The 144179-nt window shown below is 33.1% G+C and overlaps 1 protein-coding gene and 1 long non-coding RNA gene across 4 annotated transcripts; one reads left to right on the top strand and one right to left on the bottom strand.

Annotated features, from left to right (window-relative positions):
• Positions 1-42340: 42340 nt before the first annotated feature.
• Positions 42341-44606, bottom strand: LOC130012109 (uncharacterized). The gene is made up of 3 exons (XR_008787408.1): positions 44546-44606; positions 43248-43371; positions 42341-43158 (listed from the first exon to the last, which is right to left on the bottom strand). It is a non-coding gene; the product is annotated as an uncharacterized LOC130012109 (long non-coding RNA).
• A 27387-nt stretch (positions 44607-71993) lies between these two features.
• On the top strand, positions 71994-132203 carry LOC126815155 (zinc finger homeobox protein 4). Of its 3 annotated transcripts, none has more exons than XM_056099455.1 (8): positions 71994-72135; positions 100799-103793; positions 119625-119750; positions 121181-121504; positions 121639-126891; positions 127139-127225; positions 127911-128081; positions 128244-132203. In XM_056099455.1, exons 2-8 carry the CDS (start codon positions 100853-100855, stop codon positions 128846-128848), a joined length of 9507 nt encoding a protein of 3168 aa, XP_055955430.1. In that variant the 5' UTR covers positions 71994-72135; positions 100799-100852; the 3' UTR covers positions 128849-132203. The 3 variants fall into 3 exon arrangements, with proteins under 3 accessions (XP_055955430.1, XP_055955429.1, XP_055955431.1); XM_056099454.1 differs by lacking the exon at positions 71994-72135 and adding an exon at positions 72858-72900; XM_056099456.1 differs by lacking the exons at positions 71994-72135; positions 100799-103793 and adding an exon at positions 109004-109312.
• The last annotated feature ends 11976 nt before the right edge of the window (positions 132204-144179 follow it).

Here is a 144179-nt window from a genome sequence, read left to right as displayed (position 1 = left end):
CCTTGACCTTCCTTCATCGGCGCTCACTTGGTCCAAAACCGCACACAGAGGACCAGGCTCCGGGTTACCTATTTAAGGTGTTTTCCGGTATTTAGGATGTTTTCCGGTATTTAGTGTTTTTCCGGTATTCAGTATAAAATGGTGTTTTCCAGTATATAGTATGGCCCGTCAAGTAGCGTTGCTACGATAATGAAAAATCTACGCTAGATCTTGTCAAAGCATAAAATGCTCATAACTTCACACAGAATAAAGTAATTTGAATGAAATTTTTGATATATTCATTTTTTATACGCCCACATTTTCATATAGTCATCGCCCCTGTTTGTCCGGATGTCTGTCCCCATTTTGTTTGTGGACACTGTATAGGTCACAATTTTTGTTCTCATTTATCCATATCCTTGACACATTTGACTCCTGATGGAAGGAATGGTATTTGGGTTGTACTTATTAATGCTATGTTTAAGTAATGTTGCTCGGCCACATTGGAATCTATGGAACTATTAAGGGGTAGAAATGAAAAATTCACTTTCTCAGAACGAGAAGAATATTTGTACCTCTTAGACTTTTATCAAAGTTTGGTACCAGTTTGAATGGTAAGAGCCCAACCTCAGGGTACCTCTGTATAATAATGTATGCAAGTTTCAGGTCAACCCATGCATGTATTGATATCTGGAGTAAGGGGTGGGGTATATTCTTCATACAGAATATTACATATAGATATAGGATCATGACAACAATAACATATACTGTAACAATCAAAGCTAAGGGTTCTTAAGAAGAGGTGGGCACAATATCCAAGAATCGGATTATGAGTACACATGTGACATTATTGTCCCCCGCCTTTTCCATCCATCTGTCCGTCCATCCGTCCGTCCTTCCGTCTGTCTGTCACACTTTTTGGGACACAACTGAGCTAGAATGTTCAAACTTGGTGTAGGTGTTCAGTAGATGAATGTCTTGATGGAAATTCGAAGATGAGCATTTTCTGCTTAAGCTAAGCAGAGATAAGCAATTTGATTGGTTGATGCTTTGGGACACGATAACTTTGGTTCTAATTAAGTGAGAGTGATGAAACTTGGTGTAAGTTTTATTACATCAATACCTTGACTAGGTTCGATAATAAGCATTTTCTGCTCAGGGTAAGCAGAGTGATAAGCAATTTGATTGGTTGAGACTTTGGAGCTCAATAGTTTCATTACATCAATATCTTGACTAAGTTCAATGATGAGCAAGAATAACTTCTCCCTGGTCATATAAGGCTCCCACTGCAAAAGATAAGGGAGCTGTGTTGGTAACCTAAAGCTCCCTGGTTTTATCCAGTGTTGCGTGAGAACGTTCCTCATAAGTTTTCCAGCATGGTTTCCCCTTGTCAGTGGTGCAAGGTACATCGTTTAGTTGCTTGAATGGGCTGAAAAAAATGTGAAGACAGGACCTCAGTTTTTCGTTCCAGCTATACGTTGTCTCTTACCAGGTCCTCTGTTGCACCACTGGCAAGGAAAATCCACCCTGGAAAATCCTGATGAACTTTCTTGGAAAACACAGGGATCAAACACTGTGCATCCAAGTAAGCGAGCCAAGGTCTTACTCACTGAGCGAAATAGGAATAGCCACTGTCGAGGGAAAAATTTCCTGTATAACAGACTGCATGACGAATGCTCGTCTTCATTAGCCCAGATGGAACGGAAAAGTGGGCATTTATAATTCATATGATAAAATGATAAGGCTAATGAGAAATAAAAAATTTGATTGGTCGGGACTTTAGAACATAAAAGCTCTCTGCTTCTAATTTAGGCAGAACACTCAAATTTTGTGTAGATGTTCATTGGGTGCATACCTTTACTACGTTCAATAATGAGCATCTTTTGCTCTGATTGTTGGAAGGGGGGGGGGACAATTTGCATAATACATTAAATCTGGATGGCATAGAAATATAACTCCATAATGAAATTTTATGTATAAGGGATGACCCTTTAAAATGAACATGTTTATATTTAAAAATGCAAACTAATTCAAGATAAATAATTATATATATTTAAAAAAAAATAATAGAGACAGGTGTTAATCCATGAGAGTCTTATTGTCCCCTGCCTTTCGAAGAAAGCAAGGGACGTTAAAAATGGGTTCGTCCCTGTCTGGCCGTCTATCTTAATTCTCCCTGGTTATACATGGTAGGTGTTTCAAAATTCAACTTTTGCAGCTCTTTACACAAAACTTCTTATAACCCTGTAACTGTGATGAGTTCAGGAAAAGTGTACTGTTTGATTAAGCTTTGCATACAGTCTACACTTTTCAAATGAAAAAAAAAATCACCAGATTTGGACAACAAAATCAATGGTTCCAGGTTGTATCTAAACCGACAGGAAAGGGCTTAACAGTGATAGAATATTCTGGGGAAGGGCCTCTGGCAGTCTGTCCCTTAATCTGCCCCTGAATGTTTACCGTAAACACAAATCAGATGACACCATTTTATCAACTGCTGTAAAAGGCAGGTAACCATCTTACCAAACCATGAATTATGGTTTCACTAGACTTAGGACTATATTCCACATTTGGTTATCCTTGCAAAAGTATTGCTCCATGAGATTGTGACACCTCTTAAGTATGTAACTTCGAAGATCACAATAATCTGATTTTATTTAAAGAATGAAATGAATTTAGTTTTCTTTACTTCTATTGAAATGAAAGTCAGTCAACTGTTTATATTTTTATATTTAGAATTTAGTATTATATGTTAACCTCTCAGGTCACATCTAGTAGATAGTTTGGGATCTATGTCTGTCACCTTAGTTAGAAAAGCTTTCAGAAAGAGATAATTATCTTAATTATAAATTCTTTAGCCTCCAGAAAAGTGTGTAATTAGATTGTGTATTTGAGGAATGCGAACTAATTAGAAATGCGCGTCAGGTAGAAAGAAGACTGATTTAGTAAAGGCCTTTCACCACTTAACAAAAGTCTAATTAAGTTTGAAGAAATGAGATCAAAGTTAAGTGGGCTAGTTGTGTTTGTACTGTCATGGCTGCTAGGAAGTCCAATTAGGCCAACCCCCTTATCAACAATACACTAAACTCATAACTTTTGTGTTGACAATGAATAAATTATTTGTATAATAACTTGTAGAAGATGAACTTAGTGATAATCGCCTGCTTCACACATGTCAAACTATTATATATTTTTTTGCACACAAAAAAAATGATATGTTATGATGGCTTGTCTTCATAATATAATATTGTTAACTTGTAATTTGGGTGTGGTTACATCAAATGTTTTGGATCTGCGTTTCATAATGTAATAAACATCTAAAAACCTTTAATGATTTAACCAACCTGAAATAACTCGTGTAGAAACCCCCCCAAGAATTTCAAACTCTTTTATCAGTGATTAGTTATTTTTTATATGCCCACACTTATAGCCATCACCTTTAAGTGGACATAATGTGGACATACATGTACATAGCCAGCACCTCTCTGTTTGACAGTCCAGCTATGGAACCTCACCTCTGTCAGTCCATCCGTACTTGCTTGACAATGTGATTTAACCTGGACCTATTGAACAATCACCTCTCTGTATGTCTGTCCATCCATACTTTCTTGGGAATGTGATTTAATGTCCACTGTATTGAACCATCATCACCTCGCTCAGTCCATCCTTACTTGCTTAAGCATGTGATTTATATGGACCTATAGAACTCTCAGTCAGTCTCTCCGTGTTTGCTTGAGAATGTGACAAAGTATTTCATCTGATTTAATACATCTTATATCCAGGAGATCTAAAAGGTATGGAAGCCAAAGTGGCTCAGTGAGTAAAGTGCTGCCTCACTAACCAGGAGGTCCCACGTTCGATCCCAGCATTAGCCAGGGAAGTACCTCAGAATTTTTCAGCATGGTATCCCGTTCTCAGTGGTATAGGATGGGAGGGCCTGATAAGGAACAGTGTCTAGACATTCAGATGGGATGAAATACTACATATAAGATCCTGTTTACACGTTGATGCACATGTTAAGGAGCCGATTGTAATTTGAATTCAGTGAAGAGTAGGCGAAATTTCCATATAACATATTGCATGGCATATGCCCTTCATTAGCCCATTTCATTTCTAAAATGTGTTCAAATTTGAAAACCTTTGTCAATTATTCATCGAGTTATTGCCAAACATTAGCTCTTGAACACAATAGTCTACATTAATTGTTTAATTTTAATAAAGGTCATAATGTCATAAACAGATCGCGAATTAGATAAATCTGTGATTTTTATCAGATTACTAGCGGTTGACCTGGCGTAGCATGAACCGGAAGTAGCATAACTCAGAAACCGGAAGTGATAGTCTATTGCCACCAGCCCTAGTGTAGCCGCCAACCCTGGACAGACAGACAAACAACAGTCTCAAATATTAGTATAGATTTAAGCAGTTGCCTTAAATCTGTGAGCTTTGTATCAGGATTTTTCAGGCCCAGTTCTCACGGATGATGCCTGCAGTGCTATCATGGAAAGTTTTCTAGTTGTTGAGATTATATAGAAAACTGATTGATAGTGCATGTAATAGATACCTTGGCTGATGGAAGTCAAAGAAGTGCGAGCAGAAATACTGATGTTCTGGCAAAATTCTTTTCCTTACAATGCACACTTAACAGTCAAAATAAAAATGACTTAAATAAAAGTGTAGGTTAACAAGAGTCACAAGATATTAGAATGTATTCCATTCTGAATAAAATGACCATGATTAGAAGAGTAAAATTCATATGGCATTCATAAAAAAAAGAATAATAAACTTTACAAACAATTTCTGTGAAGAGTATTTCCAACCATTACATTTGATTCATTTCATTTCTGTATTCATACATTTGTTCGAACTGGATTTCTTGTAAACATGTCTTCCGAGTTGATTTACTGTAGGTTAATTTGACATTGTCATCACTTGTTACACATCATTCTTCTATTTTGGTGTTTTACAACTGATTTTGTTGTGATTTTCCTTTTTACACACCCACATGGAAATGTGGTCGTATATTGCCATTGCCCCTCGTTTGTCGGTCCATCGATCCAAACTTTCTTGTGAACACTCTACAGACTGCATTTATCATTTGTGTTGTTTTGAAATTTATATGTGTTGTTTACATTAGTGAGATGAAGAATCCTATTTAATTTCAATAATTTCCGTTAATTTTTTCTCTAGTTATAGCATAGGACGTTAAACCCCATTTCATTTCTCTAGTTATAGCCCTTGTTTTACTTTATTGTACCTTATGAAAGCTCTAACGACAAAAGTTATCTCCCGACCTCTGTGAAATTTATATGCATCTTTTAAATTAGTGAAATGAAGAATCCTATTGAATAGCAGCTATTTCCATTAAATAGTTCAAGAGTTATATCTGATCTGTATGAAATTTATATGCATCATTTAAATTAGTGAAACAAAGCAGCCTTTTGATTTGGAGAAATTTCTGTTAATTACATCTAGAGTTAGGGTCCTTGTTTCACCTTATTGAACCATGTGAACGGTCCAACAACAAAAGTTATTATCCGATCTGTATGAAATTTTATGCATCATTTAAATAATTGAAACGAAGAAGCCTAATGAATTTCAGCAATTTCCGTTAATTATATCTAGAGTTATGGCCCTTGTTTCACTTTATCGAATCCTATTAACGTTCTAACGATAAAAGTTATCATCCGATCTGTATGAAATTTATATGCATTTTTATACGCCCACATTTTCGTGTGGATGTATATTGTCGTCGCCCCTGTCCGTCCGGACATCCATATGTCCAAAGGTCACAATTTTTATCCGATTTTGACGAAACTTGAAATATAGGTCTATCTCCCAAAATTCTCGGTTCATTTCCATATTGGCATGTATCGGCCCATAACTTCATGGATTATGGCCCCTGATTGTACGGAAAATCACGTTTTTAGCTTGTGGACACTCTTGAGGTCACAATTTTCATCTGATTTTGATGAAACTTGAAATACATGTTTATAACCCAAAGATCTTGGTTCCTTTCGATATTTGTGCATATTGGATCATAACTTCCTGAATTATTGCCCATGATTATACAAAAAATCACGTTTTAAGCTTGTGGTCCCTCTAGAGGGCACAATTATTATCTAATTTCGTGAAAATTGGACCAAATCTGCCGGACAAAATGGCCGTCCCTCGCACACAAAGAGTGTAAAAATATGGTATATCAAGGTTGTGGACCCTCTAGAGGCCACAATTTTGATCCGATTTTGATGAAACTTGAAATACATGTTTATAACCCAAAGATCTTGATTCCTTTTGATATACGTGCATATCAGATTGTAACTTCCACAATTTTTTGTGAACACTCTACAGACTACAATTATTATCTGATTGTTTTGAAATTGATATATGTTGTTTACGTTAATGAGATGAAGAAGCCTATTTAATTTCAATAATTTCTGTTACTTTCTTCAGAAGTTATGGTCCTTGTTTCACTTTGTTGCACCATGTGAACTCTCTAATAACAAAATTAATTGTCCGATCTGTATGAAATTTATATGCATCATTTAGATTAGTAAAACGAAGAAGCCTTTAATTTTTTATTGAATTTCTGCAATTTCCGTTAATATGTCTAGAGTTATGGAACTTCTTTTACTTTGTTGAACCTTCTGAATTCTCTAACAGCAAAAGTTATCTTTCGATCAGTATGAAATTGATATGCATCATTTAAATTAGTGAAATGAAGAATCCTATTGAATAGCAGCTATTTCCATTAAATAGTTCAAGAGTTATATACTGAATTTCAGCCATTTCCTTTAATTACTTCTAGAGTTAAGGCACTTGTTTCATTTTGTTGAACCTTGTAAACCCTTAAACGACAAAATTATAATCTCTTCAGTATGAAATTGTCTGGTAAATGCCCCCAATTACCTACAAAAGAATAAATATGCAACAACCATTGTCGACCAATCAATGCTTTAGCTGTTGTGGCCATATGTTTTGTTGCTTGGCAACCTATCTTTATTCATGTCAGCATATAATACACACAGTAAAATAAAATATATCCATAATATTCCATGTCTTAGTCACATGAAAGAGAAAGTTGGACAATCAATGAGCCTGAGAAAGTTTCATGATCTCAAAAATTGGTTTATTTTAACCATTCAAAGCACACTCAAGAATATGCTGATATTGCTAAGAGGTTTCAAAGATTTTTTTCCAATTTTGAATAAACACTTGATTAATTAACTCTATTATCAGAAATGAAATTATCATGATTTGCAACGATGAGTTTATGGTCCACCACATGATTGTGATAACAGCTTATTGAAGTGTTTAATCAAGCTTCGGTAGTTGGGGATACATTGAAGCAGAATTTAATAAAATTGGATGCAGTGGTTGATATATTTTCATTTGGAGAGTTCATGTACTTAATTTTAAATGACATGATTTTCAAATTGACAGTGACTCAAATTTAGGAGGAACTTGGCTGCACCTACTTACCGCCCCCCTCTCATTTTTAATTTCAATCACTTAGTAAAAGCTTTGACATGTTCTGAAAGTGCACATCATTTTAGTTCATTATAAATCATTAATACATGTAGAGTTACTAATAACAAATTATATTTTCATTAAAATTAAACTTGTTAACATTTGATGTTTTGAAAAATTAATGTGCATGTTATTAGAGGATATACATATGATTAAGTCATGGGGAAATAAATATCACCTGCATTGATGGAAGACTTTTTATCAAGTATTCATGAATAGGTTAAAGGCATTAAAAACAAACCATTAGTTTATACTATAGCCGAGGTGTTAGAATAGTAATAGTGAGAAATTAAATTGATTATGATTTTGACTGGTTAACAAGAGTATTGTTTACAGTAGCTTCAACTGGACATCTTAATGTCCTGTCTGTCTTCTCTCTTGCCTCTACACCGCAAACAAAAGCTAGCTGTAATTTATGCTGATGATGGTTTACTGTAGAGGAGGTCACCCATTTGATTAAACGCTTGCAGATCACTACGATAAGGTGACGTGCATTTCATTATTCTATTATTGATAAGCCACCGACAGTGCTTGTGTTACGAAGCACTTCATATTCTTAGTCTGTTACAACTTCCTGAATAACCACACAGTGAGGTATTGTTGTTTTTAACTTTTCCACTTGTTGATTTGTTTTATGTAGAATTATTTTAGCATTTCTTGCCATTTGTGCACAAGAAATTGGTGATCATCTTCAATAGAGCATTAGGCGTGCGTGTGTATGGATTGGTTAGATTGTCTCAATACAGGGCTCAATGGTGTCTGCTTGTTATACAAGTGGGATGATAGAAGCGATATATGGGTCAGTGATCAGCGCTGTTTGTTCAGACCTGTAGGACATGAAGCCACCTGATATTCCCTATTGTTAACAATTAGCCTCTAACAGGACAACCAGCCACTGGTCAAAATTATTGGCATAGGGGTGAGAGGTCAAGAGCCCTAATACACCATTTAGTGTAAAGGGTTAAGATTGTTATGGAGCTCTAGGTGTTAGTATGTATAGCTCCTTCTTGAAAGACTGGATTTGTGTCCTCATCCATATACTATTTCTGCAAATAGGAGATTAAGCCACATATATAAGACTAAGAGTATTATAACGTTTCTTTTGTTGTTTTTAAAATATATAATAAAAGAAACATGAAGTGCATGCAAGTACTAGTAGATTATAAAGGAATTACAGAAGATTATGCTAAGGGGAAAACTACTGATTAAAGCCATCCTTGAATTAGTTTAATAATAATACATTTTTTTAACTAAAATTATTGTGATTTCTAAATATATAATGATTCAACAGCTGTGACCACATGACACATTGTACAATATTAGCAATCAACATTATAGACATAAACCCAAATCAATATCTTCAATATTCTAAAAGAATCATTTACATTATTAATATAAAATTATGGCAACATATGTAATTTAGAAATAAGAGACATATAAAGTACTTGTGGAAGAAACAAAAGATCTGCCTGCTCTCCTGATTAATTTAAGATTCTAAAACTGAATGCATTGATTAGTTGATTTGAATTGGGACCAATAATTACTGAGTAATCACATCTTCTTTGTGTTAGAAAATTGGATTCCAATCTCTAGAATTGCTTAATTGTGTACATACCTTAGTGCAAGGTTGATAAAAAATTAAGGGTGGAGTTTGGCATGTTATGTTTTGATTATTATCAAGTTCAAATCCACTGTGATCCTTCTCGGCTCTTAACAGAAAGAATATGCGGAGGTTTCAAGCACCGGGAGTATCCTATAAAAATTGTATCACAAATTTTCTTTGTTTGAACAAAACCTGTTGTCTTTGAACAGAAAAAAGGTGTTTTTTTTTATTTTTAAGGATACAACTTTGTGATAATAAGACAAAGATCTGATATGGTACTGTAATAAAACTAAGATTTTATGTCTCCAAAATATAAAATATGTTGCCTAATATAGAACGTGTATCTGCTGTTAAACAGATAAATTTGATTATTTTTAGTAGCTTATGCGATTCATTAAATCAAATATTTTTTTCATGACAAATGTACTAGCTATTATGTCATGAATAACATATTATGTAATACACAGGCCAAGCCGCAAAAAATGTAACTAAATATTGAATAGCGTAGTTCAAACATATTTTTAGATTGTTTGTTCACAAATTTATTTCTCCATGACATGTGGACTTAATAAAAGTTATTACTTTTATGAATACTTTTGTAAGTCTTTGAATTTAGTTATAATATGTGAAGATAAATATTAACTATTTAAGACTTTAGTCAATTATTTTTTCCCATTATCATGTCTGACACTTGATGATAACAAATTATTTCTATGAATGAAAACAATGCTATCATGACGCCATCAAGTTCTTACAATATATAGTATATGAAATAATATGTGAAGGCTTGCTGGAAATGAAATGTACTAAATAATTGTATGTCAAACAATCCTGTTCAGTTTGAAAAAAAAAAGAATGATATCAACATTATTGTCTGTTTTCATGGGAGGATGTATTCCTCCACACAATTTTGTATGTTCACTTTTTCTGTGTTTATATAATATAACATACACATATTTTACACAAATTTGTGTTCAGCAACAGTAATAAGGTAATTTAAGTTCTTCATTAATAATCAACCGATAAAAATATGTGCTAAATATTTTTTCGAAAAAAGGGGATTATTGTTCATTAGGTGAATGCCCTGACTGAGAATGTTTGCTGAGGTCAAGCAGAGATAAGCAATTTCATTGGTCAAGACTTTGGGACATACAATATTGCACAACTGATTTTGGTGGAGAGCTTTTTCAGCATTGGCTAAGCAAAATCTGTCAGTCACATCTTTCGGAACATGATAACTCGGCTTCTAACTAAAGATACATTATGGGAGATTTTAGAGAGATGGCCATTCTTGCTATAACAGTTCAAAAATAGATGATGAAAGAAGAATATATTGAAAATTTCAGTCAAATTACTTTATTCTGAACAAAGTTATCACCATTGTAATTTTTGACTAGAAATAGGAGTCAACCCCCTTCTTCACCATCTTCGAGAAAGGCCGATCGTCTGATTGACAGGCGTTAACTCCACCTAGATAATCTCGATTATCAAGTAAGGTTTTCAATGGCTGTGGTACCGTTAGCCTATTCGGTATGAGACGGGGTTGCAATTCAATTCGTATCACATTTTTTTTTACTACAAATTAAAAATAAGACTTTTAATATATAGATAAGAAGCGAAAGTTTGAAAGGAATGGACCAAATCAATGAGGCATAATTATAGCCGACTTCTTGTTAGCCTGCGTGTACTCTTGTACTGTAACTGGTAGGCCTACGTAACTCCTGAAGCAGACAAATAGGAAACAGTGATTCAATGGGGCTGCAATTCACCTGGGGTGATGATAGCTGCGATGTTTATCAATTTCCATAATTTTTCTATGAACGCAAGTGACAAAAGAGCGTATAATACTGACATCCAAACTCTCTTATTAACCACAACTAGACATAATATCAAGGCCGTATATATCGAACTTTCAATCAAATTGACTGACATCCGGCCTCGTTCAACAGCGGCCTCGCTTTGTACACTCTATCATTTAGCCTCGATCTAAAATTTCCGGGAGTATGACGTCAACGTTACGGTTAATCTCCGCTTACGACGCCATTTAAAAATTTAATCAATCAATGAAATCCTGTTTAAATCCAAGCCGAATCCAAGTCATGTGTGGGTCTACAGAGTTGATTTTATGCTTGTTGTGTAAATAAAGATCTAAATTATAATTTCTATGACATCTGAAGCCTAAATAAAGACTTACAATAATCAGATTTAGCTCTTGCATGATGTATGTTTAAGGTAGAATGTTCAAACTTGGTGTAGATGTTTGTTGAATGTCTTGACTAAGTTCGATGATGAGAATTTTCTGCATAGGCTAAGCAGAGATGAGCCTCCCTGATGGCTCGTTTATGTTTAAAATTTAATTTATAGACTCTTGGGTCTCTGTGTCACACACAATTGTTACGCACCACATTATCATTCTGTCAGTTAGTGTAACTTTCTTACTGTCTTACAGAATTTTTTATGAAAACTACTTTTATCATGCTATAACCATAGATAGTCATAATTTAGTCAATTTAAAATATTTAATATAAACTGGTTAATAACATACCTGTACTACTTACATGCCGCTGAATACAACCATTATTTACCATCACAAATATTTAGTTTGATTTTCTGATGACTGTCATGGTTGACTTTTATAACCCTCCTCCTTTTATTGTAACTACTTGGAAAATTATCAGTATCAGAAATAAAAATTTTGCATTCTATTTTCCAAACTTACAGTTTAGGCAATCAAATAAATGTTGACATTTTGATAATTTCCTTTTAATTACTTCTAGAGTTTTGGCCCTTCATGACTTTATAGAATCTTTTAGTGACAAAAATTATAATCTGATCTGTTTGAAATTTATGTACATTGTTCAAATTAGTAAAACTAAAGATGTCTTTTGAACTTCATCAATTTTGGTTTATTACTTCAATAATTATTCCCCTTGCTCACTTTGTAGAATTTTGTTAACAGCATGTAGTTATTTGCATTGTTCAAATTTGTGACACTAAGAATCCTATTGAATTTAAACAATTTCATTAATTACTTCCAGGGGTATAGTCCTAGTTCTTTTAGTAAAATATTGTGAAAGCTTTAGTAACAGAAGTTATTCAAATCTGCTTGAAATTCATTTGCATTAGAGAAATTGATAATTTCAAAAAGTTCATTTAATTACTTCTAGAGTTATTGTCCATGCTCATTGTGTATTACATACAGTTACAACAAGTTCTGATAAAGTAATTGCCTTTTACTATGTTATATAATCTTGTCAACAGACCAGTCCTGTTATGCAGTATAAAAAAAATAACTTTTTACCTAAAGAATAAAAGATTCATAACACAACAACTGTTATGGACTGCTTGGGTGACTTAGTTGCTTTCGGTGTGTGTTTTGTTGTCTGGCAACCTGTCCTTACTCTTTATGGCATGAAATTGAATAGATTTATAAATCATGGTTAAAACAGTTTGGCATTGACTGACGAAAAATTGTGCCAAGGAGTTATTTGAATGGAGAAACCTAGTGGGTAAAATGTGGAACATTGAAAATTGAATATATAATATACATTGTTAATAATTATTGATATGTATATAATGGAGATGTAGTGATCTACTTTGAGTTAGATAACGTTGAATAGCATTAAGGTTTTGTATTAAATAATACAGTTATTTTAGTAAGTGAGAGGTAAGATAACTTACAGAATACTAATTTCATATTACCTTCTTAATATATTACTCAGAAATTGACATAGAGCTGTAGAATAAATATTTGCTTATATATGATTGGGTGGGTAGTCCATCAGAAGGCATGATTTATATTGTAATAATATACCAGGTGTTTTTATACACTTTCATTAAAATATTCAAATAAAGCTATCAATTGTTGAGACTTTATTAGTTCTTAGTAAAGTAAATTGGATATAGAAATTAATTACAGTTTGACATTAAGAGAAATATTAGATTATTGAAGTTCTCTCAGTATAAACACATAGTACCTGTACTGCATGATATCCAATTTAATTATTTTTACAGTTTTATTAATTACTATTTTGCCTTTTTACCCCATTTACCTACCCCACTACCACCCATCACCCTCACGATTTTAAAAAGAAAATCATTCATTTTTCATCGTATTTACATGTATATTTAACCTTTTTTATGTTGATAATTAAAGGTATACTGATTGCTTCTCCATCCATTGCTAAATTTTTAAAATTTTAAAGTGAAATTTCTGATTTATTTTCATAATGCCATCCTTTTGTTTTTCACACAGTGATATTGAAATATAACATGATTATTTCCCTTGGTCTATAGCTAGAGAAACTACAAGTGTGTCAGATATCCTATAGTACTATGCCAGATAATTTAAATGTAAGAAATATAGTAGAACTAAACTAAGTGTGCCACCATAATCTATTATAATAACAGTAACCTGTATATTTTAAATTGTTAAATTTTCATATCATTAAATTTTAAAGCAAACTTGCAATAACTGTAATTGAACAATTCTCATTGTTGAAATATATAAACTCGGTTAATTATATAATAACCAACAAATTATTTAAAGAAATCATTCAATTTTCTATTTCAACGTTCTTCATATGAATTGCTACAATGTGGGTGTGGTCTTTAGCCACACCTCCCGGTGAAAAGTTTATAACCAAGTACTGACAGTGCTCAGTTTGTAGAGTCTATCCTTTCCGTCACATTTATTATTTTTAAATTTCCAGTTGTCTGAGGCAGTGTCTACATTGTCTTAATATTTTTATGTACCTGATCTAATCCAACTCTATTTAAAAGAGATACTCTATAAATTGGCAAATCCCCAATGTATCAAATGTAATACTATGTATTTTTCTAGAAAAGTTAGAGAGAGAGAGAGAGAAATGGGGTTTAACGTCCACTCGACACAACTAGGTCATTTTGGGACTAACATATGGTTTTAATTTTACTTTAATAATTCGCTTGCGCATAGGGGTCTTTAGCAGTGGGAGGAAACCGGAGGACCCGGAGAAAACCCACGAGGTTGGACAGGCGACCCTACTCCTTGTCACGTACAACCGGAGATTCGAAACCACGCCAGTCGACTCAATGACAGACTTTATGATACAGTGCGCGCACACTAACCATTCAGCCATCCAACCCCACAGAAAAGTTACAAGAATTTGAATCCTATCTTTGCCTTAAAGGGACCATCCCGATTTTAACAGAGTCTCAGAAATAAAAGTCTGTGTACGTATGAAATTTAAGCGCCAAAATATTGAAGAATGGTGTATTTACCTTGTCTCAAAATTTCAGCTCAAAATATTGAGTCGTTTGGACGTGAATGTTCAAACCGCTTATCCGGACACGTAACCCTTTTAAGATTTCCGGTCAGTTGTTTCGTTGAATGACCTGATAATCTATTGTCGTTCCTTTAGATGTCTATACAGTACATAAACCAGGTGCTATACTTGATAACGAAAGGTAAATTTCACCTACACGTTATTTTTAAAAATAAAAGTCTTGTTTTATCCAGACACCGTATAATACAGTTTGGGACTGACGTGTTTAAGTTGTTTGAGATCGTATCACGTGGTTGCCCAGCCCTAAGGTAGAGGTTTTTTAAGGACTTTTAACACAAAATTAAGCAGTTTTATTCTTTGAAATATAATCGAGATTGGCCCTTTAAAAACTCTGACCTTAAACAGTAAGCAGAATCTTTTTGTAATTCATTCCTACCATTCTTACATGCCTGTTTTTTAAAGGTTTTACTTTATTTACAATTCAGATTCCAATAAGCAAAACATCATTTATTTCTGAATGTAGCCCCAAACAATTAAACATACATTATGTAAGAGCTAAATCTGCCTATTGCAGGTCATTCTTTAGGCCTGAAATGTTATCTAATTTATTAATTAGACATTAATTAACTTATTCAGACCATAATCAACTCTCGATGCCATCGCCAGCTTGCGATATTTAGCAGATTGGAATACATTTTGTGCAGGATAATTAAATGTAAAAATGGATAATCAAGAGTGATTTTTATTGTACACGCTTAAGTAACGATGATCGAGACCAGCCTAAGATTCAAAAGCTAATATCTCGGTTCAGAATGGAGCAATTTGAAATTTTCAGCATATTCTATTTACATTATCTATTTTTTAACTATTATAGCGTGAAATGTCAAACTAATCTAATCTCCCATAATGCCCCTTTAACAAAGGTAGAATAAAAATTCCCTCCCCACGATTATCATTGATCATCGTCTTAATGGAATAAAACCAGCAAATATATGTGTTTTGAATTATTTACCTTTCATACACTTAGCAGACTGGGTCTTAATATCAGCTAGGCTATCTTACATCTAGCCTACTATAGGTTTGCCCAATATTCATTAATTGTTTGTCAGCAGCTTTTGTATCCAGCCAAGCAGCCCCTTTTTTTTTATCTGGCTGTCCCAGCCCACCAGGCATTGCCCAAATAAATTGTTTTTCTACAGTACAAGTTAAAATCAGTATTTTTCTCTTATTCAGTAGAGATGCTCAATTGTTAAATCTGTTAGATAGATATAATAACTCAGTATCTCAGTATTCAGGCAGCTGTACCTTGTATTGTCAGTAAATTTCTAAAATTAAGTTTATTGTTTAAAACTTACCCCCCCCCCCCAGCTGCAGACTAATCAAAGCCCCCCCCCCCCCTCGAATAAGAGACATTGATCAAATACATATGCATGCATTAAAGACAAATGACTAGATCTCTATTTTTGGGTCACAAAATTATATTACACCATTATTCACTAAATAGTATTAACACACAATAATATTAAGATCATTAGAACTTTGCTTGCATTTTAATCAATATTTCATGTCATAACTATGATCATTTGTTTTTCTTGCACTTCTGTTTGTAATAATTAATGAATTAATTATTAATAACTTTTTCCATACATGTAGTTTTGATTTCCTTCATAATATTTTAATCAGTGATTAAATCATATTCTAAAACTAATAGTACATATAGTGCAAAGCTACTCTGTGAATTATTTCCTGATCTGGAATATTATGGTGGTGTGATACAGTGATCCTTTTTTATCCATATGTGCCGGACATGCCCATCTGAATTGGACAAAAATTTGAGTGCAAATATGCTGAATCTGGCATAAGATAAGGCGAATCAAACTAAATATTTTAAAAAATGTTGACTAAACTATTATAGTCTGGAGGCTCAGTGCAAATGACCTCATTTGACCTTTGACCCAAAATATCTCGAAAACGTCCAAAGGCAGACTGATTAGCACTCGGCATCGTATTCTACGCAAAATTTTACTCTAGGTCTAGTTTTGTGCCCATTTGATGGACCCCCCTCCCCATCCCCGCACTGAGCTGCCGGTCTATTACTAATCTCAATTATCTTTAATAATATGCTAGATTAATCAAATGATCAAACCAATTACAATGTTATACACCTATCTTGATTGACTACTTTATGTACGTGGTTTCTTTTTTATACACCCACATTGAAATGTGGTCCGTCGGTCCGGGTTAAGGTAATATCCGATTGACTTTAAATTTATACACTGTTTAAGGTCATAGGACGAAGAAGCCCATTGATTTTCTGCGATTTCCGATAATTACTGCCAGTGTTATGGCCCTTGTTCACTTTAAAAAATCTTGTGGACGATCTTTAGACTACAGTTAATATCCGATTGACTATAAAGTTATACACAATATTTAAGGTCATTTGTCGAAGAAGCCTATTGATTTTCAGCAATTTCTGATAATTACTACCAGAGTTATGGCCCTTGATCACTTCAAAATATCTTGTGGAGGCTCTAGAGGCCAAAATTAATATCCGATTGACTTTAAATTTATACACAGTGTTTAATGTCATGAGACAAAGAAGCCTATTGATTTTCAGCGATTTCCTATAATTACTGCCAAAGTTAATATCCGATTGACTTTAAATTTATACGCAGTGTTAAAGGTCATGAGACGAAGAATCCTATTGATTTTCATCGATTTTCGATAATTACTGCCAAAGTTATGGCCCTCGATCACTTTGAAAATTCTTGTGACGCTCTAGAGGCTAAAGTTATCATCCGATTGACTTCAGATTGATACACAGAGTTTAAGGTCTTGAGACAAACAAGTATATTGATTTTCAATGAATTTTGATAACTTGAATAGCTAAATCCATGATATTAAATGTTTCGTATACTAAACATGGGGCATGATTTTTGATAATTACTCAATGAGTTGTTACTCAGATTTTAGTGTATTATAAATGTTTCATTACCGAAAAAAGTAAGAATCAACTCTTGTTGACTGCCCGGACAAATTAGCTGCTGTGGGCGTATGTTTCGTTGCCTGGCATTTCAATCCCCATAATCTCGTCCGGCGGCATATATAAACTAGTCAAAGATGTTTTCCAGTCAATTTGTCTGTTGGTCAACAATTTGATTTGAAGCATTGTGATCATGAGAAAACTAACCCTATTGATGTTCAGCGTTCTGAGATCCTTCGTTTCAGTGTATAGCCCCCTTTTCTGTAAACCTTGTGAACGTGATAATAAGGGCGATAGTAGCCCCCACCCCCACTCCAGTATTCGAGTGACACAAAATTAGGGCACGGCAGTCACAGAAAATTGCGAAATCATTGCACTTCTATCTATTCCAGTAAACACTTTTGATCATTTCGGGTCGAATTCAAAAAATAATTTTCAAGACTAATATTCCATTCTAATGCCCCATATCACATTATTCACATTGTTTGAAAGAAGATGCGAGTGCATACATCAAGGCAATAGAGCACGAGTCGCTATAAATGTCCTAGTAATTCACAGAAATTTAATGATGGTAGCTGTGCTGCTGGAAGTTGAAACAGATAGATAGGCCAGCAAACAGATTATAAACTAGAACTCCTAAGGAGCACTGACGTGTTTCGGTATGTCATGTTACGTCAAGTCACGTCACGCCTTGTCACATCAACATTAAAGTTAAACCATAAATTATTGAGTATAGTAAGATCCAGTACCTGATAAAGTGGAAAAACCTGTCATTTTGAACTCTTAATAAAACCAGAAGTTATACTTCATGACCAAACTTTTTTATATTAATTGTTAGTAGACATAAGGGTCATCATACACACAAAGGTCAAATAAAGGTTAGGTCACCATCTAGATGTTGAAAAGTCAAACAAACTTCAAAGTGAAACCCGAAGTAAACAAAATCGAAATTAAAAATTGTTGCCATTTGGGGTAGGTTCAATACAAAAAAAAGTTTTAAAAAATCGGAATTAAAATGGCAGCTGAATATCGATTTGAATGTGTTTTGTAAAATCCAATATGGCGACCAAACGGTTGAAAATGTTATCAACAAGGTCTTTGAAAATGAAAGATAATATCTGGGGCTAACACCACCATATGTCATTTTTGTCTATTTTTAAAATGGAGAGAACTATTCATGTTTGAGAAAAATTTGAAGGCCTCAGTAATTTAATATGCCATTTTGAAGGCATCGGTGTGTTCCTTATTCCTACCAAGTTTCTACTTGATACCTCAAATAGTGACGGAGATATGCCATCTTGAATATCGAAAAAATGATGAAGAAACTTTCGCACAATCTGATTAAAATACAGATCTATACATTTCGTTTTTTTTAGACTTCCGATCTTATACATGAAGATCTGACAAGTTGTGCTCGAAGGTCGTTTCAGGGGTCGTACGACATTGATTAATCAATCAGCGTTGGCGTTTCTAGTGGTTTACCAACAGTTCCGTGCATGGCACACCAAGAAGTCGCCGTAACAGACTGTTTCATTGGCTTATCCCTCAATTCAACCAAAACGCCGGTGATATAATAACTCTTCCAGATCCTAATGTAGTAAAAACAAGTAATACAAAATTTTGAACTATGAAAAACGAAACAAAATAGAATCTGTGTTTTAATCAGATTGACTTTCGCAAATCTTTGATGCTAATATTAATCGAGCGATCTTCCGAATTTCTAAAAACTGTCAGTCAGAGCCCAAATTGGATTCGTCCAAAGAATCCAAAAATGAAAACTTGAAGAAGATCCATTGAGAAATAACCGAGATATGAGCAATCTGAGATTATTTTTTGTTCCAACCGTAAAACACTTCCTGTTCATCAAAAATGACCCAATTTATATTTAACAAATAGTCGCACGGAGGCCAACCACATCTACGTTGGCAGCATGTTTGCACCATGTACAATTTTGGCTGCACAAACTGACTAAATTCCAGAAAAAAAACCAAAAAAAAACTAGATCTGCTAGGCAGATATGAAAGCTTTCATATTCACGTTTACTTCCTGTCACATGTCAAATAAAAAATCTCAAAAACGAAAGAGAATTATTATAATTGGCAAAAACTTGCTGAGTTATATCGAGAAACATTTCAACAAAGCAAAATTTGCCGTGATTTGTTATGAATTAAATCAGTCAAAAACTGTCTGTCATAACAACCAGGCATCACTTCCCATCAACAATCTTAAAGAGAACAGAATTATTAACTAGGTTAACATTTCAACCGGGCAAAATTTTCTGTTTTAACAGTTTAAGTTGCACAGTACCCTTGGTTAGCAACCGATTTTGACAAAACTTTAAAAATAAACTACTCCCACTGGCCGAATTAATTGTTTACAGTTAAAATTTGACCAGATTTGATAGCTCTTTATTTTTAAAAAAAAAAAAATTTAATGACATCACTTTAAAGTATAACGAGATATTTCAACCAGGCATCACTTCACGTCAGATGTTCGCGATGTTGTCAAGAATCTCAAAAAGAACCAGCGGCTGCCAGGCAGGATACGCCCACATTTTCGAGAGATGAATAGAGAACAAGCCAAAAAGAAAGTGATTTTTCGTACAATCAGAGGCCATAATTCAGGAAGTTACGTTCCGATATGCGCAAACATCGAAAGGAACCGAGATCTTTGGGTTATAAACTTATATTTCAAGTTTCAACAAAATCGGATAAAAAATTCTGACCTCTTTAGGGTCCACAACCTTGAAATTTTGCCTGTCAGTTTTGGGCCGATTTTCACGAAATTCGAAGTCAGTCGTCCTTAGGGTGTAACGGTGATATAATAATACGTTTTTTTAAATGGGTTATAAACTTATATTTCAAGTTTCAACAAAATCGGATAAAAAATTCTGACCTCTTTAGGGTCCACAACCTTGAAATTTTGCCTGTCAGTTTAGGCCGATTTTCATGAAATTCGAACTCAGTCGTCCTTAGGGTGTAACGGTGATATAATAATACGTTTTTTTAAATTGGATAAACATTATGACCTCTATAGGGTCCACAAGCTAAAAACATGATTTTTCGTATAATCAGGGGCCATAATTCAGGAAGTTACGTTCCGATATGCGCGAATATCGACAGGAACCAAGATCTTTGGGTTATAAACTTAAATTTCAAGTTTTATCAAAATAGGATTAAAATTGTGACGTCTATAGGGTCCACAACCTTGATATACCATATTTTTACGCTATTTGAGAACGAAAGGTGGCCATTTTGTCTGTCAGTTTTGGGCTGATTTTCACGAGATTCGAACTCAGCCGTCCTTAGGGTGTAACGGTGATATAATAATCCTTTTTTTTAAATCGGATAAAAATTATGACCTCTATAGGGTCCACAAGCTAAAAACGTGATTTTTCGTACAATCAGGGGCCATAATTCAGGAAGTTACGGTCCCATATGCGCGAATATCGAAAGGAACCACGATCTTTGGGTTATAAACTTACATTACAAATTTCAACAAAATCGGATAAAAATTGTGACCTCTATAGGGTCCACAACCCTGATATACCATATTTTTATGCTATTTGAGAACGAGGGCGGCCATTTTGACTGTGAGTTTTGGGCCGATTTTCCCGAAATTCGAACTCAGCCGTCCTTAGGGTGTAACGGTGATATAATAATACGTTTTTTTAAATCAGATAAAAATTATGACCTCTATAGGGTCCACAAGCTAAAAACGCAATTTTTTGTACAATCAGGGGCCATAATTCAGGAAGTTATGGACCGATATGCGCAAATATCAAAAGGAAACGAGATCTTTGGGTTATAAACTTACATTTCAAGTTTCAACAAAATCAGATAAAAATTGTGACCTCTATAGGGTCCACAACCTTGATATACCATATTTTTACGCTATTTGAGAACGAACGGCGGCCATTTTGTCTGTCAGTTTTGGGCCGATTTTCACGAAATTCGAACTCAGCCGTCCTTAAGGTTTAACGGTGATAAAATAATAAGGTTTTTTAAATCGGATAAAAATTATGACATCTATATGGTCCACAAGCTAAAAACTCGATTTTTCGTACAATCAGGGGCCATAATTCAGGAAGTTACGTTCTGATATGCGTGAATATCGAAAGGAACCGAGATCTTTGGGTTATAATGATACATTTCAAGTTTAAACTAAATCGGATAAAAATTGTGACCTCTACAGTGTTCACAAGCTAAAAACGTGATTTTTCGTACAATCAGGGGCCATAATCCATGAAGTTACAGTCCGATACATGCCAATATCGACAGGAACTGAGATCTTAGGGTGATAAACCTATATTTCAAGTTTCATTGAAATCGGATAAAAATTGTGATCTGTAGACTGTTCACAAACAATTGTGGACGGACGTCCGTTGTTTGTGAACGCACGGACGGACAGGGGCGACGACAATATACGTCCACATGAAAATGTGGGCGTATAAAAAGGAATTATTAAAATCGTCCAATATTCGCTGAGTTATAATGAGTAACATTTTAACCGGGTAAAATTTTCTGTTTAACGTTTCATAAGTTGCAGAGAACCTTTGGTTACCAACCGACTTTGATAAAACTTTCAAAATAAGCACCTAATGTCCAACTTAATCCTTCACGATCAACATTTGACCTGGTTTCAAATTTCTGCAGTTTTTAAAAAAAAGGGGAGATAAGTAAGAAAATTTCTAATGACATTGTTGAAGTTGGATCAACGGCATCTACTTACATTCCCAATTTCATGAAAATCGTACTAATATTCAAGAAGTTGTCATGTTGATTTTACTTCAAGGATAAGATGTCAATGACGTAAAATTTGAAGTTCGAAAATCGGAAATAGCAGATTTAAAGTAAATGTTTTAAGTTACTCTCAAAAAAATTTGTTAGTAAAATAAATGAAAAAGTCACAAAGTTACAGCTATGTAGGTCAATTTTTACATCAGTAAATTTTGGTGATTTGGGATTCGTAAAACGTTTTGAAATTCTATTGATTCCAAAGCCACCACCCATTCTTGGAAGGTGGCTAACCAGAAATGTATTATTTTTGGAAATAGGAGACAAATTCACATAACGGCAGTCAATTTCGATTATTTTCAAGCTGTTGATGGGAATTTTTCACTCGTAAACAAATTTGTTAATTTTTTTCGTTCGTAAAATTTGGTGATTTCGAATTTTTAAAATGTTTTGAAAATTTGGTGATTTTGAATTTCAGAAAGTTCCTATGGTTAGATTCTGAGATATAAGGTTTTGGGGAAAATAACAAAACAAAAAAATAAATAAGAATAATAATCTTAACAGAAACAATAAAAATTAATAAAAACACTTACATAAACAATACGTTTTTGGCACATAATAAATCCACTAAAATGTAGAAATTCAACTGGATGGGAGGCCAACCCCTTGTGAAAGATAATATATTGAAGCCTATGTTTTATAACATATATAAATTAAAGAACCTTTCTATCTATTAAGTACTTTGATATTATAGGCTTTTGATTCTATTGTCTCTTTGTATTAAGGTGTACATATGTTAGCCATCTTTTTGTAGACTAAAAAATAATTATGTATACATATCTTGTTTACCGGTAATATATCCGCTTTCTTTATATGGCACCATTTGTTATACATGTTTAAAGCTCTAATTAGCCTTCTGGACAATAAATAGACTACATGTTAATCTAACCAGTATCAAGCTAAAAAATATACTAATATACCGTTCAGACGCTTAATTTAAAACCAGTTCAAAATCACCAGGTTTTTTAAGACAGGGTTGTGTTGCATTCACACATACTATAAGCCAAACCAGTTTAACTATTCTGACCTCTTCGGAAATGAAATGAAATGGGGTTTAACGTCCTACTGTTCTGCTCCTAACCTGGGCTAATGAAGACGGGTATACGCCATACAGTGTGCTATGAGGGAAATTTTGCCCGGGTAGCGCCAAGGGATCTTTTACGTGCACGCCAATGTGTAAACGGGACCTCGTTTTTTCGTACCATCCAAGGGACTAGACAGCTGTCCTTGTCAGGTCCTCCGTTTTTTATCACTGACAAGGGGAAACCACGCCGGAAAATCTGGATGAACTTTCTCCGTCAATGCAGGGATCGAACACCTGACCTGCAGGCTAGCGAGCCAGCGTCTTACCCACTTAGCCACGTGATCCCCCTGACCTCTTCGGTCGGAGGTTATATTTAACTACGCATGGGTAGCTTCATATTCTTTAAGCCAACCCATTCAGGTGGCCAAGATGAACAGGTTTAAATTAAAAAGCCTTCTCGAAGACAGATCGCGAGCTGGGTTTTTTAAACTGGTTTATTTGCCCCACATTTGCGTTCAGGCGACAAAGTTAAACTGGTTTAACGATCCCCGGGGCTTTTAAACCAGTTCAACTTCAGCGTCTGAACGGGTTATAAGTAAACAACTATTTATGTATAGTACCTTTCAAAATGTCATTGATTTAATTTTGTTACTTTTGTTACTTTAAGTACACTGTCTCTTTCATCTAAATTCATCAATTTAAATTTGACCAGACATTAAGGTCAGCGTCTAGTTTTTACCAAAATAAGATGCCAAGCAAATTTCCCATACTGTATAATTATCTTCACACTTATAATTTGAGAAAAGCAATCAGGAAAGCAGTGGAGCTTGAAGTATGGCCCATAAGTTGCCGATTTGATGATATGGTTTAGTAAGCAAAAATCAGACGCATTAATAATTTAGGTTCACATAATGGAAGCTTGACAACATTAGACCAATAAGAGGGAGTATTAGTAATAAGTGAATTACTCCCCAAATCCATTCAAAGTTACAAAAATAACACAGAAAGAAAAATGAGTTTGGACATAATAATAAAATTCTTTAGTGTTTTACATAATTAACTTTTGTGATGAAAACAAACTAAATCATATGAATAAAATTGTCAAATTAGAAATGGTCATTGTCTTCTTTTTCAATCTGTATTTCAATCTGATGTACATGATCAGGTACAATTCTTCTAATTTGTCCCTGCCCCTGTATACACCATCCATCATTCACATGTCTTTTCTTTTAAAATTTTGTGTGTGTGTTGACTTGTAAAGTCTTGTACGAAAAATCACGTTTTTAGCTTGTGGACACTCTAGAGGTCACAATTTTCATCTGATTTTAACAAAACTTGAGATTCATGTTTATAACCCAAAGATCTTGGTTCCTTTCGATATTCGCGCATATTGGATCGTAACTTCTTGAATTGTGGCCCTTGATTGTATGAAAAATCACGTTTTTAGCTTGTGATCCCTCTTAGAGGTCCCAATTTTTATCCGATTTAAAAAAAAAACATTTGAAAATATCACCGTTACACCCTAATGATGGTTTTGAAAATCGAACCAAAACTGCCCGACAAAATGTCCGCTCCTTGCACGCAAATTGTGTAAAAGAATGTAATACGAAGGTTGTGGACCCTTTAGAGGTCACAATGTTTGTTCGATTTTTATCCGATTTTGATGAAACTTAAAATATATCTTTATATCCTAAAGATCTCAGTCCCTTTCTATATTAGCACATTTCAGACCAGAACTTCTTCAATGGTGGCCCCTGACTGTACGAAAAATCATGTTTTTTTTTGTTTTTTTTTTGGGGTTTTTTTAGCTTGTTCTCTATCCATTTCTTACAAAATGTGGGCCTATCTTGCCTAGCAGCCACTGGTTGTTCACGAAATGAAGAATGCTATTGATTTTTAGCGATTTCAAAAGTAATGGTCCTTGTAATGTCTAATAATACATGTTCACATTCCCTACCCTACACAAGAATAAAGATGCGACAACCTTTGTGGACTGCTCAGACGAATTAGCTCTTATTTGCTGTGGGTGTATTTGCAGGGGTTGGGTGACCTAATGGTCTAGATCACAAGGTCTTTCATTGAGTCAAGGGGTGGGGTTTCGATTCCCAGCTTTTATGTGACAAGGAGTATGGTAGCCTGTCCAACCTAACAATTCTATGCGCAAGAAAAATTTGTAATAAAATTGCAAAATAGGTTAGTACAAAATGACCTAGTTTTTGTTATCTGGACTTATTTAACTCTCTCTTTCTCTCTCAAAGTTACACAGTGACCAGAGTTACCCCCCTTTGCCAAAAACCTTGGGGATACTTGATTGAATATGCCGGAATTTAATTCTCCCAATCCGCAAAATAGTGACAATTGAGTGAAGAAGGGGATTTCATGCAACCAACCATGGCAGATGAAACATATTCGTTGTGTTTAATTACGTCACAATTTTACTCACGGGACTGACAGAACTGTGACTGGACTGAAATTCGGAATGTTCCGGACTCACAAACGAGCATCCCCTTAATGAATGCAATTCAGGCTACAGATTTTTTTCAAATATAATGTGAAGCATTGGGTTCATCAGAGGACAAACCCTATTGCTATTAAGAATTCAGTTTCAGAGTTATGCTCCCTTTGCCAAAAACCTTGTCATCATGAAAAAGTCTTTAAAAGGACAATAACACTCTTGCTGGCTTGAAAGCTCCAGAAAATAAATAATATCTCTATCTAAGTACTAGATGTTTAAGTGTCCTACCTGTTGTGTAAATTATCCATTACATCCTATTTTACTTGTCCAGAGGGTTTGAAAATATTTTTAAATCGAAGTTTCATTTGAAAAGGTTTACGTTAGACGTTTCAAACCATTATGTTGAATTTTTCAAAATTTTTAAATAAGGTGTGTTAAGATGAAATTTGTATCATCAATTAATTGAAATATTCTAAAATAGTACAATTTGTTGACCAGAATAAAGCTTGGGACATATTATTCAGTTACAACAAGAGTGGTATTGAGCCTTTAATGGATTTGTTTCAAATCTGGTGTGAAGCATTGCGGTCATGAGAGGACGAACCCGATAAACATTCAACTTTCCGTGATCTTGCGTTCTGGGTTATCCCCAGGCAGCAGTTTTTAATGAAATTGTTCAAGCTTATAAATACAACAGAGATCAGATTTCTTGAAGGTATCCTTTCTTATCAAATTTGGTTAACATCCATGTTATGCTTTCGAATAGGCTGCTGTTGAGACATAGCTGCGTATTTTCAAGATTGTGTGGCTATCTATTTCTTGTGGCTATGCTATTCAAACAAAACTAATAGCCCGTTCAGACGCTTAAGTTGAACTGGTTTAAAAACCCCGGGGATCGTTAAACCAGTTTAACTTAAGCGTCTGAACGCAGATGTGGGGCAAATAAACCAGTTTAAAAAACCCTGCTCGCGACCTGTCTTCGAGAAGGCTTTTTATTTTAAACTGGTTCATCTAAGCCGTCTGAACGGGTTGACTTAAAAAACCCAGCTCCAGCTTGCTTTGAGCATGCGCAGTACGCAGTTAGTTACATTCCTGTGGAAATATTGGGGTCAGACAGTGCCAATGTTATCGAAAGCGTGCGAGAACCGAATAAAGAATATGAAGCTACCCATGCGCAGTTAACTCTAACCTCCGACCGAAGAGGTCAGAATAGTTAAACTGGTTTGGCTTATAGTACGTGTGAACGCAACACGATGCTGTCTTAAAAACCCCAGCGATTATAAACTGGTTTAAAAATAAGCGTCTGAACGGGCTATAAGGCTCAGCCAATTTGAGTGTCATCATCATGGACCATAACAGGCTTGTTGTTTGGACAATTGCAAATCAATTGGTTGACTTCAAGATTACTGAGATGATACCATGGTAGGTTCCTGGTTCATACAATACGGTTATACTTATATTAGTGTTTGAAGAAATGTATTGACATTTGACATTGCACATTGATTAATCAAATAGCCCTTGTCACCAAAACCTTGCAAAAACACAGAATTTTATAGTTTTTGTTTTTGGAAAACTTGATGTGATTGTTTCATTGTCTGTAAAAGTTTGGGTTTTGAGAAAATTCAGTTATAATTTATACAAAATTATATGATTAAAGTAGCTAAGTCTCTAACTCAATATCATCCAAAATCTTCGACATTGAAAACACCATTTATTTGTCGGTTTAAATCAACATTGATGTTGTGATCTTACTGGGAAAAGATGACCTTCTGATATCCAATATTTAAGACAAAATAAACATTTTACAATTGTACACGAATCGTGTACCATAATGCATTTCAGCGCTAAGTGTAATAAGAAACTCGAAAAACGAGGCTAGGCATATTCCACAAGTCATGTCAAACGGTGACGCTATATTCTTATCTGGAGAGTATGCCCAATAAATACTATCGGCGTAGACTGGAATAACCAGAAACTAGAGATTGAAATTCGATTGAGAATACTGGCGTATGTCGCCGAACCTAACTGATTAGAAATTACAGAAAAAACAGAAACGATTGAATGTAAATCAATTTATATACATTCATATTACATTACTGTATGCGTTGCGATCCATTTGTGTCAATTTCTAGGCCCCAAATATTAGCGACTTAGCTCCTTTAAAGTTAAGTTCTTTACTAACCAGTATTTTACAGTTCAGATCTAGAGTTTTGTACAAGTAGGCCTACTGCTGATTCTTATAAAATTTGACAATTTTCACTCCCTGATAAAAATCATCTTTCAGTTGATAACAGATCTATTAATTATATCTACCCTCAAGGTTAATTAGATCATCTATTCCAACCTCCTGTATTAAAATGTGTCTGTCCGTCTGTGTGTGTATGTCTGTCCGTCACACTTTTTGGGACACAATAACTCTCCTTCTTATTGAGCTAGAACGTTCAAACTTGGTGTAAGTGTTCGTTAGGCGAATGCCTTGATGGATTTGGAAGATGAGCATTTTTTGCTGAGGGTAAGCAGAGATAAGCAATTTGATTGGTTGATGCTTTGGGACACGATAACTTTAGTTCTAAGTATGTGAGAATGATGAAATTTTGTGTATAGTTTTATTACATCAATACCTTGACTAAGTTCGATAATGAGCATATTCTGCTCAGGGTAAGAGTGATAAGCAATTAGATTGGTCGAAACTTTGTAACACAATAACTCTCCTTGTAATTGAGGTAGAATGTTCAAACTTAGTGTAGGTGTCTATTATGTGAATGTCTTGATGGAGTTCAAAGATAACATTTTCTGCTTAGGGTAAGCAGAGATAAGCAATTGCTTTGCAACATGATATCTTTAGTTCTAATTAAGTTAGAGAGATGAAACTCTTTAGTACAAATTCGTTATATCAATACCCTGACTAAGTTCGATGATGAGAATTTTCTGCTTAGGCTAAGTAGCAATAAGCAATTTGATTGGTCAAAACTTTGGAACATAAGAACTCTGCTTTTAATTGAAGTACTTAAAGTAGATATTCATTAGGTGAATGTCTTGATTGAGTTCAATGATTAACATTTCCCGCTAAAGCTAAGCAGAGCTAAGCAATTCCATTAGTCAATGCTTTGGGACAAGATAACTTTGATTGTAACTGATGGAGAGTAATAAAACTTAGTGTATAGTTTTACCAGGTACTTCAAAACCTTGACTAAATTTTGATCATGACTAGGATATAAAAAAAAATCAAGACTTAAAATGATTAAGCTCACAATAAATAAAAACAGTTTGACAATATGTCATGTGTTGGAGCACACTTGCTTGTTCAAACAATGTGTGAATGACCTTTGATCTCAAAGGAATATATATTTAAAGTCATGGACAACTTGGATGTTGGTGGGCATATTATTTGTTGCATCTGGTAATTTGTGTTACAGTATGACATCTTCAAAGAAAGTTCTAGACATTTTAAAAATCAAACAAATTGTATATTTGTTTATGAGCATAGAAATAACAAGAAAGACAATGTTGGCAAAAAAAATATAACATGTGAACTGTAAGTATTTTCTGTAGAATTCTTTCATAATTTCTATAAAAGGTTAAATGTTAATATTATAACCTGCCAAATTTTTGAGGCATTAAACAAATCATTTTCTTTCACTGAAAGTCATTATTTATTCTTCATCAATGGATCATGCAATATTGCATGTTAGATTAAAGTTGTTAACTAAGATGGAACTATCACACAATATTCCTATTTACAGTCTACCAATATTATATAAATCATATCATACTTTAATTCATAACACAAATTACATCTGTTGGTGTCATAACAGTATTTACTTCTAAAAATGTACAGTTACACATTATTGTTTCAAATTTCAGAGTTAAAGTATCTTATTGTGATTCAAGAGATTTTTAATCCCTTGGGACTACATGTGGATATTAAATGGTCAAAACAAGCCAGTGCCACATATATTAATCTTTGTTAAAATCTTTTGATTGGCCCCTACCATTATTTTGAATTTATTTTCTTAATTATATGTTTAAAAATAAATTTGAGTACATTATAGCATGGGTTAAGCCATGAAAACTTAGATATTATTTACGCATTATTGAAAGGAAAAAGAAAACCTCTATTGTCAATATTTTTTCATATTATCCAGAATTTTTTTTGTCATTCTCTAATTTCAGAACTTTGTCACAATTTTAATTAAAACTGTTTGTCAAGATCAGAATCTACAACAGATTACTTATTGTTAGAGATTAAATCCATTGAATAAATCTTATAATTATGTTTGCGGTTAGAGCGTTTGGTACTTAAGAGAATTAAAGGTGATGCTGGAACATGTATTTTTAGTGTTTGGGATGTACTTAAGACCATAACATCAAAAGAAACTACAAGTAGTAATAGACATGAAACTTGAACCTATCGTTATTAATAAAAATAGAAGAATTTGAAAGACCAGTCTTTGATTTATGTTAATCTATACGTGAAGGATATAGGTACAGAAAAGTTTGTAAATTATGTCTACTGAGTTTTATAGTGTCTCACATGTAGCCTATTAATCATAATAATTGCTACCTTCTATTGAAATGTTAAACACATCTAAAGCTTGTCATTTTCACACAGAACAAAACACTAGCAGACAAAGGTTGTTTTGTGGGCTAAATATGGCCCCTAGTGTAATCAAGAGAATATGATGAGATGGTGGCAGGCCTATATAAAATGATAGCAGGTGCCTATATGTTTGTAAGAGAGCTATCAATTCTAAAAGGAATGCTTTAGTCAGGAAGCTTAATTAGGCACACTGCCAAAATATCAAGTATTTCCAACTGTGAAAGGTGAAGTCGAGAGCCACCACACACCCAACAAGTGTAAGACAATCCCCCTCCCTTTCTCCTACCAGGAATATCGTAGTAACAAGCCTCGCTACCAATGTTCACCAAATTTTCTTATCAGAATTGAAATGGACCTGTTTTTAAAATAGATGTTTTATCACTGAATTTATAGTTTGAGTTTCCATTAGTCTCAACTACTTTCTCATTGACAGATTTGGCTGTTGGTGGTAGGGTTATCTCCCTTCTCTAGTTCTAGGGGGCTATTCACCAGATAATGTTATCGCTAAAAGTTAAAAATGCTGATAGCAAGAAAATTAATGTTCGGCAAATAAAATTTATGTTTTCAGCTGATTCAAATATTTTAGACTGGGACTGATTGGTAGAAGAGTTAAATAATTCTTGCTGTGCCAAAATGAAATGCTGTCAAAAAATTTGATAAAATGTAGCTTCTGTTTGAGAGATTGATGAAGAAACTTGATTAAATTTTTTTTCTCTAGCTTTCAGTAATGGTAAAAAATGTAACAGAACTGATTAAGATAAACATAGCCATTTTCTAGAAATACATTATTTACAGATAATAAAATCATTAAGAGATGTCATTGTACATTTGGTCATTAACTTACTTTTTTACAGAGATGAAAAGTATTTAAATCAATTAGCACAGAAATAAACAAACAATAACCCTTTCTTTGAAGATTGTTTAGTTTATTACTTTAAACAGATTGCAAGTAGGTGTGGTAGTCTGGTTTTAAAAGCGCGACCCTTCAAGGTCTCCTTTAATGATTATGTGGACAATATAAATTCATAAGATATTCCAGATGTAAAATTGCATGATTAGCTCTGTTTGAATTTTAATTAGCACTTAAGGAAAGTTTTCTTTGATAAGAAAAACAATATCTTCAGTATGGTAAACTGGGGTCATATTTTGTCATAATTAGATATAATATAAAATATGCTGAACATATAAATTACTTATGTAGTTGCACTAAACTGTGGTTTAAAGGTCAAATTTTCTTCTCTTCAATATTTGGCACTATTTCTTTAATTTATCTTTGATCTTTCTTGTTGTGTTTATTGTAAACACTAACATATATAAAGAATTACACTACCATAAACTTTTCCATAATATCAATTACAAAAATACATTTACAGAGGAGCAAAGAATGATAACTTTATCACTCCAAAGCTCCATCCCTCCATAAATTAGAGGGTGATCAAGGGACTGGACCTAAAAAGACACTATAATATAAAGAATGTATGCAGTTCCTATTGTATAATTAGTTATTAAACTATTATTACAATCAATGATATCCTTAGTGGGATTAGATATTTATTTCAATAATTGAGCTCATACTGTTTTTATTATTTAGTCTCTTGTTCATTGCAAGAGTATTTATTAATTTACAGACAACCATTAAGCAAATATTATAAAGGAAACTACTTATTTGTCTTTCTGTTTCTGAATTAAAAATCAAAGATTGTCGAGCTGGTAGCCTAAGGATGGTAATTGTCTGTTGCTGAGAAAAAAATGTCTATTGTGGGATAATTAGAGCTGTCTTGATGAAGCAAATAATGAGAGATGGTAAATTAGAAAGGAATTTCTAATCTCTTATTTGACTTATTATTTTTTGGCTGTTTAATTAAAGGATGTTGTAGATTATTGTTAAATTGATGTAAATGACAGCTGTCCTCCAAGCTATCTTTACAACCAGTTTGTACCAATTCTCTTTAATCATAGGTCAATATTTTTCATATATAATAACCCTATAGATTAACTATCTACATGTAATTATCAGAATTAATTGTATGTTATGTCAATTTGAATGATGTATTTCAATTCATAGTGTGGTCATAGGTTCAACACTGCTGGTACAAACTACCTTTACATTTTGAAGATGCTGTTTGTATCGACCAAGTGCTGAATCTTCAAGGACTTTTGGAAATGAAATTTGGTTTAGATCCTACTTTTCTGCACTGATCATGTTAATTAAGACAGACATACACTATGCAGTGTCCTTTGAGAAAAATGTTTACCCTGACAGCAACATATCCGTCTACTCTTCATCTATTTCAACTACCAAGGGTTCTTCTCTGTGCACATCAACGTGTACATGGGACCTGGTCTTTTTGTGCCATTCAAATGGCTAGACACTGTTCTTTGCTAGACTCTCTGTCCCGCACCACTGACAAAGGCAATCAAGCTGAAACCTCCTGATTAGTGAGGTAGTACCTTACTCGCCAAGCCAAAGGATTTTTTGAACTAAGTTTCAAGGTAGTTCATTTTCATATACACACATATAGTTATGTAATTATAGGAGTAGCATTAGTTTCCGATCTCAAAATAGTCAAATGTATGTTGAAAAAAAGAACCCTACATAAACTATGTATGTGCAAGAATATGACAATGGATGCATTTTGTAAAAAAAGAGAAATGCTTTGTCGTATATTGAGTTCCTTGTAAATTCCAAAACATTTTTATTATTAAAAGGAGTAACAACAGTTTTCATGAGATAAATGTAATTGTGTTTCAGGAAAATCTGAGCAGGTATTTCAAGAAATAAAATTCCCTCGTAAAGCTAAATGGGTAAAGAAGTCTGTAAACATGTTACATGTAGTTTAAAAGATAATGTCTGTAAATTAGATAATGATAATGGAATGCCTTGTGTTACTATATATTTAAATATTGAAGTTACCAGGTAAATAAATCTCTAGCTAATTGATAGTATCAAATAGATAAAAGGTAAAGTAGGATCATCTTAATTACTCCAATGGTTTAAAAGATTCCAACAAATGTAATAGATACATTTATACCAATTCTCTCATTAGCCAAATTGCTTCTGAAGTAAGTAAAAGGAAGGTCAGCTGAAAAACTACGAACAACAGTGATGAACATGTTTATTTTTATGCACCCACATTTTCATGTGGACGTGAACCCTGGACATTTGTTCGTTCACATTTTGTTCTGGGCACCCTACAGATCACAATTTTTATACTGCCATATTGTCGTAGCCACTGTCTGTCCGGCCGGCCTCCACAATTACTTGTGGACACTCTAGAGACTAAAGCTAATATCCAATTGACTTTAAATTATACACAGTATTTAAGGTCATGATTGAAGAAGCCTATTGATTTTCACCGATTTCCAATAATTACTGCCAGAGTTATGGCCCTTGATCTCGAGGCTAAAGTTAATATCCAATTGACTTTAAATTTGTACATAGTGTTTAAGGTCATCAGACGAAAAATCCTATTGATTTTCAAGAATCTACAATTATTACTGCCAGAGTGATGGCCCTTGATCACTTTGAAAAATCTTGTGGATGCTTTATAATCATAGTTATCATCTGATTGATTTTATATTTATACACTGTGTTTCCGCCTATATATAATCATTTCGATTGACTTTGGCTTGATACACAGATACAATATACTTGAAACGAACAAGTATATTGATTTTCAAAGGTTTTTGATAATTTGAACAGCTAAATCCATGATATTAAATGTTTTGTATACTAAATGTTAGCATAGGCCATACAAATTCTAATGATTTTCTAATAATTACTTAATGAGTTGTTACTCTAAAACTATAAAATCAGATTTCAGTGTATTATAAATGTTTCATTACCGACAAAAGTAAAAATATGTGACAACTCTTGTTGACTGCCCGGACGATTTAGCTGCTGTGGGCGTATGTTTCGTTGCCTGGCAACTTATCTTTGTTAATTTTGACAAAACTTGAAATATAGGTTTATATCCCATGGATTATTACCATTGGTCGTTTGAAAAATCACTTTTTTAGCTTGTGAACCCTTGAGAGGTTACAATTTTTATCCAATTTTGATGGAACTTAAAATATATGTTATCCCATATATGTTTATATGTTTGGTTCCTTTAGATATTTGCGCGTAATCGGACCTTAAATTCCTGGATTATTGCGCTTGATTGCACGAAAAAAATCGTGTTTTTAGCTAGTGGATTCTCTAGAGGAGGCAATTTTTCGGGGGATTTTAAAAACTGTTCAAATATATCAACATATTCATGGTGGTGTTTGAATTTCGTAAAAATCAGACAGAAAAGCCTGTCAAATGGGCGCCACCTGTTACGCAAATCTTGGAAAAGCATGTAATACTAGTATGTACATAAAAGTTGTGGGGTGCTCTAGAGGCCACAATTTTTGTTTGATTTATATGAAACTTTGCAATTATATGTTAAGGGTCAAAAGATCTTGGATGAGTTTGAATTGTTAGCAAAATATGAAATATGTACAAAGTTTGTGGACCCTCTACATGCCACAATTTTTGGTCCGATTTAGATGAAACTTAAAATATGTGTTGGGAAGCAAAAGATCTTAGATTGGTTTGATTTTTGTGTGCATCAGACCTTCTGCTATGGAGTTTACCATAGTGCACCATAGTGCATTTCAGCGCCATTTGTAACAAGGAACTCGAAGAACGAGGTTAGACATTTTCCACAAGTCATGTCAAACGGTGACGTCATATTCTTATCTGGAGAGCATGAGCAATAAATACTATCAGTGTAGACTGGAATAACCAGACGCTAGAGATTGCCATTCGATTGAGACTTCTGCCGTATTTCACCAAACATAACAGATTTGAAATTAGAGTAAAAACCAAAACTATTGAATGTAAATCAGTTTATATACATTCATATTACATTATTATGTGTTGCGACCCCATTTGTGTCAATTTCTAGGTCCCAAATATAAGCGATTTACCTCTTTTAAGTGATAGAAGTTAGTAAATTTACTCGCCATTGTTGAATATTTACTCACCATTGTTGAATTGTTTGTCCGAAACTTTGCGAGGACTCTGGGAATGTTACTATAAATAGACATTTTGTCATTATATGTGAAGTCGTCGTAGCACTGTTAAGAAAAACATGTCCTATTGGAATTCAAAGAAGAGTAGGCTGAAACTCTGCAGTCTAAGCAAAATCTAAATTTGCATTGCCCATATCCATGGTATTGTGTGTTAACCAACCCTTTGACTTTCTGTTTATATACTGATATCAGTGTCTTGTAAACGCTCCCATTACCTACACAAGAATAAATATGGACAACCCTTGTCGACTGCTCAGATGATTTAGCTGCTGTGGGCGTATGTTTTGTTGCCTGGCAACCTATCTTTGGTTTTTTCTTTGCTTGAATATTCTTCAGATATTTCAATTGTTTGACACTAACATGATTGGCATTGTTGAGCTACTGCTTTAGTCCTTCCCCACCATGCTTATTCTTTAGTTAAATCACACCAGCACAAAATCTTTGGGGGAGTTGGATGGCCGAATGGTTAGCACGTGCGCGCTGTATCATGGGGCCTGGCATTGAGTTAACTGCCGTGGTTTCGAATCCCCAGTTGTACGTGACAAGGAGTAGGGTTGCCTGTCCAACCACGTGGGTTTTCTCCAGCAGGTCCTCCGGTTGCCTCCCACTCCTAAAGACCCCTACATGCAAGCGAATTATTGAAATAAAATTAAACCATATGTTAGTCCCAAAATGACCTAGTCTGTTTTGAGTGGACATTAAACCCCATTTCTCTCTCTCTCTCTCTCTCTCTCTCTCTCTCTCTCTCATAAAGTCTTTGGTTACTTTCCTCTGCCTCCAGGCATTTTATCATGATAGCTCATCAATGGTTGGTGGTTGGTCTAGAAATACTTTCTCCACCTAAGTTGATTTTTTTTATCAATTATCACTTCTGTGTCGCCATCCAGTGGTTTGTCTCCAAGTTGCCTACTTATTCTGTCTCACCAAAAGGCGTCTTCAGATATTTCTTCTGACCAACCCTACCATCAACAATTTGTTCTCTTCATCCTATCACACACAATTCTGATTGCTCTAGTCTGGACCTGGATATTGGAAATGTATTCGATGATCTAGAAAGTTTAGTCTTCAAATATTCCTTTTGTTATCACCCCTTCATTTTGTTTGTCTCTTCTACATACAGAGGGAGATCAAAACTTGACAATATCTATACCAATTATTGTCCTCTAAAATTCAAATATTTTGACTTTCTTCCTCCATTTTATTACATATTTAGGAATTTTACACAGATGCATTGTAATATTCATTTTAGATTGCGGTCACATTAGTTTTGTAGTAGAAAAGCATGGATTATTTTACTAATATCTTGTCTGCAGGTAGAATTTAACATGTTACTGGTAGTCTAATAATAATCTATTTTCTTATTGAGAAAAGATTCAAATCTGCTAAAATAATAAATTGTAATTGATAACAATGCTGGTTCTTAGCTATTGTTTGCCATAATGTCAAATAATGAAGTATCAAGTTGCGTGACACCGTTAATTATGCATTAAATTAACATATACTTCATCACAAATCATTTGTAGGATACACACTATTCTGGATGTTTTTGAGAAAATTGTTAGCAGTTAAATAATTATTTTCATTGTCTTTTTAAATCATAGTCAAAATAAACAACCCTTTTATAAAATGGAAACCTAGTTCTAAGTTTACCAACTTTCTGTTATCAGTCTATGCAACCCATGTCTATAAAATCATATCCATCAACTCTTGTCAAATTTTTGGAGCATTTCTTGTAATTGGAATCATATTATTGAAATCAAAACTATTTTTGCAAGTTTTTAAAAGAAAGAAATCTTAAATTAATGCCATGATTTTGTTTTACATGTTATGTTACCTGTTATCAGATATACCTGTTGTCAATTATAGTTTCACTTTATTATTTGGATATGACAAGCTGATTGCCAGCCAAATATGACAGATGTAACTAGCTTGCTGGGTTAACGTTCCTACACAGAAATGTGATCTAGGTAATCACGATAAAAAACTCAGTTGCAGGTTGATAAGAGGTTGTCATGTTTCGAATAAACAATGGACCACAAGAAACATTCATTAATGTCAGTTAAAATAGAGGGAGCACAGTGCGACTAGACCAGGTTCATGCTTCAATAAATTCACCAAACTTAACAAACAATAAACTTACTCTATATGGATAATTGAGAAAATTACTTGACTAATATTATATGAGAAAATATGAAAAATATTCATATTTTGCAGCTGTCTGTTGGACTGCGGGAACAAATTATATCTGGATGAAACTATCATTGTGTTTGTGATTATATTGAATCACAGCCTATCAAATTACATAATATATTCAAAACCAAGAAAAACAGTGAATATAATTACCAAAAAAAAAAAGAATGTCTACATATTTATTCATGTAAGCCTACTTGTTTGATTAGATTCTTTTCAGAAGTATTTGTTAATAAAACTAGACATAGCAGCATAAACACACAATAGAGACATTATTTTTAGTATTTAATAGATATTACATACATTGTATACTTCTATCGGTTATTATAATATACTTTTCTGTTGTGTTTTTTTTTAAAAGCGGGATCTATATCATGGTAAATAGATAACATAATGACATGTATATTCTCTTTAAATTTTTTCTACCAATTATTTTTTTCGTGAAAAAACACTAGAGAATTTCTATAAAGAAATAATTTTGAAATTATTTTGTTGAAAATGATTAATGTCCATTTGAATTGTCAATTTAAAAAGTTGTGATAAATGATAACATACAGACTGAAATACAAGTTTGAAATTGAATTGTGTCAAAGACAATCTTTTAGTTTCATGATTCCATATATATTTGGCTGATTAATTGGAATCAAAATGAAATGTTGGACAGTTCATTTTGTTTTATAGACAGAAAGCAAATTAGAAATTTAAATAAATGAGAGCTTATGGTGTGATAAAGAAATATTGTGAAGAAGCTAGTTCATTATTCTTATCGTAAATTGATAAGACAGAAATATATCAGCCAGTATCATGTTTATGTCATTAACAGAAACATCCGTCAATTCCCCCCTCTCTCGGAGGGGGCAACTCTTGTGTATTATAATTAATATATAAACCTGCTGAGACTAGATTATAATCAAATAATATTATCTGGAGGTCAAAGTTCATAAAAAATGATTAGCTAACCAACATGATATTATATATCTGATCTAATATTTTCAATTAGTATATGATTTTTTTAAAATTTGGAAATGGATTGAATTAGAAATTTTGATGTAATGAATCAAATTAATTTTTTTTCTAAATTGGTAATTGGACTATTAATTATAAAAGATCTGCATATATTGGTAGGCAATATCAAGAATGTGTCCCATTTAGTTGTTATTGAGAATCATCTGTATTATTCAGAATGCTACACAACAAATTGTCAAGAAACGAAGCATTGCCTGGAAACGAAAATATTCCTATCAGCAACTTTGTGGAGGCGGGTAGCAGGCACATCACAAGATGTTGCTGTGTTATGAAAGCAACAATTCCTTTACAAAAACTCTTAAGATTTGGAATGGGTACAAGGAAGAATATTTCAGTGAATGAACATCGATAGGATTCCCCCTTATGATTGCTAAACAGTCCTATTAAGTTTGAAAAAAAACCTCTTTCCTAATACAATAGGGACAATAAATGGGCATCTGAGAACTTTGATAGGTTCCTTGTGTAATTGTTTGCAAAATTGGTTTATTTGGTAGAATGTATGGTAATACTACCATAATAACAAATATTATTGCATTTAGAGACATCAGTAGGATTTTTGGCATGGAATTGAATGGGAAATCGGTGGTGTTGGAAGAACATGGTGGCGTAGCAGCCTTATTTAAAAAATATTCTCAACTTCTTAGGCAAAAGAAATAAATATCTGTGTTTACAGGACAAAAGCTATTTTATAGAGCTAAAATCTTGAGCTTCTTTTACCCTATTTCTTGCCATGGTTTTCTGCAGACAAATTCAAACACTGAGATTTCCATATTTTCTAGTTCTGATGGTCTGGACTCCATTTGCCAAGGCACATAATTCTAGAGACCATGAGGTTGTTGCCTGTCAGTCTTATTTACAGTCTCTGATACAACATAGAGGACTTTGTCTGAATGACCCATTTCAGCAAGTGGTCATTTCAATTTCATTTAAAAAGACAACTATCAATTTGTATCTTGGTTCATTTGAAAATCGGGGGTCACAGTGGCTAAGTGGGTAAGACCCTGGCTCGCTAGCCTGGAGTTCGGGTGTTCGATCCCTGCATTGGCTGAGAAAGTTCATCCAGATTTTCCGCCGTGGTTCCCCCTTGTCAGCTGTCTAGTGGTTCGGATGGGACAAAAAAACGAGGTCCCTTGTACACATTGGTGTGGACCTAAAAGATCCCTTGACTGTTGGAATTCTATATAAGAGTAGGCCGCGGGGGGTTGGATGGCTGAATGGTTATCACGTGCACGCTGTATCATAAAGCCTTTCATTGAGTCAACTGGCGTGGTTTCGAATCCCCGATTGTACGTGACAAGGAGTAGGGTCGCCTGTCCAACCTCGTGGGTTTTCTCCGGGTCCTCCGGTTTCCTCCCACTGCTAAAGACCCCTACGTGCAAGCGAATTATTGAAATAAAATTAAACCATATGTTAGTCCCGAAATGACCTAGTTTGTGTCTAGTGGATGTTAAGCCCCATTTCTCTCTCTCTCTCTCCCCGTAGTGCCGCTGTCCACACAAAATTTCCCTCATAGCACACTGTATAGCGTATGCCCGTCTTCATTAGCCCAGTTTGGAGAAGAACAGTAGAACGTTAAACCCCATTTCATTTCATTTTCATTTTAAAATCGATACATTTGACATGAATATATCAAAAGTTTGACATGGGCAACAACCCTATTCCATAGTAGCCGATATGGTTTCACCTTATAAATAGCCAAACAATCCTAGTTTTAATTTATAAATCGCAAAGCTCTGATATGTATAGCTGCGTTTACAAGGTTTCGCTAAAAAAGACAATTGCTCTGCAAAACATTTGATGTACAACTCGGTACTTGGATTAGCCAAACAATCAGAGCAAGTTTGAACAAAATTCTCAAAACCTCTTGTTTACAAGAATTGTGAATAAACAGAGGTAACAATATACTCCCACATAAAATGTGAGAATAAAAATGCTTTTTGAAACACTTTCTGCTTTTCAGAAACCACAGGATTCAAGTCTTGTACCTTTTCTTGTACTATTGTCAAAAGTTTCTGACATTTAAAAAATTCAACATTTTATATGACATTTTCCCATAGATTTTAAAAATATAAGAAGATCTAAAGAAGTTTAAATGCTGATGTTAAGTAGTGTGATCTGTTTCTATTCACAGATGTCCAAAATATCATATAATTCAGATGAAACTAAGTATTAATAAATAAACAGTACAAGTATTTTAATCAGAAATAATTGAGGACAGAAAATCCCTCAAGTATGAAAATAAATCTAGACTTGTTGGTCTCCAGGTTTTTTTCTTTATTTCATGCATCAGAAATTTTTATTTTTTTGTTCTGTAATTTAGAAAGACATTCATATATTTTGTCACTTTAATAAACATATTGTCTGTCTTGACCTTCATCTATCATCAATTATTTTAGGTCAGCATAGATTTCTTCTGGAAGTAGTCTTCATCACCATTTATTCATTGATAAACAAACCTTTCAATTTATTAGACATAGATCTCTTTCAGTAACTAGTTATTTCTGCACACACTTTAATCTCCACAATTTTGGCATGCCATGTTTCTAATCAGTACCCCAGTGAGTTTATATCTATTGTGATTCAATTTTCATTGTATCAAACACAATGAGCTCCCGTTTCACATTGACGAAGTTATCAGGTACGTGGATGACCTTGTATCACCTGAACATACTCTAATTGTCCCTTGATAACACTGTAGCATTGGAAGGACCCACATGTGTGCCTTTATGATTAATATTGCTAAAATAGCCATTGCCATTCATTAAAAGCACACACACTGAAAAATGAGAGCCATCATACTATCCAAATGCCAGCAACTAATTTGATAGTATTAATTTTGAAATAAATGAAAATTGACGTCAAAATTCAAAAAATATATGCAAAGTAGGCAAAATAAAGTTCATGTGTCTGTATGATCATAAAGAATTGACTTGACTATACAATACAGATGTATGAACAGGAAATGAATTAATGTAATTGTTGTTTATAGTAGTTATAATGCTTGGAGTTGAAGCAAGTGTGGTGGTCAGGGCATTGATCGTTGCTCATGCGTTTTCTTGTACCCATTAGAATAATAATCACGTCACAGACATTTTTTTTGTGTGAAAATAGGATAGATATAATAGACTTATTTACTGTGGAAAGTTAGAAATTTGTTTAGTGCAGTCTAATCTCTGATGTCTAATCAAGATATCAAATGACTAAAAAAGACCATTTACATTGAACATGTGTTGTTAGTCCCTATTGATGTTTTTCTCTAACAAATCCCATATTGATCAGGCTCATTTTTTTCTCTTGTATAATCGCGAATAATGTTGCATATATTTCCTGTGGTGGATCTTCTAAGAAAAACATATCAAACAGATGTGGATAGATATGGTGATGACGATTGTGTGTATCGATAAACAAATCACAGCAGTAAGATCAAGACTGGGGCTTGTTGGGTGTAAACACAAGTGGGCGTGTGCCAAACAAAATAAAACTCCATCCGATGAGCCGACTTAATTACTCAAACATGCACCAAATGTTTTATTGGTGAGGAATCGTAGTCACGCTTTCATCCCCAGGATTACAGACATTTTACATCAAGAATAGAGATGGTGACCTTTCAGTCTGCTTGTTTCATTAACACCTGTGATTCCCAAAACTTAGCAAACTAAACCTTTTAATAACATCCGCGCTGGGTGTACTCATTCTTTTACACAAACATTCAACCAGCCAAAAATATAACATTGTATTGTTATTTTTTCCTATTGTTTAGAAACTTAATCACATCAGTTTAATTTTTTTGACTGATGAAAACTAATTTTAAGAGGTTTTTTTTTCTTCCATAAATTAACATCTGCAATTTCCTGCTAGGTTTACCCAAAACATATTATTGAAAAAAATTAACAAAATGAACACAATGAAGTTTATTCTTAAGGTAAGATTTAATCTCATTACTTTACTTAGCAGGGAATATCATGATCCTTTCAAAAGCAATGTCCATTAACAAAGCAAAAAATAAAAACCTTAATTAATAGTTGATAACCATCAAAAGATAAAGTCATAAACATCAAATTCTAATATTGGAAAATCATTAATACTGTTTTTATCTAGTTAGAATAAGTTCATTGAAACATATGATAATCATCTATTTTACTCTGTTAAGATTTGAAATTAACTCCTAATGGGTCACGATCTGTTCTTTTTATAAATCTGTATTTATAATCAAACAAAACAGAAAATTATATTTAGACCACCATCTATTACACAAGACTCTCTCTGACTTATGTTAAGCTTACAAATGACGGTATGTCTCTCCTGTTTTCACCTTAAAAATGTTATGACATAGGGTAGCGGATCATTTAATAACCTGGTTTTTCCCATGTTCTATTTTAATAATACCTCACACAGGAACTTAGTGCAATATTATTGAATATGTGTTGATAAGTTCTGCGATAAAGTGAAAGTTTATAAACACATCAGTCTTCAGATAGAACATTATCTTTACTCTGTGTTATACAATCTCCAATGGTCTGGTACATATCTCAAGTACAGTTTACATATTCCAGCATACATAAGCTACATCATGAATATGGTATTTAGATTTGAGGTATTATCTCGACCCCATGCCAGATGTAGTCTTCTTCCAGTCCTTTAATCCTGTTTTTAAAAAAAAAAAAATGAATGTTTAGGACAGGTTGGACGCTTACACAATAAGCACCAAGTATAGTTTACAGATACCAGCATACCTGAGCTACATCCTGAATATGGTATTAATATTTGTCAAGAAAAAACACCCATGTAGATGTGATTTAGATTTGAGGTACTATCTCAATCCCATGCCAGCTGTAGTTCTCTTCCAGTCCTTTAATCCTGTTTTTAAAAAAAAAAAAAAAAATAAAGTTTAGGACAGGTTGGACGCTAACACAATAAGCACCAACTGGTGGTAAATTTGTCTGTACAGTCAAACAGGGACAATCACTTGATGAAAGTTTATCAGATTATCAGATTTAACCACAAGATAATCTAGTGGTAGGGAAATGACATTGTAAATAATCCTAACATGAGATGATTTTTGATAGAGTTTATCCATATGATGATACAGTTATACATCATTAACTTTGCAGTCTGAGATGTGTACAGGTTTTTAGAGGCAAGATCAATACCTCCCATGAGTAGCAGATATGCCTATTTGATTAAACCAATCAGGCATGGACAATAATATAATCCTCAATAAATTGTCCCAATAGCATGTTTCCAAGGCAAGGGCAACAACTACATAAGTTATGGTGGAATTACAGTAACTTTCAATCGTGAGTTCATCCTTATAATGGTACAAATAAACACTTTTACAGTGATTTAAAATGTACAGATGTTTGATATGGTTCATCCTTTTAAAACATTATAAATAACCTTTCCATGAAACTTGTTCATACAAAATGTAAACAGACATGGGTGACAACAATATGTAACCACATTAAATATGATTATCTCACATATTTTCATACACATTTATATACATCAAGTAACATTTAAACATACATTATGCAAGAGTTAAATCTGCCTATTGCAGGTCTTTCTTTAGGCCTGAAATATTATCTAAATTATTAATTTAATTAACTTATCCAAACCATAATCAACTCTGGATGTCATCGCTAGCCTGCAATATTTACTGGATTATGATCCCATTTGCTGCTCAACTTTCATTCATGATTTAATCATGAAATAGATAATCGAGACTATGTTTTTTATCGTACCGACTTTAGTAATGATGATCAAGGCGAGGCCGAAATTTCAGTGGCTTAATTCTCAGTTTATTATCTAGTTTTTAACTATTATAGTGAGAACTGCCAGCTCTTTATCTAATCTCCCATAATGTATCTTTAATTCATATGGATACTGTAGGTTTTATTCACGTCACAGATATGCACATAAATATGAAAAGAATAGTTTCAAATCCATTAGTGATTTTTTTAATAAGTTTATGAATAAATGTTTGACATCTGAAATATTTAGGCTTTGTAGTGAACACATCTGAATAACTTACCTTATCCTATAGTCATCACAAAGTACTGTATTGTGTCAACACCACTTGCCAAGAATATTGGTACAGTAGACAAGCAAGGGAAGTAACCAGTTTCCAAATGTATTTTAAAGAAAATGATTTAGCCAATTCTTATGTTTTTCTAGTCAAAGTGAACATTACAAATAAACTAATGTAATATATTATAGATTTGATAACTTACCTTTTTTGTCCCCCACCCGAGGGATTGTTAAAATTGGTTCATTTGTCTGTCTGTCCATCACACCTTTTGGGACACAACAACTCTACTTCTAATTGAGCTAGAATGTTTAAAATTTGGATAGATGTTCATTAGGTGAATGTCCTCACTGTTTGATGATATTTGGAAGAGTTCAGTGATGAACATTTACTGCTTAGGTACAGCAGGGATTAGAAAATTGATAGGTTGAAATTTGTGATACAATAACTCTGCCATTAATTGAGGTAGACACTTGTTTAGTGAATGAGCATTATTATATGTCCACATTTTCATGTGGACATGTATTGTCATCGCCCCTCTTCGTCCATGCACAATTTGTTTGTGGACACTCTACAGGTCACAGTTCTTGTCCAATTTTGACGAAACTTGAATGATAGGTTTATCTCCAAAAGATCTGATTTTGATGAAACTTGAAATGCGTATTTTTAACCCAAAGATCTTGGTTCTTTTCGATATTTGCGCATATCGGATCATAACTTCCTGAATTATGGCCCGTGATTGTACAAAAAAATCGTGTTTTTAGCTTGTGGTCCCTCTAGAGGTCACAATTATTATCTGATTTAAGAAACCGTTTGCTGGACAAAATGGCTTCCCCTCGTACGCAAATAGTGTAATTAATTGGTATATCAACGTTGTGGACCCTCTAGAGGCCACAATTTCGATCCGATTTCGATGTAACTTTAAATTTATGTTTATATCACAAAGGTCTTGGTTCCTTTTGATAATCGCGCATATGTGAACATAACTCCCTGGATTATAGATCCCCGATTGTTTGAAAAATCGAATTTTTAGCTTGTGAACCTGCTAGAAGTCATAATTTGTATTCAATTTTGAAAAACGATTAAATATATCACTGTTACACATCAGTGAAGGTTGAGTTTGAATTGTGGACCCGCTAGAAGTCATAATTTGTATTCCATTTAAAGAAACGTTTAAATATATCACTGTTACACATCAATGAAGGTTGAGTTCGATTTTAGTGAAAATCGGACCGAAACTGCCTGAAAAAAATGGCAGCTACTTTTACACAAATAGTGTAAAAGTATGTATTACCATGGTTGTGGACCCTCTAGATTTCACAATTTTGATCCGATTTTGATGAAACTTAAAATATATCTTTATGTCCCAAATATCTCAGTCCATTTCGATATTTACACATTTCAGACCATAACTTCTTGGATTATGGCCCCTGATTGTAAGAAAAATTGCTTTTTTTTTATTAGCTTGTTCTCTATCCATGTCTTGCAAAATGTGGACGTATCTTGCCTAGCAACCGCTGGTCTGGCAGTCCCACCTTTTGGAACACAATAACTCTGCTTCTGAGATAAGCAATTTGATTGACCAAGACCCGAGAACCCAGTTACTGGGTGCAGAAATAACTTCGAGTCTAATTGCGTGAGAATGATGAAACTTGGTGAATAGTTTTATTGCTTTAATCAATACCTTGACTGATATTAACAATCAGAATTTTTTGCTTAGGCTAAGCACATATAAGCAATTTGATTGTCGATGCTTTCGAACACAATAATTCTGTTTCTATTTTTTAAGTGAGAGTGTTGAAACATGGTGTATATATATAGTTTCTTTACATCTATACCTTGACTAAGTTTGATAATGAGCAGGTTCTGTTCAAATTAACCATGGACCTTATAAAGAAAAATAAGGTCCATGGTTAAACAGAGTAATTTATTGATCTAGGTTTTATATAAAGATAAATGTGCAACTAATTAATGAGTGTCATCTTGTTATGTTGAAGCCTGGGACATCAGCCTTACTGTTGACTTGTTTTGACTGAAATAAGAATTGCCAATTAGTTAACTAGAATTTAACGTTCATATATAAAAATATGTTTGTATTCATCTAGATTATCAATTAATGACCTTTTTCTCTGTACAATTATTATTACGTTTTCTCTTACGGAGAAGAGAACAATTTGATTTGGACACTGGGTTGATGATGACATGAAAGTGCCCTGTTCAAATCCTGGGGCGAGTAAATTCTTTGTAATTTTTCAAGCCCAGATCTTGCATGCAAGGTCTGAGGGCATGGTTGTTTCTTCATAATGATAATTGATTATTTTTAATTCATGTATATGAAAGAGATTAAGTTACAAGAACTAAGTAAAAAAAAATGTTATATTAGATGATTTGTTAAAGGAGCTAATTCTTTAATCTTTGGCACCTAGAACTAGAAATGGACACAAATGGGTCACAATGCATATAATTTTGTAACATGAATGTATGTAAACTGATTTACATTAAATTGTTTCTGTTTTTACTGTAATTTCTAATTTGTTATGTTCAGGGAAATACGCGAAGAGTCACAATTGAGTAGCATTCTTTGGCATCTGGTTATTCCAGTCTACATTGGTAGTATTCTCCCCTGGGATATGTTTAGCCTGGTTCATCGAGTTGTATCATTACAAAAGCATTCTGGCACACGATTCGTGTGCCAATTTTTTAAATGTTCACTGTATCTTAAATATTGGATATCAGAAGCTCATATTTTCATGGTAAGATATCAACATCAATGTGGATTTAAATTGACCAAAAAGTTGCAATTGCTGTATCAAAGGCTGTGGATGATATTGAGTGAAAGACTTAGCTACTTTTAACATTTCACTGAAGTGATTTTAAATATATGATTACGGTATGTTGCTTGTTATCGTATCCATATATAATGTTATATATTGACTATAGATGAAAGTAAAATATTGTTAATCCAATTCCATTATTACCAGTTAGTCAATTTTTTGTTTTGCTTAGTTTGTGTGTGACTTGAAATTCATATATTGCCAAGGTAGATGTGATCGGAACTTAACTTCCTGGATTATGGCCCCTGATTTCTTGTGGTCCCTCCAGTGGTCACAGTTTTTATCCGATTTTAAAAACCTGTCAAGTGCATCACCTTTACACTCTAATGACGTTTTGAGTTCGAATTTCATGAAAATCGGTCTTAAACTGTCCGGCAAACAGGATGCTCCTTGCACACAAATAATGTAAACGTATGTGATACCAAGGTTGTGGACCCTTTGGGGGTCACAATTGTTATCTGATTCTGATGAAACTTTTAATATATTTGTGATATTCCAAAGATCTTGGTTCGTTTTGATATTCGCGCATATTGAACTGTAATTTTCTGGATTTTTTAGCTTGTTCTCTGTCCGTATCTTGCTTGGCAACCGCTTGTTTTCCACAAGATTTTACATGATACAGTGTTGTAGCATGGCCTTACTGGAATTGTAAAAACTTTCCTTGAGGATTAAGTGCATAAAACCTTGGGGAGGGTTCACAATGAAACAAAATTTCAACACCATTCAGATAATTACAGAATTTTTTTGTGGGTGTCACACATGATACAAATCAAAATTGTTTAAAAAATTGCTATTCACAATACAATGTAGTGTAGGTTCATGTTTAGTTCATTTCGACTATCAGTATATTTAAACAACGCAAACTAAAAGTATAAAAGTTCTGAAATTTGTTTAAATTAATATGATACTGTTAATTTGTGAAGGAACAATTAATGTTGTTTTTTTTCAGGACACATTTGTTACGATGAAAGTGACAGCTTGATTTTGATGTACTTAAGTTTAAAATAAAATTGCTACATGATATAATGCTTTCGATTTATAAAGGGGATGAAGGTTTCATTGAAAGATCTGTCTGCAGTATGTGTGTGGTTCAACTTGATTTTTTCCTTAGTGAGACTCACCTAAAATGAAAACAAAAATTAAGAACAATGCATCAAAAAGCTGGAATTATTTAAGCCATTTTGACTTATTTTGACAAAACATGATATCCTTTGTTTGTTTGTCTAGTTTAAAACTATCATCATTACATATGAAGTTTCATAATTGGTGTTCTTGCCAAGAAAATTTAATGAGAAAACAGAAGGAAAAAAGCTCAAAAAATCAACCATGAATCTTTAAACAAACAGAAAAATTCATTAGTAGGGAGTAAATGTAATTTACAGTAAGGATTTGCCGCAAGGGAGATATATTTCATAGCTAGAGATATTTCTCTGTCTTTTTGTTAATTGTTTTACCATAGCACTATCTTAACCAGGCCAGAAATATGCCAAATATTCTCAAGCAGCTAACTCATTAAGAGGAGTAAAGTTTATTCCATCTGCATGGGGTGTTCTTTACTGTTTAATTGTTATTAGTGTGTGGGATAGCAGGGTTTCTGCTGTGTTTGGTCATTATCTTCTGTTTAATGTTAAAAAGCAGACGGTTACAGCCTTCCAATGAACATATGATGCTTACAGAGGTTATTTTCACTGAATGATGTACAAAATTAATTGGATGTAGCATAAACAGGAAATAATCAATTGAGCTGGTCTCAAAATTAAGAAAGATTAAATAATTATAGAATAAACACCTCAATGTATTACATGCCAATCAAATTGGTGGCTGCTCCATTCTTCCCATTATATAGGGCATCATAAAATATAAAAAAGTAGGAATAAAGATCCAATCTTAATTAATACCAGATGAAAAAGAGAAAACACCACAATATCTTCATTTCCTTTAACCATTTTCTAGCAAAATTAATTGACAGAGAAAACGAGAAGAAGAAGAAAAAAAACTACTGAAGAAAATATTGCCAGAAACATTCCCATTTTGATAAGAATTCTTTAAACAAGTATATTAAACTGGTTGATTATAAACTTGTAGTGCTTCTGCTAAATTAAACACGTATTGTGGATAACATTGTGTATTTAATTTGTTGTTTATAGTTATACCCTTCCTTTCTCTCTCTGATACATCAATATAATTTTATGTATGTTCTGTTCGATGGAAATCCACTTTAATGGATGAAAAAATATACCCATGAAAGTTTGTCAGAAGAAATTAATACTCAAGAAAAATGCAAATATCTAAATGTAAAATTTGAGTTATTTTCTGATATTTTAATTAAACGAAACTGTTGGGTATTTTCTATATATTTCATAAGAGCCTCTCATGTTTTCTAAAGCAACAGTTTTTATGTGTTTTAGTTTTTAAAAAGCACATTATCGATTAGATTGAACTAATCAGGTTGAGATACAAAGTGAGAAGGCAAAAAAGTGAGAATTAATGTTTTTCTACTGCTCTGACCTACCCAGTTGGAAGCTAAGCTGCTCAAAGATCATATGATTTCAGGCACTCATTATGGAACATCCCAAAGAAAAATTAATGAACTAGTCAAAAGTAGAATTAATTCATTTGGTGTGAACCTACCACAGTGAGGAGGGGCAAACAGGGTGATTTATGTTATATGTGTTTACAATCATTATAACAGGTTCCTACTTCTACACAGTTTTACCCCCATGCCTTGTGTCAGCAACTTACAAAAGCAAACAATTTGAGTCTGTCTACACCTCCATCTTATCTTCTCAAACATTAAAAGGTGATCTTCAGTAGAAGATTAGTCTTCTGATAGATTCCATCACTTGTTCTTACTGCCATTCATTTTGGTATACATCCTTAACATACATGGTTGTCATTAATACATTTTCACCTATCCACTCCCAATTTCTGATCATGTATATATCTAGAATTATTATTATCAGATAAACTTCTTTTTTTTTGTCTCAATGTACGTGTATATATAAAAGGGTTTACGATACACTATTTATAGAAAATTTATATTAATTTATTAAAATCATCAGCTGTTTTGCTTTTTGCTATAGAAAACAATCATTACATAAAATGTCTTGTGTGCAGGCGGATTATTACCTCTATGACATTTGATACATTTTTTGTAATATTTATGGCTTAATACCATATTCCAAGAAGTAATTTAACATGTAAATTTGACTTGGAGGATTATCCTGTCTAATTAGGAATAGGGTGAATTGAACTGAAATACTGTCTCTCTTTTGAGCAAATAATTTTCTGTGCCATGTGTGAGTAATGCTTCAAAGAAGTTTTGTCAGCATATGACTTTCTGGTAATATCTTTTTGAAAAACATTACAAAGTGTATGGTTTAGTCACATGTTACAATAATAATCGGGATAACATTTCAGTAAAAAGACAAAAAACAAAGAAACTATATTGAATAGTAATATTTAAAGGAGAAATACCACTTTTTTTTCAATAAATAAAATTAGCAACTATCTGAATCTTTGTGATATAATTTCAAGGGAATACCAATGTCCAGTTGTCCAATGACCTCTTGTACTAGGAATCACCTTGTGCCAGGATAATTTGTCTATGACATGCAAAAGGTTTACACTACTTGTCTACAATAAAATGAGAGGAAATAACAACATGTATTTGATGTTAGAAATAAACTGAAAAATGAATTTGTTGATGATCATTTTTTTTTAAATCCATCACAAGAGACTTTATTTGACTCCACTATTAAAGGCCATATCAGGTCACTGAGAGGTCACACAAAGTAAAATGGCTACTGGGCTACCCTTCACTTCCTAATCTGGTGCCACTAATCACATTGATGATAGCAAATGATTAACACAGATTATTAATAGCTCAGACTACCATAATTAATGAACATTTTTGAAATATTATACATTTTGTTAGCTTTGAAGCTTTATTGGGGAATGGTAGTGATTAAGATAACAGATCAATAGTGAAATAGATTAGTTCCACTACACATCTACCATCCACTAATTACATGTGACATCACTTCCCATTCAAATACCATCACTGATTATGTCCTAAACCATGGTTACAGAGATTAGATATCCATACATTTATTTATTCAACATTTCAAACTCAATAATCTTTGATTAAAACTTGTTTGCCCTCCTTGATTCCACTCACATCTACCATGGAGTTACAATTAACAGAAGGTTTGGGTGGATTGTAAAAGTGCAAGAAATTTGTGTGGTGGATATACAAGGTTGTCGATTGGGATAAATGTTGTCTGTAGACTTTACAGGTGTCTTATGTGACAATTCATCACATTAAACTTAAGACGTTAGAGACTTATACCTTAACTATCATATAGCCTTTACCCTAATTAAGATATGCAAATAAGTATAAAAATAAAGACGCAACAGAAAAATACTTGTTTATCTCTCAAATTCTTTTCTCAGTGCAAGATAACACATCTGTTTTATATTGCATTAAAAGATTGTACAAAATAGTAAGTTTGGTGTGTTGTGAAATTTGGTGCATGTTTTTACTAACTTGGGCTCTTTAGTTTAAAAAGTTTGAGATGCATAAGAAATTATAGGTTAAAAATAATGAAATAATCCACTAAATGTAGTCATTGAATCATCACTAGAACTTAGTATAAGTCTCTTGTGTTGAAATTGAAAACAAATTTAGTGATAGATGAATTGGTTTTTATAGTTTGCCTTTGGTAACAAAATGAGGAAAAAAAAGTAATTAATTTGTGGTGTTTTCTCCTTTTTTTAAAATAAGATTTTGAGAAGAAATTATTGTTTATTATTTTTTGTAAAGTGATATACTATCAGGATGTTATACTAATGTATTATAATATTTAAAAATTTTCCCTATTTTATATTTATTTTAAACAATATAAAGCAAACATTAAATCAAAGTTTCCTTAATCATATAAAAAAAACAAACACCACATTTAATCAAGTGTGTATTTCTATTGATTATATAAAACATAAATAAAAGCCAACTGTTATAGGAATGGAACTATGTAGTCTTTATATCATAAACCAATTGTTGATTGTTTAATTAAAAATGTAATAAATAGCACTAAAATGTCACATCAGGTATGAAATAATAACAGTTATATATATTTTGTTTATTTATATTAGTCATACAAAGCTGTATCCATGACAACCATTGTTATTTAGACACCAAGGAAAATTAATTTTACTGTAAGTAGTGAAGCTTTAATCTTACTAAGGTCGTGTTTACCTAAAATCTAATTAGAAAGCTTTACCGAAATAAATCCTTACAAAAACAACAGTCTTATTATCAGAATGATAGATATTTGGGTAGCCCGAATAATTGCCAAATACATTGCCATAAATCTTACCCATGGTAGAGATAGAATTTACTCTTTTTGACAAGTGGACCCTTTTACCTTCATAATTACTTTCACATAATCACCAGATGAAAGAGGGTGATTAAAAAGACTAATACCAATATGGTAGAGATCTCAAGGAAATGACTCAAATTCTCCAACTTTCTGGCCCATATTCTGATTACTTCAATGTCTTCAGCATATTTACCACAAATTGCACTGTTGTAGTCTTTATTTTCATTTGCTGTATTTAAGAATTCAGTATACTTTAAAATATTTTTAATCATTTTTCGTACATTTAATCTTGTATTAGTGTTTACATAAAAAGGGTGTTACCAGATTGATTATATTACATCAGAAGTCTACAAACCATTTTGCAAACTTAGAAAGTGTGAAAGATTTTTGAAGTAGTTTTACTTAGAAAGATTGGGTAGATAAACAAATTAAGTTTGAATCAACCAACAACTTATCTGATACATGTATCTGATGGAGTTTATTACATTCACTGTGTCTTGGCACATTTTCTTTTTTTGTCTGATTTATTTTTTTTTTAATATTGATTTTTGAACATTCTTTACCCAAGAATAAATTCTTTAGATAAATTATGAGGTTCCTTTTCCAGAACTTAACTAATGAATAATTGCTTGGAGATTATAGTTATTTGTTTTAGGGTCACGGTAATGTAGTTTTGCATGTTATTCATGCCCTTTGAAAGGTATTTATATAGCATAAATCTATTTCCAATTGAAAAGAATTATATTTTGTATCAACAAAGTTGGAAGCTATTATTCTTGTGTGGTCTGTCAAGACAAAAGATCCTTTTCCTTAAAAAGAAAGTAAATTTATTGATGACTTTTTTGTTTTGAGTCTGCAAAACTCATCTGCTTCTTTAAGAAAATTAAAATTCCCATGTCTGGAGATAATTAAGATAAAAGATAATGACAGATGATATATAGGCAAGGAGATGACTTTAACTGTCCCAAAAACATTAGTGATTTTACAACTGGTAGTTGATCAGATTGGAGAGCTTGAAGTCAGGATACATCTAATAAAACCATTAATCTTAATTCCCTTGTGTTAAAAGTAGCATTGATCTTTCAGTATTATCCCATTGGTCATCAGTAGACATATTTAAAATTTTTACAACTGGACATTGGAGATGATCTTCATTCTGTAGATGCCATACCTCCTATTAATGGCTAGTTTCAGACTCATTAGTCAATAGTATAAAATTCTGATGTCTAACCAGAGGAGCTAATGGTGATAGGGCCACTCACTCTAATTATCCGATCAACTAATGAATATTTTAACTTGTTAGATGTGTCAAAGCATAAACTATTTCTTGCTAGAACTTCTTTTCACCTTCATGTAGGTTATAATGAAAGTGGTTCCTGTATAATGACATTAGACAAGTAAATGTATCTGAGAGATCTGTCTTCATGGAATAATGATCATTTTAACAATTCATGTGGTAAACATACATGTATACTCAGATAACTAATTAATACAAAACCCCTTTACATAAACATTATATGTGTTTGGTAGTTTTTCCTATTTTCTGACAAAAGAGAAGAAAATTCATAATTCCGAGAACAAAAACAGGAGCTATTAGGTACATGCACATAACTATGAAAAAAGAAGAACAATTTATTTGGTGAGATTGAACTAAAATGTCTTAACTTTGGAATGCCAAGTGTGAAAATGTGTCGATAATGTTTTGGCAGCAGAATTTCAAATTTCTTGTTAGGGTGGCAGAATGGATTAGGAACCTTCCGTCAGATTATCACCTACCATAAGCTAGCAATAGTTGTAAATCTTGAATTAAAACAGATAAAACATTGCTTCCGAGGTTTTCATCCATACATTAAAACAGGCGTGAAGTTGGACTATTTTACTTGTATACAGTAAACACATACTGTCTTTGATATTGTTGTCAGAAGTGTGGGGTAATATTTGCTGTTTTAGGCCACTAACATTGCAACCTCCGTTAAATGATATAATGTGTTTTCTTAATCATCTTTTTACCATGCACCACACACTTCAACCACATATCGATCCAATTTCAATAGTCTTACACATTGTCATACAATTGAATATGTATTAGAAAAAATGACTTATTTCAGATCAGAAAAGAAACTTAGCCATGTGAAGAAATGAAGCTGTCTCTAGACTTCCACATACATCTTACTTATGAGTGATTTAAAAGGCCATGATGTACAAGAACCGCTGTGATTGCTGTAAGTACACATGTCAACCTGCTTTAATCAAATCAATCATCTAGTTAGCACATTTTCTATCCATTTTTTATTTTGTCCTGCACACCATGATTGTAAGGTAATCTTATGTTTTAAGGAAGATTATATCTGATTGCATTGTATGAATTTTGCAAGAAAAAGGAAATTAAAGTTTCCATTGATCTATGTATTGGCAATTCATGGGTCTATGTTCAGTAATGCTTAATAAGTAGTTATAATTGATTTTTTTGTCTAAGTAGAACGCATGTTTTTAATATATATTGTTTTGTGTGCTAATTGCATAAAGTTAGATTTACATGGTGTTGCCTCAAAACATTCACTCTTTAATCTTCTATTGTTTTTGTTTGTCGTATACACAAGACTGTCTTCATTCCACAGCTTTCTCTAAATCTTCACCTTTCATTGATTGGACTTGCGGCATTTGTGAAATAATCAATAAAACTTAAGAAAAAGAGTTGATAAACACATTCAATATCCTTTTAACACTTGACGAGGCCACATAGATTTTGATGATGAAATTCCATTATACCATTATAACATCATCTGACAGGCGGCTTCACGTAAGTGTTCTCTGTCTTGCTCTTTTCAGCTTTAGTGTTATGTCATCTTTAATTAAGGCAAGTTTTCCATCCTAACTTGATTTATGAACTTCTAGACTTGACCCTTATGCTTAAAAAGCTTAATAATAATAGGATTATCTCAAAGATATCAGATTTTCATCAAGATTATGCACAAAAACTCTTAACAGCATCATATTATCAGATGCTCTTCCCGTGATAATCTTTTTAGTTCAAAATAAGAATTTTGAATCGGCTTACACTTTTAATCATCATGATCCTAAAAAAATTGATTTTGAATTACATGTATGTTTAATCTGGTGAGATTTAAGGGTTCTTTTTAAATATTTTTTTTATAAAACATGTAGATTAAATTAAAAGATATGCAGTGATTGCTTCAAGGTCACAATATAAGAAAAACATATTGAGGAAACTTGTTAAAATAACAAATGAATGAATTGTATTTTCACTGTCTGAGTGGAAACCATATTTCCAAATTAAAACATATAATAAATGAAAATAATCTATTCTTTCCTTTTTTCTCAGACTGTGTAACATGTGTTGTGTCAGTTCATTTTAATTGTTTCAATGTGGGCGTATATCGAGAATATGAGAAATATTCTTTATTGCAGAGATTTCTAGTCTTAATATAAACAAAGGAAAGGCCGTGTCTTGACTTCAACTTTTTGATGTTCATGTAACATTCAGACAATATGGCTAATGATATGCCAATTATCTCGCTTCAACATGATTCTTATCATTTTCTCACATTTATATATTTATCTGTAGACTTTATTTGAAACACATATTTCTTAACCATACTACAGTATGATACATATTGTTCTAAAATAATATGTTAATCAAAGATTGATTCAGTTTATCCTCTGGTGTAATTTTCTTAGTTTGATCATATATTTCCAAAGGTTTTCCACAATTCCTTTTTTTGGAAGAAAGTCAAGAACTATTAAAATGGGTTTGTTCGTTTGTCTGTCACTCTTTTTGGGACACAATAACTCTGTTTTTAATTGGTCAAGAATGTCCATTCATGGTGCAGTTGTTAATGGGCATTTTCTGTTCCAGATTAAGTAGAGTGATAAACAGTTTGATTGCTAGATGCTTTATAAAAAGATAAATGTAATTAATGAGTGTCATCTATGTATTTGGGAATTGGGGCAGGGGGCATTAACCTCACTGTTGGCTTATTCTTTCTTTTTTTTCAACCTATAAGACTTATGTCATATCTCCAGTTGACATTTCCAGTTAAATACTGTATTTGAGAAGGAGAACCCTTTTGATTTGAAAAGATTTCTGATAAATACTGCCAAAGTTATGTCCATTTAACACTTAAAACAATCTAGAGGCTAAAGTTCTCATCTGATTGCCTTGTCTATTGATCTTCAATGTTTTCCAGTAATTACTGCCAGAGTTGTTGCCCATGATCACTTTATGGACACCTTAGCGGCAAAAGTTATCATTTAAATATCATTTCTTCATGGTGTAGCAGGCAGTTTTAATCTTTTCTTTTTGGAAAAAGACTGAAATCAAATCACCAAGAGACAAATGTTTATGTGTTTTAAAAACTGACATCTTGTATGAACAAGGCTTGATTTAAAATATTTTCTTTTCTTAATATGTCTTTGTTTCTTATTGTCTGATTGTAATTCTTCTGGCAGCTTTCATGTTTTTAGTTGTATGACTTTTTTGTATTTTAAGTCATCATCCTATAAGCAGTCATAAGCCCTTCATCATAAAGTAGAAAAGTGTTAAAATGGGCTAGATATATAAAATTGATTATGGTGATTAATTTGAATGATTTGCTTTGAAATTATCAGTGCTTAGCAACAGTGAGTGAAATGATATGATATTAATCTGTTTATTTGTATAGTTGTCAGGATGAGAAGTTAACCTGATTAACCAACTAAGACAGCTGTGACCAACTGCTTAGATATGCAAGACATCATTCCCAGCGACACACTATACTGCTCTTTAATACAATTGATTTCTTTATATTATAAACCTAGCAGCTCCTAGCTTAAGTATTCATACTTGATTAACATGAATTCAGTTGGAAGAGTGTCACACCTCAAGCTGTTGTTCATATGACTTAATCCAATAGTGTAATATTGAATTCTTTTTATTCATGACTGCATAAGTTCTACTTTTCCTTTAAATTCATTATATATTTCAAAAGTTTTCATATGGTAATATTCATTATTAGCTTTTGTATTTGATTTAAATCTGTTTTCTACTCGAAAAATCCATTTTCCATATTGAATTTAGACAGCATTTGTTATGTCTTGAGATTATACGAGATTATTTTAGATTCAACCACTATATTACATTTTGTATACAAATACTCAGTATTGTCTATTGTCTCAATATTCTTTCAACAGTAAATGGCTTCTCTACAAGTACCTTACCTTTTTTATTAGTATTAAATATGATTTAATATGGTTATTTTTGTAAACTAAAGATGAAAGGTAATGATTTCTTGAATTTTTTCCTATAGGTAGGAGGACAGAAGAGGACCATGTAAGGTTAATGCATTCAGCTTTTCAGTCTGACAATTTATTCCATGTGTCTTTGAATACAGTTATTGATTGGAGCTGTAATTTATCACTTTTTGAAAATTCTTTGCCTGTTTTTCTTCAAACAAACCCTAATTGTGGTGGTAATAAGTGTCTTTTGTCACATTCGAGTTTTGTCTGCAGTGTGTTGACTTAATCAAGTCATCTAGGAATATTGATGGGACAGACTGATAAGTGTGCGCTTTATTAATGCTTATATTAAATTATAACATATATTGAAAATAAGGGAGATCTAGTTTGATAAATGAGAGAATGTTAAAGAGATTAATAAACAGACTGTCTGACTTTTCTCGCTTCTTTTTGTGTTTAAGCTGGCTAAGAATCTTTAATTGCATTAATCCAGAACATGGGTTTCTATCATGAAACACCCATATCTATCATAATGTGTTTAGTTGTATGAAGCAACATGTTAATTGTGATAGAGAACAGAAAGTAATTATTCTGATAATAAACAGCCTAACTTCCAATCCCCCACAACAATCAAAACTCCATTTTGGATAAATGTACGTAATTGCATTAATTTAAACTAGCGTCAATAAATTATCATTGTTATCATCTGTCTCGTTTTAAATAAGATTTTTTCCCAAGTTATTAAAATACCAGTACCTGTTTACATCACTGTCTCTGTAATATCTATAATTACATCAGATTTTTTTATACAGGCAAATATGATTGGTTGCATTAAATGACGTATGTTCAAATCTTCGTGATAAAGACGTTTGTCTCACTTTTTGTCATTTCAACAGAAAATGTCAAACATCTTTTCCGAAAAGAATTTTATAATTAAAATGAAAACATTTCTCAATATATAATGCTATTTCATTTTGTTGCATCAAACCTTCATCAACTGTGTGCAGTATGAAATATTTAAGCAGTTACTGTGATACTAAATGAGATGGGGCAATATTATTCACACATTCTTATCCTTAATAATTGACAGTGGTAACTGTCTGACAGAAATTGACAAACAGAAATTTAAAAACAAGTATATTTACATGTCATCAAATATGATATTTCAGATAATTATTTATACAAAACACTATATTATGTACAACAATGACCAATTTTATACCACTTCTCATTTGAGTAGTTCACATGACACAGAAAATTGTACCTTTGTAATTAAAAGGCAGGAGAGCCAAATGCCCTATTGACATTGGTTGAAATAATCTGTGGGATTTGACCTTATAGAATACTGAGGATTTACCTAACTGGTTCAAAAACAATGAAGAAATATCAAAACATGGATATTGAGTACCGAAATGTTACATATTAACTTGAAAGAAACATGTAAAATCAACATGTCAAAATCAGTTCAAAGCATGAATGTGTGTATGTATTTCTATGTATGTATGTATACAATAAAGAAATCAATATAAATTTTAAAAAATAATATGTACACTTTCAAAAAAATAATCCATGAATTCATTTTCAGAATTTTCTTAGTTATACAATATGAAATCTAGTACTGAAGTTGAAAATATATTTTTTCACAATACGTTAATGTATCAACCGAAGACCAGAAGGAACTAGAAATGAAATAATATGAAATGGGGGTTAACATCCTACTGTTCTGCATCATCCAGGATTATGAAGACAGTGGTGATATGGCCGATTTTTATTTCAAATTCTATCTTTTATGGGTTCTTTTGCATGTAAACAGGACCTCAAATTTTCTTACCAATGACAAGATTGATCACATGATGATACAAAATTGTTCATTTGATATTGAAATTGTTGAAATGACAAGATGGGAGTTTATCGACATCATAGTGACGTTAATCAGGTGATTATAATGTATGATTGTTTAAAATAATAAACAAGAGTACAACAAAAGTTTGGAGGATCTGTAGCTCACAATACCTATTATCTATGCTACTCATGGGTTGGATTCCAGGTTTGTACATAAGGAGTCAAATCACAAGCAAATTATGTTAGTCCTGGTTAGTTTCGCATGGACATTAAATTGAATTTTTTCTCTGTGAACAAAAGTTTGTTAACCATTTAAACTGTAAAGAGAAGTAGAATCTAGTGTTTTAAAAATAGGAAGCATACCCAGACTCGTGCACAACACTTGAAAGCTACGTAGCAGATCACATTGGTGCCAATGGCCACATAAGGGATTTTTTTCAAATGATAATGACATCTTTCAGATGATGATTTCATATTGTTCAGATGATGTTGATATTGATCAAATGATATTACTGATATTAATGGTACAGGAAAGGTAATGAGGATATTCAGAAGATATTCAAATGAGGATATTGAGATTGTTCGGATGATAATACATTGGTTAAAATTGTTCAGATGATTATGAAGTTGTTCAGATAATAATACAACATTGATATTGAAATGACTTTGTTGTATGATGATAAAAACATGGACAAGATAGTAATATTGAGATTGATCAGATAATGATTTCAGATTAATAATTGCAAGCTAATTTATTGCATACTAAATGCACTTCAGTAAACTAACATAGTAAGTAAAGAACAGTTAGTCTTAAAACAGAAATAACTATTGTAGCTTTAAAAAGAGAAATAAACGGAATGGTGCTGATTACGGACCTGAAACAGTAAGGCTAAATTCTCAGGAATTTTGGGGATCATTATTAGAAGTACAATTGGTCACTTTATTATCTTGCTAATTTCTTGTTTTCAGTTTTACAAAACTTCTAATTTGAATCTGCTAATTGTCAAAAATTTGTAAAAAGCAATGTATTAAAATTTAGATTTTTTGGTCTCTGCAAAATGGCTTATCATTGATGATATTAAAATTGGTTTTTATTGTGTCAAATTTCAGGAGGGTTTAATTTGCTATTCTAAGTAAAGGTTATCCCACAACTAATTGCAAATTTTAATACAGGAAACAAAACGTAAGTAATGGGATTTTAACAGTTATTTTCCACATGATAATGATTTAATCACTTCACATCCTGATATACTTTATGTATACACAAAATGTCATAGTAAAATAACATATAATATACTAGAACATAGTGTTTAGGGGTCAATATACATAATGTTATCACTTCAATTATTCAGAAAATATTTAACTTGAATCGAAAATACAGCCCAATTTTTTAATTTACTGGGATTATAGAAACTATCAATTTTTCGCTATTAAGATCATCATGTAGATTAGATAAGTGTTGAAATTTGTATATATTGATCTTTCTGAAATGTTAAAATGTAAATAAGTTATGAGTTTTTATAGTTAAAAATACTGTTAGAAATATATATATATTGAATTTGATTTTCTACGCCATGAATAAATACATTACATACGTAATAAGTATAACAATATAACAATAAATATATATATTGATTAGTGACAGCATTGCTTGAAATTAAACCAATCAATGCTGTATATATCTTCATCTAGTTTAAAATCTTTAACTTCTGTTTCTTTCATTCTTTCTATGACAGAATAGAAGAGGATGAAAGTTAGGGCTTCGCTCTGTTAATTATATGCCAGAGGAAGTTGTCAATTGAAGTTTCTATGTTAATTTCAGGTAAATTAAAGATAATTAAACTCTGACTCGTTAATATCAAACCACCTAATTTAAATATACCCCAAAAAAATAATAATAAGTACAGTGTTCAGTATATGAACTATAAGCTTTGTTGCATCCCGTTGTTTATAAATTGTCAATTTCTGACCTTTCGCATATGGATAGAGATAATTAATTTTGATTGATTCAAATGTACATTTCCTGTGAAATTAGTACTATTGTTAATAGCTTATTTAACAGTTGCCTCAATATTAATAATAATACCGGAAAGAAGCCTCATTATCTGGTTAATTATTGGAAGATATTAATGACTGGTTGACCCTATGATATTATAGACAAGAGATTCCATCATCAAGACAAGTCCTACCAATCCATGCTGTAGCAAGCAGTGTATTACTGTAAACCATCCAACAACTCAAAAGGTAACAACATATTCTTCTTTTAGTAACTTATTTAGGGCATGAATTTTTTGGGTGTAAATTCTGACAGTTCTACTACTACTTACTCTTAGTATGGTACTCTGACTGTTTGTCATGTTGTAATTTAAAGGAATTTTTGAAACAATGTTTGGTAGGAATATGTCTTTAGAGGACTGATAGAATAAGAAGAATTGGACAAGTGAAGATGATGATGAACGAGCCTGATAGTGTTTTATTGTCTAACTTCAAAATCATCAGTCATTATTCCAAACTAAGTGCGACTTTTTGTAATTGGTAAATCTAAATGACTTGCCTCTGAGAGATTGATTTCTTTTAGTTTTCAAGATGGCACCCAAGTTAAAAGCCTAATGTAAGTGCGAGCTGTCACAAATGGAAATGAAATCTGAAGATTAATAAGGGTTAGAAATGGTAAAGATTAAATAGTGTGATGTATAAAGCCCAATATTACATGTTGATTTATGGTCCCCTGTTTATTTAGTTTGGCCGATTACAAGAATTATCAACTCTGTCGAATACACCAGCTTAATTCCTAGCTTTTGTTAGCTTGAACCAAATACTTTTAAGGTCATTAGGTATAATTACTTTGGTAACCTTTTTTTTCTTTCAATGTAAAATATGGTTCATGTATTGATGATTTATATAAGAAATGGACAATTTAATCTATATGGATTCATTCAAAATGTAAGTCATAAAAGTGTTTTTTCTGGTATCTGAAACATATGGTTGATTGGACCACCTATATTATTTAGTTTGAAATGGAGATATTGGTTTATTGTATTGACTTAAAGGTGGTCATACATTGTTGTTACTCCTGACTGTCTGTTGATCTGTCCGGCATCTACAATTCCTTATGTGCACCTTAGAGGGTAAAATTATCATACCACTTGAAATATATACAGTGTTTATATCCATTAGACAGATAAGCCTATTAATTTTGGAGTTTATACACAGTGTAATGAGAGGAAGATGTGTCCTATGGATTTTCAACCTTTTTCAATAATTATGGATTATGGCCCTTAATGTACGAACATTCACATTTTTAGATTGTCTCCCTAGAGGTCACAATTTTTATCTGATTTAAAAGATCAAATATACGCCATTACACCTTAATGACAATTGAGTTTGGCCACTCTTCATAGCAAATAGTCCAAAAGTATGGTATATCAAGGTTGTGGCCCCTTGATCCGATTTTGATTTTATGTTTATATCACAAAGATCTTGGATCCTTTCAATAGTTTGCGTATAGCGGTCCGTAACTTCCTGGATTATGGCCCCTGATTGTACGAAAAAATCACGATTTTAGCTTGTGGACCCTCTAGTGGTCCCTGGTTTTATTCAATTTTAAGAACCGTTTAAATATATCACCGTTGCGTTGAGTTCGAATTTTGTGAAAATCGGACCAAAACTGACGGACAAAATGGCTGCCTCTCGTACGCAAATAGTGTAGATATTTTGATCCGATTTAGATGAAACTTTACATTGATGTTTATAACCCAAAGATTTGGTTCCTGTCAATATTTGCACATATCGGACCGTAACTTCCTGGATTATGGCCTCTGATTGTACAAAAAATCACATTATTATTTTAGATCATTCTCTGTCCATCTCTTTGCAAAATGTGGGCTTATCTTGCATGTCAGTCGCTTGTTACAATAAACATGATAAAACATACATGAATGTGAGTAATAAGTTTAAGTAAAATGATCACAAATATTAAAATGTGAAATATTTGTTAAAAATGACACAGATAATCTAGCATAATGGTGGGGCACTTTTGTACTGAACCCATTTACTTGAAGTAATGTTCTGGATTCAAATCATTGCACATAACAAGATACATAATTATTGAACCACTATTTATGGGTGTTATGTATAAGGCAGGATACACTTTCATTTTCTAGACTACCTGGTGGTACTCCTTTGAGATTGGAAAGATTTTCATTACACTGTTTGAAAAAGTGGAGAGTTTTGGAAATCCTAATTTCTTATTTCTGTAATTTCTTAGTTCAGAGAAAACAACTGCTGGGGAATTTTATTTTTAAAAATCAAACATATTATTAGTGAACTAATGTGTTTCAGTTGTATTTGACAAGAGTAACTGTATACCCCATGTAGATTATGATAGAATTAAGTTTTAAGAGATGATATTAGTTAAAAAATAGTATGGAGATTTGACCATGGTGACATCTCAGTTAACTATATAAATTCTCTTGTTATTATGATTAAAACTTGTTGGATGTAACAGCTGGCCTTCAATATTTATTCACTAATTTTAGAGCTTCATTAACTAAATTATAACTTTTCTTGGTTAAATTCATCAGATATCTCATATTTCATTTACCCTCCAGGCTTTTTTCTATTCAACGAAAAGTAATGAAGTATGGTATTATTATTGCCATTGTTAACTTTTTGTATGAAAAATAAGATTACCGTGGTAACTGTTAATGCTAAATAATGATGATAATTAAAAGATTTCCTTTTACTGATCTGAAAATAGATTATAGTACTTTAAAGTACACCTTGTGTATTAAAAATATGATGATGATTTTATTCTTAAAATCTACTTCAATTCCATTTGACTGTTTGCCATATTGCAACATGTATATGAAATAATGTCTCTCCTTATCATTAGCAATTCAGATAATAATATTTCAGTTTTTGTTAAATATTTATGTTATTCTTTTCTCAATAAAAAAAGGAATTTTTTAATATCTTTTTCCAGTTCTGAAAAAATACAGAGACATGTCATAAATTCTGACATTCATATCAAGTGTCCGTTTTCTTATTTAGAGTAATTTTTTTCCTGATATAGTGAGAAAGTATGTGTAGCTCTCATAGAATCAACAAATGGTAAAGTGGAAAATAGAAGGAATGAAGACAAATCCTGGCTATAATTAAACCTGTATTGTTTGTAAAGTGACATTTAGTCAGATTTCTTGAATTCCACAAATTTAGAGCCAATTGTTCTATCCCTGGATTTGATATTTGCAGTGTTTTCATAGCAATTGCATTCTGTCTTGTAATCAATACAGTGTCATGTGCAGCCATTGAAAATGAATCGCAGATTCATTTACGCTGCGGCTAATGATATTTGTATGAGGAAGAAGTTGAAAACAGAGGGACCAATTGACTCAGTTCAGGCTGTGTTTTGATTATGCCCAATAAGAAGTTGGTTGGCAGTTATTGGAAAAATATGTTGTTATATTTGAGAATTTCTAGCTGGTATTATAACATATGGTTTTATAGACAATGGAGGATTATGAAGCTTAAGAATTGATATTATACACTAAACACATTCTTTGTCACAGCTGGGAACCCCCTATAATCAACAGCCACGCTACGACATGAAAAATTTGCATATTTAATCACGCTAACATTGAGTGGTAATCAATACACAGTATATTTATTATTATGGGGAAAAAAGTATCGATCTTAATTGTTCTGCTGTGAAATTTTCTAAGTAGAGAACGATAACAGCTTGGTAATAACAATAGAAAACTTCTTAGTGGAAAATGAGTTTGACATTCAAAGATATTTATTAACAGTTATGTAGATGTGAGGTAAGATTATGACAAACATTGCTTTAATCAATTAATATTCTAAAAATGCGAGGAACAACATGTCTAATTCTTACTGGTATTAATTTGCATAACTACATAACGCTGAAGGAATTTTAAAATCATTATATGCTTAAAGATGCATTATGTAAAATTTAGATAAAGAGCTGACAGTTCTCACTATAATAGTTAACAACTAGATGATGAAAAAGGAATATTTTTAAAAAATTCAGTCAAATTACTTCATTCTGAGCGGAGATGTCGTCGTTTGCAGAACAGTGTAGTCTTGATTGTCATTGCTACTGTTACGATAATAAACCAAGTCTTGATTATCCATTTTTAAATTAAATCATTAACTGCCAATCGTATTTAAATCTGTTGAAAAATGAAAAATAGATATTAAAGGATCATGCTTAGATTTTCTGATACAAAGATTATGCTGTATGTTGATCAATTGTAAATAATTGATATAAATAGGAAGATACTGGTTATGTAATCTAGAAGGTGGAAGTGGAATGTTACAGGCTTACCCCATTTTGCCAACCCTTTTAGATTCTAGCTACAACTTCTGAGTTATTTCTTATTAATCAACAATAGATTTACATAGGTTTTTAATTTTAAAAAAAGGACCCATATTATAGGAATTATGGTAAGAAATAAAGTGTTATTCCAGTAAGGATGATAGTGCCTATTATAGTTGCTGCTCAGACCTTTAACATGCAACTTGATCAAATTTTGTGAAATAACAAAAGTTTCTGTGACCTTTGATATGGTGAAACAGATCTTTCTATGAAATCGGCATTGATTAGATATATTGACTGTTGAAATGTTGTAGCTTGCTTTCTGTTTCAGTGTGTTTTTTTGTACCCTGCCTTTCATAGAAGGCAGGGAACTGTTAAAATGGGTTAATCCATCTGTCTGTGTGTCTGCCGATCATCCCCACTTTTTGGAACACAATCAGGGCTCACGCTGTCGGTCGCCAAAGTCGCAATTTGCGATAAAAATATGAAAGGGCGATTAAAATTTGATTTTGGCAAAAATTTTGGGGATAATGTTCTGCGGTACTGGCGATTCTTTTTAAGAACTGGCGGAAAGAAATCTTAAAATTCTAATCGTATTTATCCTGGATTAACCATTAATTGATCGAGTGTCAATCACGTGGCTGAATACTATAAATTAATCAACTGGCTGATAATCCGGATTGCGTCAATGACTATTAAATATTTTGATAGTTGAACTGTGGCTTCATATACAAGCATGCTGATCGGATATCATTATTTCAAATTATATCATCACCACTGGTCGAAAATGTAAGACATCATTTCGCCATATGTATCATATTATGATCGCTTAAATGCTCTAAAGGTGAACGACGGGTATAATTGTAAGCATCTCTTACAAATAAAATCAAAATCTATATCATTCTATCAGGGATTCAGATTCTGATACCTTTACGGTACCTGAAAATAACTATAGGCCTATTGTACACGCAACACATAATTTTATAGAAAATTGGCAATCCTTGAATGAGATCTGACATGTAAATACTGAAAATATATTGTGCAGTACGGTGTTCAAATAGACTTAAGTCACCAAAAAAAAAAGGATCTTATTAAATCCAAAGTTGTTGTATATTGTATTGTATATATCGGTAATTGTTTTAGAATTTTGATAAGCCTAGCTGAGACATAAAATCGGTAGATGTTGTCTTTTTTATCACACATTTTTGGCAGATAAAATTTCCAGTTGGCTGAAAAAAAATATGAACATTTTTTAATATAAAAATTATCATCCATTTTGGCGGAAAAAAAAATTGAAAGCCAGTGTGAGCCTGGACCCAATAATCCTGCTTCCATATTACTTAGAATGTTCATTAGGTGAATGTCTTAAATGATTTTAATGATGTGCATTTTCTGCTTAACTTGGGTTTAAACTTGGTGTAGATGTTCATTACAGAGTTCCATGAGAAGCATTTTCTGCATTGGTTAAGCAGCTATAGGGTCTATCTATCCATCGCACCTTTTGGAACACTAACACAATAATTGAGACAAAATGTTCAAGAATTGGTGTAGCTTTTTGTTCGGTGAATGTCTTGATTGAGTTCAGTGATGAGCATTTTCCACTTAGCCTAAGCAGAGATGAGCAATTTGATTTGTTAATGCTTTAGAACACAATAATTCTGCTTCTAATTAATGCCCCCGTCAGACCAGGGTTGCGTCGTTACTGCGCTGCTGCGACCGTATGGCAATTGGAAAATACACAAGTTCGCTGGCAAACGTGAACACAATGCGAGAAAATGTCCAAAAAGTCGAGTTCTCACAGCTTTCCAGGCCAGATCGCAGAACCTTGGCGTTTGCTTTGAACATGCTCAAAACAAACGCTGTGAGTCGGCGATCATTAGTGACCATGGAGACCATAGCTCCATATCTGGCGTTTACACCACGCTTTTACCACACATATGGCGATGTTGACGCGCTCTGAGACCATTTTCCGTCGCCGTAGCAGCGCAGTAAGGACGCCACCCAGGTCTAACAGGGGTATAAGGGAGAGTGATGAAATTTACTTGGTGTATAGTTTCATCACACCAGTACCTTGACCAACTTCAAAAATTAGTATTTTCTGGTTGGGTTCAGCAATGCGATAAACAATTTGAATGCTCAGTGATAAAATAAATGCGGCAATACTATATACCGGAAAACACCAGAAAACAACCGGAAAACACCATTTTATACTGAATACCGGAAAAACACTAAAACACCCTAGATAGGTAACCCGGAGCCTGGTCCTCTGTGTACGGTTTTGGACCAAGTGAGCGCCGATGAAGGAAGGTCAAGATCATTACGATGTTCGTTTTACAAATACAATCTTCAGATCAAAGGATGCAAGTTCTTACACAGTGCAGCATAATTTGTGCAACAGAAGACATCTCGAATATCGATTGTCTGAAAAAACATTTTCTCGGGGACATTTTTCTTCGAATATGCATTCGGTGTAAGTCTTCAGCCACCAGGAAGTGGTTAACATAGTAATGTTTTATTACGATAGTAGTACATAAAACAAATTGGTTGCCTGAGGTTCTCGGCTAGAGTCCTCTATTTCACAAACAAAAACAACATTGAAATTTTATCAATCAACCCTTTTCACAGACGTCCAGCTTACCACTTCCCGTCAATGCAGTAAGATAGAATATGTAGTTTTCTCATGGACAATTGGCGAAAGTTGGGGTTTTCTCAAGGAAAACTGGTCAACAAGTTGGGGAAAAAAGCTCGAAGAGTAATCCAGAAAAAAATCCTGGGTGCGGCCCTCGGAATATGATGGAATATGTTGAATATTATTATGGTTCAAGTGATTATATTTGACCCTGGAATGAAAGTAAGCTCAGAAACAAGTAGATTTTTAGCCCTTCCAACGAGATGGATAGCTCTTGGAAAGGATAGACACTTTTCAGATTACAGCCTGTCCGAGAATTGCGTGGCATCCATTTCGTTTGGTGATTAGGACACATAGCGGTTAAACCTGGAACTTCAACTCGAACTATTCAGAGATTTATTAACTCGCTTTTGATGATACTTGCTGTTTTATGATGCGATTTTTTGTTACCTAGGGAAGAGTTGGCCTAGTCGTGCCTTCCACTAATTCGTACCACCATGATGCCAGCGTTACTGGTAAGAATCAGGTGACCGGCGCAACCAGCATATAATGGGGCCCTCGTAGGGCAGTGTTTAATCTACTGAAATACTGAAACACTGAAATCTACTGAAATTTACTGAAAACTAAAATTAAAATACAAAATAAAATATGGTCAATGATGGAGGTAGACTGATTGCGTCTTTTAAAACATTCAAAACATAATAGGCATCAACAAAATTTTGGAGAAAAAAAATCGGAATTTTTTTTTGGGGGGGTGGGGGGTGGTCTATTTGTAAAACGAACATCATAATGACCTTGACCTTCCTTCATCGGCGCTCACTTGGTCCAAAACCGCACACAGAGGACCAGGCTCCGGGTTACCTATTTAGGGTGTTTTCGGGTATTTAGGATGTTTTCCGATATTCAGTGTTTTTCCGGTATTTTCCGGTATTCAGTATAAAATGGTGTTTTCTTCATACTGTTCTGCACCAATTGGGCAAATAATGACAGGCATACACCATACAGTGTGCTATGAGGGTAATGACCAACTCTCATATCAAATTCCAACTGTCAAGGGTTCTTTTATGTGCATGCCAATGTGTACACCGGACCTCAGATTTTCATCCCATGTTAGGCCCTCAGTCCTGCACCACTGACAATCCCTTTGAACACCGGAATCAAACACATGACCTCCAGGTAAGCGAGTCAGTGTCATACTCATTGATCCACCATGGCTCCCAAAGTAGTATACTATTGTCATCCATTTGTTTTTGGATTGAGGTACTGGACTTTAACTTCACTCTTGGCTTGTATGTTATGGGTTTGTATACCACAGTATCTGTACCCTTTATCAGGCAGGTGGGGTTGGGTGGTCTAGTGCTTTTTCTCTCTCTCTTTATCAGGCAATTGTAAACATTTAGCAATCTTGGAGAAGAAACATTTTGTTGGAAAAATTTGTGATTAAAGGAAAAACTACTAAGTATCATTTTATGGAACTATATTCTGAAATTGTATATTGTGAATGAATAAATTAACTGTTTGAAAAGCAATCACATTTCACATAAAAAGTTATTGTTACCGTCAGATGCTCAAAGATTTTAGTATTTTAATATACATAATATATATATTATCGGTACTACTTTTTATTTTATATTAAAAACTTGTTTACTTTGATTTATGCTGAAAATACTTTTTTTTAACCTCTGTATACTTTCTGTTTGATTCACATTGTTGAGTTAGTACATGAAATTTTATTTACAATGGAATTAAAGGTGTTCATGAAAGCTGAGCAACAATCTTCTTGGACAAAAGTTTTATATAAAACTTATATGTCTGACTGTCAAGTAAGAAAAAAATGAATCTCTTTGTTTCTGTGTGTTGACAAAGGTGTATGTTTTCCCAAGCAGCACCCATGGGATGGGATAAAAAAAAAAGGATTGAAAGATTCATTTTGTGGATGATAAACTAATGTGTTGTATAGCTAGAGGGTGAACGGAAACTTTTGTCTTTTAGCAAACCCTGGATTTAAACTGCTGTTTAATGACCTGTCATAAATTTCTTGATAGATATGAATAACAAGAAACTTAAAGTCTAATTAAGAAATTGTCAGTTATCTTCCAGTCATATGAGATTTTATGGTCTGCATTGGAGGACTGATCATGGGATGCATATGAGAATGTCTGCCCACTTGATTTTCTCATGGTACCCTTTTTCATATAAAATATTTACTTCATAATGGCAGTTATACTTACATCTAAAACATCACCTTAAAGTTCTCATGCAACTACTTGAGTGGAAAACTTATGTAACTCTGATTCTTCCAGTAATCTTCATTTGACAAATGTAGGTGTTGTGAAATACAATATAAAAACCAAACTTAATGACAGTAGACTGTATTTCAAGATTAAAGCAAGATAACATTATCTGTAAAAAGCATTCTTATTTCTTCTACTAGAAAATAATTGGAAGGTTTGATAATTGATATGAAACATGTTGGCTGATTTAAAACAATCAATCAGTGGTGTTTACGGACATCAGTGAACTTCTTGTTTGTCAAGAGGACCAATATAAAAAAGAAAAGTTATTAATTCTCATCCTTAATAATAAAGTATTGGGAATTACCTCTAGCTGAAAATATTGATGAGAAAGACTGTAATTTCAGAGTCAATCCATTTCCTAACTGACAATAAGAAGGCAAACTTTGTTATTCACATACGATAGAAACAAAATTGTGATTAATTCTCTGAAATATTTTCAGCGCATAAAGAATGAGGTCATTAGTCCAAGAAAATCAATTCAACGAAGACGTTCATTTTCGCCTGTTAACAAGAACTCTTATGGCCCAGCCATCCAATATTAGCCAATTTGCTCCATCTTTTCATCAAGTCAGAAGAAGTAAAAATTTCATTTCTCAATGAGGCTTTAGTGTTAATACTCTTAGTCACAAACGCTTCTCATATTATTTGCATGTGAAAACGAAGGGGAAATGGCAGCGTGTAACAAATGTGATAAATATATGATTAACCTAACCTTTATGATACATAAGTAAGGAAATCTCCCATCGTTTACAAGGTGCCTCACAATCAAAAGGTGTTTGCGCCACTGATAATCAGTATTCCTCTCTGGTTGGCTGGTAATTATAGGCCATTGTCTGTAATGTGAATGGCTTGTCTTTATCTTGGTCACTTCTATTATACTCTTTATCTGCGAACCCCGTCTTATCCACTATAATTAATCATTTCATTAGTGGCAAATGTAAGGTGCCCAACAGTAGGCAACTTATCTCCTGAACTTGTCTCCATTGGAATTCGGTTTCTTGTCACCAAGAATTTATACTAAAAAGATACCTTTAACAGGTAATTAAATAGATTATACTTCCTTTTAATTAATGTTGAGACCTAATATAATAGATAGCATCTTCAGTAAACATATATTTTGTATTAAAATCTATATCAGAAAAAGACAAGACAACGATTAGAATTCATATTTATTCTTAAACAAGTATAGTAAAGGGATCCCTTTGTATCGATATCTAGTTTTGCAGTATCAAATATTCATGGAAACCATTGTTAATTTTTAAAAATCCCCAAAAAACATTGATTTTTACCAAAGGTACATAAAAGGTAATTAAGATTTGTGTTGAGGATATGTATATTTACCTGGTTATAATCTATAATGGTTGAATAAAGTTGATAAGAGTGTTGTGTAATATGGCTATGTCAACAATAGTGTTCAAGTGATCAGCGAGTGACATGAGGTAATAGCACATTAATTTATCACCTGAATAACAAACTAAACTTAATATCACCCTTGTTTGGTTAAAATGAGTTAATAACTTTGATAAAGAAAATCAAGCTTTAAACTAGGTCAGCCCTTAAGCTGTCTTATCATCTAAGTTCAAATTCATAGCTAAAGGTATGTAAAATTGGCTCATCTAATCGACAGGTGAAAAACTTGTTAAGCCACCAGCGTGCCTAATGACTTGTGCTGAAGACAATACATTGGAAATGACAAGAAACTAACATTTGTACCAGTGTTTTGTTGAACTGATGACACATGACATAAAGTTTGGCAGTGTTAAAGTATGGTAATTGTTTTAGATTGTCAACTGACATCAACAGGTAAATTGCTTTGTTCTAATAGAAAATAACTTATGTAGAGTATGTATTGGGAAGGGGGAGGGGACATCTATTGGTTTAATGTTTTATGTAGTGTTTAGTGTGAGACGGTAGTCAAGCCTATCATCAGTAACTGGTCAATAGATATCTATAGGCTTTTCTAGTTACATGTACCTAGTCAGATTAGTGTGAAGTTCAACATATGTTCTTTTCATGGTGTATACTTACAGTGAAATAAGAGTACCTTTTAATATAGGGTTAATAAAATATTGTTTTAATTCAGATAGTATTCTGTTTTAGAATATTAATCATCAGAGGAATATAGAGTGAATATAGATTGTTTTCACTTTGTATGAGACATTAATAACATCTACATATAACATTGTAATGTCGTTATTAAACATTCTTTGAATTCATATTAAACATAATTGCTTTATTATCATTAGTTTAATTTGATCCTGAGGTGTTTTTATGTTATAAATGATAACATTAAAAATGATTGTTTCATGAAGCACATTTTATCATCGTTAGAATTTATTGATTTTACATTCATTTAGATATTTTTAATAACATCCCTACATTTAATTAATATCATTTAAAACATCAAAAAGGTGACAGATATTTATTAGTATTCCGTGACAATACATACAAACAGTATTTTTTGTAGGTCCTACATTAATTTTGTTTTGTCTAATTGGGGCAATTATATTAAAAGTTTTCTATTTATTAAGTTGAAAGGTAAAGTTACATTTATGATGTTAATAAATGTTGCTTTGTTCTAAAACAATGTGTTTCAATGCAAAAAACATTAATTTTGGACGTTTCAAGTTTACAATTGAAATTAAAGTTTTTTGTATTATTCAAAGATATTAGAATATTCATATGGCTTTTATCATTGTTAATTTAAGATAGGCATTTCACCGTCAGTTAAACAGAGGGTTCAAACTTTTCATTACTCGGAGGTTTTATTTACAGTAATTAGATTAATCTGAAAGTCAATATTTTATCATGGGCGACCATTATTGTTCATACAAACAGCCATTTTTACTGTGAGTGGCTTTAAACAATGGAGGGTTAGAAGATCTCCTCAAGCAGAGGTCGAGCAATGATAATAGATCCACGAGTACAAAAGACCACAATTAATTCATCTGTGTGAAATTTTTACATTTAATAGTAGATAGTTAATGCTATTTTCCACCATTTGTTTCCAACTCATTAATTTCAAGAAATTACTTTGAGGTTAAGAAATCTGTTGAAATAGGTATAAGTTAGGATATTTAGTATATATTAATATATTAAAGACCATAGTTAGACATGTACATGTAGTAGATTTTGAATTGTCTGAATTTGTAATTATAGGAAATTTTAAACACAACAGGTTGTACCTTTCACACATTTATATGCACATTTCTGTTTCCACCCATTTTTTTCCACTTAGAAGATGACTGTCTTATATTATGACTGTAAAATTAGAATTTATTCCCCCCCCCCTCACCCCCACCCACTGTTGTGTTGTATAAATTAAGTGATTGTATTTGTAAATTACCAGTATAATTGGTCTGCTCTGTGTTACCAAAAATCAATGGAAGTCAGTAAGGGAGATAATTAGAATGATAGAAGCTATCTGCCTTATTAGTAATGATTTATGGCCGTATTGCAGTATAATATAGAGACCTGATATGAATCACTGATGTAAATTTTACGTATGAACTTAATTAGCTTATGGTAGGTATCTGACATATTATGTGTCCAGAAATAACATACTTAAGGTGGGGTGGGGAAGAGAAACGGCAACTGTGATGGGTGAACTGCACAGTGGTGGGTGTCATTTTGGCCGGGGTCTGCATACTCTTTCTAAAACACAATACCGCTTCTCTTTTGAGGTGTTTACGAACAAACAAACTGTTGTAGTATTCTTGTCTGTCACTTGCCAGATCTGAAAATATGTATTTTTATGCTGTCCATAAACAATGCTCACATTTGTATAGGATTTACAGAAATGTAGGCCTACGATAAATTATGAAAGGTAATATAATTTATTGATTATTTATTGATCATAATTTTTAAGTGGAGCTTAAATTACAATTTATAAATCCCTAAAAGTTTCATAAATTTATTTAATGAGCATAAATTAATAATACTGAAGTCTAGTTTGTGGATTCTTTTAGAAATAGACTTCACATGAGTAGAAGGCAGTAGAAGTTTATTATTGACTTATTATAGAAAATATATATTATCAATTAGCTCTGTTATCAAGTGAAATGTAATAAGATATTACAATCTTGTAAATCATAAAACAGTTATAAATTGGTGGGAAAGAGCTATGTCAACCTCTTAACAAACTATTACAGGGTGGGTCGAAAAGTTTTATATCCAAGATCAAATATAGTTTAATAGTCTGCCCAATTAATAATGGATTTGAATAAGATATGAAAATGAATACCTGCTAAGCTGAAGATTTAATTATCCTACAAGTTTGAATTCAAATGAGACAGTTATTGGACTATGTCATTTTAAAGACCATTTTACAGTTGCATTATTTCTAGACCTGTTGAAATTGTTAAATATTGTATTATTAATTGGTTTTGTATATTTACATGGATAATGTCTATTTCATCTGATATCAGTCATACAACTTCATTTTTAGTCATAATTAATCTGTAGATATGATATTATAAGTATACTGAAGATATTTGATATATCACATTTCACCCACTAATCAAAAACTATCTTGATAAATTTATAATCTTGTATGATTTGATTGCAATGTAATTATGGATAATGACAGAATTATAGGTAGGGGTATATTTTTGTAACATTTCTTACATAAAAATTTGTGAAAATGTTAGTTAATACTTAAAACATGCTAGCTTGAAGACTAGAATTTTTGGAATGGTTGACTAAATTATTGAACTTTTTAGTCTTAATCGAATAGTTTGCAGAATCTTTAAAAGTTACAATTTCATATTTTTAAGTTATATTTTTCAAATTTATTAAAATAAAGCCTTAAAATAGATGGTATCTATAAACACTCCTACCTTGTTAAAGAATAATCCTATTAATCCTATAATTCACTATTGCCAGTTGAGAAATTGGCAAAAATATCATTTTCAACTTCAAATTCAAACGTTTGAAGATAGCTATTCCATGGGGGGGAATAGGAAAACAAGGGAGGTAATTGTGTTATTATTTCCTGTGTCAATGATTTTTAAGTGTGGGAAATAATGCCTATGGTCGTGTAATAGTGAGTTGATAACCTATTGCGCAAAAGACATAAAAATAATTATGTTTTGACTTTCTTAGAAAATATGAAATTCTCGCTTTAAAGATAAACATTAGCAGAGTTGTTAGCGGAATGTTGCAGGCTAACCATCAATGGAATAGTTGGCTGAATCTTGAAGTCTGACCAGTAAGAGAAATGCTGTCTAATGTTAGAAGTCTAACTAACCATCATTGAATTGGCTGGCTAAACCTTGGAAGACAATAACAATAAGTGGAATAGAAGACTAAGTCTGTTAGGCTAACCATCACAGGAAAAGTTAGCTTATTCTTGAAGGCTAACCGTCAGTGGAATAGTTAGCTTAACAATAAGTGGAATGGAAGGCTAAGTCTGTTTGGTTAACCATCACAGGAAAAGTTAGCTTATTCCCGAAGGCTATCCATTGGTGGAATAGTTAACTTATTCTTGAAGGCTGTAACCATCAGTTAAATACAGTAGTTGGATAATTATTGAAGGCTTACCATCAGTTGAATAGTTGGATAATTCTTGAATAAATACATATACACACAGTTTCTTCTAGAATGTATATTATTTGATAAGAAATGTGAATATTTTCTTCTGTGAATAATCATGTCCCAGAATAAGAGCTAGAAACCTAGGCTGTTGTGTATGTGATGTAAACAAAGACTTTATTTAACTCCTTTAATATGAGATAGAGACAAATATTAGATCCATTTCTAGTTAATTGCTCTGACAGTCTGATCAATGATAGATTTTCCTTTCTTCTTCTCTCTTATATTTCATTATAAAATGTTCATTAACTGATGAATCATGTATCGGCTACCCTACTTCTACTAATTATGGAAATTTCTTTCAGTTTCAGGCACGATCAATTAATAACCTAATTAGATTTTTGCATCAGGCTGGCAGATAATCCCACTGATTAGTAAAGACTAATTAATTTGCCAGCTTCACGTCACATAATCACTTGCAAGACGAAGGTTAACAAAGGAAAGTCCATTTTAGTTAAATATTATATGGAGGGCTATTTTTCTCTCATATTGACAGTTCAGTTCATATTCAATATCAATATGTGACAGTAATTATTTCTAAAATAGAATGATAATAATTTTGAAAAACTAGATATATCTATTTATGTTTAGTACCAGATTACAACATGTTACTATATATCTAGGAATTTTGTTTTATTAAACTACATTTGTAATTATGTTTTCCTTTCAAAAAACAATTGTGCTCAAATATCCTTATTAACAGAGGTATTTCATTTAGAGTTTCATTGAATAGAAGAATATATATACCTTAATAAGCAAGGAATGAGGTAATAATTTGTGCAATATGATTATGTTGGAGGGGATCAATATATATTCAACAAGTATTAATGTCATTAATGATATTCATCAAGGACTATCCTATAGAATATTAACTTGAGCTGTAATCAGATAGATTTACTTAAGTACAACAATAGTTCTTTATAAATTAGGTATATCTGTGAATTTGTTGCTGTGAAAATATATTATAACATTGAATGTAAAAGTAGATTACAGTTTCAATCATATGGTGATTAGTGCTGGCTATCTCAACTACAGTCACGATTCGATACATATTTCGATTCAGATGTTGTGATGCGATTCAAATCCTGATTCATAACAAGGTCACAGTGTTGACTGTAGCAGACAATATAGATCTACTTTGAGTTGTGGTGCCATGTCATGGGAGTGGTCAGATTTGTCACGTTATATCAATAGTTTAGAACAGCTTTACATATTCTATAAACAACTTTTTGTTGTGTCACTTTTTAAAAAAAAACCCACAGGTTTTCCAAACTTTTGATTTGTATTTGACTGGAGGATTTTTCATATCAATAATATCCCATAATATATAAAGATCAAAAGACTTTAGTTTACTTCACGGAGAGTTATCATAATGTTAACAACCCAAATGTAAAGAACTAAAGGAAGACACAAATGCTAATAGTTGGGCTATTCATAGTAAACTGTTCCTATGCAGTGTTGTTATTTCAACTAAAGCCTGGTAAAGGATCCAAAAGTCATATTTTCAAAAGAATAAAAAGCATCATGAAAAATTGATTCAGCATCTCCAGATTCAATACACAAATCATGTGAATCATGATACATCACTTGAAAGATAGTGGTTCATAAGTCATTACAGCCCTAAAGAGATAATGACAATTTCTTCAATTGTAAAACTTCAGAATCTATGATCGAATTGATCTTTAAAATGTTTCACCCCTTGCTATAGAATCTATTATACAATCCATTTGTTATTTAGACTACCCTAAATTGTAACAATTCCTTGCATGATCTAATCGTTGAGTATCTCGCATGATTCTTATGATCTTCAGAATAGGATGCAATGTGTTTGAAATCACCAGGATATGCTATGTGTCTTCTTGATGCGTTAAGTCTCACATGGACCATCTAATCTGCAGATGTCTCGAGTGATTCTTCTGATATGCAGAATGTCACACATGATCCTTTTTATCTGCAGAATATCCAGTACTCAGCTTTCAAAATATTTCTGTTTCCAAGTTATCTATAAAATATGTGAGCTTTGATAGCAAAATGAGTTGGAACAAAAATAATAAAAAAAAGGCTGAAAATATCTTTTTAATGATATATAACATGAAAGCAAGCTAAATTTTATATTTTTAGCCTATTTCGACATTTTTGTTCATATATTATTATTCACTCATCTTGCTGTCACTGATCACATGTTTTCCTGTTATTCTAAAGTCTATAAAACTGTGGTCTATATAATAGATCTTTCTAATATAGCATTCAGACTCTTATTTATAACCAGTTCAAAATCGGTGGGGCTTTTAAGACAGGATCCTGTTGTGTTCACACGTACTATAAGCCAAACCAGTTTAACTATTCTGACCTCTTCGGTCGGATGTTAGAGTTAAATACGCTTGCTTTCGATAACAACGGCACTGTGTACTGTGCATGCTCAAACGTGCTGAAGCCGGGGTTTTTAAGCCCACACGTTCAGACGGCCAAGTTGAACCAGTTTAAAATAAAAAGCCTTCTTCAAGACAGGTCGCGAGCTGGGGTTTTTAGACTGGTTTATTTGCCCCACATTTGCGTTAAGACGACTAAGTTAAACTGGCTTAACAATCCCCGGGTTTTTTAAACCAGTTTAACTTAAGCGTCTGATTGGGCTATATGTCTCTACCAGAAGGTCAATGTTCCCCTAACTTTTCCCACAAATTGATGATTATTATGGTGGTCTATTTTGAGAAGATGTTCCAGCTTTAAGATATTCTGTATTGAGATAGATACCATAGCTTTAAGAGGTTCTTATGTGTTGAGATAAAATAAAACCAAGTACGAACAATCCAAACCATAAGACAGAATTCGAAGTCCTAAAAAATCTTATAGGCAAAATAGTGTATTCAAGCAAAATAGTGTAATCAGCAAATGGACTGCTCCTCGTGTACAAAATACACGACAAACAGTGGTAACAGGTGTCCGGAAGAGTAAGCTTACCCTGCCTGGCGATACTCTAGCTCTATTAGGTTCTGGTGTGTCTGCTGTGAAGTTCTAACTTTATCAGGTTAATTGCCATGTTAGCAGGATGCTTCAGGTTTCTGTTATCACTGAATTGTTGAGATGCTTTAGCTTTATAAGCTTATGATGTGTCAAAATGATATTACTTTCTGATGTATACTAAGCAGCAAAAGAAACGTCAGGTTGGTATGTTACTCTGAATAGACGCATTGCATAAAACTTGCCAAAAACTTTACCTGAGTAATAAGGCTCCTTCCCAAACACAGAATTGAACCGGACAAATGTTCCCAAAAACACACCCTGACTTCTGAGATGGTAATGTGTTCTCCATGATTTTCATGTAACTCATGCTGCACATGCTGTTCACCTGGACCAGCCCTATAAAATGCACCCCCATACCTGGTTGAATCATTCACACTACAACGTTAGCAGCATGCCACGACTCACGACAGCTAAGAGGAACCCAGTGCTTGGAAGACTTGACACTGGCCACACTGCCCAAGCCGTTGCCAATCACTTCCAGGTCAATGTTCGGACCATCTACAGGCTTCTGCAATACTTTCAGGTCACCAACACCACGGATGATTGCCCCCGAACTGGTAGACCAAGGCGACAAGACCACCATGTGCGACAGCATGTGCAGAATCTCTTCACACAGGCATCTGAGACTGCCCGTCAGACAGTGGGAACACATGGAAGACTCATCAGTACCGATACAGTGTGCCGACGTCTCACCAGAGAGAACATTCATTGCTGTAGACCTTACCGTGGACCGATCCTCATCCCTCGCCATCAACGTGAATGTCTACAGTTTGCCCAACAACATCAGAACTGGCGACACAGGCAATGGAGAACTATTCTGTTCACAGATGAGTCGGTATTGCGTATCAACTGCAGATGGCAGGACCAGAATATGGCGTCAACGTGGCCAGTGTTATTCTGACCAATGTGTCATGAAACGAGACTCATGGGGAGGTCCAAGCATAATGGTTTGGGGTGGAATCGACCTGAACCAGAGAGTGGGTCCTGTAGTGTTCCAAAATTTGGGTTCAGGAAGAGGAGGAAGCAGTGCGCTACATAGATCAAGCTCTCAGACCCCACGTCGTACATTTCGCACGTCATCGAAACAACATTTTCCAGCATGACAACGCCAGAGTTACTCGGGACTTTCTACAGCAGGAGGGTGTAAACGTTATGCACTGGCCAGCCCTTAGTCCAGAATTAATCCTGATTGAACATCTTTGGGATGAAATTCAGAGGAGAGTTAATAACGCTGTACCGAGACCAAACACAGCCGATGGATTGTGCCAGGCTTTTCTGAGAGTGTGGTTCCAGGTGCCAATAGCGTTCATCAATTGTCTGGTCCTCTCCATGTACAGATGCTGCACTGTTATTGACACTCGCGGTGGACACACCAGATACTGATGTACAGACTGTGTACAGACTCTAAACCTTCTCGTAATGTCTTGGAATTGTGATGAATTAATCACTAATGTATCAACATACTGTTCACAAAAAATTGTTTTGATCCATTTAGTAAGTAGTTTTCTAGAATGATTTGATTAAAGTGCCTCTCTGATTTTGAAATCGTACTGAAGGTGCCAATACGTTCATCAATTGTCTGGTCCACTCCATGTACAGACGCTGCACTGTTATTGACACTCGCGGTGGACACACCAGATACTGATGTAGAGACTGTGTACAGACTCTAAACCTTCTCGTAATGTCTTGGAATTGTGTTGAATTAATCACTAATGTATCGACATACTGTTGACAAAAAATTGTTTTGATCCATTCAGTAAGTTGTTTTCTAGAATGATTTGATTAAAGTGCCTCTCTGATTTTGAAATCGTACTGAAGGTTTTTTTTGCAGTTTAGTATATTACACACAATATGCTTCAACGTTCTACCTTGATAAGTTTCTGAAGTGTTGAGAATCTCTTCTGTTATGTGTGAGTTTTTTTTGAGGTGTGGTCTGATTTGTAAAGATGCTCAATAATCTTCTCTTACATTCTCGATGTTTTCTTAAGATGTGTGTTAATATGCATTATTTTTTCTGTGAAATTGCTGAATAATCTTCTCAAATGTCCCGAGAGTTCTGAATTAATGATAAAAGCATAATAAACAATCATAACAGTGGAAAATCTGAGAAAATATGCTGAGTTAACAGAGATCAGAGATCACGAAACGGTTTTGCTGAATTGAATTTTCCCTCTTCCATTTCTTGTTAACGTTGATCAAAGTAAAATATGTAATTTAAACATTTATTTATTTTCCAAGCCCCCCCCCCCAAAAAAAAAAACCAGCATGACGTTGTCGACTGCGAAAAGAATATTGAAATGTGGTCATATATTGTCGTCGCTTGTGGACACTCTAGAGGCTAAAGTTAATATCCGATTGACTTTAAATTTATACACAGTGTTTAAGGTCATGAGATGAAGATTTTCAGCAATTTCCAATAATTACTGACTTTAAATTTATACACAGTGTTTAAGGTTATGAGATGAAGAAGCCTATTGATTTTCAGCGATTTCTGATAATTACTGCCAAAGTTATGGCCCTTGATCACTTCAAAAAATCTTGTATACGCTCTAGAGGCAAAAGTTAATATCTGATTGACTTAAAATTTATACACAGTGTTTGAGGTCATGAAATGAAGATTCCTATTGATTTTCAACGATTTCCGATAATTTTTGCCAAAGTTATGGCCCTTGATCACTTTGAAAAATCTTGTGACGCTCTACAGGCTAAAGTTATCATCCGATTGACTTCAGATTGATACACAGAGTTTAAGTAAATTTTTATGACTTGAACAGCTAAATCCATGATATTAAAAGTTTTGTATACTAAACGTTAGCATGGGGCAGAACTTTATAAAAATCAAATAAATTCTAATGGTTTTCTGAAAATTACTTCATGAGTTGTTACTCTTAATCAGATTTTAGTGTATTATAAATGTTTTATTACCGAAAAAAGTAAAAATATCCAACAACACTTGTTGACTGCCCAGACGATTTAGCTGCTGTGGACGTATGTTTCGTTGCCCGGTAACCTATCTTTGATTCTTACCATCTTACTTATCACCTTTGCCCTTGTCAATGTTGCAGTACTGAGGTTCCATGTACACATTTGCAGGCACATAGAAACCCATGACTGTTGGAATTAGAAATATAAGTAGGCTATAGTACCGCTGTCCATACACACTACACGGAATATGTCAGTCTTCATTAGCCTGATTGGTGCAGAAAAGTAGGACGTTAAGAACCATTTTACTACATTTCCTTTCCAATTAGGTGTTCCTATGGCTAGCCCCCGGATCCAGTCACCTGATTTGATGTTATTTCTTACAATGTTTGTGTGGTTTGTCTTGCCCACGGTTTTGTTTTGTGTGTTGTGCGGTTCTCTTGCACTTACTATTTGAATATGCTTTCAAATGTGGCCATTCTTATTTTTTTGCAATGTATATCTGAAATTGAAGAGTACTGATTATTCCTGTCTCTATGTCAAAATAAAGATTTGTAAAATAATGTTATTTGCACAATTATTCTGAAAGGTTAAATAATATAAACAGATAGAAGTACACTTTCGCTTCAAAAACATAGCTGTGTCATTGAGATTTAATTAATTATCGATGTTAGATGCTGAAATAAACCTTTCTAAGGTGTACAAATATTCACTCATTTTCTAGAAATATGAAGAAATACATAGGCTGTTTATTTTCCATTAATGAAATCAATTTTCTTTTATATTTATTTCTATATATGCCTTAAAGAAGGTAATTGTTCATTGATTGTATTGACAGAGTTTCTTAATAAACTATTTTTGGAAGGGACTCTAGCACTAATTAAAGACCTAGCTAATTAGTCATTGATTGATTATAACTGTAATTAGACAAGTGGAGAAATGGACAGAAAGACAATTTTTGAAAGGATATATAGTTATCAAGGCTGGTGATTAATAATAAACGAACAAAATTGAAGAAAGCTAGCTCTCGGGAGTAATATTGTCAACAAATATGAAGCATTCAAATAAATAATACAATTTATTTGTTAAGAAAATTATAAACTTAATGATGACTTCTTTCACTGAAGCCGTGATTTACAAAAAAAGCTATTTTTTGATCAATTAGAGGTGGTAAAGCAATTTATATCTCATTGATCTATTTTCTGTAGAAAATGGAGTTTTTGCTAAATTATTATACAATATGACTGTTTACTAATGCGTTGTGAATTTTTGTAGAATTTGAAATCTTATTCAACATTAATTTGGATTAAGTTGCAAAAGCAAAAAAAAATTCCTGTTATCGTCTTAAAGTTGGAATGATTTAAATATGATTACTAATATGGTGATCAGGAATGATTCAGATTTAATAGATAATCTTTCAATACTAGACTACAGAATGTATATATTTTGGCGATTAATGAATGGTATCGTTTAAAGATATCATGTATTAAATGTATAATGTCAAAACACCCATCAGGTCGTTTGTCAGTTATACTTGGAAATGGTGACTGAAAAAAGATTAAATAAAACAGCATATTTAAGAAAGGCCTGTAGAAGGCCACAAATTAAAATAACTCTCCTGTGAAATTTGCCAATAAAACATTGTTAGAATATAATTATATGTCATATATGGCCACCTGCTTCAAGTGTTCTCTGACAAACACATTGCCAAATGATTGAGAAACTTGTTTGATGCTGCATAGATATATAAATTGATACAATATTTCCTTTAATTCTTATTCTGCATTTGTATAAATCACATTATTCACATGAGTCCGGGTTCAGATATAATCACACATTATAAATTCTACTGCATTCAGCCAATATAGTTTTGTGTTGCTAGGATGTCTTTTGTCAATCATAGTTATTTTAATACCTGATTTCAAGAAATCCTGTTGCTTTATATTTTCAATTGAAGAAAGCAATAATATGTTTGTTAGTGGTTGTTTATTGTGAAATATATTATAAAGGATAAGTTGGGACTTTATGCGTCAATGTAATTTCTATTGGGTTATGATTATAACAATATGAAAAGGAAAAAGTCATATTGGGTGGTTTAATACTTCTTTCCTGGCTTTTCTATTTATTGGTACACTAATTATTGCTTCAGAATATTACAATTTCTCTTCATTAGGACTTTGTTGAGCTTCCACACTATTCAGAAATTGTTTAAAGACTAAACCACTTTGATTTAGGTCAAAAGAAATATTGAATTGGGTTGATCTGATGTGTTATTTTGATTAGTTATGTGAAAAGCTGGTCTATTTACTAATGTTAGTTTTAATTTTAGAACAATTGTTTATATCTCAACTGTTATATATTTATCTACAGATTTGATATTTTGAATGAAGACAGATTGTCATCCCACAAAACAAATCAAGATATAAAATCCTTTGAAATCGTCAATGTCAGTTTTGATTCCAATCATAGATGTGTGCTGTTTTAAGCTAGTATCAACAAAGGTTGCGGGAACATTGAAGTGTGTCCTGTTGTTCAGGTGATTATGGAAACCCAGGGCTAGATTTATCAACCAATCTGAGTCCCTAAAATTTTGTGTATAATGTGTGGTATATTTTCACACAACTCAAAGAAAATTTGACCATCCTTCAGTTGAACTTGGTGTGCGGCAGCCATGAAACTTTAAATGCAGTTTAATATAATGCATTTTGTCTAATGAGTAAGAGAGAGAGAGAGAGAGAGAGAGAGAGAGAGAAATGGGGTTTAACATCCATGCGACACAAACTGGGTCATTTCGGGACTAACATATGGTTCGATTTTATTTCAATAATTCACTTGTGCATAGGGGTCTTTAGCAGTGGGAAGAAAACGGAGGCCCTGGAGAAAATCCACGAGGTTGGACAGGTGACCCTACTCTTTGTCACGTACAACCGGTGAATCGAAACCACTTCAGTTGACTCAATGACAGACCTTATGATACAGGACGCACGTGCTAACCATTCAGCCATCCAATCCCCTCAATGATTAAAAGTGTAAGACATTGGTGTGATTGCCTGCCATTAACTGCATATACATCACTTTAAAATCTTGAAACAATACTTTTATACTTTAATTTAAATTAGGGTTTAAATGTTAGAAAAAAAATAACTACATGCTCTGGTATGAGATACTCTCTTCACACTTTCAATCTTTAAATATAATCATGAGCACCATTACACTCAACATGTTTTTCTCTAAGATGATTGTCTGTTGACCCTGGATGCGATTTAAAATTATTAAAAAATCAATGGAAAGATAGAAGTTTTATCAGCACCTCGATACAGATCGCTATCATTCTTACATTACATTATCCAGCCGCAACAAGTCTGACCTCACATTGCATAATTGATCAGCGCTACCAAATTTTTATGCTGCACTTGGCACAAATTTATCTACAATCAATGATCAATGCTAGCAAAACCCCAAGCACTTTCCAGCGCCCACGAAGCAATAAAGGTTTATATGAGTCAGTCTGTCATTATTGGTGAAAGAACAGATAAATGGACGTATAAATTGTTGTAGCTGAGATTCTAAAAAGCTTCTTTAAATCGGTAGTTTTGTTCTTGCTTTAGTTATTATATCTTAAAAATTTATCTGCATAAACATAGCTCATTGGGGGTAAAAAATCAACCTGTTTTCCAACATCAGGTATTAAACACATTGAACCAAATATTCCTGTGTGGTCATAGTTTGGTAATCTAAATAATCTATATAGCAATTAACCTATATTTTGTGTTTAATTAAAACAGAAAACACTGATGTTACAAGTATAACGGAACAAATAAAAAATATTAAAATGCAATTAATAGTTCAGTAGAAGAGATATGTAAATTATATTATTCATTAGATATATATTTCAATAATATTGCCATCCAGTATAAAGCTCATTTGTTTGTATTTGCTAGTTTTATTACATAGGTAAATGTGATTTATTACATAATTACTCTTTAACCGAATCTAATATATTTTAGTTAAAAGAAAAAAAAAATTGTTATTAAATTTGTTCATTAAAATATTTTGATTGGAAATAGAAGGCTTAACAAATGCAATGAAATTCATAACAATCTGCTACTTTCAAGGAACAATGGACTTTTTTTCTTTATTTAAACTGAAACCAATATTGTTGGCTGTCGATGTACAAGCCTATAGAGAGTTAGAGAAATATAAAATATATGTTATACATTGTGTATAATGAGAGGTCTTAATCACGACTTTCTCTAAACATTGGTCTACCCAGATCTGAAATCTGATCAAGCTGTTGAATCTCGACTTGCTGAATCAACTAGGCCCATATTGTACCAGTTAATGAGAGATATTTCTCTGTTTTGTTGTAATTGTCAGATTATGTGTAAGAAGATGGTGGGAATGAATCTGTGGTGAGTTGAATTCCTCCATTTATCTGTCCATCTTATCTGTGTAGGCAATAACTGCTTTGCTTTTATATCTGGGGTAGACTACCATAGCATATTTATAAATGAATTTGTGTTTTATAATCAGAAACAAGTACAACTAATATTAATTGTCTGAGTCTTTTCAAGTGATACAAGGTCAACAGTTGCAGACTTCAAGGTGTTTGAAAAAATAACTTTTTCTTCTAAGTTGAATGCTGGAGGTACCAGGGTGTCATTTTATAGCTCTTGTGATATATGGATTGTTTAAAATTATTTATACCCACACATAGGCTTCGAGAATTTCAAAATTGTGTATTGTGTGATTAATTGTATTCTTTTCTTTTTCCTTACAAAAAAGGAATAGTTGTAGTTTTAAATATTGTTAATAAGCTCAAATGACCTCGAGTTGTCTGTGTAATCTGTTATTAAGCGGTAGTAAGTTTAAATTACATATGGTAAAGTTTGAATATAGAATTAAGTGCTTCTGTAACTTGTCTATTGTTTTCTTCAAGACAGGAAATGATTATATCACTTTCTACAAATGGTTGGCCTAATTTTCTCAACATGCCCTCCTAATATAAACAGTAATGTCATAAACCTTTCAAATACATACATATTTAAACCAGTATCAGTAGCACTACTACAAATTAATCTATGTGTTATTAATATTTGTAACAACACAAGTTACTTTATATATACTCTCTTACTGTTTTAATGAATAGGTTTCTTTTTTGTTTGAGCTACCACTACCTATAAAAGATTATTTGATAATTTACTTATAAAGTGCCATGACCATAATACTTATTGATTAGAAGAGTTGATTAGTCCTAAACAGTGTTGGAATATTTCTTTCTTTTTATGCTGATAAATTATTGTGGTCATATATTATCACTACCTCTGTCCAGCTTCCAGTAGTCATCTTATTTGATGAGATTTACTTAAAATTCAGAGTCATCTATTAATTTTTATTCATCATTATTTTCCATTGTCATCAAAACCACTCAGAGCTGTGCATTAAGTATTGGCCAAGATATGTTAGTCTTATTCCATGAAGAGTTGAACAGTTACAATGGGATCTCAGTCACTTCACAGTTCTCTGACTAAATAACTGCTGGAATATTCACATTTCAGAGATGATTGGCATAGAACTGTATTCAAATTCCAATGCAAAGGCAAATCCAAGTGGTGTGGCAGTTCCACCTAAAACAAATCATGCCATCGACCCTTCTTGTGCAATACTGTTTTGTGTCCTACGAATGCCAAGTACGGTCTGATTTATATTTAGATGCAGTGTTGAAAATGTTAAGGTCAGGAATTATATCAAATGTAAATGATGTACCCTAGTTTTTGTCCTGCTCACTTTGTAGAATCTTGTGAATTCTTTAGCACTAAAAGATATCTGATCTACTTTTAAATTATACCCATTGCTTAGATTGATGAGATGAAGAAACCTATCGAATTTCAACAATTCTGCTAAGTTATTACCCTTTCTCAATTTGTAGAAACCTGTGAATCTCTAGCAGCAAAATGTTACCATGTAGTGGCTCGCTAGCCTGGAGGTCATAGTTTTGATCACATTTTTTATCCCAGGTTCGATCCCATTGTTGGCCGAGAAAGGACAAATATTTAAAAAGTTTTGTATTATATGTTTTAAGTTAGCAGTTCTTGAATATAGATCAGAAAACTTCATTGTAGTTCAATTGATTTGATTTAATCTAATTAAAGAGTTATTTATTAACAATAACATACAATTTTGAATTAATATTTTAAACATACATTATGCAAGAGCTAAATCTGTCTATTGCAGGTCTTTCTTTAGGCCTGAAATGTTATCTAAATTATTAATTAGACATTAATTAACCTATCCAGACCATAATCAACTCTAGATGGCATCGCTAGCCTGTGATCTTTAGTGGATTGTGAGCCGATTTACTGCATAACTTTCCTTCACGATTTAACGATTAAATGGATAATCGAGACTATGCTGTTTATCGTACTGACTTTAGTAATGATGATCAAGGCTAGGCGGAAATTTGATCGCTTTGTTCTTGGTTCTTTGTGGATCAATTTGAATGAAATTTTCAGCAAATTGCCTTTACATTATCTAGTTTTTAACTATTATAGTGAGAACTGCCAACTCGTTATCGAATCTCCCATAATGTATCTTTAATATAAAGATGTGAAAAATATATATTAAAAAAAATATATATTTCATTATAGTCCACTATATCAAACAGTGTTCAGATGCTTTATCCAATCTAGTAATAATAATTGAAGTTTGGGTAGGACCATTGTTCTCTGGGGTGAGGTGTCGTATTGTTATAGTAAGATATAATATTGTGATAACACAAGAAGATGTCCGTCCTTTAACCTGTAGGCCACACTGTGAAATTACCCTGGCTCTGCCTGAGCTAATATTTGAAAAGGCATTAACAACACAAAAGAGTTGCTATTTATTATCACCAATGCAGAATTCTATAGGATGGATAATTAACAAGGGCCCTGTATTCACTAGGGTTGAGCCACTTTTCACATGGACATTAATCGTTGTTCAAGTGGGTCACCGTTTGTTGTTCTGGTTTAAAACATTGGATGTACGCAGCCTATCATATAATTTGGACATATTTTTGGACAGATCTGCTAGATGAACACTGTAAGTACTTGTATAAATTCTTACTGTACAAGCTGTTTTTCACCCAAACAATAAGCTTTGTATTTCATCAATATTCAAGGTATAAGATTGGAACAGTATATGTTTACTATATAACAACATGCGTAATCAATATCTCGAATAATACTTTAAAGCCATCAGATCAGATTGGTTATATTAATTTGTCAGTGAGGGATGTAGGTTATATTTATTCTAAGTTTTAATCTTTGGCCATATTTATTATCTGTGATCAAATATTAAGTCACATTTCCAAATTTATTTAATAGATTAAGGAATAAAGATCAACATGGATCTTTGTAGGAAGAAAAACACAATTAAATGTTTTATCTATCTTTTTTATATGTGAAGGATATGAAACTCGATGTTACAAGATTTAATTCTGTGTTATTAGTTTTTAGATGCATGTGCTTTGATCTTGAGCTCAGTGTGATCTGCTGGTCCCATTAACAGGTCGGACTAGCTATTGGTGAATAATAGCCTGATAACAATTACTCCTACCCTCTGACATAGCTAAGACACCGCGAGCACAAATGCCAGAAAAGTGTCATGACGTCAAACTAATAAATCGATAACTGGTGAATCGACATGGATAACTGCTGTTATAACTTGTGTAATAACTTTCCCCAGAATTGCTCTAGTCAAATCAGATTGCTGCCTGAACAAGCGTTTTTCTTTCATAAGCAATGACCCTTAAAGGCCTGTCCGACCATTGGTGTGTTTTTCCTAGTCATCTATTGTCAGTGTAACTGGTATGGGTTTACATACTTTTATCTCACACATTTTATATTTAGACCTAATCATATCAAATGTTTTATGCTTAATACATTTATTCAAAGTTTTAGAATTATTGTGCTAAATATATATTCATCCATATTTTAACATAATATTATATGTTTTTATCAGAAGAATTATGGGAAATAATTAAGATACATTAGAAGTGTGAATATTATATTTATATATTTTGACACTTTAACTTACCGAAAATATTAGTAAAATAACTCTTAATCAGAAAGAAATGTCTTGGCACCTTTCCTAAATAGAGATCCCCTTTTGTACATTAAATTCTCCATTAAGACTGATCTATCACAAGATAATGATGAAATTATTTCAATATCTCTGACATCTGAGATCACTTGGGTTCTAAAATATGAGTGAATAACAGAGATTAAATATTTGCTAATAGTCTCTAGCAATGAAATTTAAATATATATAGTTAGAAAAGATGGCATGGCTGAGATCAGCTGTTGTAGATTGGATAAAGCACCACAGTATATTCTACAAGCTTTGTTTATATCTCTGCAGACAGGTTCACCTTTAGGCCACAATATTACGGTCAGTGAATGATCAGTCTATTCAAGTCTACTGTATCGCTATCCACTAGGACTGCCCTCTTACACAAATAACGGCACTAGTCACAATATAGTCGTGGTCAATCATATAAAGTAAGCGTTGTTGACCGATGACATGGGAGATAAAGAACAGGATAATAACCCTTTACGAGGTATCCAAGCGCAACCTACCTTTATACACCTGGAGAACTTGTCTCGTTATTGATTAGCCCAGGATTAAATACACCATTGTTTTATATCTAGTATTTGTGTCTTATTCAAAATACTACTAGCCTTTTACACTGACATATTATGCAAGTTTATGCAAGTTTATCTGACGTAGCTATTGTTCTGTAAATGAGTTGGCTAAAGTTAGTAAGATTGTGTAAGATTGAGACAATTAACGATTGAATAACTTTAGTTAACAGACAAGCCTAAACAATGGCAGATTTAAAGTGAAGGTGAACACATTAGATTAACACCTCATTAATTTACCTGCTGATTGCCGACTATTGTTTTATAGTCTTTGGTTGTCAGCTACCATTTCACTAGATGATAGTAATCTTAACTACTAATGTTTAGTTACCTTTAAATATATTCATCTTATCAACCTTGTTGAGATCAACTACTGTCTAGTTTAACAAGATACCTTTCAGTGAAAAACAATACAGTAAGATTAATATTTTATATATACCAAATCGAACATGAAAATATTGCTATAATCTTTCCCCCACCAGAATGTTTGGTTTATTTTTTTTAATCAAAAATGAAAATTTATTGAAAACATGAAAATCTTTTAATTTCTGTTTTACTAAAGCATTTATTTAAATATATGCAGTATTCTTTTTTTTCATTAAATAAAAGATAAAAAATGATAAATTGTATAATATGAATAAAAATTGTGTGAGCATTTGAAAAAATGTTTGTGAAAGTGTTAATTATTAGATCGTTGTCATATTAATTATTAAACACACAAGTTTTTAATGTCAATAAATTAAATATTATTTTTGTTACATCAATAGGAATAGGTATTGATATTAACTAGGTATATTTTCTAAGATCTACCTGTATTTCCAAAAGGACTGGACTAGGGAAAGACAACTCCTTTTTGTTAACTTTCTATGCAATATTAAACTTTTTCTTTCTTGTGGCAATTGTTTTTATATTAAGCTATAGCATTTTCCCCTATCTCAACTGTGCGAGACAATGAGAATATTTTGTTCTAAAATTTAACTGTGTATATTTAAATATAATTGACATTAATTGTATGCGTCACATCGTGCATATTTATTGTTTTTTCTTCATGCTACAAAGAATTGGATACACATTAACAGAAATTTAAAATACAAATGAATGGATGAAATAAAATTAGATGTAACACATGTGATTTTGTTCTTATTCTGTAGACCTATAGTTAATTAAATCATTTCACTAATAACATGCCAGCTACTTTAACATGTATAATTCAAGAGAAATATATAGAACAACCAGCAACAATAGCAAATTAATTTCAGAGTGAAAAAATAATTAGTTTTTGAATTGTATGGGTAACTGTGAATAAGGGTGTTATTTAATTATATGTTTGGTTGGGTTCTTTGAATGTGATTTTTATTATAGTTTTCTAACAATAAAACATATAGTTAGATCTTTTCTCTTTTATTTGACAGTCTTGTTAATTCTTTATGTTTTGTTCTGGTAGGTAACAAAAAATACCATTATTTATTCAGTAATTCATTGGTAAGTCAGAAAATTGAATTGTAATAGATTATTGAGGGTATAATTGGGAAAAAGTAATGATATTCCTACCAATACAGGGTGTAAAAATGTCTATATGAAGAATTAGCTAGAATTACATTATCTGTTTTTAAAAACCCATATAGATAGCATTTTGTATATTACTCCCATTTCCAATCAATCAAATATATGGAAACTTTCAAATGATTTGCAAATACTGCTTTTGATTTCACGAAGAAGTTTAAAATGCTAGAAAACCATAATTCTTTATATTCATTTGTAACAGGATATTCAAAATTCAAATTTATTTAAGATAATAGATTTATAAACAAAAAACAAAGAAATTGTCAATGAAAAATCCTTTGAAAGATAGTGCCATCAGTAAAAGTTAGAATTTGCTGATATAAAGATAGATAAGTTTCCAGGAATTGAAATCTAATGACTATTAATGATTTGGCATATAAATTTTAAAATTTGACTAAATTGTCCCAGAATAGTGTTTAATGCAAGTCAAATACTGTGAATTATTTGCAGACAATCTTGAAGCAAATCATTAACACATGTAGTTAACACAGGGCTAAGGAAAGAATCCTAGGGTGAAAATAAAAGTGAAATGAGGGGTCAAAAAGTCATTCTTTCTTTTCAAAGCCCTATCACCATCCTGTTATAACCTATAGCCTATGGCCAGGCACCTGTGGCTATGTTTTCTGTCATTGGTAAAATTATAATTAGTTATTTGCATATGATACGCTCTGATGGCGTGGAGGCCGCCTTGTGGTGAGAATGGGAGTTACCAAGTTTGATTAGAAGAGAAGTGATTAGTTTAGCTTGTTCTGTGTATGTATTAACTTGTTGTCAGATTGGACTGCTTGTGTGAAGGAACTTTTGTGGATTTAAAACTAGTGTTATTATTGTGGAATTTGAACTTGTTGGATCTTTATGCTCATATCTGGAGATTTTTTTCCTTTCTTGCTACTGTTTATGTGTGTGTGTAGTGTACATTGAGTGGATTATTGGAAAAAATCCCACTTGTGGGGAAATACGACATGTGAGTATTGTAACAGCATCTTAGCCAGACAACAGGTTCATTCATTCACAATATAGTGTGATAAGGGTGGCCCAGAAGTCACTAATGTTTAAGCATGATATTACCACATACTACTATTCAGCTTCTTCAAAATGATACCCTTTTATTAGACAATTAGCGTTGTTTTTAACACGGATGTATTTTTGTAAAAATGGATATTTAATTAATTTACTAATGGAAGGCAAAAAAATTAATTAATGGTATAAGTATGGATTTGTATATTATAGTTTAATTTTAGTCAATAATAAGAAATTCTTTTGAAATTTTATTCTAATAAAAAAAAAACATTTTTTAATCAATGAAAATGTTGATCGTCATTATCCATATGTATTTTAATTATCATTATTGTTTATTTAATCTCTTAATGAATGTATTTAATTTAATGTGACTAAGGCGTTAATGTGTTTTCTCAGTTGATATATCTTAATATAGTTAATTGACCGTATAGTCTGTTGTATAATAGTATTTAAACCTAAAAACTTGAACAATAACTTTATAATTAATCCTATTAACTACTCTAAATATATCAAGTACATACTTGCTTAATGTGATTTGTTAAAAAAAAAAACCTAATAGTTTGTGCGAGACCTGATTTGATGAAGAATTCATTTTCAAATTGATCGAGTCCTGTTTGTTGGAAGATTTTGGTGCGTCATAACCTTATTACAATAGATTAATCTGTTTTATAATTCGGCAAAAAAATTCCACGAGAGAACCAATTCAATTTGCTTGCATCTTTAATCTAATCAGCAATGACATCATTTTCTGGAGATAGAAATTTATGATTTTTTCTTGTCAAATATTTCTCTCTCAAGTTGTGGCGGTAATTGATTATTTTGTGAGAGATATTCCAATTTATGACAATTCTCCATTTTCCACCTAATGTCATATTTTAATATCACAATTATTTTCTAGATTTCCTGAAATTACTTAATTTTTTTATGTAACCAATCTTTGTGTGCAATTGTTCCAAGCAGTTCACCCAAATTCTTCGATCTAGATATATCAAAGAGACAAAAAATGTGACAAAGTTTGAAGACAGTGATTTATTTCTTGTCATGGCCTAGTCTCTTTGTTTTCTTCACTAGACAGATCCCCTAGCACCATCAAATTTGACTGATCTATTTATTTGAATGACATGGAAACACTACACACTACAAGTTCACAAGTTGGTTTCCGCTTGTAGACATGTTAGCAAGTTGCCTTTGAATAGGCCAACACTCAACAAATTGTTTATTTTATTCAAGAGGGAGGGGGGATTGTTCACAGGCTATAGCAAAGCTGAATACATTTTCCATTTAATCAAATTGTATTTCAATTGATTACTTCACACGTTTAGCAGAGAGGGAATTTCAATAAACTTCCTATGGTTTCATTGTACGCTGTTTGCTACTTGTTGCTCTTTTTAAAAGAAACACGTAAATCGCAACTTGTGTGACACTCTTATGAATATTTATGTATTTTAGAAGAAGGATTAAGACTGTGTTCGATAGAGTCATCTAGATTCTTTCAATTGTCAAATTACACTGAATGTATTAATCCTGTATAATATTAGCTTGATGGTAAAACTTTTAAAAGCATTTTTCTTTCAATTTCCAAATAAAAGAGAATTTCATTCAAAATGTAAAGATTTGTAATTTTCATATATTAAAAGTGCACTTTTATAGATATTGCTGTTCACGCGAATGTCAGCTTGAACGATTTTATTAATGCAGTTACTAAATATTGTGGTCTGTTTATCATTCATGCATCAATAAACTGATTTCTGATAGAACCTAGGAATTCAATGCTGAAAATGTTACCTTTGCATCTCTTTGTATTAAGTCTAAAATCAGCCATTTAAATAATGTCTACATCTGAAGATGTAAAAGCTTGAACCCTAATCGTAAAATAACAAGAGAAACATTACTAATGACGTAACAATTGAAATGAGAGAAACTGAAGTTTCCAATTTAGATGACACATTGATATTTACATGGTGCCAAATTGGTTTGATTCCACCATCTTGGAATTTGCGTAAAGAGCATGTAGATGTTACAGACTGTGTAAAAAAAATACAGTAGCATTGATACTAGAAATAATACACCTTATAAAGGAATTTTTTTTTTTTTACTTGTACATGTACTATGATGTAAAGCTTGCCTTAATGCTAATAAATCATGTTACTTTCTTTAGTCTTGAAGACAGTTTTAAGTCAGAGTAATTGCGTTCTTTATGGTTACATATTTCTTTCAAGTTATCCACGTTATTAAAAACATGTTTAATTTCATAGAAAACAAAAAGGGACATTTGTGACTGGTGAGAAAAAGGAGGATTGACATGTTTTGCCAAGTGCATTTTTAATGATAATCATTTATCAAGGCTATGATGTCATCTTATAATTAAGCGAACATGAAGTCATTTTTTTTATCCAAAGTTTATTTTCATATTAAGCCCTGATTATTTTCTTTATGTAATTCCTGGTAATATTTTATGTTTTATCAATCAAAATGGTAATTAATCAATACATGTTCACATCAGAGATATTTGTTGAGTCACTTTTAGAGGATTTTTTAGTGTGGGTTGATTTTGGGGACATATTGCTAAGTCTTCCCCCCATTGAATGAACGTGTGTTACATGTTACACTGTTTAAGTCGTTGGAAGCATCCTGCTAAGATGATGAAGATAAGAACATGATTCAGCTGTCTGTTTGTGAATGTCTTATTGTAAACCATAGTGCACCTGTGTATGTATGTGTATTTGGGTATCAGTAACGTCATTATGTAACCACATTACTCCAACACCTTGAAACTGTAGGCCTGCTACTACTAGCACTGTTGTGCTTCTCTTTTACATGTTGTGAAATCGACAACACTTTTCATGACAGCTTCTATTGACTTTGATTGACAGTTCTTTGTCAGGAAAAGGCAACATGGCATTTGTAAGCTTCCATACTGTAAACTACTAAAAGTCTTACCTGGACTGTTTAAACAGCTCAAACTAAGTCTGGCTTATTTAAACATTGACTGACTCTAACACTAAGATCATCAGTGTTGACTGATTGTAACTTTCATGTTAAAGTAATGGGCATTTCTTCTACATTACTTCATCTATTATATGTATAATAAGTGTCAGATTTTTTTTCTTCCCTCCATGGAATGATTCTCTGTGGGATTTTTTTTTTATTATGAATTTTTTTTTTTTTTTTTATTAATGAAGATCAAGCTTAATCAGCTATTAAAAAAAAAAACCTGCCATAATATTAAAAGATTTTGTGGATTTCTCAAGGATTGGTCTAGAAGTCTGACTGCTCATGAACCCTAAACAATTGAAAAATTGAGCGTGAAGTTTGACTGTTTCTAGGATTGAATAAATTGGTTTAGAATATTGTCAGTTTAATAGACATATAAATTAGATAAGGAAAGTATGTTTTAATCATTATGTAACTTGATTCTTTTATAGAAGCTTATGAAAATATGTGTTAGGTGATGGCAGTTTCAGACATGTCTTAATGGTTTTATGTTCACTGTTTGGTAAATTCATTTTATCTACCAGTTTAAATGAGTGGTTACTGTTACTTTTATTTGCTTCTAGTGCCCTAACACATTTGTAGGCCAATAAAAGGCGGCTGTTAATCGGGTTGACTAGTAGGTAGATTTCTGACCTTTTCTCTGCAGCGCCAATCACCCCAACACTTCAACACTCTAACCAACACAAGCATACAGTTTGATGACTTTGCCATTCATGCCGTCTTAGGCCAGATACAGTAATATTTGTTTAACAGTGTAGGCTGTTGACTGGTATACTGGTGATAGCTAAATAAGTATGAGAAGTTACACATTGTATTCTAACAGACCTTTGAGTAAAGCTATACTCTTGTCAAAATTAAACATAAACCTCGTAAGTAATTTATCTGAAAAAAAATTTTTGACTGATCGATCTTTCAAATATGGACATAAACATAGCGAATTAATTAAATTTTAAAATTTTAAATATATTTAGATGTTAATTTTTGTGAAAAAAATAGGAACTAAAAGCAGATTGAAGTAAACTAAATTATCTCTCTAAACACATTAGCAGTTATCAAAATATTTTAATTTTTACCTTTCTGCGATCTTGGTTTTATTTATATATAAAAATTGCATTACCAACATGGTAGTTAAATTAAAATTGTAACTCTACAGTTAACCAAATTTCTTTTACGTATGGCTTGTAAATGAAAGTTTATAATGTTATAAAATGTGTAATAAGATATTTGGCAGCATGTATAATTTTGTAAGCTGTACAGAAATAGCATCTGAGACTTAATATATTTGGCCTGAAGTAAAACTGTTTCAACCAATCTTATTTTAAGTAGGAGTAGAGACAAAGCTTGCTGTTTATAAGCAACCCTGGGGTGTTCACTTTATCATTGTGTTATTTCATGGTTTATTTCACCGGCAGGTTTAACACAACGCGTTAAGACTGGAAAATAAGTCTACAAATAGACAAGTGTTAAGTATTAATGGGCCAAGTCAACAGCCTGGATAATCAGGTGATCTTGATGTTAAGCTTTATAAAACATGTGCGTTAAAAGACTTGTTGATCAGATATACACCTTCACCCAAGCTTTCAAAATTAGACGTGGAGATCATATCTAAAACTAGAATATATGTATGTATGGGCTGGTTAATCCTTGCATGAAAGAAAAATAAATCCCAGGCGGTTGTATTTGAAAGACTGGTAAACTGTGATGATAGACAAGTGTAGAGAAAAAACACCAGCAACTGTAAACAAGACTGTGATATTAAAGCTCTGTAGTAGGTGGTCTGCTCTACTACTACTGCTGCTTAAATAGAACCTGGAGAAGAAAATTACCCAATATTCTCCCAATTTAATAATTCATTATTTATATTATCACCATGCTAATTACTCTAAGTATAATAGATGAGTACTGACTTCAAACACACACAGAAACACATGCCCCACTCTACTTAAAGCTCTAAACCATTTTCTTAAACACTAAATCTACTACAATTATTTCATCCAGGAATTGTCAAAAGTTGGAATTATAGAAAAAAAAAAAAAAAATTTAGATTAGAAAAAAACACATTTCTACACTATGCTTTTAATCATTCTAATTTGATTAGTAGCCTATTCATTAGGTAAGGGGGACCACGGTGACTCAGTGGGTAAGCCGTTAGCTCACTAACCTGGAGGTCCCGTGTTCGATCCCTGCCTTGACCGAGAAAGTTCTTCAGGATTTTCCGGTGTGGTTTCTCCTTGTCAGTGGTGCAGGACCGAGGGCCTGCCAAAGGACAACAGATGGGCTGAAAAACCGAGGTCCCATGTATACATTGGTGTGCACTTTATAAAGATTTGATATAAGAGTAGGCCGTAGCGCCACTGTCCGGGTAGAATTTTCCTCATAGCACACTGTATGGCATATGCCCGTCTTCATTAGCCCAGTTGGAGCAGAACAGTAGGACATTAAACCCCATTTCATTTCATTTCATTAGATAAGTTCAATGACATAGTCAAATGGAAAAAATGATAATAGACGCAAGAATCCATTTCAAATTTTTCATTACTTTTCTTTCACCTAATTTTTAAAAAACATTTTGCATTTTTTCTATCTTTTGATAGAATCCAAGGATTTTTTTTTCGAGATGAATAGAATGAAAGTGTATTATTAAAAATTGAAATATAAGGAAGGCATAAATATATTGTAATGGGAGGAAGAAAAAGTATTAAAAGTGAGTGGTATGAGGTGATTTATTGATCTGAGATGATGAGTATGATTGGTGAACTGATGGTAGGGATAAGAAGCTGATAGAGACAGACGGACCCATAGTGCACCCTGTGTAAACCTAATTAAGCTTCTAGATCACACTTGGTGGTATTTAGCTAGATGTATCAAGTTGCCTGATTGGACATTAACTGCTGGTAATGAGCAGCCAACTCATAATTCAGTCTGAAATCTGTGTGAAGTCACAGCTTTAATGTCTACTTCATCAAATCTAGCACAACTGCCAAGAAAAGTTCATTTCTAGCTAATTCTTCACAGGATTTCTTTCTATTCTCAGTGGTCTGTTATTACATGTAAAATGATATGACCTCTTGTCACTGATAAAAAACATTCTAATATATATCGACAGCTCTTCTCTATAAGCAGTATATTCTAGACACAAAATGACATAATTGTTAGTAAATGGACAGTATTTAGACCTAATTATAAGAAAATCTTCAGAGACTTAAGAGACATGTTGAAGCAAGACCATTTAATATAATTGGATATTTTATTTGATTCTTATTACCTATATCTCTTAATTGCCATTAAGAAGATTATTTGCCAACAAATTAAGCATATCATATTTAATAACAAAAGAATATAATAGTTCATGCAAAGCCTGGTTTTGAAAAAAAAAGATTATTAAAAATAATCCATTGCTGAATTGTTTTTCATTAGCCTGTCAAATCTAACTATTTTTGACAGCAATCATAGATAATTTCTACTGCATTTAAATACTATTTTAGCTGGAGATATTTTCCTGTTTACATCATAACTAATGCCCTACAGTTTATAAAAGTAATTATTATAATTATAGTTTTCAAACATTTCTTGGCTGAGTAATTTGGCTTTATGTTTTTTGATGTTGTCTATCTAAGCTTAAATATGTAATTATTCCTCCAATAAACTGGCCTGTATTATTAGAATATTTTGTGTTATTACTCTCAATTTGGTGAAAATTAGATTTGTCAGTAATTAGTTTTCCATGTTGTTTTTATGGTCTTCTTTCAGCCATAACAATTTTTTTCTGTTTGTAAAGTAAGTAGAGGCAGACACAGGTTGACATCTTAACAATTTCACTCAATTTAATTGATTAATATTATACATGTACATGTGCGCGTAATCAGACATGGGTTAATAATTCTTTTTTTTCTCTTTATATTTTTCAGATGAATTTTACAACATACAAGTAGAATGGCTGTACGAGAAAGATTGAAAACAACATGGACATATCGTCCTTAACATCTGATGTCTCGGAAGAATCTCTGGGCCACTTGATGATCCCTTTAGCCCCAACAACCTCGATGGGAGATCAGCAACTACCAGACATCGATGGTGTAGATAGCAACCAATTTAACGCAACCAGTAACAAAATGGCTACCACAATGAATGATAGCAGTAGTAAAAATTTTCTTGATTACCACAACAATTTAGTTTTAGGAAGTCGCGATCTTAACCTAACCAACAAGGTTCAGCTATTTCCTGAAACTAAAAAAACTGAATCGACTCAAGATTTGGGTGAAAAATTAAATGGAACGATGGATATAGGTTCGGATAAGGAAGACCCTGTTGACTGTGATAACTGTGATGGGGAATTCACCACATTGCAACAGTTCATGGACCATAAGTGTTCTAAAATACAAACTGATAAATCCAACTGTGTTAATAATGAAACTGATTTTAGTGATGCTGAAAGCTTTAATGGTAAAATAGTGTACAATCCAGATGGATCAGCTTATATTATAGAAGAAAGTGAATCAAACGGTAGTGACAATGATTCTATAGATATACCTCAACAAGATGGGGCCATAGTGGACAATAAGGGAACCTTAATTTCTTCTTCCCCAGCTGTGTTTCCACAAATAGCTAATGCATTTTTTGTGCCAAGAAATCCTGGATCTGTTTTAAATTCCCTTTATCAGTCTTCTATTTCTTCAAATAAAAACCATCAAACTCCTATCATGCACAGCTACCGAGTGTATGATGTGCGAACTAAAGATAATAACAATGACTCTAAGAGTGAGGATTTCTCAACAGAGAACCACACTGACACAGATGGTCCCACAGTTCCAACCAAGCCCATACTTATGTGTTTTATATGTCGCTTGTCCTTTGGATATACCAAATCTTTTCATTCTCATGCAGCCACAGAACATTTAATGAAACTTACTGAGAAAGAAAAAAGGATTTTAAATAGCAAGAATTCCTCCGCTATCATTCAAGGTGTTGGTAAAGATAAGCATCCACTGATGTCATTTTTAGAGCCGGTTTTCTCTAATGACTCCATGTCTAACAATAATTTATGTCATCCCAGTACATCTGATGTAGTGGACACTAAATCCTCAACTAATACTAGTTTTGTCTACACAAAGCCAAAATCAGTTGATATTGTTGTTAATTCAACAAATTCTAACCCGTTATTTCAAGATAAACATCAGTATTCCAATCTGTGGGGAATAAAGTCTGTAGAGTCTAGGGAAATGGAGAATAATAACAATATTCCAGATGAGTCGGATTCTAGTGAAGATGAGGCGGATTCTTTACAACCAAAGCTTGTCATCAACTCTGGCAGCGCCCCAGCTACTAATTCTTTATCGATCAACAGCATTATAGAAAGAAGAGGCTCTCCAAAAACCTCATCAGAAGCATCACTTCTTTCCAGTCCCTTGCCACAGAATATACCTGGTTTCCTTGGAATGTGTGATGAACATCCACAAGGTCGTCTGCAAGGAGTAGAGTGCCCCAAATGTGACATTGTTTTAAGCTCTTCCCAATCACTTGGTGGTCACATGACCATGATGCATTCACGCAATTCATGTAAAACTTTAAAATGTCCCAAATGTAATTGGCACTACAAATATCAAGAAACACTTGATATTCATATGAAGGAGAAGCATCCAGAAAATGATGCTCAGTGTATGTATTGCCTCAGTAACCAATCACATCCACGATTGGCAAGAGGAGAAACATATTCATGTGGATACAAACCATATCGGTGTGAAGTTTGTAACTACTCCACCACAACGAAAGGTAACCTCAGCATTCACATGCAGTCTGATAAGCACATAAACAACATGCAGGACCTTGCCAATGGCAGCACGGAAATGAAAATGCCACCATCTGCACCCCCAACACCAACCACTCCTTCTTTTCCTGATGAGTCACAATTTAAAAAATTACAAAAGCCCAAGCAGACATGGCGCTGTGATGTCTGTAATTATGAAACCACTGTAGCCAGAAATCTACGCATACACATGACAAGTGAGAAACACACCCACAATATGATGGTGCTTCAGCAAAATATGAAGCACATGCAGCAGGATATGCATATGCAAATGAATCAACTCATGATGCTAGGGCAGCAAGATCATTCTTTATTTGGGCTTCCATCTCCAATGAGTGGAGGCATGTTTCCATATGATCAGTCTATGTTAATGACAGGAATACCTCCAGGCTTTGATATACCAGTCAATCTTTCTAAAGAAAATGGCACCCCATTGGAAGCAGAAGATATTCCTGATGCAGCCAAGCTGTTTCATTGTTGCGTCTGTAACAATTTTACTACAGATTCTTTAGAGGCTCTTCATCAGCATTTACAGCTTGACCGAACCAAACAACAAGAGAATGAGCATGTGACAGTATCTGGAGGAACTTATCTCTGTAATCTGTGTTCGTATAAAACCAACCTGAAAGCTAACTTTCAACTACACAGTAAAACAGATAAACATATACAACGTCTACAGCTAGTAAACCACATCAAGGAAGGTGGTCCTGGTAACGAATGGAGACTAAAATACCTGAATGTTAGTAATCCTGTCCAGGTTCGATGTAATTCCTGCGACTATTACACCAACAGTATTCACAAACTTAACGTCCACACAACTAACTTACAACATGAATCTAGTGCTCAACTCTTTCGTCACTTACAATATGAAGAAGCAAAGCTCAACAGTAGCCCTAAGTATTACCACTGTGCCATGTGTCAGTACTCTACCAAAGTTAAACTGAATTTGATTCATCATGTTCAGTCTGTTCAGCATTTACAAAATGATGCAGCCTACAAGAGCCGAGTGAAAGAAGACAGTGCTCAGAGTCTAGATGTTGACCAAATATTCCAAGTCCGCAAACTTACAGATGATGATGACATTGACTTTGATGAAGATGGTAAGTAATAGTTGAAAGGAATAAAAAAACAAAAAAAAACATGAAAGGTAGTCTTTAAAATTAGTGTTGTTGTAAGGTGTTCTAAAAATGAGCTGTGGCTATATTATTAATTTGCATTAAAAGAGGAATGCATATTCTGATTTCTCTAATCTTGTCCATAGTCAACACTCTACCTTTTGCAAATTTGCCAAAGAAAATATTTAATTTGCATCTCCAGTCATTACATAAATACAAAATATTTATAAAGATATTATTTCATTTCAATACAGTACATTCTCACTTTCCTTCTCGATAAACACGATAAAATAATATACATGTATCTGTACGTTGATGGTTCATTGTACATGTATGGTACATATATCTACAGTACATCTTTCTAAAATAGACAAAAACATGGGTATGCATTTACCTTAAACTTGTTACAGATAAGTGTTTGTTCTTTTTACATTCAAAAATGCATTCATGTCATATTTTTTTCAAAATTTATTTAGTTATTTAAACCTGCTTTATGCTTATATAGAAAGATATGTGTCAGAGATTTCAATTCAATAAATCACCAAAAATTTAGTTTATTCAACATACAAAATGTTCTGTAAAGTAATAATTACTCACAGGTTTTCACTTCTTATTTGAACATGTCAGTGATGATCACCTTCTGTACATTTCTACTCCTATTATTTTATAAAAATGTATGTTGAAAAGTGATAAAACAAATAGATAGTTTAAAATTAATAATTCTATAAAATATCAGATGTGTGTAAAACTTGTATGGATATTATTTGTTTGATAAGATGGTCAACTTACAGATATTACCATTTAATTAAATGTCATTTCTTTTCTTGTTTCTGGTATTTTTGGTAACATTCAGAATGACATTCTTTGTAAACAAAATTATTCAATCATGAAATATATTAATGAGCAATTCCATACACAAGTTTCTAGTCCAAATTGTATTATTGTTTAAACAGAATTTTTGTCTAAAATCTGTTTTATTTTGGATGTCACATTGGTGAGAAGAAAATTTAATGACTTATTATGTAGAGCGTCAAAGTGTATGTTTCATTGTTCCATTAACAAAAACTGTTGACTGTAAAAGCTCATGAATAGAATTTTCAAACAGATTTAAATCAAATACATTCTCCAATCTAAGAAATAGTTGATTAGTGCTGGAGGCAATTCAACTAGTTTCAAAAACCTGTAGAACAGCTTATTATTTTTGTAGCTTTATTGAAGCTTTGTCAAACTCTCTCAACCAAAACCACATTGGTATATCTCATCAGTCAATATAGACCATGATCCTTTTGTTGTAGCTGGGCTACAATATACCTTTCTATCAAACTAACTTGTTGATTAGTAAATTCAAGTCTCAAGATATTACATATGTAGCTTAAAATTCTATTTACTATATTATGCCTTCAAAATGTATTTTACAAATACTGTAGACACAAGGATGACATCTTTATTAGAATTCTTGGAAAAACATTTTTAATTATTTTTTTTTTTAGACAAGTCCAACATTATTGAGGGTTTAAAATAAATTATTCAAGAAAAATGTTTTTCTAAAATCTATAAAAATGCAAATTTGGAAAATGAAATGCCTGCTCAACTAGTTTACAACATAAAATAAAGTTGTTACTTTCAATCCCACTTACAAATCCTGTATAAGGAAGGAAAAGAAAATATTGGTATGAAAAGGCAAGTTTTATAACAGTGTCAGAAAATCGTGACAGGATTGACAAAAAAGTTTATTGAGCGTTTGAGTAAGAAAGGATATTGATGGATTTGACAAACAGTTTTTCAGTGAAGGTGTCAACTACCTGAGGCAGCCAACAAAGATAGTTTACTTGTTTGCACCTCATGTTTTAACACACAATGTGATCAACGCACTTTGTTATTTGTTAAAGTAAACTTCTAACGCTTAACCCGAATGCATGATCTGCTCACGCTATGTGGCCAATTTTGTTTTGACGGATTTTACTTCTAATCTCTTTTCTCACCTTCGGAACATTTTGGACCTTTTTTCAAACATTCTTTATCTTTTCTTGTTGTCCTGCCTCGAACAAGCTAGTGTTAAGGTTGGCAGATAAACAAAGAAAGGAAACTAACAGTAAATTCTAATTAATTGATAAGGTCTTGGGAAAAACAATTAAAACATTTTTCATCAGTGCACAAAACACTTTTTTAGCTTATATTTTTCATTGTATGTTCTAAGGTGTTAAAGATCTCACAGATAGAAAAAAAAAATAGTATTTAAAAAATCACTGGTCTGAAGCCAAGTGTACTTGTTAAAAAAAAAGAAGCAAGGGAAGAAAGTATACTCTCAAAATGTGCTGGTATTTTGTATATTATGAATTTATTTATAGATTGGTTTTTCCGAGTAAATAAGGTTGTGGGTTTGATTCCACTGTTGGTTGAGAAAGTTCATCGGGATTTTCCAGCATGGTTTCCGCTTGTCAGTGGTGCAGATCAGAGGGCCTGACAAGGACAGCTGTCTAGTCATTCGGATGAGACAAAAAAACAATGTCCTGTGTACACATTGGCGTGCATGTAAAAGATCCCTTGGCAGTTGGAATTTGATATAAGAGTAGGCCGTAGCGTTGCTGTCCAGGCAGAATTTCCGAGTAAATATGTCCTCCCACTGCTAAAGACCCCTACGCGCAAGCGAATTATTGAAATAAAATTGAACCATGTGTTAGTCCTAGTTTGTGTCAAGTGGATGTTAAACCCCATTTCTCTCTCTCAACGATTTCTGATAATTACCGCTAAAGTTATGGTCCTTAATGTTTTTGAAAAATGTTGTGGACGCTCTAATATATCTGATTGACTTTAAATTTATACACAGTGTTTACGGTCATGAGACGATGAGGCCTATAGATTTTCAAAGATTTCCGATAATTACTTTTAGAGTTATGGCCCTTGATCTTAAATATTTTGTATACTTAGCGTAGTATAGGGCAGAACTAGAAGCCAAAAGTATTCTAATGATTTCTGATAATTACTTAAAGATACATTATGGGAGATTAGATAACAAGTTGGCAGTTCTCACTATAATAGTTTAAAACTAGATAATGTAAAGGCAATTTGCGGAAAATTTCAGTCAAATTGATCCACTATGAACCGAGAAATAGCGATCGAAAGTTCCGCATAGCCTCGGTCATCATTATTAAAGTCGGTACGACAAAAATCATAGTCTCGATTATCCACTTAATCATTAAATCGAGAAGGAAAGTTATGCAGCAAATCGGATCATAATCCAACAATTATCGCAGGCTAGCGTTGACATCGACAGTTGATTATGGTTTGGATACTTTAATCAATGTCTAATTAATAGTTTATTTAATATTTCATGCCTAGAGAAAGACCTATAATAGGCAGATTTAGCTCTTGCATAATGTATGTTTAAAGATACTTTCCCAGAAAAGTATTTATCAGGTGGTTATTTCCAATAAAGGTTGCACGCAAAGATTGTCAGATCTCCCAGCATTAGTGAGCACTTCAAGATCTTAAATAACAACAGTTTCTGAGATAAAAACCGTGGAAAAAGATGTAGGCAGTGTTTAATCTCAGAATTTAATTAGGCTTCAATATTTATGATAAATGAACAGCGATTAAAGACAACATCGTCTTGTATATGTAATGAATTCTCTTCCGACTTCACACATGTTCCTAGGTAGCGCATCAGCCAAGTCGCGGGACACAAACATTACCTCTTTTAATAGACTTTTTATAGCGAGATTTGGAGCAAAATTTGGATAGATTAATTAGTGTGAATATGTTTTTAGTCCAAATATATCATCAAATCACCCAGTTTGTACATGGGAAGGTATCTTTAATAGATTGTTATTCGTAATCAGATTTTAGTGTGTCGTAAATGTTTTCATTACTGACAAAAGATAAAGATATGCAACAACCCTTGTTGACTGCCCAGACAACTTAGCTGGTGTGGGCGTATGTTTCGTTGCCTGGCAACATCTGAAATATCAGATGTAAGACCAAGTCCAAAATTCTGCCCAGAGCAATCAATATTTGCTGAAATAAAAATAATAGAGACAATAATCTGTCCAATCTATAACACCATCAGTCGGTATCATAAACCAAACAGAGTATTCGTGCACTGATAGAGGAAGTCCACAAAGCTAAAATTTGTAATTTAAAATAATATTTAAGGGAAAGTAAATATTTTTTGCCAGTGGTCTGTATTTTTAATCAAAATATTCCATTCATTTGTCCTTTTCGAAAGATGTTGGACATTTCGATTATCTAAATAATTTCTTCTTCCCAGAAAAAATACCATCTTACTAGCTAAGATTGTCTTCTGACCTAAATAATTAAGTTTACAAATATTTCTGCATCTCTTGTAGCCGATATTTTATTGTATTAAAAAGGTAAAGATTACAGAAGTTAGTTGTTGAGTCTCCTTCAATATTTACACATATAAAAAATGTTTGCGAACATGAAAGATAAATTTTGGTAAATAAATGAAACTTTAAGATGTAAAATTAGTTGAATATAATGAATTCATTGAGATATGAGTAAACAGTTGCCTTTTATTAACAATGTAGAGAATTATGATTTGTGTTGATTCTAATGAAGTGGTTTGTCTTCAGAGATAAATATAAGAGATATTTGTTGATTTAGGCAGTGATGAACTTAGGTCAAATTTGTTAAACTTAAAGTCGTTTTAACCTGCAAAGACAATCAGCGTGTTTGATTATGATTGTGTGATCTACGAAATAGCCATAGCCCCTCCCACTGTCTAAATAGGATTATTTCAACTAGATACCTCTTAGAACAAAAACCTGGAGGCAAACACTAGCATTTGTTTGAAAGTAAAGATATGCGTTCCATCGCAAGAGTATCTGCATGTTTACATGAGAAAAAGGCCTTTGTGTCAAATTTCTTAAATCAATTCAGTCGAATGGTGAGGGCTTCATTATTAAGCAAGCTATCACTACTTTGAAAAAAAGGTCATCCTTTTTCTTTAGCCCAATGCCCGTTGCTACAGGCGACAGCGATTTGCTTTGTTTAACTTATACACTGATATGTTTCACCAAATGGTTTCACTGGGCTCATTTTTTTTACCTATTCATATTCTAATCCAGGCTACTTAGTAGATAGCACATTTATGAGTTTATTCGGGATGAATTGGCCATTTCATGAGTCATACTCTTTGATTTGCACACCTTTTTCAGGCCACAAGAGACAATTCACCTTTATGAATTTTTGTGAGAACAAATTACTTTACTTTCTTTAGCCGTCTGCAAGCAATAAATAGGAATATTTTGAGAGACTTATTGTGAAACAACAGCAAGCAGGGTAATTGAATTTACATTGCTAGGCCTGTGACCTCAACCATGTCTTAACAATGGGCTATTTGCGAGTGAACGACAGTTACTGTGTGTCTTTGAGGTGTGTCTCAATGAGCCTCTACTGTAAGAAAAATTAAAATAAGAAAGTCATATCAATGTGGTAATGAGCTATGCAAGGCCCGGTTGTCAGTAATGAGCCAGCTAATAGCGGTAAGATGTTATTGGATTTGTATTATGATTTGTGTGTTATTGTACAAGCTAGTGTGGGATTAATGGCATGGTAAGGACCAGTAGCTCACTGTGTTAGGTGAGGGTATTTAATCTAGATAAGTTTGTTAATATTCTTCAATCCAGGTCAAGACATGTTGATTGAATGGAAAGCTTCATGACGATTCATACATACATTCCTTCACAGTCAACCGACTGACTAGCCGCGATTTACATTATGTATAGCAACAGGTTAGCTCTGTGAGGTATTATCGTCTTGTCGGCAAGTCTAGCCACTCTTACACCTTCAACTATTGAAAGTACCTCTCTGACCTAGTTATTGATCCATGTGTAGGATATAGAAGATCGATGGCATGGAGTAATCTGCATGCACACACGTGACAATCAGGTCATGTCTAATACAGCGGCCATATTGAGATCCTGTTATATCTGACCTATAGAGTGTAGACATTACAATAACCTAGCTTGCCATATTTTTCTTTCTTTCTTCAACACAAACCATTGTTCTTGTCTATCATATAACCCAGTTGTTACATTTTTATTTAATACCAGTTCATATTTTTGTCTTTTGAAGATGTTTTTGTTAGTAACCTGTCTTCACATATTTAACTGTTACAGTAGCTGAACTATGATGAGGTGAATTGTTTACGAGAACTTTATGACTGATAGGCAGCCATATTAGTTTTATGAATTACCCACTTGAACGGTTTTGTCTTGGATGTTGTTTTACTTATGTTACTTATATATACATATTTGATCTTTGTTGTGAAATATATTTATTTTATTAGTGATATCTTTCTTTCATGCATTCATGGAATTATGTTAGCTGTTGTCACTACTCCAATATAAGAGGTTGAATAATGTTTTGTTAATCAGCTTGTAGTCTCAGAAATTAAAAGAGAAAAAATGACTAATTTTCCTATCATGTCTGTAGCTTTTGTGTGAAAAAGTTCTCTTATGAATATTTTATCAGTCTTAAAGTCATTAATTTCGTGTAAGGGGTCATCTTTATCTTATTATTATTCATGGTTTTAGCTGACTTTGGTTTGATGATCTACTTAAATGTTGAAATGATGACAGTTGTGGGCTGCCAGATTGTAAGCTCATTTTTTAAAGTTGTTTTCTTGTATTAAAATTAGCAAGTGCTTGTCAATTATCTAGAATTTTCTTTTGGTATTGTGATATCGTTTCCATTAAAAATCTCATGTTTTAATCATCTATGATTTAAATTTAATTTGATTTGTTTGAAATTAAGAATGTTTCATCATACATGTAGAGTTTTTATTGCTGAAAAATAGAAACTCATTATCAGGTAGATTTCTTAATACACTTTAACAAATTGGGTGGTTTTTCTTTTTTTAAATAATGTTTTCAACCAGCCTATTGTTGAGATTTAAAACAGAGTTCTAACTTTGAAAGCAGTTCTGTTATCAATAATATGCTACAGGCAAAAGTTTTATTCTATACTTCCTGTGAACTTTATGCAAAGTATATGTGTCTTTTGAAGAGGTTTAGGGGAGGAGCATTTAATCAGTCAAATACAGTAAACAGTCCATAATATTATGCAGAATTTCAAATAGTTTCTATATTTAGGACACCTTTATTTCCAAATTTGAAAACATGTAGTGTGTTAGATTCAAGTAATACATCGTTGATGTATAAATTTGTAGGTCAGAATGCTGTGAGATTAAAGTGTTGAAAACTAAAGTAGCACAATATTATCACCATGGATAACTTCATTCATTTTATCTATGCGTACCATGAAGCAAAATAAAGTATCCCCTGGTGCATAAACTTTCTAGAACATCTAATACCACTTCCAGTTTGAGCACTTAATATCAATAACAAATTTTTTTGTACCGGTACTAGCATTTGATACAAATCAAGTTCAATTTTTTTAATAGCAACCCGGACATAAAATATCATGTGTCATTTTATATGATGATGCATACCATAATTAATTCTGAGAGTGATATATTAAGGTCCCAACTAGAAATGAGCTGTTGTTGAGATAGATGATATTTACAGGTATTCTAATTAAAATGTCATTTCATTCACCTAATAGGATCTGGTTGTTGAAAATATAATAGATGTTGTCATTATCTCTTACATTGTATATATTTACATAAATACCAGACAACTTCCTTGGAGAAATTGTTAATCAATTGATGTGCAAATGGTGCTATGAAGCGGGGAGCAGACCTGTTGTGTTTTAAAGGTTTACTTATAGATTATAGAAGGTTTTAATAGCTAACTGAATCTATAATGTCATTATTTATTCAACAGTATTACAATAATATCCAGTCTTAGTTCTAAATCCAATTTATAACCTCAAACTGTCTGGAGAGGTTGACAGAAAATCCATTTTTATAGTCCTGACTTGGAATAATTATACACCTGTTCTCTATAGCCTGCTGCTTTTTGATTGCTCATAAAATTTTGAAGATGAATTCATTGGAAAAGATTGTCTTAACTTTTCATTTATTTGAACTTTGATCCTTAACAATTTACTTTTATTTGACCCCTAGTGTGCCCATTGCCATTGACCTTGGTCACTTGTCAAACAAGTTTTCATCAGCTTTTTGTCATCTATACAAACAACCATAGTTTAAGACATTGTTTCTGATTGGCTAGAAATTCTTTAAAAAGTAATTTAGTTTAAGGAGTGGTTGATAAACAATAATCCAGTCATATCTTTCAAATTAAGAGTATAGACAATGCACAATTTCCTGGAATGATATTGTGTATTTTATAATAATAATACAAGCTTTATCTTTTAAGATTAAGTAATGACACGTCTTTTCAAGTTGTGGATGTTTCCCACAATGCTAGACAGTCTCAGCTTGAAATTGTAGATATTATAATTATCATTTCATATATGCATAAAGTGGATTATGGGCAGCTTATCTATGATATCTTACCTTTCCAAAGTCAACATGATTAAAACTGTTGTCTAATATAAATTAGGACAGGTTGATAAGAAAATACTTCAAAAGTATTGATTTAGACATGAAGTGGGTAGAAATTTGGTGGTTAATCAAGATATGAAATCAGCCAGAGTATTAAGTATGGTGCTCAACTCAGAATGCTAGAGCCAAAACAGGACAATAGCAGAAGCGACAAAGGCATTATTTTATATTGATTGTTTGTGGATCACAAATTTTGTCGGAGGTAAACAAAGTCCTCAATCTCCTGAGATAGAAACAGCTCTGGTTCTCTTCCAAGATGAATTATTTAAGACAACGAAGAAATGTTCATGCAAATCATCTGTGTATTAGCCTCTAAAAAAAGATAATTTGTTTTGTTTAAAAGATGAAATAACAATGTTCTTTAAGACTTGCTTACATATTTTTGCATAAATGACAGGTTTGATTGTCATAGTGACTCTTTTTCCATCATTCTTCGTCAAAATATGTCAATTTCATATTCATTTTAATCAGGTCAAAATATGACTGGATTATTTAGTTATTCTTTTTATATTTTTAGTAGACAATTTTGTTTGATAATCAGACAACTATGATTTATGTAGTAAAATCTTGAGTTCTTGCTGAACAAAATTATTTTGGAAAGAATGTTTACTTTAATTTACCACATATATTGTGTTTTTTTTATATACTGAATATACAGCTAATCCATTTAGTATATATAATACAAAGTTAGATCTTATTATTGACTCTAAAAGTGAGAGCTTTTGTGATGTTTTTGCTCTAAGAATAGAATTGTGTGAGATTTGGGCTCCCAAATTAATAATGGCTAACATGTATTCATATGTTTAACACATGTTGGGCACTTGAAGGAAAAACAATACAATTTAAGATTGGGTGAAACCAGCCTGCAGAAATAAGTAAATATGACATTACTTTGATATCTTGGAAAAGCTATGACCCTTATTGTTTAGTTTATTTGAACTTATTCATGTGGAAATATGTTAGCTTTCAATTTTGAGTTTACCTAAACTGGAAATAGGCTAGCCATTTTAGTGTTTGGCCTGAGATAGAATTATTTTACTCCACAGGAAAGGATTGGATTTATTCCAGTCAATAAATAAATATTAAATCTTCTTAAAGTTTAGCTTTGGCAGGTGATGTTCACAAAACCAAATTAAGAAGATAAGAAAAGATGGGTTTAAATACACATTTAAAACAAAAGGTAGTTAACTGTGTGAAAACAAATTCACATCTAGATTATTTGACATTTGAGCTAGAAAAATATTTTTATTTAAATGTGAGAAGAAGAAATGAGCTCCACCCGAGGCTTTGAGTGAAGTTTTCTGATAGGAATCTAATTAATTTCTGCTAGATGTTTTCCATTTTTAATCCTATTCTTTCTATTGTTTGGACTGAGACTATAGGGATCTCTTGATATTTCTTCCAATGTTTACCTTTAATTGTGGCAGGTTTTATTCAAATTTCACGGTTCTTTTATCATAAGGTGCGACAAGTTTCCTTTTGATCAGCTAAAATTCTTCTGAGTTTTGTTTGTTCATGGTGGACTAATCTTTTTACTTGATGATTGCTTACAATTTGTATTTGGCACATATTTAATCAAGATTCAAAATTCTCATCCTAAAATTAGTTGATATTGATGTTTCCTGAATAACGGTAGGTCTTATTAAACCTTGGTGTTTCAGAGGTTTCTTTACAGTACAAATCAAACATTTAGATGTCAATTACAATGTCTTCAGAGTATTTAGCAAAAGTATGGCCATTTGTTCAGTATTTTTAACTAACTTTTGTTAAGTAACTTGAATATTAATTACCAAGCAAGACTAAATTAAATAAGTATAGTGATGGTGAAAGAAAACCAATGAAGTCTTGCAAAAACATTCACAACAATAAGATCTGATCGAGTATGGATAGTTTCAGATGTTCTAAGGATATATTTTTCCCTTTAAATCCTTTTAAAATATTATTCTTAAGCCCTTTTTTTTATCTTTTATTATATAAATATCTCTTCTCAACTGCGATAAAAGTATTTAAGGACATAATTTTCACATAATGTATGTATCTTGCCTATGTAATGAATTGACTGAATATTATTAATACCATTGAATAGCATTTCATTTACTTGTCAAAGCTTTGCTATAATAGCTATTTTGAAAATTACATTATATAGATTCATAAGATTACAGAATGAATTGAGTTCTCATTTTCTAACTTATGACGTATTAAAGTGCAGTATATATTCAGCATAATTTCTATTTTTTTGCCAGTTTTATGAGTGTAATATTAAATATACATAATTAAAGCCAGTTTTATGAGTGTAATATTAAATATACATAATTAAAGCGATCACAATCTTTTAATGGAAACAAAGGACCAATAGCTTTTTTAAGCATATTAATCCAAAATTCATTCAAACTGATTATTTAACTTTTAATTTAGAAAACAACAAAGACAAAATATTAATGATAGATAATCTCTAGACTTGAATGCAATCAGATTAAAAAGAAGCCCAACTCTTATAGATGGATCTGGCTTGCTTATATCTGCAGAGGATTCTGAATGTTAGGAAATTTTCAGTTCATTATATTTTTGGACTTATTTTCCTTTTAGACTTCCACTTGTAAGGGATTTCAAATGCCTGCATGTGATGATCAGTACAAGTATCATTTTTTGACAAAACATTGATGTTTTGTTACTATATTATTCATGTCTTTATATTTTATTAATTGTGTCTCGAGAATCCATAGATTTAATTATCTCTTTGGTGCAAATTGTTTAGGGACATTTACTCCGATTTAACTAATTTAGTAAAAGAAATCCAAAGTTGTGTTTATTCTGACAGAAATCATAGATTGTGAGAGTACATGCAGTCCATGTCTAACGATACATTCCCTACATTGAGAGGGACACGGGGGGGTAGAGTCTAAAGCTTTGCTTTCAGATCTCCATTCCGTTAGAAGTGTGATTGTAAATAACCCCTCTAAGTTATCCTTCTCCCACCTCGCCCTGCCCCAATGCCAAACTCTTTGACATTAAAAAACATTTTTTTATTACTCTTGTTTTAATAGTTGGATTTCTTTGTTTTACAAGACCTAAACCAAGATTATTTTTTTCAAGTATAGACCACTCCTTTAATCAAGTTTTAGAACAAAGAGAAATATTGATTTTCTTTAATCTACGATGCTAAAAATGTGTTAATGTAATTGCAGTCATTAATATATTTATGATAGAATATGATTGAGTTACCAACATTTGTAAATTTATGTCTAGTACATTTTCTACATGACATAGTGATGAAATTTATAACATAGACAACAAAAGTATGATCAACGCCAGGTTTAATTATTGGTAATATATTCATCATTTTAGAAAATTCTACAGTAGACCCTTATGGGTATGGACAATGTTTCACATACATGTACTTTAATAATATAGCAGACACAAATACATAGATTAATTGTGTTGATGATTAATAATTGTAATTATTGATAGAAAGGAAGATAGTCTATATGAATAAATAGTAATGAGGTAGAACATATTAATCTACCTAATTGGTAAACAGACTGATTATATAGATAGTAGAATAAATACAGCTGTTACAGTACAGTATACAACAGATCTACTGCTGTCTGGTTAAAACAAAGCTAATTATAATATACACTTAAACAAACATTAACTACCAATAATTCTACGCCTACTCGTTTATTTAACATATTCAATACAGATTACTCTTACCAACAAGGTCAGTGTATTTTCTATTTGGTGTTTTCAAGATTATTTGTGTATATTACCTTCCATTGGGAAAGAACTGGAGTGAAAATGTATCTGCATGAGGTATATCAATGTATCCCAATGTACATCTGGCTTTATTTTTCTTGCGAGCATCCATTTTCTATATTTATTAATGAGCTGTGTTTAATGCTGTTTGTTTTCAACAGAAAAATTATTCGGAATTTGTCAAATCTTGTAAAGGGAGATTACCATAGTGAGTCACATTAAATATGTGCTGCAGGTAATTATGTAATATTTGATGACTGAACCATCTAAGATATGAATAATTATCTGCCATCGTTAATGTCCTCACCCCATATTTTTAATCTCATTTTGAAGATGTTCTTCATTATATGACTTTACCTAAAGCCTTAAAGGGTTCATTTTAAACTTATTAAGATGTAGAGAAAAAATTGTCATGTATAATTATCTTCGGCTTTTGATGGATTTAATGACGAAAAAAACTTGGATAAGCCATTATATCTAAATCTTCCATTAACTTTTCTTGCCATATAGAAAATTATCCTATTTTGACGTTTATATACAGCATTCCATTAATCATGGAGACAAAAAACGGAAATATTGCTATTCCAATGGTATAAAGATATTTGAAAACCCATATGATTTCAAACCATAATAATGATATCAACGCAAGAAAAACAAAATTGAAGTAGTTTGAGTAGGCAGATTCTCAAGATCCATTAAAAACGTCATCACAAAATCGGACTAAAAGAAAAAATAACTTGGCGTGGAAGGCAGTCATTTGTGATATTGAAAGAAGCTTAAGTCTGTCTAATGAAAGATCTTACAGCTAGGGTTGTTGTAGTCTAATGAATCAATGTAATTTTATAGATCTGTTTAGAACCCGTTGCATTCCGCCACCTCGAGCTTCTGCGCTCAGCCTCTCATAATTGCAGTAATTAAAGTTTGGAGAAACACAGCATTACAGCACTAGCTCACAGGGATCTATTATTTTTCCTATCAAACTGAGTAGACCATCAAATTAATCTGCCAGCCATTTTTCACCAATCAATATCCTCAACACTAATTATATCTGTGCCACCTAGCTCCCAAGGAAATGAATTTTGCGTCTGTGAAATGAAAATTTTTGCATGGTACAAGAAACGCAACAAATTATCTTGTTGATTGGCTGGATTTGCCCATTTGCCTACTGCTGTATCACAATTTGTTACCACATTCTACAAGCCATTGGGCTGGAAAACTAATATGAAGACACATTTGACAGTTCTTGCCAATTTGCCTGTAACAGGTCGAAATTTTCCCAAATAATGATCAGAAGTCTGACCTATATACCCTTAGAGCATATGATATCCCAATCATAACGGAACACTATTGATTTTTGTTGCCTCATCTGTTCTTTTTCATTTTATCGATCGCTTAAACCAGATGATACGCCATGAAGCAGAATTACCATTCCCTGTTAATAAATGACTATCTGACAAGAGGCGAGATCTTCTGGCCTTTTTATTTAAATACAAATTAAAACATAAACTGGTGGGTTTTTTTTCTAAAAGCAATAGGATAAATCATTGAGCAGAGTTGAAATTTGGAGTCATTGTTTACATGTTAAGGAGCAAGGGTGTCTTGCTTTAGTTAACTGTTTGTGAAGTATAGAGTTACTGATATGAATAAGACAAGTGAAGTGTAAGTTTGATAGGATGTTAACAGAAGCTTAGTTTCTACAGACAGGGGACACAAGGTCCCGCTATTACAAAAATAAATCTTAATCTCTCATCTCTTCTTTTTACTACTTATTACTATATTTTTTTAAAAGAGGATAGCATCATTTTCACCAAAGTTTATGAATTAATTTGTATGTAAATGTAATGTTTTCTGATAGTTACAATAAACATGTATTAAAAAATGTTGAAGAGTAAAATGAAGGTTTTAATTTTTAATCTTTTTTTTTTTGTTTCCATACATCTTAGTGTTAAAATGTAGTTTGTTTTTATCATCTCAGTGGGAAAGATTAGCAAAATGCCCAAATATATAATTTGAAATGATTAAGTAATACGATATTTGTACAGAATAGGTTGCTTATATTTGGTATATTATTTCATGTTAAGATGTTCTGTAATATTGTGATAAGAATGGTTTATTGACTCAACCTGATTACAAATATTTCAAAGTTATAGATAAAAAAAATTCAGCATTCTCATGGCTTTGTGTTATCTAGAATCCATTTAGATCGGGAAAAAAAAATCCTCAACTTTGTTAAGCTTTAAACTGACGTGAAATGCTACCGTTATCTGTGTCTTAAAAGGATTTGTAAATTCTAGAATCAGAAACTTGTAAGCGTATTACAGTATTAAAAACTTAAGGTATCTATTTGGAATTAGGAAGAAATAAGTCAAAATAAGAATACATTTTTAACATGTTGGGTTAAAAACAAAAAAAACTGTATAAAGATATACATAAATAAGTATAGACCAGTTGCATTATATATTGTTGTATTAAATTGCATTAAACATGGACTGGTAAAAAGTTATGAATGTCTATTAGAGTAACACAGCAAGGTCATTGAAATGATATACTAATACCCTTTAACATAATTGACAGCTGAATTCATTATTTTAGCTCAGTCATGTTTTTCATTTGGTAGATCATGCGAAAACATACATGTAACTAAGAAATCAGCTAATTTACAGTTTTGTAAAATCATTTGAAAAGAAATATCAATTCACTTTGGTTTGTTTTGTCACCAGTTCAAATCACATAAAATCTAACAATAGTTTTGATGTTCTACTCTTGTAATATTTTCTATTATTTTTAACACGAATCTACTATAATTTTTTAAAATGGTATTATGTTGTAATGAATCAGACCGACTATCCTTTATATTAAAGGTAGAGCTGTGAACTAGTGTACCATTAAGATAATGAATTCAACAGAAAAACTAATGAAATAACTCTATTTCTATCAGAAAATTAATCAACAGCCGCCTGAGAAAATATATTTAGCCTAAAAATGACTAATACTTGGCAAAAATAATTATCACAATGTTTTGGTTGAAGATAAATATTTTGTCAGTTAGCAGTTATAGGGCAGTTTTTATCTTCTAATACCTAATTTATCATCAGAGGCCTCCATCAAAGTTTTTTTCCATCTGCTCTTTTTACACAAGTTTGAAATGAAATGATCATTAAATATTACACCATAAGGATAATCAACAAGAAGAAAAACTGGAATGTAATATTTATTTATCAAGATGATAAACCGCTGGAGAATTCCATTAGAACACCATAGTTTATTTTGATAATTAAGGCAAAACTTCTGTTTTAGTAAACTTAGATTACAAAGATTAACTAACATTCTTCATAAATTTTCCACTAGAAGAACTTTCTTTTAAGATTGTGTTTCAAATGAGCAAAAAATAACTTTATAATTAAAATGTTATCACTATAGAGTAAACTTATTCTGTCTGTGCAACATGAAGCAATATTTAATGAAAAAATATTTATTCCAAATCTTGTGGTGTATTTCCCACTTTTTTGTGTTCTGGTACAAGTGCAATTAATATGTTTCTCAAGTTGGTTTTAATTTGCTCTCTTTTCCAGAAGGAGATCTACCAGAAAACATCAAACTGGGTGAGACAGAAGCAACAGAGGTCAAAGTTGAAGGTTCTTCAACAATACAGAGTTCGCCAAATAGTTCAGCATCAGCAACAATCAGTAAAAGTACAGGTATGCTGCATATTCTAAGTTTTAACTAAAAAAAAGGTTATGAAAAAGGAAGAAAATACACACACAACAAATTATAACTCTATTCATTAATGAAATAAGTTATAAAATCAGATGTAAGATATCACAATGTTTTTAACTTTCCAGGCATGAAGATTCTAATAATGTAGACCACCCTGTTTACACATTGCATATTATATCAATACCAAACTTCTTTTATACATAATCCCATGTTGGGTAACTGGATCGGTTCAGTTTACTCCCATACATAAAATATCTTCTCAATATAATTTAATATAATGTAAGCATTCTTTTATTATGACTCCTCTCCAGCAATGTAATTAAAATACAATAATTTATAAACCAAAACCCCCAACCTAGATGAGAAATAAGAAAGAAATTTATCAGTATTATTATCTTATGAAACCTTAAACTTTATCAGAATTAAACATCCTGTTTTATCTTCAATAAGATGTTTTTATAGTATTAAAAACTATTCTCAAAATAAATATTAAGAAGGGATATTTCTTCATAATACATATATAATTTTTTACAAGAATAAAATTAGCAAAACTGGACTATTTGTTTTTCAGTCTCTATAGAATGGAAGTTTTTTGTTAAGATTTGTTGGTGTTCGGTTAAATGAAAAGTTGATTAATTTCCACTTTTCCCATGAACTGAGGCAGTATTACTGGTAGTTATAATATATACCAACACAAAGGCAAATCATTATTATACAACCTGTGAAAGTAAATAAGATATTAATTATCAATAGATTTTAATGGTGAATAGCATAGAGCCTCGCACATTATACTGTTTATATACCAATATATTAATAAGATACATAAAAATAATCTAAGCGACACTAGCAAACCTGACAATGTGTTTTAACAAGATTCATTTTCCGTGTAACAAAGAAAATCTCACTATCTATGCAACGCCAACCATTTTTTCTAAATGGCTAATAACCTAGCATTGTCTACTCCCTTTACATAAATAAAAGAAATGCCCGTCCTTTATCTCATTGACTACTGTCAGCATGTTTCTATATTGTTTAGCCCTTCATCTATGGAAACAAAGTTTTATAGAGGAGATATTATTTATTATTCAATTCATTAATAAATAGTATTAATGTAAATTACCAGAATAATCTTGTCTATTTTGCTTTGTGCTGAGTTACAAGAGATTAGGAAATTTCTATTTTTGATGTGCACTGACCTGTTTATAATCTCTTTTATACAAAAGGTTTGATGATTTATAAAGGATATTTCATTTGGGCTGTATGTGAGAAAATGCTGGGTGATTGTTCTACTTAAATAAGTTACGTGTAACCTGCTATTAAAGGATATCCCATTTCAATGTCCCATTTGGTTTCAAGTTTAAATAGTTAATTGATTTTACTCATTCTTGACATTACATATTTATCTTTACAGATGGGCAAGATGTAAAACCTGTTAATGAGATCAGACTTGAAAACACTGCGACCAAAAACTCAATAAAAGTAAAATGGTATCATTGTCCATTGTGCCAGGAAGAGTTTCCACAGATTTCTCAAATCAAATCCCATCTTCTGAATGCACATAATGTTAAACCCGAGGGCCTGGAGCGAATCCTTCTCATCGCTGAACAGTCTGATAGCGTGAGATCCAGCAGTCCAGCAGAAGAATTGGGTTCTGGGATGCCAAATGTTGATAAACAGGTGGATGTTAACTGGGATTTACTTGAAGCTGATCATGCTAAATTTATCAGAGATGAAGGTAATTCTACTTTAATAAGATAGTGACACATAATATACATTTAATATTGCAAAAAATGTTTTTCCAGTTTTTAATGTGATCTGAAAGTATGTTAATTCCATGTGTTGTAACTAATATGCATTGTTTTCTTTCAGCTGTAGATAGTTCAATGGTGTCAGAGAAGAATGAAGAGAGACAGTATCGCTGTCAAACTTGTTCTAAATCTTTTGGTAATATCGATCAGTTGTATGCTCACCAAAATGAACTGGGCCATCTAGAACTAAAGCAGACACCAAGAGGTCCCGGCTACCTGTGTTGGAAGAAAGGATGTAATCAGTATTTTAAAACAGCTCAAGCATTACAAGTTCACTTTCGAGAGATCCATGCCAGGCGCAACAACCTGTCAGATGCCAAATTTTCATGTTCTCAATGTTCTGTGGTATTCCCAACAGAAGACAAGCTTAACATTCATTCGCAGTATCATTTAGTTCAATCAGTTTCATCTTGTCCCATCTGTTCTGCCTCCATGAAAGGTGTTCAACAAATATTCGAACATTTAGAATCAACTCACAGTGATATTGGGAAAACAGAACTGGAAAAACATTTAAGTGAGCTAAATACAAAAGCTTATGCTTTGTATACAAATCCAGGCTTCGAAAAATATATTGTTAAAAATAGTGCTAGTGGTGCCAACCTAATATCTGATATAAGTGGAAATGGAATGTCAGTGACTGAAACTGTGAACATGCGAGATGATGAAGATATGTCGGATGATAATTCTTGTTATGACGATGAGGGTGATATGTTAAATAATAGTGCTATTTCAGATGAAAATGTGAACTTTTCGGGTGTAGATGGTGATAAAACTGATGGTGATGTGACATATAGAGAACAACAGTTTATGGAAGATTATATGAACAGTCAAGCTATAGCTGAAGGAAGTTATGAAGATCATAATAGGAAATTTAAATGTCACAGATGTAAAGTAGCTTTTACTAAACAAACTTACTTAACCAGTCATAATAAAACCTTACAACATCGACGAGGAGAGAAACTCGGCTATCCAGTAGATAGATACTTAGATCCCAACAGACCGTTTAAATGTGATGTCTGCAAAGAATCCTTTACACAAAAGAGTATTCTGTTGGTTCATTACAATTCAGTCTCTCATCTGCATAAATCGAAACAAGCTGCTCATCAAGGCTCCTTGTCTTCTTCATTACCAACTTCCCAACCATCAACTACCACAACAAGATCAGCATCATCTCCTCCTTCCACGTCTTCTTCTCCATCTACAGCCACAACATCACCTGATTCAGGACGTAAGCCCTATAGATGTAATATATGTAGGGTCGCATATAACCAGGGAGCTACCTTAGATATTCATATTAGATCAGTTGCCCATCAAACCAGAGCATCTAAGATCCATGAATTGGCCATGACAGGACGCGTAGACATTACATTGCCATTAATAGAAAATCCAGATTTAGGAAAGGTCTCAACACAACAAGCCCAAGCACTAACAGATATGATACACCAAACTCAGGCTCAGATTTCGGTTAGTAATGTCCCTCAAGGGTCTCTTATCTTCCCAGGTATGTCAGGACTTCCAGCGATGCCAGGTTTATCAGGCATTCTACCAACGTCTTCAACGTCATCCCCATCCCCTGGTTTACTTAGTACAGGCCAACCCCTGTCTTCTTCAAACAGCATTATTAAATCAGACACAACCACAGTTCAAAGTAAGACACAGTCTTCATCATCAACCTTCCATAACTCTTCTATCAGCCATGACAGCCCCATGCTCCCTATTTCAACAATTAAACAAGAACATGATGAAGATGTAATTGACAGACCACTGAAGAAGGAAATTATTTCAAAAGAAGAAGAAAGAATGGATACTTCAACACTTGATAGTTTAAAGGATAAAGAAAACAACAACAGTAATCTTACATGCCAAAAATGTAACTCAACATTTACCAACCAAGAATCTTTGATACAACATCAGAAGATATACTGCTATCTGAGTACTGGAGCTGCTTTAGCCAGACCAAGGAATGTTTATGGTCGCTTTAAACCACAAGTTCAGAAAAATCTCTTGGAAAATATTGGATTTGAATGTGTAATGCAGTTTAATGAGTATACACAGGCATGCCCAGCTAAGAAAGAAAAAGATGAAGAAAAAATGGAAGGCAGAAATGAGGAAGTCAAAGAATTGGAGATTGAGGAGAAAATTGAAGTGATGCCAGAACAATCAGCTAGAGTGAAAAAAGAAAGACCAGATATGCCTGAAATAAACAGAAGTCATTGTTCTGAATGTAACAAGGAATTCTCAAGTGTATGGGTTTTAAAAGCACACCAAGAAGAAGTACACAAAGAAATAGTACCAATTGGTGCTGTAGAAACTTTTGGTGCTAAATTTAAAACTGACTTTGAAATGAAACAACCAAAAGAACCTGAAGCTCCACTTACCCCACACTCTTCTTCAACCACAGATAAACCCACTCAACAAGAAATGCCTCCGCCACCTCCCCCATCACAAATACCAAATCATTTTGATATTTCCCAATTGATGCCTATGTTTGGAATGATGCCAATGCCACTAGGAATGATGCCTATGGGAATGCCTTCTCCCATGATGCCAATGATGTTGCCAGGCATGGATATGTCTAATTTTATGTCCCCCATGCCTCCAATGATGGATTCTAGCTTTACCTCTGCTCAACAACAGATGCAACAAGCAGCAGCTGCAAACCAAAAGCGAGTGCGAACCAGAATCAGTGATGATCAGCTAAAGATCTTGCGTGCCCACTTTGATATCACTAATTCACCTAGTGATGATCAAATAAAGCAGATGTCAGATCTGTCGGGTTTACCGCAAAAAGTGATCAAACATTGGTTCAGGAATACTTTATTTAAAGAGAGACAAAGAAATAAAGATTCTCCATATAACTTTAACAATCCTCCTTCCACATCTATTGATATTGATGAATATGAAAAGACAGGTAAACTTACTGATATAAAACAGGAACCCAGTGATGATGAGGATCGAGACAGTCATGATATAGATATGGATTCAGAGAAAGACCGATATGAACTATGTTTTAAACCAGAACCACCAAGATTAACTATAGTTGAAGATAGAAAAGAATATGACTGTCGTTCAAATGCTTCCACCCCCTCTACTACGTCTTCCATACCATCTACACCAAACACCTCAATACCAAATACACCAACTCCTTCTTACGGCGCTATGTATGATGAACAATCACACAACTCATTTGATCACTCAATTCAGTCTGCCTCAGCTTTTAGAAGAGCTAACAGGACACGGTTCACAGATTATCAAATTAAAATGCTTCAGGAATATTTTGAGCAGAATGCTTACCCCAAAGATGATGAATTAGAACATTTGTCCAAGATGCTGGGCCTTAGTCCAAGAGTAATTGTAGTTTGGTTTCAAAATGCTCGTCAAAAAGCCAGAAAAATCTATGAAAACCAACCTGCAACAGAAGCCAAAGAACCAATCTCACCTTTTCAGAGAACTCCTGGTTTGAACTATCAATGTAAGAAATGTAGTGCAGTTTTCCAGAGATATTATGAACTAATCAAACATCAGAAAAGAATGTGTAATCCTGAGTCAAAAAATAAAAATAATATGAGTGGAGCCACTTCCTCTCATTCCACGGCAGCTAATAGTTCAAGTGCTGATGATGGATTTAATGATGAAGATGATAGTGATTCCTGCATGTCTCCTAATGATGATACCAATCTTAGTTCTGCTGCTGATGACTCATCTAGTGTTGCACAATCATCAACTTTCCAGTGTGATAAGTGTGATGCTTCATTTAATAGACTTACCCTTTGGCAGGAACACCAGGCTATTCATAGTATTAATCCTGCTCTATTCCCAGGCTTCTCATCAAATAGTGCTTTTGATGTCCTTCAATCTCTTGCCCAGCATGAAGGAAATAGTGGCATGAAAAGAAAGTTTGAAAGTGATGATGATCTAGATCAGCCAAGAGATAAAAGATTACGAACCACAATTCTTCCAGAACAGCTTGATTATCTCTACCAGAAATACCAACTAGACTGTAATCCAAGTAGAAAACAGCTGGAAAACATATCAAGAGAGGTTGGTCTCAAGAAACGAGTAGTTCAGGTTTGGTTTCAGAATACACGAGCAAGAGAAAGAAAAGGACAATACAGAGCCCATCAACAAATCATTCATAAAAGATGTCCCTTTTGCCGGGCTCTTTTCCGGGCCAAGTCTGCGCTTGAATCTCATTTGGCAACCAAACATCCAGAAGAAATGGCAAAAAGGGAATTTAACATTGATACTATTCCAGATGCTTCTCTTGATGGAAGTCCACCAACTCCTCAACCACATTCTGGACCAATGTCTTCAAATCCAAATTCTGTCCATGATCTGAATAAACTAATCTCACCTGGAATGTCAAATTACCTTCCATTCATGCATCAGTCAAATATCAGTTTCCCGTCTGGAGCTGATTCTGTACAGATGTCCATGCAACAGTTGTATGAAGATTCCTTTAAAAAATACATAAGTGATTTGAGCAGCACCCCGAAAAATGCTCATTCTACATCAGATGGAGGTAAAACAAGTGCGAAGAGATCAGAAACTGAGAGCAAGGCACCATCTACTTCTATAGAAGATGACACTCCACTAGATCTCAGTAAGCCAATCAAAGTTGTTACAGATAATCATGACAAAACGTCAGATGGGCCTTCCACAGATATGAGTGAATTTAGCATGGAAGATCATTACCATAATAGACGAATAAGTTTAGATGATTCTATTTCTGATACTATGTCAGAGGCAGCAAATGATGAGTTGAACATCTATACTAGCAACCCATCATCACCCAACACACATAATCATATCAATAAACGCTACCGCACACAGATGACTAGCATGCAGGTACGAGTGATGAAAACTTTGTTTACAGATTATAAAACACCTACCATGGCAGAATGTGAATTACTTGGTCGAGAGATTGGTCTTCCAAAACGAGTAATTCAGGTGTGGTTCCAAAATGCTAGAGCTAAAGAAAAGAAGTCAAAGCTTGCATATTCTAAAAGTTATAACAGTGATGTTGATGTCCATAAAACACCAGAAGAATGTAAATTGTGCAAATTCAAATATTCTCACAAATTTACTGTACAGGACCATATCTTCACGAAAAAACATATTGATAATGTGCGCAAATATATTGCATCACAAAATGATGCTGAGCGGGAGATGTCTGATCCTTCTGGTGTATCAACATTGCTAAGACAACAGAGGGATATGGATAGAATGAGAAAAGTTTGGGATGAAACACAAACACCACCTTCACATCTAGCTCAACTTCAAGCCATGGGACTTAATGCTATGGGACTGTCAGGTTAGTTGCATTAAATTTTTCACAATTTATATGTAATGAATATTAGATAAAGACTTTATCATCAATGACTGCTCAGTACTACATATATGTTGCAATGTTTTTATAAACATGTGCCAGTTAAAAAAATAGACATCAATTATTAAGCTACCTGCCATCCTTTAGGCATCTTCAGATATTGTAATGCATATAACATCTGAGGACACCTACTTTGTTGTGTGAGTACTTACTGTTTATTCTAATGTTTCAGGTACTGCCAGTCCAAGTAGTAGTAGTAATACTGGTAACAAAGTAAAGTCAGAGAAAAAAGAAAAGAAGGACATTAAAACAGATAATGGTAAGATAGGATATATTAGGTTGTAAATGAATGCACATATCTTGGGATGATGATGGGTGTCTGAGCTATGATGCTTTGAGTTTGCTGTGCCCTTTTTCACCTTAGTTGTAAAATGATCCGCCTTTTGACAAGATATTAAAGATACATTCCCACGAAAGTAGTAATAGGGTAGTTATTTCCAATAAAAGTATAGCATATTTGGTGTATATGAAAAGAAAAGAACAATGGGATGCCCGCGTGACAAAAAATTAGGGGGGCCCCAAACTAGAAGTCTGTCTCCTTGAGTGACGTAAGGAGCATGTCTTATGTTTGATTTCATGGCTAATGATTGTGGGAAAACGTTGAGATACCTAAACAGCAACATCCTGTAGACTATGATTAAATGGTGGAAAAAGAAATTGGCAGGGGATAATCCAAGAATTTACTTAGGCTTTGATGTTTATGGTAAATGGACAGCGACTAACGAAAAATACAAGCTGGAAAATGAATTCTCCTTCAATCAAGTCATGTGACAAACAAGGTTTCTTGAAATAGATTCTTGCATCTTGGGGTACTTTTCTTGCAATTAAAATGTTTTGAGAGTGATCTGATGCAAATTTTGATAGATAAATATGATTTTTAGATCAGATATATCATCAAATCACACTGATTGTACTCATTGCTTTCACTATATTTTTATTTACAGCTCCAACCAAAGAACAAGCTGCTGAAATGGCCATGAATGCCCAAATGATGTCTGCATTAGGAGGTTTCTTACCTGGTATGGATCCAAACTTCCTATCCTACATGTATTCAGGATTACCTGGTTTCTATCCTGGAATAGGAATGCCAATGATGCAACCAGGAATGTTTCCAGGTATTTGTTTTACCATTTTATTGAATGGTTTTCATCAAACTGAAGTTGCAATAGATAAATACTTTAATTTGGTGTCTTGGGTGCATTTATCAAGGATTCTGTAATTCCAAAGTAATCTTATTGTTAATTATAACTTAATGTGGCTTTTGTTGTGTATTTCAGGAGCTGAACATATGATGGCATATGACCCTTTAGCATTTGGAACACCACTGACATTGTTACAGATACCACAACAAGCAATAAAGCATGTTGGAGAGAAATTATCAGACCCTAAATCGACCAGGGCCCAATATACTCAGGATTGTAAACAGTTAACTGAGCTGAAAACTATGGTTGGTTCTACTGATTTCCGCTTGATTACTGAAAGCTTGGTGGATGTAGGGTACATATGTAAAAAATGTCAGATGGTTTATCCTGCTAAAGATGCTTGTGTCAATCATCAACAATCATTGTGTTTTGCGGGTGGCAAGGTGCCAGAAAATGTGCAGCCGATGTTAAAACTAGAACAGATACAATATGAGTGTAAACCGTGTGCTGAGAAGGTGTCGTCATTGTACGAAATGAAGGTTCATTGTCAGTTGGATACTCACAAGCTAAAAGTAGCTAAATACATTAAACGTAAATCAGCGTCTGGAACCTTACCTGTGTCTGTTGCTTCCTCACCCAGTCCCAGTAAACACAGAGCCACCCCAACACGAGACAATCTCAATAACTTCCAAAATTCTGTAGCAGCTGAACCCGCTGTCACCCAACCAAAGATTGAATAATATATATATATATTATAAAAAGATTGATTACGTACTATAGGAGTGACTGGTAATCTTGTTATGAATAGAGGAACTTATTTTCTATAAGGGCTCTACAAGTATTGCTTGTTTATGCTCTTAATGTTTTCTTTCTAAAGTGTGGAAACCTTGATTAGTGGATTGTATAAATCGCTTGCGGCCAAAATAAGTTCTTGAAAGACTTTGTGTGTAGAAAATGTGATGACATACCTCCTACTACTGGAAGTGTTGTAGAAACATTTTCTCACCGGCAGTATTGTTGGAGATTTTATTAAATTTTTTATATTTTTGCTCGTAAGGTTTTATTTTGACTGCCTTGAGAGTGTTCATTATTCCATATTTTAGGAAGTAAATACATATCTTCTTCAGCATTGAGCTGAAGGTTTGACTTTACAAATCTTCCATTTTTGTATTATCATCATATCCCAGGTATATTGTCATATATAATATGACAATTTGGGAACTTGTGTCGCAAACCACATGAACATGTTTTACAACCATGGAGTCAACCTCCTAGAGGTCTTCTCGTATTAGTAGCAGAATCTTAGTTTATAGCAAATTTATTGTTAATATACTTACTTATTATATATATATATATATTATACTTTATTCTATACCAATGAACTGTTTTAGAATATTGATTGTAGATAGTATATAAACTACATTATAATTAGATTTATCAGTTTTGTTGAGACTTCTTATTAGATTTCATTCAACTTTTTCATGGTGCCATTTTGTTTTTGGTGGTGGTTGTGAAGCAAGTGTTGTAAGATTACTTACTGTCAAAAAAAGATGTATAAAATTCATTTAATGTGACTAGTTATTAATAATATAAATATATATATATATATATATATATACAGTAGCTGAGTGATATATTACATACATGTATAGAAAATGACTACTTTCTATTATATTTGTGGTCATTACTTCATCTTCAATTATTGGCATGGATTTTTTTGAATAGATGAAATTGTAGAATTGCATGTATGACTTTGATGTGGTTGAGTGTCATGTCATGGTCGTTGTCAAGGTGAAGGACATTACTGTTACCATAGAGATATATCTCCTCTATGTTATCTGTTGGTGAATACTATTTTGTGTGATTATATTGTGATTATTCTAATTAGGGAAGAGAATATTTTGCGTTATCATGACATGGTTTGATCTATCTAATTTAGATGACATTTTTTTTTTAAATAGGAAGTGTGGTGAATAAAAAAAAACTTTGTGATGTTTGACATTGTGTATTGATTGCATGGTATTATACTGTGACATATGTTGAAGATGATTTGCTTGTTTATATACAATTGTTATGTATCTATTTGTGGTTGTTATGTTCTTCCATGTCTGTTGTTAGTTCATTATTTCTGATAAAAACATGTCAAAGTGTTTGCATTTAAACCAAAATATGATTTTCCGTTTCTTAAACAAACTGTGTTCAATTAAAATGTGATTCCAATACTCAGATACTTACATGTACCAAAACACCAACTTTGGATCAATTTCTTACCTAAATTATAATAATGTTTGCTTTGGTGAGAAAAATATTGCGGCATTTATTAACATATCATAAAATTTACTTAATGGCATGTGGCTTAGTCCTAAAATAGAATAATTAAACCTTTACCTGAGCTTACAGGTTAAAATGGTTGTGTGTGATATGTGTTTGTCCTATTAAAGTGGTCTGATAAAATATAAACTACAGGGTCTCTTTTTTTTGTTTTCTCTTTTATTATTGTTTTCTAGCAGCACAGGGTTTTGTGTTCAGTTTCTCCTTGTCCATTGTGTTTAGTTCTTAATCTTTATTTGTTTTGTGTTGTTTGTTGCTGACTTTATTATTATATTATATATCATTTTACTGTCATTTTACCATTACTTACATTTATTAATAATTATGATAGCTTTTTGAAATTCCTTTTGTCAAAAAAAGATAAAATAATTCCAAGACAAATATTTTGAATAACTTAGGTTTAGTTTTGTATTAAAATTTGTTGATTAATAATCATATCTATATAGAAGAAATATTGCTTGTATTTTTTATGTCCAGTTGAGAGCTGTTTCTGTATGTGACAGATGTGACAGTCAATGTATAGTTTTTATATAATATAAGTAATGCTTACAGAGTTATCATTTTAATAATATGCTTGTTTGCTAAAAAGGTTTATTTTTGTATGATTGTAGTTTAAGGAAATCTTCAGCTTGTAGTTTGTATAGGGCTTCTGAGTTTTGGTGCATTATAAAAAGACAAAAAACTTATCTTCCTAAATGTGTATATCATCTCATTATTTTGTACTGTTGGAGAGTATATGAATCGTCATTATATAAGAAATATATTATATTATTCAATTTTGTAGCATATATTATGGTAGCCATGTTTTACCTATTAAAAGATGTACATAATAATTTAGATAATGTGGTTATGTAGATCTCCAAAACTTACTTTATTCAATGTTTATAATGGAAATCCTAGAAAATGATTCTTTTATTTTGTTTGTTTTCTTTTAGTGGCTGACAACATAGCAACCTCAATATGATCTTTGTCTGTAATATAGGGACCGTGGAGTCCACGTGTTCTACAGTACCTAAAAGTGCTTTTTGTTTTATTAGCTCTCACTTGTTAATTACATAAGACTTCATTTCTTACAGAATGTAGTCAGTTCACGGACCAAAAAGGACAAGATACAAACTTGCATCCTTTAACGATGATTTATTCCTGAAAATGGACAGAATAAATGTGGAAATATTTTCTTCAGAACTTACAAATTGTTGTTGTTTCCTCCTTTAAATGTTGTCCACTTTCAGGAAATTTATTTGATTTTGTTGTATCTTAATTTGTTATAGATTCTAGACCAATCAGTTTTAGCTTTAGCATTAATGACATTCATTAGTTATTACAAGTTTTGGGCTGTTTTTTTAAAAATTGTTATTTCTGTAATGAATTCTATTTTATATTGAGGTATTGACTTTATTTGACTACCTTATAGTTATTATATGAAGTATTGTCAGTACTGTACTGTTGTCTGTCTTTGTCTTGGTTGTTCTTTATGTTTATCAAATCTCCAGTAAGAAATTACAACTTGTTCCAAGTCAAAATTGTTTGACCATTTTTATTTTCCAAGTTATTACATTAATCAGTATTAATGGCAAAGTTTCTGGGTGATTTGATTCTAATATAAAACAACCAAGTGTATATCTTGAATTTGTTGTGCTCCATCGAGACTCATTTTATTATGAAGTCATCTTATTTTGGTACTGTCAAGTCATTTAGACTATTCAACGAGATATATGTAGTCTGCTTCGCAATATACAACAAAATAAAAGATATGATCATTGATTTCTTGACTTGATTACTTTTTTTTTTTTTTGCATTGATTGTGACCTTTTATCCCAGTGATATGAAAGTGCTGAAGGATAAAATCTCCAACATGTATCTGTATTTAGTTCATATAGAACAATTAAAGATAATTGCGGCTTTTGGTGCTTCGGGCAATCTATAAAAAAAGTACCAAGCTTCTCGATTGCTAGTGGATCAGAACATTTCTGTTATTTGAAAATAATACATGGCAGAGAGCAAATGCGAAACAAACTCTTAATTCATATATAGACATTTGAATAATACTTCCCGATACCTTTTCCCATTCAGAGATTTAAGGAAGCATTGTTTTAGGGGATTTCTGTCCATGGCGAATTTACAAACAAAAAATAATTCTTGTTTGAATGTCAACAGGCTAAGAAGTTTATGGGTGATTCTTTTAGTACTATTCTTTCCCCTGGATCGGACCTTATCACTAGTTAATGGATTTGAGAAGGCGGCCCCATCTCCAAGCCACGTACGCTCACACCAGGGATCGAAACTACAACAGCAAGCCTGAGGTGACCGGCCAGCTAGAGGTCGAAGCGCAGCACTCTCGGCCAACCCAAACCAACCTCCCTTGATAACGTTATAGGCTACTTGATTACAAACTACGTGGCCCCATAAGATCGATGTTTCATGTCTATTTAACGGTGGAATTGTGGTATTTACTCGTTAATTCAGATATCAAAAAATATATTTGGCTGGTCGAGATCTAGAGTTATTACATTTCATTGGAATCCGTATCGAATGTACGTGGGATATTTAATACCATTAAGCCGACTCAATGATTGTGCTGTAACAATGTATTTGGGTCGTTTACGATCCGAGCAAATATAACGGAGTCGACTAATTTGACCAGGTTGTGAAGTAAATGAGTTTCAGATACAGTTTTATGATGTGATCAATACGTGAGATTCCAAATTGTTGTGTGAATTAGTGGTTGATGCGTTAACTTTACTACATGGCGTGACATAGGCAGGTATGAATGGGGTCTTCGTAATTTAATGCATTTCTGTAATCATGTGGCAACTAGGCTTCTGATTTGAGATTCTAAATGGTAGCTTGTTAATCCAAGACATTTTCTCTGAATAATTTTATTAAGCGACTGTCAGAAAGTGATAGGTACTATAATAAAACATTTAAATAGGCTTTAATTCCATATATTATAAATTGTGTGTCGAGAGTTCTGGCAGTGGTTAGAGCCATTGGAATTAAGTGAACGTTAAATACTGTACTAAATATACTAAAAGCTGGGGTTTCATCACGAGAAACCGATATCAATGATTGTCTAAGTTTGTTGTTACTAATATTCTAGAGAAGCATCGGACCCAAACAAAAATGGTAAGGAACTCTCACCGGGGAAGGATAACTGTTGTGAATGATTTACCAATTCCGTAAGGTTTTACAGATGGAGATTATCGGATGTTGTCGTATGCTATTCAATTATCTTTGTTTTGTTATTTTTTGTTGGTATCTATTGATAGGTTTTGAGAAAATCAATGTTCTGTAATAAAAATTATTTCAATATTCTAGAGAAATGAGAAGAATATTAATGAAACGATATTCAGAGTTTCTCCCCGTGCAAGGTTTTATCAAACTAAGATAATGACTGATTAATGACCATCTTATTTTATTTTAAAAGTTATTTGTCTCGTGATTCGATTTACACCCGCGTCGTCTGTTATCATATCTAACGTCGCTACGTACTCATTCTGTAGATATCGTTTTCTAATTAACTACAGTCTATCATTAACATTCATCGTTCAAGACATTGGGAGAGTCGAATCTTTGATTTCTCCCTACATCAACTATTCCCGACTGAGACGTCTTGATAACGGTAAATACCATCGGTCACAAATCGAGCAGACCCCTGAACTAATAATTCCTTCAGGCATCCATAGTTAATATATTTTTTTACAAGACGAATCGGTGCTAATGTTAGTTAGCCATCAAGAGCATAGTGTAAATTAACTAGCCTACAAGCGCGCTTATCTCGGGCTCCAATCAGTCTACCCATTACCCTCCGACTCTTCATCATTTGTGACAGAAAATAGCTTAAAATTAAAGATGTTAAGCATCTTCAACCCTCTAATAGATATCAACCATCATAAAATCATATATTTCTACTTGACAAAACAACAAAAGAAAGTAGTTTCATGTTCATTGAAGCATGTTTTATAATTGGTCTGATAAAAATATCAAGTATAGAATTCTGGAAAGCGATGAATTACTTTCTTCATATTGTTTTTATGGGAGCAAAACGACAACCAAGTAATTTATAACTTTCCTGTCAAAGAAATAAATTGATTTTTTCGCTAACAAGGAAAACAGCTACGGGTTCCAAAAATACATTCCCTCATCTTACTGATGTTTAAAACAATAAAATAAACATAGCATACAAACAACCAGGTTCAAAACAAAACAAAAAAACTAACATACATTTTTCTTAGTGCAAGAAGTTTTCATGGAAAACTAGTTTTACTATCAATCTTCAACATTTAAATTTGTTCGCCTTTTAAAGTCGTAATTTTGTTTTTTAAAAACACAGAACTGGAACTTTAAATGAGCCTAAACCTCATTGAATTGAGTCAAAATCAATTAATCAATTGTATTGATTTGATTTGTTATTTCTTTTAGTGATGATGCTAACTCAATAAAATTACATTTTTGTTTGGAAAGATTAAGCAGAAGTCAAGTCTTGTTCACATTGGAACACAAAAATCATCGGTTAGTTTAAAGTTGGTACAATACAAAGAATTGACAAAAGTTATAACAACTTACAAAAAAAACACCTTCTCATTAAAATAGGTTAGATCTCATGTCGTCCTACAAAAAAATAAAAGATAAAATTGATAATTTCGTAATGGTCATAATCATTTTAAATGAATCAGAAAGGAAAACAAGGGCTCATCTTTCACCATATATTATGGAGAGTTTATAATATCTTTATTTCTTAGTCATTTGTAGCTTATGTCCAAAGACATACTAAAATCAAATACCATACAAAAATTTCAGAAACAAAAACTTACATCCATATTTCTTTAACTTAAAGTCTCTGAACCCTGAACGTTGTTTTAGGGATTGTTAATTCCATGCAAACTATACTATTTTAAATGTTGAATATTGTTTAAAATTTGTCAATATTCGGCATCCACTGCTGGCGATCTGATATAACCAACAGATCCCGCAACACCTTTGAATTGCGCTAAAAAATAAAGTATATAAAGTAAATAGATAAATTAACCATTAAACCACACCATTTCTCATCGTTCACCGTCGTCTTTAGGTAGTCAGATTTGATGATCTGAAAGAATGGTAAAATCGAAGGTCCATTTTCTAGTAGATAAAATGGACCTTCGGTTTTACCATTTTTTCAGAATTTTCTCAGCAATAATATTTTTGCCACTCGGTGGGAGTGCACTGAACCTGTTCATGCTCTCACACGCCAAGTTACGGGATATTCTCTTGGGCTATTTTGGAGAATCCGAAATCCAAATCCATATTAACTATATATGTTGCTTTCAGTGGTGAGGGCAGTAGGTTTTTCCACCATAAAAAATGTATATTAGTCTCATTATGACCTTTATGTTGACGACATGATCAACTCCTTTTTCCCTTGTTTTTTTTATTTATTTTTATTTTTAAATTTGTAAAAATAATATTAAATCGTAGGTTGCTAGACTAGAACTTGGTTGGTAAATGTCAGACCTTGATGATGTGCTGATGCATTCAGCGGAACACAAGATTTGTCATCGTAAAATATGATCGAGTATCGTTTATCATGGGTATAAGGAAATCGTGTTCTCAGAATGTTATCGAACTGTTGAACATCATACAGGTGATGTCTTGTCGTACCGGCCTTTGCGTAATCTGATAATCTGCTATTTAATCGTATAGAGTTTGTCTCTTCAATAATGGGAATAACATATCCGATCAGCCCGATTCAGAATTTTAATTTAAACTAAATGAAAGAGATCTAGTTCCTGTAATTTATGGTTACCTAGATCCATCATCAATCCAGAGCAGGTAGAATGCAAATCCCCTTGAAATGCTTGCTGTTCATGTGTATTCTGGCGAGTTTCCCCGACAATCATTTCTGATATATGTATAATTTGATATCCTATTCATATCAACTATTGCCATTAGTAAATGACATTTAAAGAAGGAATTTCTTATATCTTCTTTATAAATAGAATGGTTGCAGGCTAACTCTTATTTGATCTGACAGCAAAAAACCCCTCCAAATACTTTACACGTTGCTTGTGGCCGTCTCTTGCGTGCTTTTATCAAACGTTCTCTCGTTAAAACTTCTGCTAAATCTAGTTATGTTTTTTGCTTCTATTTGAATAATTAATGTCTAAACTATAATATATCTTATATACATAGAGAACTTTTTCTGTCTTGACATAAAACAAGGTCGTTGAAATAATGAAACAACAGGTGAAATCAATCTAGTTGATATCTAACAAGAACTGTCGAGGAGTAGATTCAGTAGGAAAACATTTGTATAGACATGATAAGATAGCGAACAACTCACACAGGTCAAATGTTCCTGCTTAAATTCTCTACATCTTGTAGACTTTGTTATATTGTTTAAATGATTTAATCTGTTTGGGGTATGGAATCTATTGTATTTTGGTAAGGCATATCTGCTTGCCAAAAAGTCGTAAGTTGTTGATGGACAACTATATACTATATATGTTTTATAAACGCATGTGTAATTAATAGTCAATAAAAAACATTAAACGGCACTATAAACTTGGGTCCTATATATTTATCGTGCCATGGCATTTTTTCTACAAGTCTAGCAGGGAATAGTCTACAATTACTCCGAACACAAACCATTGACCTATTCTGTAATGCTCGTCGATCGCCACTTCTCCGGTTAAATTATTTATCTATTTAGCTGATCTACTTGTTACGTCGACGATACAATAAAATGGCGAAAAACTGGAGGGTATTTGAACTGGTATCGTAGCAGTGTCTACTTTTGTTTAGACATCAAAGGAAGCAAACGTTTCCCTTGTTTTTAACTAAGCTTATTACATATATTCGTACATAGGAACAATATCGTATCAACGAGCTTTTAATTTGTAATCTCTTCTTAATCGACTAATAACGCCCATTGTTGAACATGCTAAGGAGTGGGTTGTAACAGAGTGAAATTAATACTGCACCTTGACTTTATCTTCAAATCATTAATTAGACTTGGAAACAGAAAAGAGAATGGGGAGCCTCGAGCTACAACGCAATACTACATCACTAATTGTTGTTTAAATTTGACTAAGAGTGCAAAGTTAAGGGTCCTCGATAACTGACTTCGACAAATATATAGATCTTTTGTCATTGTCTTTCTTCTTACTTATCAAAAAGACAAAATCTGCCATTGTTAAGTCATTGTTTTAAAATCTGGCACCATTGAAAAGGTGACACAAAAGCGGTCGGACTTCAAGAGGGTTGTCAGGTTGCTCGTGCTAGCTAATTCTGCTTTAATTATTACCTGTCATAACTCATAAATTACTAAGTCAGATCTGATGGCATCAGATTCAGGCAATTAGCACCAACATTCTGAAATTATTAACTGACTGTATTGAATGTCGAGTCTTTTCAAATGCCATAAGCTATAATAACGGACTATTGTATCTTCAATGTAGCATTAACTGAATGACATTTGGACATGAAAAACGTAATTTATATTTGAGAATGACTTGTGCATTGGTGAACAAGGCTACTTATCCCGTGTAACTAGTATTCTTGTTAACAGTATTCTAATTAAAACTATTTTCTTGGTCGAGAGTATAATAATCTTGGATCTGAAATTCACCAACTCAGGTCATCAGACTATGGTTCAGTTAATTGGCATGATATCAGAAATGAGTATCATAACTGTTAAATCTAGTTAGGTTATTCATGCCATATAGTAATACCAAGTCAATTGATCTGGTGTCCCAGGGAGAAAGGTTTGTACCCTTTACTAACCCCATTAATCACAGGATGTGACATCCCTTCATCAATATACTTCATATTCTCTTCATTATATACACACTTGCTGGGCAAATAGGTACACAATCATGAACTTTGACCCAAGGAACCGACTATTTATACGTATTCTTTAATGAAAAGTTTTCATTACTGTAAAAAGGTAACTTGCCAAAGAAGGCGACATTGAAACCTTTTCAATCATTAAAGTTATTTTCTCGAGCAAAACCGGTTATTATGTTAATGTCATATTTTTTAACGGAAAATGTGACCCTATAACTGAAGAACACGGTTTCTATTATATTATCGTTTTAGAGAATGGCCATTCATTCTTGGGGTTTTAAAAAGCTTGAAAATAGCGGCTGACATTAATGGTCTTTCGATAGCATTCTTGTGTTAGTGTTTTTATTTAAAGCCATTTTGATTTTAACAATAAAACCGTCTTGTTATTTAATTTACGAATTATCCACTCCACCTAATAGTAGCATATGTTATCAAGGAATAGCATGTAGTTGACCATACAGGGCCATAGGAGCAGAAATGTCTGATCACTTGAACATATTCATAGATAATGTTAAAGACCTCCTGGAAACAAGAATTATACGCTCGTACTAATGCAATGCACAGGAAATGTTATTCATTTCGCGAAATGCACTGTTTAATATAAAAACAAAATTACGAATAAAGCTACCCCTGCCAAGCTAAATTCTTTTGAAGGGAACTTAATTGAATGGGCTACAAGTCCACAATATTGTGTACACTAAAACTAGAGGGTTAATGTTACTCCCTGCTGGACACCTTTTGCTCTTTCATTATCAGGTGCAACTTTTGTTCTGGGGCGAACTAATTTTCCCGCGTTCCTAACTACACAAAACCTGTCTGGGCCGCAAAGAGATTTAATATTCACGGTGAAAATGGCGGATGGTGAACGCGGTTGTCAATTTAAATATAGATAATTAAAATTGTAAGTAGTCGTTCTTTGTCGTGACACCTATTATTATCAAACAAAAGACAAGCCCCCGGAAATCAGGTCACCTTTAGGCCCTACCTTAGTAATAAAAAGATTCACGACAGCTAAGTAATATGAAACCGGGTATAAAGAACACATTCATTCCTCGGTAATTAGTATTGGTTCAAATTTTAGCATCAAAAACTTGAAGCAAATACGTAAAGAACGAGTTAATATTGTCCTGATAAAATTATAGTCTAACTATTGGCGAGAACTGGTCTCTCTTCGGCGAGAATAATTGGTCGATGGTGTGATTTGTGTCGATGGAGATAATGAGCGAGGCTAAAGTTATATTTTCTATTATTACGAGTTCATACGCGTTATTATCTTCAATAATGACTTTCTAGGGGCGCATCTTGTTTCGTCTTACTGCAGACTCAAGTTAATGCCAATATTTGTCTCTGTCTCTAATTACCCAAATCTCGCGGGAAGGATGTGGCATAGGCAGAGAAAAAAAGAAATTAGTGATTAATAAATATTAGATTTTTTGAACACTTCAGTTTCTCTGAAATGAAATCCATTACTCGTTGTCATGGTAACAGTTTGCGTTAGATGACGTCACACATTAATGTCAGCAATTGTTAAAGGGGTGTTAGAGAAATTAGTGGGAAGACATAGAATGACATTAGATGTGAATTAGAGTGATTTGGTCGACAATCATCGTGTATAATATTATTATTTTATCCGCTGTACAGACAAGCAGAGGTATTCAACTGGTGGATAACATAATATAGTTATAGGCTATTCCGTTTTAACATCACGAATGTCGATGTTCTAAATTGTTCACAAAAAGAACCTGTCGCGAGCGCTAGAAATCTGCAAAGCGTAAATAAAAGTCCATTTTAGTCCCAGGCTCTATTATTTCGTTCCTTTCATACAAGTCTGTTGTTAATTTTAATAAAACGTAGTTGGTATGTTATATAATAGACCTATGGCTTTAGGCTTATCAGTAAACACAAGGTTAAAATTAATTTTTTTAATTAAATTTGGTTTATGTAGACACCCATTTAAAATCAATATTATGGTACTTTTCTGTAAATTCAGTCCCGCAGGATATAAGGATATTGGAGCGAGTTCGCCATGAGGACATTGCGTTGTCAACTTCGGTAGGCTATATGCGAATTATCTTTTTATGATTAATGTCTATATTTGTTTCAAATATAAAGTATAAACAATCTCAATTAGGCAGTAGTCTTTACTCTTCATCGAATTCCCACTACCAACGGTTCTTTTACGTGCATATCAATGTGTGCACGGAGGGGTGGACCTCGGTCTTTCGCCCCCCCCCCCCAATCCCACCCTGTGTCCGTGTCAGTCGGCAAGTATATCTCTGACAACAGGCTCGAAAAATCCTGAATTTTTTTCTCGAACCACGCCGGAATTCGAATTCAAGACATTTCGAGTCGTTAGTACAATGCCCTGGCTGCTCGTACCGTACTCCCTTACCGTACCGTACTTAACCCTTCATCGTTGTCATGGTATGGTGTGTGGACGAGATAATGTCGACAGAGGGCAGATCCTATAAGTATACGGGTGCTATAATCATAATAAATTTACTACTGTATTTGCATAGAAAATAATAAATTAACAAGTTTGGTTTTATAGTTTTGTAGTCGATAAGGTTGGTATTAACAAACCCATACGACAGGACAACACAACTGTAAAATTCGTGATTACAATGTTAACACTAAATTCCACAAAGAAAAGATGTGTTCCAGAAGGTGTTCGCGCTGCTGCTTATTCAGCATAACCTTGTTTCCCGTGATTCTCTATAAGTAAGTAGGGGAGGACCGCACTACACACAACCAAAATCCACACGACAACCCCGCGGACAAGACACATACAGGAAGAGGCATAAGCTAGGCCATTTCGGTGATTCAATTTTATTTCAATATTTCGCTTGCGCGTAGGGGTCTTTAGCACTGGGAGGAAACCAGAGGAGCCGAAGAAAACCCACGAGGTTGGACAGGCGACCTAATCTTTGTCACTTTCAAGCGGGGAATCGTAACCACGCCACTTGACTCAATGACACCTTGTGATTTCACGCGCACACGTTAGTCCACCAACGCATACAAGACAACGTTATTATGACATGAGATTACAGGAGTATCAGTGTGCGACGTGTTGCTTTAGTACCACATCACAACACACCCAGGTCGAGCATATAATTGTGCCATGCTTAATGTCAAGATAAAGCACGAGACTGAGGTTTTGCTGGGGAAAGAAAGTTTGTTCTGTAGTGGAATTTGTTTTCTGTACTAATTTCTGTGAATACCTATTTAGTAATTATTTTAATATCGCTCTGGCTGTTAACTTTTTCTAGCAACTTTTGACATCTTAAAGGGGCAATAACACTCTTGCTGGCTTGACAGCTCCAGAAAATAAAAAATAGCCTTATTCTAAGTACTAGATGTGTTAGTGTCCTACCTGTTGTGTAAATTATCCATTAAATCCTATTTTACTTGTCCAGAGAGTTCAAAAATATTTTTAAATCCAAGTCACATTTGAAAAGCTTTACGTCAGGCTTTTCAAATCATTTAGTTGAATTTTTCCAATTTATTAAATTAGGTGTGTTAAGATGAAATTTGTATCATCAATTAATTGGAATATTGTAAAATAGTACAATTTGTTGACCAGAATAAAGATTGGGACATATTATTCAGTTACAACAAGAGTGGTATTGAGCTTTTAACTGTAGTGTTACACTAACAGAACACCCTCTACTATATACTATTCAAAAAAAGTAGGGGATATTTGATTTTGGGGGCATAATACTAAAATATGCAAATGACTACGAAAAAAGTCACTATAGAACCTAACAGAAGAAACATTTCCAGTTACATGTGACGCCCAAACGCACCAATAGCTACCGCATGGAATGCAGGTGATGCTTGGGATCATCATGGGGGTCCAACCCAAGATTTGCACGACTCTGACTTTGAATGTTACAGTCATTGTGGCATTGAATTCCAGGGTGGAAACATCAGTTTAATTGTTTTAGTGACCAGAAAACAAATTTTGATATGCGTCGGCTTACCCAAAATGAAAGGTTACGTGCCCTTGGCATGCTACAGATCGGCACAACACAGGCGGTTGTGGCGCGGACGATGAATGTTTCTCAGTCTGTCATAAGCAGGCTATGGTCCAGATACCGTGATACACAATCTGTACAGGACAGACCACGCTCAGGTCGACCAAGGGCGACAACTCAAGCCCAGGATCGATTTATCCGTACCTTGGCCTTGAGAAATCGTGTCATCACAGCAAATCAGATCAGCGCTCGTCTTCAAACAGACACTGGTGTGAGAGTGAGTGGCCAGACGATTCGGAATCGACTGCATAGGGGTCACCTTCGCGCCCGACGTCCTCGCGTGATCCCTTGTTTGAGAGATCATCACATTCAGGCAAGTCGTCGTTGGTGTAGGGATCGTCAACACTGGGATAATCGACGCTGGAGCAATGTGATGTTTCCAGATGAGTCAAGGTTCACTGTTGATTTTTTGGACAGACGTAGGAGGGTGTGGCGTCGTCGAAACGAGCGCTTCCAAGACGTTAACGTCATCAGACATGATCGATTTGGGGGTGGTTCTGTTATGGTGTGGGGAGGCATCACTGTTGCTGGAAGAACGGCTTTACATGTTGTTGCAGGGCGTGTTACAGGCCAGTACTACCGGGACAACATCTTGGCAGTCCATGTTGTGCCGTACGCACGACGTCATTGCCGCCGTTTCATCTTCCAGGATGACAACGCAAGATGTCACAGGGCCAGGATCGTTACAGGTTACCTCCAACAACAGAACATCACCACATTACCTTGGCCAGCACTGAGTCCCGACCTCTCCCCCATCGAGCATGTCTGAGACATGCATGGACAGAGGTTACGTCAACGTCAACAACGTCCTGCCAATGTCCAAGAACTTGCTGCTGCGTTGCAACAGGAATGGGACAATCTGGACCAAAATGACCTTAGACGTCTCATTAGGAGTATGCCACGTCGGATCAATGCTTGTTTGGCAAACAGAGGAGGATTTACCCGTTACTGACTTGGTTGTGATGCTGTGGTAACTTTGCTGTTTGACCCCGGGTATCATTTTACCCTTATAATGGTCAGTCTGTGCCTTACTTAGTCTAACGATCATTTGGAATAAATCGATGAATGTGAACTTCATTTCATTTTGTCATTTGTTTCTTCGTCAGTTTCATTAGGTGACTTTAATAACACTTAAAAATCAAATATCCCCTACTTTTTTTGAATAGTATATAATGCTTTCAAAACCACATCACCTGTAATTCATTTGTCAAATTTATTGCAATTTTATGGAATATATACAAGTTTGTAGTAAATATAAACAAAACACTTTCTTATTTGTTTGGAAAATAAAACCAATTAAACCTATTAAGTATATAGACACCCAGGAGTTATATCTTGTGGTGCCAGTAGCGAGAAGGGCGGGCTGGTCAGGCTTTACTATACAACTGACCGATACTGGCCTTGGGCCCAATTCGAACAGTAGCTGCACTTGTTCTCTGTTGACAGACACGCCGATAAGGGGAAAGAAATCAGAGTGATTAATTTTCAGTGTTAATGAGCCAAGACACTGGCTATTTATAGATTACGTGAGTCACTTGTCTCCATACTAGTGCTAATACCCTTTGAACTCTTGAACTCCTGAACTCCCGAAAACAAATACCTTTTGCTGGGGAAGTCGTCTTTCGTTAATGATGATTTTTTTATATGAAAGGATGAAATATTTGTCTTTGTTCTTTTAGTGCCCCAGGCACAAATTAACATACGTTTCGGTCGAATTGATATCTGATGAGTTTAGCTGATTAAAAAGAACAATTGGCTGTGAAGACAAACAAGGAAAATAGATGCAGGTGTAATGGGAGCTCATATGGGTGGGAAAATATATCTCTAACAGTATTATCTGACATAAAGCACAATGTCGTTTACCCACTAAAATAAC

Source organism: Patella vulgata, chromosome 3 (genome assembly GCF_932274485.2).
Source record: "Patella vulgata chromosome 3, xgPatVulg1.2, whole genome shotgun sequence".
Taxonomy (NCBI): Eukaryota; Metazoa; Mollusca; class Gastropoda; family Patellidae; genus Patella; species Patella vulgata.
This window is presented reverse-complemented; position numbering and strand designations above follow the sequence as displayed.

What these genes read in the sequence shown, in the direction of transcription:
- LOC126815155 (XM_056099455.1), top strand. Translation starts at nt 100,853, where the DNA reads ATGGACATATCGTCCTTAACATCTGATGTCTCGGAAGAATCTCTGGGC. An exon ending in TAAATTTATCAGAGATGAAG is followed by an intron (nt 121,505 to 121,638) that starts GTAATTCTACTT and finishes GTTTTCTTTCAG; the next exon opens with CTGTAGATAGTTCAATGGTG. An exon ending in TAATGCTATGGGACTGTCAG is followed by an intron (nt 126,892 to 127,138) that starts GTTAGTTGCATT and finishes CTAATGTTTCAG; the next exon opens with GTACTGCCAGTCCAAGTAGT.